Source organism: Suncus etruscus, chromosome 18, assembly GCF_024139225.1.
Source record: "Suncus etruscus isolate mSunEtr1 chromosome 18, mSunEtr1.pri.cur, whole genome shotgun sequence".
NCBI classification, from domain to species: domain Eukaryota; kingdom Metazoa; phylum Chordata; class Mammalia; order Eulipotyphla; family Soricidae; genus Suncus; species Suncus etruscus.
The window spans coordinates 38,294,127-38,416,336 of NC_064865.1; the positions used below are offsets into that span (position 1 = coordinate 38,294,127).

The 122,210-nt window shown below is 46.6% G+C and overlaps 2 protein-coding genes across 2 annotated transcripts in view; both read right to left on the bottom strand.

The window, feature by feature from the left end:
* SMIM29 (small integral membrane protein 29) overlaps positions 1 to 523 on the bottom strand; it is a 1,603-nt gene extending 1,080 nt beyond the window's left edge. Inside the window, exon 1 of the mRNA XM_049765298.1 lies at positions 458 to 523. The gene's annotated coding sequence lies outside the window, so the exon portion shown is untranslated. The remainder of the gene's footprint in view (positions 1 to 457) is intronic.
* Positions 524 to 13,266: 12,743 nt separating this feature from the next.
* Positions 13,267 to 115,664, bottom strand: NUDT3 (nudix hydrolase 3). Its single transcript, XM_049765290.1, has 5 exons — positions 115,559 to 115,664; positions 52,858 to 52,968; positions 23,545 to 23,589; positions 20,945 to 21,029; positions 13,267 to 14,998 (listed from the first exon to the last, which is right to left on the bottom strand). Exons 1-5 carry the CDS (start codon positions 115,655 to 115,657, stop codon positions 14,820 to 14,822), a joined length of 519 nt encoding a protein of 172 aa, XP_049621247.1. The 5' UTR covers positions 115,658 to 115,664; the 3' UTR covers positions 13,267 to 14,819.
* Positions 115,665 to 122,210: the final 6,546 nt, after the last annotated feature.

The following is a 122,210-nucleotide window of genomic DNA, read 5'->3' on the forward strand; positions in this document are numbered from 1 at the left end:
ATAGTAGATGAAACTGTTAGGTAACGCTGCGGGGCCTTTTGGCTGTTGTCAGGAGCATCCTTAGAAGCGCCCCAAATCTGTACTGGATGCCAGGCTTTGGGTCTTGGGGTCTTGTTAAGATGAGGCCTACCTGCCACCATGGGCAGGGTGCGCCCAGGATCTGGGGATGAATGATGTCACCTCCGTCGGGGTGCCCACATGGGGTTCCCCTCTCCTGGCCAGGGCCAGAGGTCAGCACCCCAACAAACAAACCAAGGAAGCTGCATGCACAAGTCTCAGGGGTCCCCAAGCCCTGCACCAGGGGGGTCAGCTCTGCACCCCTGGTTGTGCTGGGGGCTTGCTAGGTTGGACCACCCATTCTGGGGTCCACAGAGGCGAGGGGGACATGCTGAGACAGGCCGGGTGTCGTGGGGGGAAGCCCCCGGGGTGCAACCCTTGCAGCCTGGCCGTGCCTTACCTCCCGCCGCTGCCGGCCGCACAGCAACGACCAGGCTTGGCCTGGTCCCGCGCCCCGGAAGCGCGGTCTGCGCATGATCAAAGAATCCGGGAGTGGGCGTGGTCTCGGCGCCGGCGCAGCCAATGGCAGGGGGCGGGAGAATTCGGGAGCGGCCAATCACGAGGCCGAGGCGGCAAGTAGGCGGGGCGACGGCCGGCAAGGAGCGGGCTGCAGAGACCTCCTGTCGCCGCCAGGGGGAAGCCGAGAGTCGCGCCGCCGCGTGGGGGAAGGCGAGCGCGCGCTTTCCCGGCGTTCCTCGCGGCCCCAGCATGGCCCCTGACCCTCATCTCTCTGCTCCCCGGGTTCGGGTCCTGGGCCGGAGAGGCGTCTGTCTTCTTTACTGTGGAGGCCTCTTAGCGTTAGGCCAGGCTACTGGGCCAACTTCTTTTGTGAGCAGGGCCCTGACTTGGGTCCACAATGCCCCGTTTAAGTGTTTTCCAAGCAACCCAAGGAAGGCTGCACTGCAGGAGGCCCGGCCTTCCCTGGGACTTTGGACCCACCCGGGGCCTAATTCCTGCACCCCGCACCCTACCCATGATTGCAAGTTCTGAGAAAGCCCCACCAGGGGAGGAGTAGGCAAGACATGGAGAGGCCAAAGAGATAGTCTAGTGGGCAGGGCGCTGGCCTTGCAGGTGTTTCAGACACCGACATCCCTAAAAAATAGGGCCCCTAGAAACCCACCACGAGGAAGAGTAAAAGGATTAAGGAGAAAGGCCCGTCCCAAGTGCCACCCCCACACACGTCTGATGCCAGCAGGAGACCGTCCTGCTGGCATCTGCCAGGTGGTCCAGGTTATCCCAACACCTCCAGCCAGACCAGCGCCTCAGTGTGGAGCCTCCTCGCAATGAGTCCCAGGGAGAATAACCAGGAGGGGCTCCTGGCTTCCTGAGCACCGTTTGAGAGGTCACCCCTTGCAATAAAATAAAATAATAGACTGGCAACGAACCAGGCAGAGAGCTTGCTCTGAATGGATTTTCCATAAGAACCTCGCCCTGCTCTTGGAGGCACAGACAGGAGGGGAGATTTCTCCTGGGCACAGGTCACATGCTAAGTGGACATAATTAAATTCACACACTTCGGAAGTCTGAATGAGCTGGGTCTTTTCAAGAGTGAGTGAGTGAGAGAGAGAGAGAGAGAGAGAGAGAGAGAGAGAGAGAGAGAGAGAGAGAGAGAGGGAGGGAGGGAGGGAGGGAGGGAGGGAGGGAGAGAGGGAGGGAGGGAGGGAGGGAGAGAGAGAGAGAGAGAGAGAGAGAGAGAGAGAGAGAGAGAGAGAGAGAGAGAGAGAGAGAGAGAGAGAGAGAGAGAGAGAGAGAGAGAGTGTTTGTGTTGCTCCTGGCAGGCACGGGGGACCATATGAAGTTGCCGAATCAGTCCTGGAACGGCTGGTTGCCTGCAAGGCAAGCGCCCTACCTCTGTGCTCTCTCTGGCCCCATCAAGATGCTCTTGTTGGTACAGTGAGGCAAAACCCCATTAACATTGGGGGAAACTGCCTGGTCGGACTGACTGAGAACAATTGTTCAACAATTGCCCACTAGCCACATTCCTGAAAGGCTTGAAAATCACGGAGCAACAAGGGATCCTTGATCCTTGATTTTTTGTTTAGTTTTTTTTGAGTCACACCAGAAATCGCTTCTGGCAGGCTCCAGGGATCATATGGAATGCCAGGATTTGAACCATCGTCCTTCTGCATGCAAGGCCTTACCTTCATGCTATCCCTATCTATGTTGGTTTTTTTGTTTGTTTGTTTTTGGGCCACACCCGGTAACGCTCAAGGGTTACTCCTGGCTATGTGCTCAGAAGTTGCTCCTGGCTTGGGGGACCATATGGGACACCGGGGGATCGAACCGCGGTCCGTCCAAGGCTAGCGCAGGCAAGGCAGGCACCTTACCTTTAGCGCCACCGCCCGGCCCTTCTATATTGATTCTTAATGTCCCCAGGAGTAGCACACAACTACCATGGCCCCTGAGACTGAGGATCCTTCAACAATCTCAAAATGCCTCAGGGAAGGCGAGGCCTGAGATACTCCCAGACACCCATCAGTGTCAGAGGCTGGATCTCAAGATTTTCCCTTCCCTTCTGTCTGAGCTGGAGCCAGGCCCACACACTCCTAACTTTTCTTAGTTTTCGTGGGGTGCTCCCCCATCAGCCGTGCTCTGGGACCATGTGCCTGGGAGTGAGCCTGGCTTCTGTCTGCTCACCCTCTCCCTTACGCCCCAGCTTGTCCTCCAGCACCCTCACCAGTGGGGTGGGGTCCCCAGGATCTGCATGCCAGGGTAGCTATGGAAGTCCAGCCTGGTCCAGCACCGCAGATCGGTGCAGGGGCCACAGAGAAGTCGACTCCCCGCGGATGATGTGCATCTCACCCCGTGTTCCTCCCTTCTGCCTTTTTTTTTTAGACCAAGCCCCTTTTATTAACCTTCAAAATAGCTAATATTGGCAAATGTTCTAACTTAATATTTAAAAATGTTTTTTAAATTAAATAACTTTTATTTTGACCAAAGTCGATTACAAATCTTTCACAGTAATTTTTTTTTGGTACATAGTGACATTGAATCAGGGGCATTCCCACCATCAGTGTTGTCCTCTTTCCACCCACCCCTGTTCCCAGCATGCATCCCATACCCCCCCCTTTACCCCCGGGCTGCTAGTATAAGTGGTCCCCTTTGTGTCTAGCTTGTTGTAGATTAGATTTCGATTCTGTTATTGGTGGCTTTGGTTTTTAAGTATGATCATTTTTATTCCTATCTTTCTGAGACCTGCAGCAAAGTCAGGCCAGCTTCCTTCTGGATGTAAGATTGAGGGTAGGGTGGGAGAGGCAGGAATTGGGGTCTTTTTTTTTAGTGATGCTCAAGGGTTACTCCTGGTCTTGTGCTCAGAAATCGCTCCTGGCTCAGAGGACCATATGGGAAGTGGGGATCGAACCCAAGTCCATCCTGGATCAGCTGCGTGCAAGGCAAAAGCCCTACTGCTGTACTATCGCCCCAGCCCCAGGAATTGGGGTCCCTCAGTTTACTTCCTTTTCTCTGCAGACCTAGTAGGCGTGGAGCTGAGGAAAGTGTGTCCTGACTGGCATAGGATTCTCCATCCTTTACCCTGCAAAAAGCCCTTCTGGGTCAGGGCAGGTGGCACTGTTACCCCTGGCACACTCCGGAGTGTCCACTGGCTTCCACCAACCCACACTTCCCACTCACCTGGATCAAAGAGAGACAGGAGGGTGCTGCAAACTCAGCATTCTGTGTGGTCCCCTGAGCACTTCCAGAAGTGATTCCTGAGTGCAGAGCCAAGAGCAAGCCCAGAACACTGTTAGATGTGGCCCCAAACAAAACAAAAAGTAAAAAAGGAGGAGCCAGAGATTGCATGGAGGTAAGGCATTTGCCTTGCATGCAGAATATTGGTGGTTTGAATCCCGGCATCCCATATGGTCCCCTGAGTCTACCAGGAGCGATTTCTGAGCACAGAGCCAGGAGTAACCCCTGAGCGCTGCCAAGTGTGCCAAAAACAAAAACAAAAACAAAAAAAAAGGAAAAAAGGAGAGATCCTTCCGAGGTGTCTCCCCTGAGACCCCATCTAATGGAGAAAGACTTGGAGACAACCCCAAAGGCTGATAGCGCATACCACAGGACAGCTGTGCTCTGCGTGGCACATCTGACCACTATGGATGGTCCTATGAGGCCAGAGAAAGGAAGGCAAGAAATTAGTGAGGAAGGACCTGAGTTATATAGCACAGTGGGGAGGCCAGGTTCAGTGCAAAGTAGCCCTGCCAGGGGAATGTGATACCCCATGGCTGTCAGAACCCAACCCGGGGGAGGGGGCTGCTCCCCAGCTCAGGGCCAGCTCTTGGAAATGAGGTTTCCATCCCCATCAATTCCCCCTTCCCTCGGCAGTCTCTTACATCCTCTCACACCCAGCCTCCTGGCAGAAGTGGCCTCTCGGCCCTCTTTCGGTGGGGAACGGACACACCACACCAGGTGCTCAGAGGGTTCCTCCTGCTCAGTGCTCCGGGGACCTGGTGGTGCTGAGGACTGAAGCCGGGGTCTCCCATAGGCAAAGCAGCTTGGTGCTTCCTCCGTCAGTTTCTGGCCAAAGTTCATGTCTGGCCTCCCTGATTTCTCAGCTCAGCACAGCTCCAACACAGTATCAGACATCCCCCCATTTCATGTGTACAAACCAATCGGGGCACAGAGGCCCCGTCCTCACTTAGTTAACACAATAATCCTGCAAAGCAGGCTTTGCCTCTGCGACTGGAGGCCATGGGAGGTCGCCTGTCCCGACCAGTTGGTCAGCTGAGTTGAGACCTGCCCTGGTTGGATTCCTGGCATCTCTCCCTCTGCTGAGCCTCTGACCTCCCCCCATCACTTCCCAGTCATCCTCCAGCATTTGTCCCCTCTCCCCCTTACCTCCTCCCTGAGCTGCCACCACCTCTCTCCTTCCTCATGCCACCCGTCACCCGAGCAGGTGTCTTTTTGAGGACTGAGTGCCTTGAGTTTAGCACATTGCTGGCAATTCAGAAAAACACGAATCGTTGGTTGTGGCCGCAGAGGCTGAGATGGTCGCTGGCTGTGTCACTAGACCAAGGAGATAATATGCTGGTCACAGCCCTGATTGCGGTGAACAGGACAGCAGCCAAGGCCATATTTTTCTCTTCACACCTGGCGGTGCTCAGGGGTTACTTCTGGCTCTGACCTCAGAAAATCATTCTTGGTGGGCTTGGGGCCCATACAGGGTGGGAGGGATTGCACCCAGATTGGCCGTGTGCAAGCCACTGTAGCTGCTGTGCTATAGCTCCAGCCCCAGGGAATAGGTTTTATTCCCAGGCTTTTCTGGGCATAACTCTCAGCTCAGAGAGGAGGAGATGCCAACCTGCAAGCTGAGAGTTCTGGGTCACTTGCTGGGACCTGTCACCAGAATGACAAAAGGCACCAGGGGCTGCCCATGGGCCCTTCTCATCAACCACACTCCAACACACTCCAACCTGGGGCCTCTGCAACTCTCTCCTCTTGGGTCACAAATGCTACAGGCTAGTGGAGATTGGGCTGCAGTGACTACCCCCATGTGACTCCCTGCTTTCAGGGTGTATAGTCAAGGGCCAGAGGGAGAGTAGGGCATTTGCTTTCCGTGCTGTCTCAACGGGGTTTCGATCCCAGGCTTTCCATGTGGTCTCCCCCAGCACTGCCAGGAGTGATCCCTGAGTGCAGAGCCAGCAGTAAGCCCTGAGCATGGCTGGGTGTGGCCCCCACAACCAAACAAGTAGATGCAAAAAGCAGAAAGCCATCCTTAGAGACGCTATGACCCCCAATAGAACCCAGGTGCCTCTTGGAGTTTCCTCAACTGTAGGTCTTGCAGCAATGAATGTGGCCCTTTGACAGGGTAGCGGCGGTCAGCATGGAGTACAAAGGAGGCCCACAGGAGCGGGGTCTTAGGGGGGCTTCCTGGCCAGCTGGCGGGGATGACGCGGACTCCTGTTCAGCTCCTCTCCTCGTGCCTAGGAACTGGGCAATGTGATTGCCGAGAACCAGCTCGCTGACGTTCATGGTCATGTGAAAGATCACGGCTGCCTCTCAGCTGGGGTCACGTGGGGCTCATGCCGGTGCTGACCTTCCCGATACAGTGACCACATCAGGTTTCAGGGCTGACTCGGCCGCTGCCGATGGGACCAGAGTTGCCGGCCAGCACCTGTGTATGTGGCTGGACAGATTTTTGTTGTTTTTCTTTTGGGGTCATACTCAGTGGAGCTCATGGGTCACTCCTGGAGGTGCTCAGGTTACCCTATGACTAACTGAACTGGGTCCTTCTACATGCACTGCAAACACCTTAACCTCTGCACTATTCCTCTGGGCCTTGGCTGGCTTTTATGCTGACCTAGCCCCATTCTGTTTTCCTTCTCATTATAAAATACTCTTTACTCATCTGTAGGCGTCTCCCATCACACCACGTCTTCTGCCTCTGCCTGGCCCAACCTCTGTGCCCACGCCCCCATGGTCTCCTCCCTGGACCCAAGGGGCTTCTGAGCAAAGCAGCAGTGGCAGTGGCAGAGGGAAATATTCCACAGGGATGTCTCAGGCCCCAGCAGAGGAAGTGACAAGAGAAACTGAACCAAGAACGCCAAAGACAAGCTCTGGGATGGACACCAGACACAGGGCAGGGATGTGTGTGAAATACTGTTTTTTATTGGTTGGCACAAGATTACAACCTACAGTTCCAATGCCCTTCCCTCACGCACAACTCAAAAGGAAGGAGAGTGAGTAACACACAGAGAAGGACAGCATACTCACAGGTTAAAGCGTTTGCTTTTTACAAAAAGAAGTGGGAGACGGGTGGTGAGGGGATCTTAGGGGAAACCGAGGCTCTATCTAGACTACAGGGAAGGGGCTGCCTCTCTTCTGCGACTGGCACCGCACGGTGCTTCAGAGAAGAGGATGGTAGCACAGACTGGGTTAGAAAGGGGAAAGTGGGAGGGACGGCTCCGTGCAACCTGCCTCAAACCCCTGCCCTGGCTGGATCCAGCTCCCTTGGCTGCTCAGAACCCCACACACCCCTGCCACGCTGTAGAGGGAGCCAGGAACACTCTCTGTGAGCAGGGAGCCTCAGCTCTCTCCTGCCTTCTTGGCACCATTGCTCCCTCTGCTCCGAGGAGCATTGTGCGGTCTTCCTTTGAAGGCTGCCAAGACCCTGGAAAGGGACCATGGGGGGCAAGTGACCCCGAGGGTGGGGTGGGGTAGGAAAACTAGATTTTCCATGCAATATCAAGCAAGGTGGTTTGAGAAACGGAAGAAAGAGAAAACAAGACCATACACCCATGGGTCCAAGCTCTCAAGTCCTAGACCTAGAACTGTGTGCAGTGGGAGCACAGGTGATCCAACCTCACACCTTACACTTCGAGCCCTGTTCCAGGCCTTGAGGGGCAGACATCATGGCTGAGACCCTCACCCATCCCGACAACCCTTCCCTACCTTTACACACGCCCTGCCCTGTGTTCTCATTTAGCCGAGCTCAGATCTGTCAGTTTCCGAGGTTGGTTAGTCCTTGACCCACTGGTGTTCCACTTTTTACTAAACTGAATGTTTTCTACCACTGCAAAATGCATGGAATTTGCGTGTGCTGGCTCTGTAAAAAGGGCTCACCAAGGATGAAGGAGCTTATTCACAGGAAGGCCAAGGTATCTGTTCTAAATGGATCACTCCTGGTGGTTTGAAGGGGACCATATGGGATGCTGGGGATTGAACCTGGGTTGCAAAGCAACTGCCTTCCCTGTTGTACTGTCACTCCAGCAGTGTCTGCTTTTATTTTTATTTTTTTTATTTTTTTTGGTCACATCCGGCGGTGCTCAAGGGTTATATTCCTGGCTCTGCACTCAGAAATCGCTCCTGACAGGTCGGGGAACTATATGGGATACTGGGGGTCGAACCCAGGTTGGCTGCGTACAAGGCAAACGCCCTATCTGCTGTGCTCACTCCTGTCCTGTGTCTGTTTTTCTGACATCTGTCAGGGACAGAACTAGGCAGAATCCTGAGGGGTGCATCTGTGCCGGTGACTCTGTGCTCTGAGACCTGAAGGCATTACTAGACTTGGCCATTTGAGACTCAGCTAGAGGAAGGACTACAGGGAAGGACCAAGAGGTCTCAGAGAAGCCTTGGGGAAAAGGTCAACCCTACCTTTTAGATATTTTGCCTTAACTGAAGAGGTTCCCTGGAACTCTCTGTTGAATTTGACTGAAGATGATGCAGCTGGTGAACCCTTGTGATGGGAAGTAGTCCATGCAATCCCTCTGCTTTGGTTTTGTTTGTGGGCCAAACAAATCTGGTGATGCTTAAGGGATTAATTAAAATCTGGTGGTGCTTGGGGGACCATATGGGTGCTAGGGATTGAACTGGGGTTGACCATGTGCATTTAAACACCCTACCTGCTATGCTCTCTCTAGCACCAGTCCCTCCGCTTTAAGTGGTCTTGGGGACCCAAGGCTCTGATGCCGCTGGCAGCTGAGGGTGTAGGGGCCTACAGGGAGGAAGCCAGATCAGGTAAATCTTATGCATCTGGAGATCAGCCCCTGCAGCTGACACCCAGTTGATGCCTCTCTGCTCCACAGGGCACACACCTTACTGTGTCCTGGCGAAGGAGATGAGGTCTTGGACAGCAGGCCAGGTGGGCCAGACAGCGTAGTGCTGCTCAAGGCTCCCCCTTCTCTCTACTCCTCAGACCACAGCTCTATGATGATTATAGTAGGTGCCACACTGGTGGTGCTCAGAGCTTGTTTCTGGCTCTGCACTCAGGGGGTCATTTCTGGTGGTGTTCAGTAGGTGCCAAGTGAGCATTTTTGCCCTGCACGATCTCTGTGGCCTAGGCCAGACTTCTTAGGACAGGTCCCTCATCCTCCGTTCCCCCAACCTCACAGCACACAGCATACACACACCTTTGAGAACGAGACCCTGCCTGACAACCCTTTTCTCTCCTCCTAAGTAGTCTAAAATCATCCAAACCATGAAGTCATGATGAAAGGTCTGATGTTTACAGGACTGAACCACATACTGGGTTTCAAGTACGACGCAGCGGACCAATGACGTCTCTAACTATAAAATGTGACTTTTTACCGCCGGCCACTGGGCTCTCACACATCGAGGCCCCAAGCAACACATCTACGTTCATCGATGGGTAGAAAAAGGTAAGGTGAAGAGGTGCTCAAGGCCAAACTGTGGGCGCAAGGCAGACCTTGTTGGGGAGCAGCCCCCTTGGGCTCTGAGCACAGAAAGCAACTCACAGGCGTGAGGAGGGGAAGGTTTTGCCTGAACCTTGTGGCTCTGTTGCCTCCTGGGAACACCGTTCTGTTTCCAGAGAGACACAAGCCTTCAGCTTATCGAGCAGAGTCTGCCCAGGACTCCAAAGCCTCCCTGCTCCCCAGCACTCTAAAGACCCCCAAGACCTAACTCAGATCTGTTCCATGAAGCTCTCTGGGGAGCAGAACCACTTGTTCCCTTTCCTGAGTGTCAAACCAGCCTGTCCGGTCCCTGTCCTCAGTCAGAGGTGAGAGGCTGCCTTCTCACCCTGTGGGGACGAGGGGACAGGATGTGCTCAGAAAGGTGGGTGCCCCTGGGGCAGCCAATGACGGAGGGGTTCCCAGGCCACCTCACTGGCAGGACAATTTCCTGAAGATGTGTCACTTATTGCCAAGCAACGAAAGGGAGGAGCAGTCTAAGGGAGAGCACTGGATTGGGCCTCCTGCTGCCTTTTCTCCACAGGAGATTCCAAAGATGGCATAAGATTTTTTTTTTTTAATCTGAAGGGGACTTTGTTCAGGCCCACTGTGGGGAGTGCTGGGAGGCTGAGCCCACAGAGGCACAGTCGGAGAAGGAAACTTCTCCACAGGAATTCACACTCCCTTCAAAAGGGATGCCGAGAATCAGGGCGCTGGCTTAGCTGAGAGGGAAGCACGGGGGGTCACAGTCATGGTGGGGCGTCCGCTCAAGGACACTGCTGCTGCCATGTTGGCAGCACCATCTGGGGTTGCTGCCTGTCTTGGGGGCCATCAGCTCTGGGAATGTAAACCTAAGGATACACAGGATGATGAATGTGATGAAGGGGTGCTGGAAGCCAGAAGTAACACTGGCATGCTCTCTGCCACCTTGACTGTCAACCATTCTTTTCCAACCCAGGGTCCCTCTGTTCTTGGTGGCACCCCCTCTGAGTGACCCTGAGCTCAATCAAGTGCATCCCATTAGCGCTAGAACCAAAGCTTTAGGGGGGAGCCGCTGGCTTGACTGGAAAAATAGAGATACAAAGTCTGTGTGGACTGCAAACCTCACTCCAAGCAGTAGGCCGGATTGCGATTTGGTTTTTGCACAAGCTATTCAAGGGACTCAGGAGGACACGTATATGGTTTCTAGAGGGGGAAGCATCAGTCTCTTGAAAGTCCTGATTGGGCTTTTCAGGTCCCTGGGAAGAAATGTGGAGAAAATGGGAGCTGCCCCAGTGAAAGGCTGCAGGCACCCCAGTCCAGCACCCCAGAGGAGGCACAAAGGACAGGCTATTTTTCTTAGGGGCATCCCCGGCAGTGGTGCTGGAGATGGGGGGTGGTTATCAAATCCAGAGATGCCCAGGAGTCAGGCCTGAAAAAAAAAAGTATCCTGATTGTGTTTTGAAGCCATGCCTGGTGTTGCTCAAGGCTTACTCCTGGCTGTGCACTCAGGGGTCACTCCTAGAAGGGCTCAGGGGTCTCTGGGTGGCACCTGCCCACTATCTTCTCTCTGGCCCCAGAGATATCTTTCAGCCTGTGCTTCCTCATTTCATTTTACCTAACATTTGCAAAGTTTCACTGCTGAAATCGACACTCAAAATGCCCGAGGAAACAGCACTCTGGGTCTCTCTGGGTCTCTGTGGAAGGCTCAGCCGGGGGAATTTCCACTCCTTTGCCCAGCTGGAGCGGGAAGCCTCCCACAGTGGTGGGCAAAGGCTCCAGAAACACCCTCAGTCCTCTGGACACAGATCTGTGGGGCCCCAGAAATCCCCCAGTAAGAGCTGGAAAATCATTTGTATCCTGGAGTGAACTGGCATGTCCTTTCTCCTCCCCAGTGCTGACTGCAGTGACTGTCCTGGATGTCTCTTTGTTGTATTGAGCTGCAGATGGAACCAGGCTGATGCTAGAATTAGCAATGACAGCTAACTCCCATTTCTCCTGCAGCAAAAATTCATCTCACTTGGGGCTATTTCTTTTCATTCAGAATTAATTTCCCATGAAGACAAGTCTAAAGAACACTTCAGAAATATTAACATCACACAAATGTGGCAATAAAAAAAAATCATAGTGCGATAGTTAAATAAATTCCTGGTGTGAACCAACACAGTAAATATGGTCCCGGCTAAGCTGCTGAAAGAGCAGTTCGGGTGGGTGGGTGGGAGCTGGAGGGGAGCAAGACAAGGCATAACCCCGAGGTCAAGTGCAGGCCTGAGGCAGACAGCAAGGCCAGAGAAGGTCAATAGCTTCTGCCTGGCGGGTCATCAGCCATTGATTAGGAGCAGAAAGCAGGGAGGGATGGAGCAGGGGGATGAGAGTTAGAGACCTCAGACAGGTTGCCCCAAACATCAAAACAGAAAGCTTTTTTTTTTTTTTTTTTTGCTAAGATAAAACCTTGCAACACATTTACAAAACTGCTGTATTCCAGGGGAAGAGGTCAGTGACGCCTTGCACCCTGACTGGCACCCCAGGTCTTCTGTAGCCTTACAGGTCTCACCCCCTCCCATCTCTCCTGAAGGCCTCAGCAGCAAGGCGGCGTGTATGGGTACTGTGGAAAGACCAGGCCCTTCTCTCTCTCTCTCTCTCTCTCTCTCTCTCTCTCTCTCTCTCTCTCTCTCTCTCTCTCTCTCTCTCTCTCTCTCTCTCTCTCTCCTCTCTCTCTCTCTCTCTCCTCTCTCTCTCTCCTCTCTCCTCTCTCTCTCTCTCTCTCTCTCTCTCTCCTCTCTCTCTCTCTCTCCTCCTCCATCACACACACACACACACACACACACACACACACACACACACACACACACACACACACACACACACACACACACACACACACACACCCTTGAACGCATACATCCAAAAGCACAGTAAGGGCTCAACTGGTGTTTCCCGAGTGGGAAATTGCTAACGCTGGAAACAAATCCACACTGACAAACTTCAGCATCTTTGTCTCTACTGAATCGGTGAAATCTGATGCAGATTCGAGTGACAACCGGAATCTAGAACAGACCAATTCACTGTAAGAGACCCCAAGGGTGCCGCTTGAACCCAGGGAGCCGCTTCTGTCAAGCCTGAAAGAGATGCATACAACACTGACATATTTCAGGGGCAAACAGGGCCAAGGAAATATTCCGGAAGAGGGGAGTCAATTCTGTGCTTTTGGGGGTGAGGGGCACGATAAAGGTGACAATGATCATGGACCTAAATCATGTGTCAGAAAGGGACCAAGATCCCACATCAGGAAAGACAGCCACAGTGTTCGTGGTGGCTGGCAGGGCCAGGCGCTGAGCCTTGCTCCTGAGAAGTTCACTGCCACAGAGAACAGCACCAGTCTCAATGATTGTGGGCCTGGACAAAGCCACATTTTGTCTGTCATAAAGCATTAGCACAATCCCTCCAGTTAGCTGCAGAACAGGCTCCATTCATGTCACTGAAAGATATGTCTTGGCATGGGTTCAGTTTCCTGACCCAAAGATCCAAGCACAATCCAAACTGGACTTTGTAGGGTATCAGATTGTTGGGCCGGCCCAGCCAAAGCCTCTTCAGGTCATGAAAAACACACAAGAGCTACTGCTTACCCCACAGTTTTCTTTCTCGGGAGCACACTTTCATCCCTTCTCTTTCAGGTAGAATTTACTTGGGAGAATGTAATTTTTAGTTCCACTTAGCCCTTAGTTGGATTTATTCCTTTTATCTGCAAAGAGCCTGGAATCAGTCTAAGCCAGGCTACAAGCAGCAGTGTGTTTGTTTTACGTAAACTGTGGGTTAGTGAACTGGCCTCAGACTCTAATCACCCGCTCCATCTCCCTCTAGTCACGGGGACTCTTGGCTGGGGGATAAAATCTCTCTCCCAGAGACAGGATGGGAGCCCAGGGAGACTGCCAACGTTGCTTCTGGCCTGTTCCAAGACCAAGAGAGAAAAGAGTGAGGATGCAAACTGACAGTCCATGGCAAACTTCAAAGCTGTCTCCCCGAAGCCACTGAAATGCCGGGCACTGTCCAACAGGCTGACCAGAGAAGGGAGATTTCTTTTTAGAGGGGAGTGAAGAGCAAAACCTTTCCAAAATTTGAGTATTTATTAGAATATTTTAAATAAAGAGAACTACGGTTTTCATTTCACATCTTGGCCACTGAAAGATTGCAACAGGCTCTTTGCTGCCAGCCAGGGACTCCTCAGGGTCTGCCTTCTGGAACAGCCCCCCCTCCACACCATCTGCATGGCACAACTGGCAAATGAAGCCGGCACAAAACATCTATCAAAACCAAGACATTTTTCAGGGAGTCAATGCCTTGGTCTAGTAAAGGATCAGACATTCTCTGAGCCTGCTTTTCGGCAGAAGCTGGACCTTTCCTGGCAGGGCAGGAGACACGCTGAGTATTTCCGAGCATGCTCTGTGGTGCAATTACAAGTGGTTGTAACATTGACAAAGAATCGCAAACACCTGAATTTCCCCCCCATATACTTCTCAGGAACTTAGTACGGGTACCCAGGACCGGATGAGACTGCACAGCTGCCGTCGCCGAGTGCACTTGGGCTTGCCTAAGCCCAGGGAGCATGTCCAGCTGAGCACGGCGTAAGGCTGTATGCAGAAGGGGAGCAGTTGGGGTGGGCGATAAATAGCACTGAGGGAAAAAACTCCCAGACCAACAGGATAGAAACAGCGCCCAATGCTCCAGTTTTTAAAGACAGCAATACCAAGAATCCAGTTCAAATCCCTATTACATCACTTGAGGAATTCAATCTCTATCATTGTTTCTCCGGATCTGGGCTGAGGCCATTAGCTTCTGAGTTGGTAATAAAAAGAAAATAGGTTTCTTCCTGTTTCTTTCTTGGCATGGAAACACAGCTTTGCGAAGAGAAGGCCATGAGTCCTGGGGGCATTATGGAGGGAACTAAAGTCTCCCCCCATCCTAATAACTACAGCCAATGGCTGCAGAAAAGAGAAAGAACAGAAAAATTTGCCTAGCCAAAAAAAAAAAAAAAAGGAAAAGAAAAGAAAAAAGATTATGAGCCAAGCTCTCCATTTAAACAATGCCCCCCTTTAAAAAAAAAACAAAAACCTTAAAAAAATTTTAAATTCCTTGTCTATAAGACATTTATCAACACATTATATGTTAGGTATATAATGTGTAGATAAATGGACACTTCAGAGACAGTCACCAACTGACTGGATATCATAAGATGAATTCTTGAAAGGTTTCTTTCATCTGATCTTGGTGTCTTTTAATAGAAAGAAATAATCAAAATAAAAAAAGAAATGTCTGTCTGGCTAGGCCTGAGATGAGACAAAGAGGAACATTTCAGAATCCAGGGCAGAGGGAAGGCGCCTGGCGCCCCTTTAGAGAAGTGCAGGGGTGTGAAAGGGAGGGAGAGATCATGCAAAAAAGTACTTACAAATTACACACCCACCCCCCCCTCGTAAAAAGAGAAGAAAAAGCCCCATCATTTAACATCAAACATCTACAGTATCAATGAACCCTTTCTCTGCGGCCTGTCATGCCTTATTGAGAGAGGAGGCCGGAAGGGGAGGCGGAAGAGCGAGGGGGAGAGGGAAGGTCTGCACTTCAGTCTAGGTTCCAATTTCCGCTTTCCTTACAGGAAGTCTTCAGTCATCTGATGCCGGACATGGAGCTCTGAGAGGAAACCGAGTATGTGGGGGCCACCACTGGCGTGCCGTTGTTGGCCGAGTAGCCTTGCCTCAACGTTTCAAAGTATGACGCCTGCACTGGTTTGTGGTACTGAAGCACTTTCATGGCATCTTCTATTTTAAACCATTCCCGCTTCCTTCCTGTGGAGGCAGAGAGAAAGCCGTTCAGCATCAGAGGGAAAAGATACACAAGAAAACCAGAAAGCAGTAGTTCAGGAATTTCTCTGGGCAGGTTCTAGGGACCATATGGGATGCTGGAATCTGAACCTGGGTCAGCTGTGTGCAAGGCAAATTACCCTCCCCTCTGCTACTGCTCTGGCTCCGAAGTTCTCAACACTTTTTGTTTGTTTTTGGGCCATAGACGACAGCACTCGGGATTACTCCTGGCTCTGTGCTCAGAAACCATTCTTGGCCGGCTTGGTGAACCATATGAGGTGCTGGAATCAAACCTGGATCCATCCTGGGTCGGCAGCATGCAAGGCAAACGCCCAACCGCTATGCTATCTCTCTGGCCCCAATTTTTATTTAATCTTTATTTTTATTTTATTTTATTTTTTTTGGGTCACACCCGGTGACGCTCAGGGGTTACTCCTGGCTATGCGCTCAGAAGTCGCTCCTGGCTTGGGGGACCATATGGGACGCCGGGGATCGAACCGCGGTCCGTCCTAGGCTAGCGCAGGTAAGGCAGGCACCTTACCTTTAGCGCCACCACCCGGCCTATTTTTATTTTTTATTTGTTTTTGGATCACACCCGATGGTGCTTGGGAGTTACTCCTGGCTTTGTGCTCAAAAATCGCTTCTGGCATGCTCAGGAAACCATATGGGATGCAGGAAATCAAACTTGGGTCTGTCCTGAGTTGGCAGTATACAAGGCAAATGTCCTACTGCTATGCTATATCTCTCTGGCCTCACAGCCCCAATTTTTAAAAGATGTATTACAAATGTTTTTCCTTCCTTCTAAATGAAAATAATAGTTAGCACATTTTCTGTGCCTCAAGTATTATACCAATATCGACTGCTGAGCACTGGTTAAGATACTTGAAAACGCAGGAAGAAGTGTGGAACTTCTTTCAGAGAGAACTAGTGCAAGCAGTGTCCTCCTGCCACACTGGGTCCCTGGGCCTTTCATGATCTGCTTAGTAACATTCAATGCTTAGTCAGTACCTCTAGTTCCTGTAAAAAGCAACACGATTATCACCTTCTAGAACTACCAGGTCAGCTAGCTTGTAATCAGCGTTTTATTAAAAAATATTTTATAAAAGCCTATAAAATAGAAAAATGCCAGTATCTATAAATAAAAAATCAGATAAAAAAGATAAAATATATTTATAGAGTATTTGAATATATTGGTGCTGATATAATAGGACAGCTGGTAGGTATTTCACCTGGCATGTGGCTGACCCAGGTTCAATCTCTGGCATCAGATAGATGGTTCTAAATCCTGCTGAAAATGATCTCTGAGCACAGGGCCAGGAGTAAGCTCTGAGCACTGTATGTGTGACCCTAAAACAAAAAACAGAAAAACCCCCAAAATGTCAAAATATAAGTTTTCTTTGGTTTTGGGTCCCCATGCCCACCCCAGCAGTGCTCAGGGACAGTCCTGGCTCTATGTGCAGGAGTGATCTCTGGTGTACTTAGGGAACCATATGCAGTGTAGGAGATCAAACTAGTTTCAGCCTCATGCAAGGCACATACCAGGGAGAAAACCAGGGTTTTCTAGAAAACTTTTTAGAGGAGCAGGGGGTTTGGGAAAAACCCCAGGGGTACTCAGTTTACTCCTGGCTCTGTACTCAGTGGTCATTCCACGTGGGGTCTCAGGGTATCAGGGATCAACCAAAGGTGACTGTAGGCAAGTCCTTACCCGCTGTACTATCTCTCTAGTCCCTAGAAAACACATATATTATATATACATACAAATGTATTTGTGCATTTATATATTTTGTGTGTGTTTGTTTGAGGGCCACACCCAGTGGTGCTCAGGGATTATTCCTGCCTCTGAGCATAGAAATCACTCCTGCTAGGGGCTGCAGAGATAGTATGGAGGTAGGGTGTTTTTGCCTTTCATGCAGAAGGATGGTGATTTGAATCCCAGCATCCCATAAGGTCCCCAGAGCCTGGGCTTAAAGCCAGGAGTAACCTCTGGGCGCTGCCAGGTGTGACCCAAAATAAAGAAAGAAAAAAAAATTACTCCTGGCTGGGGGGGGGGGGGGCATATGGGACGCTGGGATGGAACCGAGGTCTGTCCTGGGTCAGCTGCATGCAAGGCAAATGCCCTACTGCTGTGCCATCGCTCCGACCCCTCATTTTTATTTTTATTTATTTTTTTGGTTTTTGGGTCACACCCGGCAACGCTCAGGGGTTACTCCTGGCTCTATGCTCAGAAATCAACCCTGGCAGACACGGGGGACCATATGGGATGCTGGGATTCGAACCACTGCCCTTCTGCATGGAAGGCAAACACCTTACTTCCATGCTATCTCTCCGGTCCCTCATTTTATTTTTAATAAATGCATATTTTAGAATCCTTTTTTCCTTTTGGGTTAAAACTGACTGGTGTGGCCCTAAGATCAAAATAAGTAAATAAAATATTTACTGGCTTGGACAGTTTAATTCTAGACCACAAGATGCTGTGGACCATGTGGGTAACACCAGGGCCAGAATCATACTGACAGGGGTGGGTATCACAGGGCCATAACTGGTGAACTTGGGAGGGGCACAGAATGCCAGGAATCAAACAAGAGTGAGTTCCTTAGTCCCTATCACTGTTACTATTTTTTATTGTTTCTTTAAAAAATAAAACTTTATTTATTAATTGGCTGGTTTCTGGGCCACATCCAGCAGAGCTCAGGGGTCCTGCTGGCTCTGCATTCAGAAATCATCTGGCAGGCTGGGGGACCATATGGGATGCAGGGACTCGAAACGGGTCCCTCCCAGGTCGACCACATGCAAGGCAAAATGCCCTATCATCGTGCTATCTTTTTCCATTCCCCTTTATTCGTTTCATTTCTTTTCTTTCTTTCTTTCTTTTTTTTTTGGTGTTTGGGCCACACTCAGTGATGCTCAGGGGTTACTCCTGGCTATGCACTCAGAAATCACTCCTGGCTTGGGGGGACCATATGGGATGCCGGGAATTGAAGCCAGGTTCATCCTGGGTTATTTGTGTGCAAGGCAAACGCCCTACTGCCATGCTAGCGCTCTTGCCCTTTTATTCCATTTCTTCATGTTCAGGGGTCTCAAGCTCAAGCACAATATAGTATGAGAGTAATAAAAATGGGTTAATCTGAGGCATTTGCCTTGCATGCGAAAGGACGGTGGTTCGAACCCTGGCATCCCATATGGTCCCCCGAGCCTGTCAGGAGCGATTTCTGAACGTAGAGCCAGGAGTAACCCCTGAGCGCTGCCGAGTGTGACCCCCCCCCCCAAAATTTCTTTTTGAGGAAGATCTCTAGAACTGAGACTATAAATTAAACATCTGAAGGGCCAGAACAGCAGCACAGCAGATAGGGCGTTTGCCTCGTATCCAGGTTTGATCAGAAGTATCCCATATAGTCCTCTGAGAACAAAACCAAAGAAACGAACATTTGACCAATAAAAGGGCTTGTGATTGGGCCTGGAGAGATAGCACAGCGGTGTTTGCCTTGCAAGCAGCCAATCCAGGACCAAAGGTGGTTGGTTCGAATCCCGGTGTCCCATATGGTCCCCAGTGCCTGCCAGGAGCTATTTCTGAGCAGACAGTAACCCCTGAGCAATGCCAGGTGTGGCCCAAAAACAAAAACAAAAACCAAAAAAAAGGGCTTGTGATTGATATGTCCTGAAAACTGCTTTCTAGAAATTAGTTCTACTAATCCCAGGCCCATGTCCTGAACATTCATTTCTTTATCATTGCCAATTCTTTCTTTATTTGCGGGGGGGGGGGGGGGGGCGGTGTCATAACCAGCAATGCTCAGGGGTTACTCTGGCTCCTGTGCTCAGAAATTGCCCCTGGCAGGCTTGGGGGACCACATGGGATGCGGGGATTCCAACCACCATTCATCCTGGGTTGGCTGTGTGCAAGGCAAATGCCCTACCGCTGTGCTATCTCTCAGGCCTGCCAATTCTTTATTTTGTTGTTGTTGTTGGCTCTGGGGACCATATGAGATGCTGGGGATTGAACCGGGGGTCAGCCAAATGCAATACAAATACCCCACTGCTGTGCCCCAGCACTTCTTTGTGTTTGTTTTTGGGCCACACCCAGTGATGTTTAGAGGTTACTTCTGGATCTGCACACAGAAATCACTCCTGGTGGTGCTTGAGGGACAGTGTGGATGTGAGGATCTGCGATATGCAGGGCAAACGCCCTACCCTCTGAACTATCTCTCTGGCTTTTTGGTCTAGAGATTTCTTAAGTACTTTAAATAGCTTTCTAACATTCCATAAGATAAGCGTACCTTAAATCACGTAACATTCACTTAAATGAACTGTGTATTTAAGATCCAGTTTCTCATTTGAGAGAAAAAGCTCATTTGCCTGTTCCTCATACTTCAGATGACTTCTGTGGGTCAATTCTCAAACATGGGAGTACATAGTGAAAGACCTGTCTGGTCAGTAACTGAGCACATCAGTTCCTAGAATACTGATGGGGGTGGTGTAACTTCCACTGGACAGAGTGCTCTGAAGATAGGACCACACTGTACTTACCTGTCTCCATTCAGGCCCCAACACTGTTGCCAATGAGTCTATTTTTACTGATGATTATTAGCATTATATTTCATTATAAGGAACCACCACAGTCCTGTTCCGATTGGCTATCCCCAGCCAGCAGAGGGGCTGGCATTGTGGTGGTCCTTGATCAGTCTCTACCAAGAGGAACCTAATTGTCTTTTTTTTTTTTTTTTTGGTTTTTGGGCCACACCCGGCGGTGCTCAGGGGTTACTCCTGGCTGTCTGCTCAGAAATAGCTCCTGGCAGGCACGGGGGACCATATGGGACACCAGGATTCGAACCAACCACCTTTGGTCCTGGATCGGCTGCTTGCAAGGCAAACGCCACTGTGCTATCTCTCCGGGCCCGGAACCTAATTGTCTTAAAAATAATATTCCCCTAGTCCCGCCTCTCAAATAAAGGGGGGATAAGGGAGGGTACCAGGACCAAACAGATATATGATCACTATGTAGTAAGCTAGACACAGAGGCGACCACTTACTCTAGCAGCCCGGGGGGTGAGGGTGGGGGAAATGGGATGCAGGATGGGAACAGGGATGGAGGAAGGACAAACTTGGTGATGGTAATTCCCCTGATTCAATGTTAATATTACCTAAAATACTACTGTGAAAGATACGTAAGCCAATATGGCCAAAATAAAAATTATATATAATAAAAATATATTCCTAGGACCAGAGAGAGAGCACAGTCGTAGGGAGTTTGCCTTGCAAGTGGCCAACCCAGGACCGATGGTGGTTCGAATCCCAGCATCCCATATGGTCCCCGGTTCCTGCCAGGAGCAATTTCTGAGCTCAGAACCAGGAGTAATCCCTGAGCGCCGCCAGCTATGACCCAAAAAAACAAACAAACAAACAAACACATATTCCTGGGCTGGAGAGATAGCACAGTGGGTAGGACATTTGCCTTGCATGCAGACGACCTGGGCTGGATCCGAGTTTGATCCCCAGCATTCCATATGGTCCCCTGAACCGTCAGGAGCAATTTCTGAGTGCAGAGCCAGGAGTAACCCCTGAACACTGCAGGGTTTGGCTCCAAAACAAAACAAAACTTCCTAACTATTTTCTTTGGTGGTGGTGGGGATGCTACATCCAGTGGTGCTCAGGGGCTACTCAGGCATAGTGCTAGCTGTGGAGGGTGAAGGGTTATATCCAGCGGTGCTCAGGGGCTGCCCCTCTGGGTCGTGGGGGATGTATGTAGTTCTGTGGATCTAACCCAGGGTTCCCACATGCCAGGCATGTGCTCCGTAACAAAAGAGAAAGCTGTCTCCCTATCTGTCACCCTGTTACTTAGTCTCTGTCAGGTTCTTTCTGGTTCCGGGTCAGGATGTGTGCAGTGAGCATGCCATGGGGCTGGCTGGGGCTCTCTAAGGCTACTTGCAGAGGACTTACCAATGTTGACGGAGTCTTCCCAGTCTTCTAGCACTTCTGTGACAATGAGCACATAGACATATGTCCGGTGCTTTCTCTCCTGGTTCTGGAAGGCAGAGAGAGAACAGGAAATTTTCCCTTAGAGAGCAAGACTTAAATAAATCATACTTTTACAGACATCTCAAGAGGGCTGAGACATAAGGATTCACTTTATTTTGCTTCTACTCATTCCACCGTCACAGTCAGTTTATTCGAACAGGCCACACTTGAACTTAAGGATAGACTCCTAGGCTAGGCTTCTGGATCCAAGTGTTCCACTATTTTCTGTTTTGTTTTGGTTTTGTTTTGTTTTTGGGTCACACTTGGCGGTGCTCAGGGTTACTCCTGGCTCTGCACTCAGAAATCACTTCTGGCAGGCTCGGGAGACCATATGGGATGCTGGAATTGAACACGCGTTGGATGCATGCAAGGCAAACATTTGCCCTGTCCTTTGTGCTATGTCTCTAGCCCCTGCATACTCTTCTTTTTTTTTTTTTTTTTTGTTCTTGGTTTTGGGCCACACCCAGTGGTGCTCAGAAATTGCTAATGGCGGGTCCGGCGTGTGGTGCTAGAGGTAAGGTGTCTGTCTTGCCAGTGCTAGCCTAGGGCGGACCTCGGCTCGATCCCCCGGCGTCCCATATGGTCCCCCAAGCCAGGAGCGACTTCTGAGCGCATAGCCAGGAGTAACCCGAGCGTCACCGGGTGTGGCCCAAACCCCCCCCCCCAAAAAAAAAAAAAAAAGAAAAAAAGAAACAAAAGAAACTGCTAATGGCAGGGTTGGGAGACCACATTGGATGCCAGAGACTGAACCCAAGTCTGTCCCTGGTCGGCCGCATACAAGGCAAATGCCCTACCGCTGTTAACTCTCTCCGGCCCCATGCATACTTTTCTTTATACACTTTCTGTTCTTCTGCAACGCAAACTATGACAAATATTTTTAGTTTTTTTGGTGATGCTCAGGGTTACTCCTGGCAGGCTTGGGGTGGGGGCCATATGCCTGTGATAGAAGCTGGGTTGGCTACGTGCAAAGCAAACATCACTCTGGGCCCCCACTATTTTTTTATTTTTCCTTCCCCAAAGTATCATTCTCTGCTAGTTTTGCCTTTTTTTTTTGGAAACAAAGATGCTTCTAATACTTTAATTTGTTTTGGGGTCAACACATAGCAGTGCTCAGGGCTTACTCCTGGTGGTGCTCAGAGACTATATGGGTTGCTGAGGATTCAACCCAGGTTGGCTGCAAGCAAACCAAATGCCTTTGCCTGTTGTATCTCACCAATGTATGTTAAAACCCATACTCCCTGGAAATGGGCATTAGGGAGGTGACTAGTTTCTAGGGTCAGACCTCATGCACAGCATTAGTGGCTGTATAACAGAGACCCCAAGAGAGCCTTGACTTTCCCACGCTGGGGAATAGAGAGAAACTGCTGAGACTCACAGACACACACCTGCCTTCATCTTGCCCAGCTTTCAGAAGAACTGTGAGAAATCTATCTCTACTGCCTCAAAGTCACCCCATCATTGCACCCTTAATGTATGAAGACAAGCAGATGTGTAGCTTTAAAAAATATTTTCAGGGCAGAGAGAACTCAGCAGGTAGGGCATTTGCCTTGCGCGCGTCCTACCTGGGTTCAACTCCCAGCATCCCAAATGGACCCCTGAGCACCACTGGGTGTGGCCCAAAAAACCTAAAAAACAAATAAACTGACTTATTTTGGGCCACATAAGAGGTGCATGGAGACAACCTCAGTGCCCAGTGGACTATGTGATGCTGGAGATAGAACCTGACCTCCTTTTAAGTCACTTCTACAGCCCTATATGGTTGTAGGTTGTTTTCTTTCATTTTTGTTCTTAGGCCATACTTGTCAGTGTTTAGGTATTACTCCTGATGATGATAGCACCATATGTGGTTCCAGGAGTTAGCTGCATGGAAAACAAGAATCTAAACCCCTGTACTATCTCCCTGTATGCTTTTATTTATTGATTGTTTTCTTTTTTTGGGGGGGGGGGCACACCCATTTGATGCTCAGGGGTTACTCCTGGCTAAGCGTTCAGAAATTGCCCCTGGCTTGGGGGGACAATATGGGACGCCAGGGGATTGAACCGAGGTCCTTCCTTGGCTAGCGCTTGCAAGGCAGACACCTTACCTCTAATGCTACCTCACCAGCCCCTTACTGGTTGTTTACTTTGTTTTTTGGGTCACACCTGGCGATGCTCAGAGGTTATTCCTGGCTCTGCACTCAGGAATTGCCCCTGGCAGGTTTGAGGGACCACATGGGATGCCAGAATTTGAACCACCGTCTGTTCTGGGTTGATGCATGCAAAACATACGCTCTACCACTGTGCTATCTCTCTGGTCCCTTTTATTTATTATTTTTGGCTATACCTGGCAGTGAATGTTCAGGGGTTACTTCCGGCTCTGCACTCAGAAATCACTCCTGGCAGTGCTCAGGGCACCATATGGAATGCTGGGGATCAAACCCAGTTGGTTGCGTTCAAGGCAAGCACCCTACACACTGTACTAACTCACTAGTATGTGGTTTTTATGATACCAATCCTGCAGCAAAGATTTTCAACAAACTTACCTCAAAAATTCCAACTAATCTTCCCAATGTCCCCTTTACTCCAGCCTGCAAAGTGAAAAAGAAATATTTAAGACGTTGAGAACTGTAAAGTTGGTCTCATTCTGAGTTGTTTCTGAGTGTTGTGAAACAGAAATAAAATTCAAGAGGACAGGGCCAGAATCCTGTGTGCAACACAGAGCAGAGCAATCTCTGAGAGGGACGGCCTCTGCCATCCTCCAGTCTCCACACACAAAGTTGCCCAATTGACTAAGATCATCAGGAACATGAACTCAAGCCAAAAAATTCACACAAGAAACCCTAAGTGGCCATTTTGAGGGAATACAGTGTAGATGCCCGAGGCCTAGTGATAATAGCCCGAGAGTAGAATGTGACTTATTTCTTGGTTGTCTATACTGCAAACCCAGCCCAGAACAGGACACAGAACATCCTGCCAATGAGGTACATTGTAATACATGCATAGCATCCTATGGAAGAGACCAGAGTGGGGGTGGGGGAACAGAAGGATGGACATTAGCATTTGGGGGCAAGGCCTTCTGACCATCTACTCTGTCTCCCCTCAGCCCTCTGTTTTGTTTTGTTTTTTGCCACGTTGGGAGGCACTCGTGGGTTCCTCCTGGCTCCATGCTCAGACAGGCTCAGGGACCATATGGGATGTTGGGATTAGAACTAACGTCCGCCCAGGATCGGCTGCTTGCAAGGCAAATGCCCTACCGCTGCTATATTTCTCTGGCTCCAATTCTTGGTCTTTTTGGGCCACACCTAATGATGCTCAGGGGTTACTCCTGGCTAGTTGCTCAGAAATCACTCCTGGCTTGGGGGACCATATGGGATACCGGGGTATCAAACTGCAATCCGTTCTAGATTAGCATGTGCAAGGCAAACACCCTACTGCTTGGCCGCTCAGCATCATTTTATTTTTTTAATTTTTTAATTTTTTGGTTTTTGGGCCACACCTGGCGGTGCTCAGAGATTACTCCTGGCTATCTGCTCAGAAATAGCTCCTGGTTGGGGCCGGTGAGGTGGCGCTAGAGGTAAGGTGTCTGCCTTGCAAGCACTAGCCAAGGAAGGACCGCGGTTCAATCCCCCGGCGTCCCATATGGTCTCCCCAAGCCAGGGGTGATTTCTGAGCGCTTAGCCAGGAGTAACCCCTGAGCATCAAATGGATGTGCCCCCCCCCAAAAAAAAACCCCAAAAAACAAAACAAAAAAATAAAGAAATAGCTCCTGGCAGGCACGGGGGACCATATGGGACACCGGGATTCGAACCAATGATCTTGGGTACTGGATCTGCTGCTTGCAAGGCAAACACTGCTGTGCTATCTCTTTGGCCCTCTGCGTCATTTTTAAACCCATCTTTCATGGGGCCGGAGAGATAGCATGGAGGTAAGGCACTTGCCTTTCTTTCTTTCTTTTTTTTGTTTTTTTTTTTTTTTTTTTTGGGGCCACACCTGGTGACGCTCAGGGGTTACTCCTGGCTATGCGCTCAGAAGTTGCTCCTGGCTTGGGGACTATATGGGACGCTGAAACCGCAGTCCGTCCAAGGCTAGAGCAGGCAAGGCAGGCACCTTACCTCTAGCGCCACCGCCTGGGCCCTGGTGTTTGCCTTTCATGCAGAAGGTTGATGGTTCAAATCCCGGCATCCCATATGGTCCCCTGTACCTGCCAGGGGTGATTTCTGAGCATAGAGCCGGGAGTAACCCCTGAGCGCTGCCGGGTGTGACCCAAAAAACCAAAAAAAAAAAAAAAGAGAGAGAGAGAGAGAGAGGAAAGAAAAAAAATCACAAAAACAATAAAACTAAAATAAATTTTTTGACCTCTGAAGCACTGCTAAGGGGGGGCTCAGAGCCCCACGTGAGGGCTGAGGTTTAGTTCTACTCAGGCCTCTGGTATTGGCCACACCCATGGTGCTCGGGGCTTCCAGAGCTGCATGTGGTGATGCTCAGGGAAGAAAAAGCTGGTCTGTTGCACGCAAGGCCCACACGGATAGGCCCTGACCCCCAAATCAAAATAGTACAATTTATTTATTGGTTTTGGGCCACACATGACAGTGCTTAGAGCTTTCTCTGGCTCTGTGTTCAGGGATCACTCCTGCTAGTCTCAGGGGACCATATGGGGATGCCAATGAACCTGGGTTGGTGCCATGCAAGGTTAGCGTCTTACCCTCTATACTATGTCTCTGGCCCCAACACACTTATGATTTATTTTTGGCTGTGTTTTGGGGGTATACCAGGTGGTGCTCAGGGATCATTCCTGCAGACTCAGGAGGACCATATGGAGTGCAGGGGAATGTAACTGGGTTGACTGTGTGCAAGGCAGGTGCCTTACCCACTGTACCATCATCACTCTGGTTCCCCCAACCAACACAGTATGATTTTTGAAAAGTTGGAAGGAAACCCCTTCACAATGCTGAGAGGACTACTCTGAGCTCTGTGCTCACTCCCTGTGAGCCTTGGGGGGCATCATATGATACTGAGAACTGAGCTAGTGCCTACTACATGGGCTCAACCTGATGAGCAAGATCTTTGGCCCTAAAGCGTAAGTATGATGCCAGTAATTAAATGCAGGTCTCCTGTGTATAATGTTCCTCCTCTTCCTCATCAATTATTTTGGGTTGGAGCCACACCTGGTGGCAGCATACAGGCATTACTATTGGCTCTGCTCTCAGAAATCACACCTAGCAGCCTTGGAGGACCATATGGGATTCCAAGGATCGAACTCGTGTCAGCTGCAGGCAAATGCCCTACCTGGGGTGCTAGCACTCCAGCTCCTATTATTACTATTTTTTGTGAAACTAAAGTTATGTTTATCTGTTTATTGGCGGGGGCTATAGCTGGCTGTGCTCAGGGCTCATTTCTGGTTCTGTGCTCAGGAATCACTCCTGGTGGCTGAGGGACCCATACAAGATATTAAGGATAGAACCCAGTCAGCTGAGTGTAAGGCTCTACACTCCATACTACTGTTCCAGGCACTAAAACAGGTTGTTTTTTTTTAAAGCCAGTCAAATTGAGCAGTGGGGGGGGTTATATACCAACTTTTGTGATACTAATGTTAATAAACCACTGCCATCGGAGGTCTTTTTTTTTTTTTTGGTTTTTGGGTCTCACCCGGCAGTGCTCAGGGGTTACTCCTGGCTCCACGCTCAGAAGTCGCTCCTGGCAAGCATGGGGGACCATATGGGACGCCGGGATTCGAACCGATGACCTTCTGCATGAGAGGCAAACGCCTTACCTCCATGCTATCTCTCCGGCCCCCCCCCTTTTTTTTTTTAAGGGGTTTTGGGCCAAACCAGCAGTGCTCAGGGATTATTGGCTATGCGCTCAGAAATCACTCCTGGAGGCTTGGAGAGCTATATGGGATGGCAGGGATCAAACCCGGGTCTGTCCCGGGTCAGCTGTGTGCAAGGCAAACACTCTGCTGTTGTGCTATCACTCCCATCCCCTAAAATACTTTTTTTTTTTCTTTTTGGTTTTTGGGCCACACCCGGCAGTGCTCAGGGGTTACTCCTGGCTGTCTGCTCAGAAATAGCTCCTGGCAGGCACGGGGGACCATATGGGACACCGGGATTCGAACCAACCACCTTTGGTCCTGGATAGGCTGCTTGCAAGGCAAACGCCGCTGTGCTATCTCTCCGGGCCCCCCTAAAATACTTTTATTGAAAGAAAATTCACTTAGAAAGATGTGACAGGAGAAAGAGAAGAAAACATGTTCCACTGAGAACACGGATTTCTGGGGCCAGAGTGATAGCACAGAGGCAGGACGTTGCCATGCAAGCAGCCGATCCAGGACAGATGGTGGTTCGAATCCCGGCATCCCATATGGTTCTCTGTGCCTGCCAGGGGCGATTTCTGAGTAAAGAGCCGGGAATGACCCAAAAACAAAAAACAAAACAAAGCAAAAAGGGTTTTTCCAGAGTGGAAAAAAGCCAAAACGTGCAACTAGTCACATCCTTGGCTTAATTAGCAGTGCCTGGACTGCTACCTGAGGGACAGTGCCTGGACTGCTACCTGAGGGACAGGCGATATCACATTCAGGCTTCCTATACACAAAACATGTAGTTTAGGACTATGATGTCTTCCTTTTAGCACTGTGCCTGACAATGAGATGCTCATGGATCACTCCTGGTGGTGCTGGGGAACGTAAAGTATCTTTGTTTGTTTTATTTTGGGGTCACACCCAGCAGCGCTCAGGGGTTACTCCTGGGTCTGCACTCAGAAATCGCTCCGGGCAGGCTCAAGGGAACATATGGGATGCCGGGAATCGAGCCAGGGTCTGTCCTGTGTTGGGTGTGCAAGGCAAATGTGCTACCACTGCGCTATAGCTCCAGCCTCTAGAATGCCATTAACTGAACATAGGTCAGCAGTGTGAAAAGTACGTGCCCTACCCACCACATGAGCTAGCAATCCGAGGGAGAGGAAGAGAGAGGGAGAAAGAGCAAGAGAAAAGAGAGTAAGAGAGAATCATTTTGTTTGTTTGTGGGCCACACCTGTGGTGCTCAGAGGTGCTCTGAGCTCAGAAATCACTCCTGTCGGTTCTTGGGGATAGGATACCAGGAAGCGAATCCAGCTTGGCTATGTGTAAGACAGCCCTACCTGCTGTACCTAGCTCAGGTGCCATGATCTTTTTTTTTTTTTTTTTTTTTAATGTTTGGGCCACATCTGGCAGGCTCGGGGCATCATATGAAATCCTGGGGATGAGGGGCCGGAAAGGTGGCGCTAGAGGTTAAGGTCTGCCTTGCAAACGCTAGCGTAGGACGGACTGCGGTTCGATCCCCCGGCGTCCCCCCAAGTCAGGAGCAACTTCTGAGCACATAGCCAGGAATAACCCCTGAGTGTCAAACGGGTGTGGCCCAAAAACCAAAAAAAAAAAAAAAAAAAATTCCTGGGGATGGAACCTATCTTGGCCTCGTGCATGGCAAATGGCCTATCCACTGTGCAATTGCTCTGGCCCCAACAATGAATCAGTTTTTAACATGGGAACTAGCAGCTTTCTTAGGAGGAGGCTCCTCTTTTTTCTTTCTTTTTTTCTTTTTGTTTTTTTGGGCCACACCCATTTGATGCTCAGGGGTTACTCCAGGCTAAGCGCTCAGAAATTCTAGTGCTTGCAAGGCAGACACCTTACCTCTAGCGCCACCTCACCGGCCCGGGCCCGAGGCTCCTCTTTGATAAGAAAGGGGACTTCAATTGCTCAGTCATAGTGGTGATACTGAGCAAGATTCCAGAGTTCAAGGTCCTCCTTGTAACCATTTTCCTTTTCTACAATCTTTCCCAGTCCAGAGTCCAGCTCTCATTTCCGGGCTCTGAGATGCTGCCACAAGCAGGAAGAGAGTAGTTATTTTTATCACTCACATGGTTCTCGTGCTATGGAGGTAGGTGACAGGGGTCACATCTGACAGATACTTGGCTCAGGCATTTGGGGCTAAGATTGGATTCCCTTAGTCAGGGCGTAGTAACGGATATAGTTTTTTCAGAATCATAAAAAAGCAGTGAGAGTTTCATTTGGGGTTGTCTGGGATAGGGCCACAGCCTGTGGTGCTCAGTGCTTACTCTGGCTCTGTGTTTAGGGGTCACTCCTGGAAGGTGCTCGGGCCCATACATGGTCAGCCATGTGACAGAAAAGTGCCGTTGACTCTACAGGCTCTCTCTTCTCTTTTCTATTTTGTCTGTTATTTTGGTTGCTATTCCAGTTTGTTTTCTTTCTTTTTTTTTGGTTTTTGGGTCACACCCGGCGGCGCTCAGGGGTTACTCCTGGCTGTGTACTCAGAAATAGCTCCTGGCAGGCACGGGGTACCATGTGGGACACCGGGATTCGAACTAACCACCTTTGGTCCTGGATCGGCTGCTTGCAAGACAAACACCGCTGTGCTATCTCTCCGGGCCCCAGTTTGTTTTCTTTCACCCTCGGAGTCACATCAGAAATGCTCGGGGGCTACATCTAGGTGTAAGTGCTCAGGAGTGATCATTAGTAATGCTAGGGGGGATGAGATCCAGAGACAGAATTAGTGTTGGCTGCACGCAAGCCAAGTGCCCTAACCCATATACCATCTCTTCTGCTCCTCCAATGCCAGATATTACAATACAAGGTCTTAGACACGTGCTGTAAGCACTCTAATGACTGACATAATTCTCAAATCCTTCCCAGTTTTCTTTTGCTTAGTATTTGCCTGGTATAAGGTTGAATGAGGACAAACAAGTTACATTTCATGCATTTTAACCTAAACTTGACTTTTAACTGAATTAATGGGGTCACTTCAAGATGAGTTACATCCAAAACCTAGATTTACTTGTTACATAGGAGCGTTGTGCCAGGCAGTTTTGTATTTCTCAGCTCGCTGACTGAAGAGAAAGCTTGTCAAATGGCACATGGGTAAAATTAGACCCATCTATGCCCAGTAGTTACTAGATGTTGAAAGATGGTTACTGGATGCTGAAAGGAGTGTAGGTTGGATTTAGTATTTGCTGAAACCACGGTAAATTATATTGGAATCAATGGGCAGTAAGCTGTGGCTATACTTCCTAAATGACTAAGGATTCTTTCCGGGAATGTGGAACTGGATGGAAAAGAAAACAATTATTTCGGAACAGTCATGTGGGATCAATCATTTAGCAGAAGGTGACTGGCTCCGATCCCAGTAACTCAGTCTCTAGTTAGCGTTCCAACACAACTAGCTCAAATACAATACCATAGTCTCTAACATGACAAATCCTTATCTCTATCCTAAATTAACTGAATTAACTGTAGAGCAATCAGCATTCAAGTAGGTGTGATAATGTAGTCAGATAAAACTGAGTGATTCGATTTTTTCCCCCAATTTAAAAATAAAATTAAAGGGTTAAAAGACAATTTAGGAATAGCGGGCTGGTTAGGATGTGTGAGTATATGAATTTGATCTGCACCACAAACACATACAGTTGATATTAACCAAGAAGAGCTAAGTGGCTAAAATCCCTGCTTTGCTAGTCCGAAGTCCACAGATTCCAGTACTGACCACATGTGACAAAGTTCTAACGTAGCAAGTGCTATCTAACTCTGCAGCCAGGTGTCTGAGCATTGCAACCAAGTAGGTATGCAACCCCTCCTAACTGCAACTACAGCAACAGTGAGGAATGAAGTGGAAAGGCTAATTTAAAAAAATAAAAAGAAAAAAGAGTAGCATAGTATAGAGTCTTGGGGCTGTGGAGAGAGCACAAAGGGCTGGAATGCATGGCCTTGTATGTGCTGGGACTGAGTTCAATCCCTGAATCCACATGCATAACTCCATTCCCGGCCCTCAGCACTGCATTTGACTTATTTATTTTTGTTTTTTTGTGCTACACCCAGCAGCACTCAGGAATTATTCATGACAGGGCTAAAGGGACCATATGTGATGCCAGGGATTAAACTTGGGTTGGCCACATGCAAGGAAAGCTATATTGTGGCTCCAGCTTCAAGAATGGTTTTTTGTTTGTTTGTTTTTTGGGTTATACATGGCAGCGCTCAGGGGTTACTCTTGGCTCAACGCTCAGAAATCACTCCTGGCAGGCTCCGGGGACCATATGGGATGTCGGGATTCAATCACAGTTCTTCATGCAAGGCAAACGCACAACTTCCATGCTAACTCTCCGGCCCCCAAGAGTGGTTCATTTTTATTTGCTTGTTTTTTTTGGGTCACACCTAGGGCTCAGGGCTCATTTCTGGGTCTGCACTCAGGGATTACTCCTGACAGGGGCCATATGGGGTACCACAAATTGAACACAGGGCAGTTGCAAGGCAAACACCTTACCTGCAGCATCAAGAATAGTTTACTTGAAAAAGATATTAGTGTTACATAAAACATATTACAGATGACTGCATTTACAACAATGGGAGTTATCTACAATTATCTTGATGTTGGAAACTTATCTATTGAAAGCAAAATACTTTAGTAGATTAGATGACTAGTTAGATAATAAAATATTTCTAGAACTACTTTAGAGTCAAAAGAACAGGGAAAATTTTAAAAGTAAACACAACTAAGGGGGCGGGGGAAGGGAGAAAGAAAAGTAAATCATAACTAAAAAATGTGGCAGAGACTGACTAGGCACAATATTGTCTCTTCTTCCTGAAATTTTATTAAAATAGAATTAAAGAATCAAAGAGAAAGGGGCTACTAGGATATAATAAAGAAAAAACATTAGGGGCTGAAGTAATAATAAGACTCTTTCCTTGCATCCCCAGAATCCTATATGGTCCTGAGCTCTGCCAGGAGTGATTCCTGAGTGCACAGCCAGGATGAACCCCTGAGCATTGCTGGTTGTGTCCCAAGTACCTCCCCCAACCTCCCCAGAATATGCCAAGTAACGAATGAGGGTGAAAGATAAAAACTCTTCTGCTTTTGTTCTGGAAGCCAGCCCAGAGTCTGAAAGGGACCCAAGATAGGCTATGAGAGGACAAAATGTAGAAGAAAACTATGAAGGAAAAAACTCTTAGCATATTAATAATTTCTTCAACTTGACAAAGAATCTCTTCCCCACAAACACTACAACTATTTTTCATACTTGTCTTTTTAGTTTTCGGCTCCACCTGGAGGTGCTCAGGGTTTACTCTTGGACTTAAAGACACTTGAATCCGGGTCTGCTGCATGCAAGCATGCAAGGCATTTGCCCTCCCTGCTGTACTATCTCTGGTCCAACTGTCATCACACTTACAGATGTCCTCTCACCACCCTGATAAAGTAGTGTAGAATCTAGGAGTGTGTGTGTGTGGGTGGTGGTGGTGGTGGTGGTGGTGGTGGCTAGGTACAATGAAATTCTTTCACTGTAGTGGAATATTTGAAAATTTATAGAGAAATGTTAGAAAATATTTTGACTTTAAATTCTTTTTCAAGAAAAAAGACATTTTAGAGTCTATAAGTAAGATATTCCTCCTTCCTATTTCAATCTTTCTGAGATTTCACAAACTATGCTAAAGAAGACTGAAAAAGAAATGGTGGTGGCATTTTTTTTTCCCAATGATGTGGAGCACTAAAAAATGAAGTCTAAAAAAAAAAGGAAAAAAAGAAAGAAAAGTCAATACAAAAGAAATAACTTAAGTTTCTTTCCTAACTACAGTCACAGTAACATCAGACGCTCACTGCCCTCATGAGCACCTTCCTTGTGAGGATAAGAAGGTGTGGAAAGGGAGAGGTGCCAGACCCAGGCCTGCCCTCTGCTATGTGTGCCATGAAACGTCAACTCCTCTTTTCTACTAAAGACAAAACACAGCACTGTTTTGTTTTCTTTGGGGGGTGGGACTTGAATTTTCTGGGGGAGGGTTGATTTTTGGGCCACACTCGGTGATGCTCAGGGGTTACTCCTGGCTATGCGCTCAGAAATCATTCTTGGCTTGGGGGACCATCTGGGATGCCGGGGATTGAACCCAGGTCCATCCTGGGTCAGCCGCAATCCCCTACCACTGCGCTATCACTCCGGCCCCTAACACTGGGATTTTAACTGAAGTTAACTATGAATTAGGCATTGTCATACCTTCTCTGTTCTCAACAACCACCACAAAACCAATATGCAATACCAAGCAGTTAGGCAGAGGCACCAGGACTTGAAGGTTGGTGTCTGTTAGTAAAGCCACCTTCCCTGCAAATGTCTCAATGTCCTCCGTGTCTCTACTATGCAGAGAATAAATCTGGGTATTCTCCAAATACATGGTGGTTCTTTGGGGGATGGATGGAAAGGGCCATAGCCGGGGGTTACTCCTGGCTCTGTGCTTAGAAATCATTCTGGACAGGCTCAGGGGACCATATGGGATGGAACTCAGGTCCATCCTGGTCAGTTGCATGCAAGGCAAATACCCTACTGCTGTGCTATATCTCTCCAGCTCCACATAAATGCAATCTTATTTATTATTATTTGGGGGGGGGTTTGGAAGGATCACCCAAAAGGTGCTCAGGTGTTACCCCTGGCTTGCACTCAGGGATAATTTTTTTTTTTTTTGGTTTTTGGGCCACACCCGGTGACGCTCAGGGGTTACTCCTGGCTATGCGCTCAGAAGTCGCTCCTGGCTTGGGGGACCATATGGGACGCCAGGGGATCGAACTGAGGTCCGTCCTAGGTTAGCGCAGGCAAGGCAGGCACCTTACCTCCAGCGCCACCGCCCGGCCCCAGGGATAATTTTTTATGTTGTTATTGAGTCACACCTGGCAGCGCTCAGGGGTTACTTCTGACTCTATGCTCAGAAATCGCTCCTGGCAGGCTTGGGGGACATTTTGGGATGCTGGATTCTAACCGCTGTTTGGCTGCATGCAAGGCAAATGCCCTACCGCTGTGCTATCTCTCCAGCCCCAGGGATCATTTTTGAAGTGTCATGGATGGTATGTGGGGTGGCCGTGTGCAGGACAAATGCCCTACCTGCTGTACTACTACTACTCTAGCTCCAGCAATAAGTACCTTGTTTGTGTGTGGGGATAAAATCCAGGTCTCACATATATGAACCATGTACTATGCATCACTGAGATATATACTTGACCTATTTCTTTATAAATAGGTATTCAAGGGCTGGAGAGATAGCACAGCGGCGTTTGCCTTGCAAGCAGCCGACCCAGAACCCAAGGTGGTTGGTTCGAATCCTGGTGTCCCATATGGTCCCCCGTGCCTGCCAGGAGCTATTTCTGAGCAGATAGCCAGGAGTAACCCCTGAGCACTGCCGGGTGTGGCCCAAAAACCAAAACCAAAACCAAACCAAACCAAACAAAAAATAAATAGGTATTCAAGAGAAAAAATAATAAATGAAGCCTAAATGATGTAGAGGTATAGTTCTCCTAGGTCCTAAGTAGAGATTTTTTTTGCTTTTGTTTGTTTTTTGGGTCACACCTGGCATTGCTCAGGGGTTACTCCTGACTCTAAGTTCAGAAATCGCTCCTGGCAGGCATGGGGGAACAGATGGGATGCCGGGATTCGAACCACCGTCCTTCTGCATGCAAGGCAAACACTTTACCTCCATACTATCTCTCTGGCTCCTAAGTAGAGATTTAAACCAGATAACCACTTGGTATTTGAGACAGTATAAAAATTAACACATTTAATTTCATAATCCCAGTACAAAATATAAGCACAGAAGAGTATCTCAATGGTGATTCATGCAGTTTTGCATCCAGAACCTTATGGTCACCAAGTCATAAATAAACTGATAATTTTTTTCCTTTTAGCTCTCATGAATTTACCAGTCAAATCATATCCTGGAGTGGCCAGAGAGATAGCAGCGTGGGTATGGTACATGCCTTGTACATGGTCAACCCAGGTTTGACCCCCAGAATCCATATGGTCTCCTGCACCTGCCTCCTTAGCACAAAGCCAAGAGTAACCCTTGAGCACTCTGGGTTGTAACTGTTCCAAAACCCCAAACAAAACCAAAAAATGAATTGACAAACAAGATATCCTGGAGAAGCACTGGCTGAAAGTGATATTCATCCTTTCTTAACTGCCTCCTGCTTCATTCTAAGTATTCACTTCAAAAGCAAGCCACTTCACAGAGCTTTCAAGGTCTACTCTCAAAGCCTAAACCAAAATAAATCAAAAAAAGAAAAAGTCAGGGCCGGAGAGATGCCATGGAGGTAAGGTGTTTGCCTTGCATGCAGAAGGACAGTGGTTTGAATCCCGGCATCCCATGTGGTCCCCCGAGCCTGCTAGGAGCGAATTCTGAGTACAGAGCCAGGAGTAACCCCTGAGTGCTGTTGAGTGACCCAAAACCCCCAAAAAAATTTCTGAGCGTAGTGCCAGGAATAACCCCTGAGTGCTACTGGGTGTGACCCCAAAACAAGAAAAAAAAAAGAGAAAGGAAGGAAGGAAGGAAGGGAGGGAGGGAGGGAGGGAGGGAGGAAGAAAAGAGAGAAAGGAAGGGAGGAAGGGTCTATTTTATTAATCAACAATTAAATGCAAATAATGTAGTATCCTATTTCTAACATGTTAGCTAAAATTAAAAGAATTGTTGATAAGAAAGTTTGCTTTAAGAGCATTAAAAATGGGCCCGGAGAGATAGCACAGCGGTGTTTGCCTTGCAAGCAGCCGATCCAGAACCAAAGGTGGTTGGTTCGAATCCCGGTGTCCCATATGGTCCCCCGTGCCTGCCAGGAGCTGTTTCTGAGCAGACAGCCAGGAGTAGCCCCTGAGCAACGCCGGGTGTGGCCCAAAACCAAAAAAAAAAAAAAAAAAAAAGAGCATTAAAAATGTCTGAACTATGGGCTAGAGTGATAGCACTCTGGGTAGGATGCTTGCCTTGCATGTAGCTGAACCAGGTTCAATGCCTGGCAGAAATTTCCTCAAAGAAGAAATACAAATGGCCAAAGGCACATGAAAAAATACTCCACACATCACTAATTATCAGGGAGATGCAAATCAAAACAACTATGAGGTACCATCTCACGTCACAGAGATTGGCGCACATCACAAAGAATGAGAACAAGCAGTGTTAGCGGGGATTTGGAGAGAAAGTAACTCTCATTCACTGCTGGTGGGAATGCCGTCTAGTCCAGCCTTTTGGAAAACAATATAGATATTCCTCAAAAAACTGGAAATTGGGCCAGAGATATAGCATAGTGGTAGGCTGTTTGCTTGAGATGTAACTAATTCGAATGGTGGTTCGAAACCCAGCATCCCATACGGTCCCCTGAGCCTGCCAGGGGAAATTTCCAAGTGCAGAGCAAGAAGTAACCCCAAAGTGATTTGGGGTGTGACCCAAAAACCAAAACAAAAAACCCTGGAAATTGAGCTCCCATATGATCCAGCAATAACACTTCTAGGGATATACCCTCGAAACACAAAAACAAAAAACAAAAATGCCCTCTGCATGCCTATGTTAATTTAAGCGCTATTTACAATAGTCAAAATCTGGAAACAACCCAGATGCCCGACAACAGTTGAATGGCTAAAGAAACTGTGGTACATATACACAATGGAATACTATGCAGCTGTCAGGAAAAAAATGAAGTCATGAAATTTTCCTATACACGGATGGACATGGAAACTATTATGCTGAATGAAAGAAAAAAGTCAGAGGGAGAAAGATAGATATAGAATAGTCTCACTCATTTGTGGGATTTAAGAAAAATAAAAGACTTTATTGTAATAACACCAAGAGACATAGAGATGAGGACTGGAAGGATAGGCCCACAATATGAAACTTACTACAAAGAGTGTTGAGCACAGTTAGAGAAATAACTACATTAACAACTATCCTGACAATGGTAGTGAGAGAAATAGAATACCTGTCTCCAAGATAGGCGGGGAGTGGGAGAGGAGAGAGATAGAGGGTATTAGTGGCGAGAAGGTTGTACTGGTGAAGGGGTATACTTTTTATGATTGAAACTCAACTACAAACATGTTTGTAATCATGGTGCTTAAATAAAGATATTATTAAAAAATATGTAAAAATGAGCAGAAAAGACAGGCTGTATCATAGCTGGAAGCTAGTGCAAGGCCTTTTAAATCAGAGGACAGAATGAATCTTACAAATCACTGGCAGAGGCCCTCAAGCAAATCCATTCTGAATCTCCTATTTCTGGCAGCAGAGAACTTAGAAAGCCCTTTCCTCTCAGTTCCAGCTCAGGGATAAAAGGAACTCTTGGCTTGGACACAGCCTCCAGTGCTGTGATAATCCCTGAGCTCAGCTTGTGCTCCTTCTCACGTGGCCTGGAGTGTAATTCAAGCTGGGCCCCAGACCCAGAGGCCTCTTTTCCCCCTCAGAGGAGGGCACCTCTCGGCTCCAGAGCTGTGAGAACATGGTAAATGGCAAGCCCTGGGTTGCTCACATGATTCTTGCCTTTCATTTTTTTTTTGGCTTGTCTGTTTGGGGTCACACATTATTGTGTGCTCAGGACTGATTCCTGGCTCTGCTCTCAGGAATCACTCCTGGTGGGGCTCAGGGGACAATACATGGTATAGGGGACTGAACCTAGGTCTGTGGTTGTTTAAGTGCTTTCCCTGCTGTACTACCTACTATCTCTCCAGCCCGATTGGTGTTTTAATCCATACACACTTGTGCTATTTTAACATTTTAAGAAGGTTTCAAGTTGCCTACATGGAGAGATCAAAGTTGTTTCCAAGCTTCTGACTTGTATTTTTTGGTGTGCAGGGGGTTCTATCTAGTGATGCTTAAGAGAACACATGGTGCTGAGTATCAAGCCCGGGGCTTACACAAACAAACCATAAACTGCAGTCTTTTAATAAATATCCCCAGGGGTCAGAGAGATAGCATGGAAGTAAGGTGTTTGCCTTGCATACAGAAGGTGGGTGGTTTGAATCCTGGCGTCCCATATAGTTCCCTGAGCCTGCCAGGAGAGATTTCTGAGCACAGTGCCAGGAGTAACCCGAGTAATGCCGGGTGTGACCCAAAAACCAAAAAAAGAAAAAGAAAAAAAAAAAGAAATGTCCCCAGCCCTCAAGCATTTTGAGAAACATCAGTGGAAGAGCTGGACTTCCAGTGTTGTACTTAACATATTGATATATTGATATGACTATACATGTTATATACCACATTTATTTCAAGTTTTGCTATTAAAATTAATTTTTATTATTAAGCATGTATCTGTGGATGTAACTTCTAGATTTTAATTGTAACTTTTGGAGGAAGGTTTGGGCCACACCCAGCAGTGCTCAGGAGTTACTATTACTGGCTGTGTGCTCAGAAATCGCTCCTGGCAGGCTCAGGGGACCGTAAGGGATGCCGGGGATTGAACCTGGATCCATCCCGGGTTTGTGTGCAAAGTAAACACCTATTACTCTGGCACTTAAATGTAACATTTCTGGGGGTGGGACTAGTGTTTGTGCTGCAGTCTGCAGTATTTACATGTGATCCCTGGCAGTGCTTATGGGACCAAATATGCTGGGCATCGTACCAGGTTACAGCAGCCATGCTGCAAAGCTTTACCTCCAAAGTCTTGGGTTTTTATTTTTATTTAATTTTGTTTTTGCGGTCACATCTGACGGTGCTCAGTGGTTGCTCCTGGCTCGGCACTCAGAAATCACTCCCAGCTGCACTCGGGATCAGGGGCTCAAACCCAGTTTGGCCACATGAGAGACAAAAGTTTAAACCACTGTACTATCACTTTGGCCCCAGTTTTAGATTATTATAAAACTGTGGTTTACTAAGTTGCTCATAATACAATCATTTTAGGCATTAAATGTTCAAACACCAATCCCACCACTGGTGTGACCTTCCTTTCACCAGTGTCCCCAGTTTCCCACCTACCACCCCAGCCCAACAATTTGCAGCTACACATTTACTTCAGATTGTGTTACAACACAAAGGAAAATAGGATGATCAAAACTTAGATTGATATGGGTCGTTTCATAATAATCATTGCATCTCTCAATGGTGTAATGAAAGTCATTATCTAAGAATAAAGATTCACTGGGCTGTAGTTGGTGTTAGTTGAGCCTCTTGGTTACCTTTTAGAGTCACTGAGCCTGCTGGTCTTTTATGCAACATTCCCATCAGATTTGCTGTGATCCTACTGGTCTGACATAACTATAACATTTTGTGGCCACATGGTCCAGGATTATAGATATGGAACAAATTCGGTGGCTTGGCAGTTTGATAAAGTTAAACTGTCAGAGGATGTTGAGTTTGGCTGTGGGCTGCTGTGCCTTCATAAAGAAAGGGAATCTGCCCATCTTCATTTGAAAAGGCCCCAAGTTTTCAGCCCAGACCTAACTACCTGGGGCGAGTCGGTGGTCATCATTTTCTTTTGGAACTTGGTGGAGGGGCAAGGCCATTTATTTTGGTGGTAAGATGGCCCCAGTTTCCAACATTTAAAATGTTCTTTTGGGGAAGGTAATTTGGGGGAGAAGTAGGGGAAACACTGAGACAATGGTGAAGGAGGTGGTGCTGGAACGTTGCATGCAAGAAATCCTATTATTAGCAGTACCTAAAATAATCATGGTATCTAAAATAATGTTAAAAAAGAAGTTTTTGAGTCAGATTAATGGCTCAATGGGCTGGAGAGAGAGCATGTTTTACATGTGGGAGATCAGGGTTCAATACCCTGTATAGTATAAGTATCATTGGGAGCAACCCCAAACACAGAATTGGATATAACCCCTAAAAGTTGCTGACTAACAGAAAGGGGGAACAAAATCCCAACAACTACAAAACTAAAGCATCTTGTGGCACGGTCTTGTTAGACACAGTTCTGAGAAACCTTAAGAAGACTTCTGACGACTGATACACATATGAGAGAGCAGAGAACTGGGGTTAAGAAGAAACAGAGTTTACAGAGCTAGAGAGTGAGCTCAAAGGGTCGGGCATGTGCTTTGCATGCAGGAAGCATTGCTGGAAGTCACTGCTGACCACAAATCTGGGAACAGACCCTAAGCTCTGTTGAGAGTGGCCCTAGCCCAAAACCAACCAACTGAAACAAAACACAACTCAGAAACAAGAGTTAAAGAAAAACTGGGGTGGGGGGGTGGGGAGAGAGAAACTGGGGAGGACCCTCTTTCAGTGGTGCTGGGGATCATTTCCTGAGCATGTGCTCAGGTGTTTTTCGTTCTGTTTTGCAGTGCAGGATCTCATATAGGACAGGCAAGTCTATACAGCTGAGCAACATTGCTGGCCCTGCTCCAGCCCTGAAAAGCCAGATCCTGGCCTCCAAAGATAGAGACTTTCAAAAAAGTCCATGACATTTTCCATGTTTCTTATCTGAAAATAAGGAGATTAAAAAACAGTTACAATAGGGTCCCGGAGAGACAGCACAGCGGAGTTTGCCTTGCAAGCAGCCGATCCAGGACCTAAGGTGGTTGGTTCGAATCCCGATGTCCCATATGGTCCCCCGTGCCTGCCAGGAGCTATTTCTGAGCAGACAGCCAGGAGTAACCCCCGAGCACCGCCAGGTGTGGCCCAAAAACCAAAAAGAAAACAAAACAAAAACGGTTACAATAAAATCTTAACAGACTGAGAAAAAAATTAGAGCAGAAGTAATTATAAAGCAGCTCTGAATTGGAGGCAACCATAATGCCTAAAGTTATATTAAGGCATCTACAGGTTCAGAAACTTTCTAAATGAAGATGGAGTAAGATAAACTAGATTTTATCTAAGATGAAAACCTTGGGCTGGAGAGATAGGGCGTTTGCCTTGTAAGCAGCTGACCCAGAACCTAAGGTGGTGGTTCTTTTTTTTTTTTTTTTTTGGTTTTTCGGGCCACACCCGTTTGATGCTCAGGGGTTATTCCTGGCTAAGCGCTCAGAAATTGCCCCTGGGTTGTGGGGACCATATGGGATGCCGGGGAATCGAACCGTGGTCCTTTCCTTGGCTAGCGCTCGCCTCTAGCGCCACCTCGCACCTCGCCGGCCCCAAGGTGGTGGTTCTAATCCTGGCATCCCATATGGTCCCCCGGGCCTGCAAGGAGTGATTTCTGAGTGTAAAGCCAGAAGTAACCCCAGATCGCTGTCGAGTGTGACCCAAAAACCAAACCAAACCAAACAAACAAAAAAGACTAAAACCTTGAGAGCTAGAGAGATAATAGAGCAGTTAGGGTACTTGCCTCGCACATAGTGGATCCGAGTTCTATCTCTGGTGTTCCAGAGGGTCCCCTTAACCTGCCAGGAGTGATGACTGAGCACTGTCAGATGTGGCCCAATACCCACCCCCCAGAAAAGGCTAAAACTACGAAGGCGTGCAGGAAGGTATAGGGAAGTTTAAGGAGAGAAGCTAAACATCAGGAAATGTACAAGATGCTGAGCACATACATGAATGGAAAAGAAACAGGCAGTAAAAGCCCAAGGAGAGGCAGAAAAGTGCAATATCAGAACAGATGCAGATCAAGGGGTTGGCAGACAGCTCAAAGGGCAGACCATACGCCAAGCATGTGCATGGCCAAAAGTTCCATCCTGGCCCAGTCCCCACTGTAGTCTGCTACCCAACCATGCTGTAACTGCTGAGATGAGGCATGGACTTGATAAAATAACAAATAAAATTTAGATAAAGAAACAACTGGGGCCAAAGCTTGCTTGCATTGCAGGCGGCCCATCTGGGTTCGATCCTTGGTGTCCCGTATAGTCCCCAACCACCTCCAGGAGCGATTCTTGAGTGCAGCGCCAGAAGTGACTTGAGTATTGCTAGGTGTAGCCCAAAACCCAAAATTAGTTAATCACTCCCCACCCAAATGGAAAGCAAGCTTATTGGCAGTGGTTAAGAATCACTTCTGGGGGCTGGAGAGAGCACAGCAGCGTTTGCCTTGTGAGCAGCCGACCCAGGACACAAGGTGGTTGGTTCAAATCCCGGTGTCCTGCATGGTCCCCAGCTCCACCCCCCCCCATTGCCTGCCAGGAGCTATTTCTGAGCAGATAACCAGGAGTGACCCCTGAGCACCGCCTGGTGTGGCCCAAAAACCAAAAAAAAAAATTACTCCTGACGAGGCTCAGGGAACCACATACAGTGCCAGGCATTGATCACAGGTCTGTTGTATGCAACAAGCATATTTTTTAGGGGCTGGAGCGGTGGTGCAGCGGTAGGGCGTTTGCCTTGCATGTGCCTGACCTAAGACAGACAACAGTTCAATTCCCTGGCATCCCATATGGTCCCCCAAGCCAGGAGGAATTTTTGAACGCATAGCCAAGAGTAACCCCTGAGCGTCATCAGGTGTGGCCCAAAAACCGGAGGGGAGGGGGAGGCATATTTTTCAAAAACTTATTTTTTGGTTCTTGGGCCACAATGGAATGTGTTCAGGTCTTACTCCTGGTAAGATGATATGAAATTCTGGGAATTGAGCACAGGCCAGCAGCATACAAGGCAAGTGTCCTACCTGCTCACTCTCTCTCTGGTCCCCTTCTTATCTTTTTTTTTTTTTTGGTTTTTGGGCCACACCCGGCGGTGCTCAGGGATTACTCCTGACCCTGCTCATAAATCACTCCTGGTAGGCATGGGGGGGGTCATATGGGATACCGGGATTCGAACCACTGTTGGTGCTGGGTCGGCCACTTGTAAGGCAAATGCCCTACCACTATGTTATCTCACCAGCCCCGGTCCCCTTCTTTTTCTTTTCTTTTCTCTTCTTTTCTTTTCTTCTCTCTCTCTCGGTTCCCTTCTTTTTCTCTCTCCTCTCCCCTCTCCCCCTACCTCTCTCCCCCCCCCCCCCATGGGACTCTATGGGATGTCAGAGATTGAACCAGGATGGTCACATGCAAAGCAAATGCCCTACCTGCTCTACTATCTTTCCAGCTCCTCCAGTCCTTTTCTTTTTCTTTTAAAACCTAAAAACAATGAAGGAAAAAAAAAAAAAAGAAAAAGAAGAAAAAAAAAAAAAAAGGAAAACAAAACAAAAAAAAAAACTAAAAACAAGGAAGTCAGAGAGATAGCATGGAGGTAGGGTGTTTTGTCTTACATGCAGAAAGACCGTGGTTCGAATCCCAGCATCCCATATGGTGCCCTGAGCCTGCCAGGAGCGATCTCTGAGCATAGAGCCAAGAGCCAGGAGTAACCCCTGAGCGACGGCCTGTGTGATCCAACAACAACAACAACAATAACACCAAAACAATAAAAACCAAAAAAAAAAAAAAAAAAAAAAAGACCTAAAAAAACAAAACTCAACAAACCAAAAATCCATGTCCAAGTTCACTGGCTACATAATAATACAGTCTAATTTACGGTGGCTCAGTGGATATGACACTTGCCCAGATGTGAGCCAGTCGCTAAAAGAGAATATTTATTATTTGGTCACCATCGTAATCGTCATCACTGTTATTTTTCCCCCTAAAGGAGAAGGCGTATGCATCTCTTTGCCATCCTCAAAGATTATTCAATTGCAGGTATGAACATAATCACCCCCTGCATTTCTGATCTTCTTGTATTTTTATAATAACTCTCTAGGCTGAGGTGACAAAGGTGAGCAGAAATGGAAATACGGAGATGAACAGAGGACCAAATCATTTTAAATCTAGCTTCTCTCTTTTTTGTCTCTGCCAGCCAACAGTTTTACCTTTCCCATTGATTTAACGAGAAAAGAATGACTTGAAAGACACACTTTAAAAAAAAAGTGCTTTTCCTTTTCATTACCGTGGCTGGTTCACAGACGCCTCTGCTGCCCTGGCCTAGAGATGAACCATAACCAAGACTGAGAGAGCCTGCTGGGGAGGAGGGGAGAGTCTTCCTTCCTGTAATCCTTTGAGGGGTCCCTAGCAGAAGGTCCTGACTTTATGCGACTGGAAAATGAAGATCGGTTTCCAAAAGGAATGCTTTACTCTTTAAACACAACTGTCAATGTTCCAAGTGCTCTGGAATTTATCTACGTCTGAAATTCAGCCAATTTTTTTTTCCAGTTTCAGGGTCACATCCAATAGTGTTCAGGGGCTATTCCTGGCTCTGTGTTCGGAAGTAACCCCTAAAGGGTGCTGTAGGACCCTTATATGTGGTGCCAGGAATTCAAATAGGTTTGGAAAAATGAGACGTAAGTAACCAACTTCCTGTATGATCTTTCTGGCCCTATGTTGAATTTTATTTTTATTTTATTTTCTGGGAACACTCAGTGATGCACAGAGATTGCTCCTGGCTCTGTGCTCAGGAATCACTCCTGGCAGGGCTCAGGGTTTATCTAGGGTACTGGAAATCAAATTTTCGTCAGGTAGTTGTGTGTGCAAGGCAAGTGTCCTACCCACTCCAGCCCCTGTGCTGAGAATTTTACAAGATGAAGAAAGCTTCAGAACAGGCTGAGTAAGTAAAGCCTAGGCCTGACAATGCCATGACCAACTACTACTCTTAGGAGCTGGAAAGAGAGTACTTGCCTTGCACGTGGCTGACCTGGTTTGATTCCTGGAACCCCATATGATGCTTGTGAGCCCTGCCAGGAGTGAGCTTGAGCCTCTTCAGTTATGGCCCCCAAACAAACAAAAACCTCACTTTAGATTTAAAACAAAAACAAAGCCCCCATCTTATTCATTTTATGTAGAACATTTTCAAATTTTATTGCTCTCATTTAAAAATGTATTGCCTTTAATAAAATGTAACACAATCTAAATGTTATTGCTTTTATCCTATTTTTATTTATTTGCTTTTGGGCCACACTTGGCTGTGCTCCAGGCTTAATCCTGATGGGGTGGGCTGCATATACGGCAAGTGTTCTGCCCCCTGGTAATCTCTCTCTGATCCGTAGAACATTTTTCCAGTAGTAAATATAGCTCAATAGAGAAACTAAAAAAATCCACGGGTTAACCTAATAATAATCACTGTGAAGACCTTCATGGAGACAGACAGTTGTCCGTGTTCCAGCACCAACAGAACGGCAGGACGAGTGTGGGTGCTGAAGCCAGACAAGCCAGTCCCAATCTAACCATGAGCTCTGAGCACACTGAGCTGGGTACAATCTGGGCATAATTTGTTGGAACAAAACATCTAACCAGATTGAAGCTCAGCTTGTTCTCACCTGTGAAATGTGGTAACTTCAGTTCCTATCTCAGGATCTGAGGAGGATTAAGTGTGGCAACACAGATAGAATGCTTAGTTTGACAGGGAGTTAATGTACACCCAGGAGTGTCCCTATTTCTACTCTGAGACACACTTTCCCCTCCCCCCAAATGGCTTCATATTATGGTCCATACTATTTTAGAACCTTCAGAGTGTTGTTGCAAACAAGTTCCTGTATTAGCAAATACCTTCAAGCTATGGATACATAGATTCCCCAGTACAGCTACAGGTGGTAGTTCAGCAGAGGTTGCCATTCTTTTAGCACATGGCGTCACTACTGTGAGCACAGATGGAGGAACATGAAATCAGCAAATGATGCAGAGAAAGGCAAGCATCTTCCCAACTGCCAGGGGCTGACGATGTGCTCTGGCAGTTCTGCAGCAAGGGTGGAACTAAGCAAAGCCATGCAGGTCCTCCCCACTTTTCTGGGAAGGCTAAATGTGAGTGTGAGTAGGCAGAATCAACAGATAAATAATCCATGAGGAGGAAGAACACAAAACAAAAAGTGGCGAGGAGAAGCCAGGAGTCTGGGAAAAGATGAGAAGAAAAAGCTCTTCTGGGCTGGGGCATTAGCAGAGCGGGTAAGGTGTTTGCCCTGCTATGAGGCTGATCCAGATTCAATCCTTGGCACCCCATATGGTTCCCTGAGCATCACCAGAAATGGTTGATTCTTGAGTGCAAAATCAGGAGTACAATCCTGAACACTGCTGAGTGTGGCCCCAAAACCAAAAAGAAAAAAAAAGCAATAATAATATATTAAGTTTATAAATAAAAGATTTGAATACCTTCAATTTTACTAGCCTACATGTTATTTAAAAACCCTTTTAAGGGACTATGAAGAGGATTGGGATAATTCCATGGTAGAGGCCTGCCTTACAAGTCTGAAACTAAATTCAATCCATGGCACCACCCCACATACAAAATGGGATTTCCAGAACCATCATAAAATGTGCAACCTCCAGCACACTGCAACCAGGATCTGCGCAACTTCTGGTCATTGCAACAACAAAAAGGGAAGAGAGATTAAAAAAAAAAAAAAAAACCATGAGTATAAAAATCTATGCTTAGAAAAAGAGCAATAGGGGCCGGAGAGAGAGCATGGAGGTAGAGCATTTGCCTTGCATGCAGAAGGACAGTGGTTCGAATCCCAGCATCCCATATGGTCCTCCGAGCCTGCCAGGAGCGATTTCTGAGCCTACAGCCAGGAGTAACCTCTGAGCACTGCCGTGTGTGACCCAAAAACCAATTAAAAAAATAAAAAAAAAAAAAGAGCAATAGATGTGAAAATTAAGTTTTAGAGTGTATATTTTTAAAAGTTGTAGCATTTGGGGCCGGGCGGTGGCGCTGGAGGTAAGGTGCCTGCCTTGCCTGCGCTAGCCTAGGATGGACGGCGGTTCGATCCCCCCCCCCCTCCCCGGCGTCCCATATGGTCCCCCAAGAAGCCAGGAGCAACTTCTGAGCGCATAGCCAGGAGTAATCCCTGAGTGTCACAGGGTGTGGCCCAAAAACCAAAACCAAAACAAAAACAAAAAAAAGTTGTAGCATTTTAATTTTGGCCTTATTGAGTCTTTCAGTAAATCTCTATTCACTCTTGGTGGGGAGGCACAAGCCACAACTACATTTGGCAGTTGTGTACAAAGGTGGCCATTCCCAGCAGCCATGGGGGACCCTGAGGTACTGGGGAGTGAATTCAGGCATGCACCCTAGCTCTTTGAGCTATCATCCCCTGACCCCCAACATTTCTCCATCCTTATGCCACAAGCACTTTAGTCCAACCTCTCCCTTTACCTGCAGAAAGGATAGTATGTCACCTCCAGCAAACAGATGGCTAGGCAGGTGCTCTGTATCCTTTCCTGCTCCTTCATTGCACTCCTCTCATCTATTTTTGTTTGTTTGTTTGTTTTGATTTTTGAGTCACACCTGGCGGCACTCAGGAGTTGCTCCTGGTAGGCTCGGGGGATCATATGGGATGCTGGGATTTGAACCCAGGTCTGTTTTGTGTTGGCTGTGTTCAAGGCAAACACCTTACCGCTATGCTATCGCTCTGGACCCTCTCTCATCTAGTTTTACCTTAGCAGCGATTATATAAACCAGGGACGATTCTATCACAATCTGCCAAAATAACAACTATCAACTTTTCTAGAGACCAAAATTGAATTCAAAATGCTCTACAGGGGCTGGAGAGATAGCATAGCGGTGGGGCATTTGCCTTACACGTGGCAGACCCAGGACGGACTTGGGTTCAATTCCAGGCATCACATATGGTCCCCCGAGCCAGGAGTGATTTCTGAGAGCATAGCCAGGAGTAACCCCTGAGCGTCACTGGGTGTGGCCCAAAAATAAAACAAACAAACAAACAAAATGCTCTACAATGGTAGACTAGGAAGATTCCAGCCCAACCCCTCAACTAAAGCAAGCAGCAAGGCTTCACACAAAATTCTGAACTTCTATTCTAGAATCACACCTCTGTTTCTGCTCTCCCCACAACCTGTCTGAATCCATGAACTACTATGGCAACTCTGTGGAACACCATTTTGTCTTGGTTACCTTAGAACCGATACTGGCCAACTGGATTAAAATTAGAACTATGTGATTTAGGCCCACCAATTGGTCCTAGCATACTGATTGGACAGTCAAACCTTTGTGATTCTCGATAAAGAACCAGACAAAGATAATAGAAAACATATATTGGTTTCTGCTCTGGGCTGCTGCACTAGAGCTCCTGAAACCCTTCTAATTCCCATAAGATAATGAGGATCATCTTTGGCTATAGAATTTGGTCTTTTCTGCTTATGTGTTTTTGGCCCATACCTGGAACTGCTTAGTCTTACTCCTGGCTCTGCACTCAGAGATGACTTTTGGCTATACTCGGGGGACAATATGGGATGCTGGGGATTGAACCAGGTTCAGTCGCGTGAAAGGCAAATGCCTTACCCTCAATACTATCACTCTGGTCCTCAATTTAGTCTTTGATGTAGTTTCCGATGTTCTTGCAATTTCCTGTGACAGGACTATGTTCTTCTACTAGGGAAGATCTTAGTGGTTTCCTGATGGCATCAGAATGAGGAAAGGTGGAGCCACAGAGATGCTTCAACAGATTGACTGTACATGTTCTGCATTTGGGAATCCTAATCCACTTCATTCCATGGTCCCTGGACTACAGAACCAAGAGTAGCCCCCAGGACCATCGGATGTGGTCCAAACCCCTTCAATTAAAATAAAACAAGGGCCAGAGAGATAGAATGGAGGTAAGGTGTTTGCCTTGCACTCAGAAGGATAGTAGTTCGAATCCTGGCATCCCATAAGTCCCGTGAGCCTGCCAGGAGCGATTTCTGAGCCTAGAGCCAGGAGTAACCCCTGAGCGCTGCCAGGTGTAACACAAAACCCCCCCCCCCCCCCAAAAAAAAAAACATAACAAGGGGCCGGAGAGATAGCATGGAGGTAATGCCTTTGTCTTGCATGCACAAGGACGGTGGTTAGAATCCCGGCATCCCATATGGTCCCCTGAGCCTGTCAGGAGCGATTTCTGAGCGTAGAGCAGGAATAACCCCCCAAATCCTCCCCCACCCAAAAAAAGAATGGTTATTGGTTAATAGAAAGAAGAATCCATAATAAGGAGTATAGAATTTCAGCCTTATCCTGGGAAGGGATGAATAGAGGCTAATGACCGTCATTAATTTGTGATCAACCTCAAAGCCCCGTAAAAATCCCATCAGCACAGGGTTTATAGAGTTCCCGGCAAACATACCCATTCTGGGAGGGTGATGGCACACTTCGACTCCACAGGAACGCTCCTGCAGTTGGGGCCTTCCCAGAAATTCACTGTCTTCATCTAGCTGTAATCTCAATTCTTTTTCGTTTTTTTTTTTTTTTTTTTTTTTGGTTTTTGGGTCACACCCGGCAGCGCTCAGGGGTTACTCCTGGTTCCACTCAGAAATTGCTCATGGCAGGCTCGGGGACCATATGGGACGCCGGGATTCAAACCACCGACCTTCTGCATGTGAGGCAAACGCCTTACCTCCATGCTATCTCTCCGGCCTCTCGTATCTTTTTTTTTTTAAATAAACTAGCAAACACAATTGGTTCTATGAGTTCCCTGAGCTTCTCTAGCACATCAAACCCTAGCTAATGCATTTTTGGGATCTCCCATCTAATGGATTGATCAGAGCTGAAGTGATGGTTCAGTGGGTAAGGCACTTGCCTTGCACAGAGAAGAATTAGGTTCAATCCTCAGCATCCCATCAGGTCCTCTGAGCCCACCAAGAGTGACTCTAAGTGCACAGCCAGGAATCTTGAGCACGGTCAGGTGAGATCTAACAACCCCGCCTTGTCCAAACAAACAAAACCCAAATAAAGTATTGGTCAGAACACAAGAGAGAACTAGGCTTACAACTGGAGTCTAGGGGCTGGAGCAATGGCGCGTGCTTTGCACGTGCTAATCTAGGATGGACCACGGTTCAATTCCCTGGCATCCCATAGGACAATGGGTAGAATGCTTGCCTGGCACAGGGCTGGCATGGTTTGAACCCTGGCATTCCATATATGGTCCCTATACCAGCCAAGAGTAAGACCTAGGCATTGCTGAGTATAATCCAAAACAAACAAACCAACAAATGAAAACAAGCAACAGCAACAGGGGGAAAAAAAGCTACTGGGTGTGGCCAAAAAGAACACAAAAACAAAAACATTTAAATTGGTGCTGGAGAGTACAATGGATAGGGCACTTGCCCACTTGCCGTGCATGCAGCTGAACCAGGTTTGATCCCTGGCATTCTGTAGGGTCCTAAGCACTATCAGTTGTGATTCCTGAGCACAGATCCAGAGTAAACCCTGGGCACTGTCCAAAAAAAACCAAAAACAAACAACAACAACAAAACCAGAACAAGAACAAGCAGTAGCAACAAACATTTCCTTGTAGGACAGACTGAGCATGGGGGTGGGGGGGACACAAAAACCATCCTTCACACTGGGTGTCTAGAAGTATCAGAGAAAACAAACAGTAGGAAGGAAGGACTAGATTTTACACAGAAAGGAAAATACTTAGTCATTCTTCCCATGGACCCTTAGGCCTAGGAAGACCAAGTATAGCGTCTGTCCCTCAGTGGCCTGCACTTCATGCACACCTCATTATCCTGGCTCAGTAAGAAAGTGGATCAATTTTACAACAGTAACAATGCCTACTGGGCTGCAGAGATAGTTCAAAGGACTTAACTGCATGTTTGGCATGCTGAGGGCTGAGTTCAGTCCCCAACACTGAATGGTCAACAACAGACAGGATCCCCAAGCACTGAGACAGAAGCAGCCGCACCCCACACTCGGCACTGCAGGCCCCAAACCAAACAAGGGGTGAAAAAAAAGGGGTCATTCACTCCTCTGTCAATAATGACCACTCTGTCCTCCCATAATCTGCATTTGGAACATTTCTGCAGGACTTTTGCTATTTATCCATTGCTCTATCAGAGGACTATATTAATTTCTGTGCACCTTCTTGAATGCTGGGCACGAGAAGGGAGAATTTACAATAAGAAACAAGGGGCTGGAACAATAGTACAATAGGTAGGGCACTTGCCAAGCATTTGCTGACCCAGATTTGATCCTCACTACCTCATATGGCCCCTGGAGCATCCCCAGGAGTGATCCCTAAATGCAGAGGAAGCCTGAGTAAACCCTGAGTACCACCAGTTGTGACAACCACCCTCAAAAAATGTAATTTTTCCCTCTAAAAGAAGAATTAAAACAGGTGTGTTCCCAAACAAACAACAAACAAAAAAGAAAACAATCTTTGTCTTATAATCTCACACCTAGCAGACAGATAATGAAATTTTTTTTGGCCACACCCAGCATGCTCAGGGGTTACTCCTGGCTATCTTCTCAGAAATAGCTCCTGGCAGGCACGGGGGACTATATGGGACACTGGGATTCGAACCAACCACCTTAGGTCCTGGATCGGCTGCTTGCAAGGCAAACGCCGCTGTGCTATCTCTCCGGCCCGACAGATAATGAAATTTAAGTCTTGTAGGCACTCACAGCTAGAAAATTAATCCTTAAGAATTTCAGGGGTGGAGCCAGAGAGATAGCATGGAGGTAGGGCATTTGCCTTTCATGCAGAAGGACAGTGGTTCGAATCCAGGCATCCTGTATGATTCCCTGTGCCTGTCAGGGGCGATTTCTGAGCCTAGAGCCAGGAATAACCACTAAGCACTGCTGGGTGTGACCCCCCCCCCCAAAAAAAAAAGAATTTCAGGGGTAATGCAGGGAAGGGAAGATTAGCCTAAAATATCTTTAGCAAGAACTCAAAAGAAATAGTTTGGGGCCCGGAGAGATAGCACAGTGGTGTTTGCCTTGCAAGCAGCCGATCCAGGACCTAAGGTGGTTGGTTTGAATCCCGGTGTCCCATATAGTTCCCCCGTGCCTGCCAGGAACTATTTCTGATCAGACAGCCAGGAGTAACTCCTGAGCACTGCCAGGTGTGGCCCAAATACCAAAAAACAAAAAAAGAAAAAATAGTTTGGATCTCTCCTAAATGTTATTTTTATGTTCCAGGAATCAGTCATTTTGTTAAGTTTTTTTGGCTATACCCAGCAGTGCTCAAGGGCTTGGGGGGGACCATGTAGTGATGGTGACTGAACCTTGTTTTCCAGTAGATAAAGCAAATACTCTTGTTCCATTAACTTACCTTCCCAACACACTACACAGTCTATATATAAGGAGATTGGGGGCTGGAGCGACAGCACATCGGGTAGGACATTTGCCTTGCATAGAGTTGATCTGGGTTTGGTTTAATAATCCCAATGGGGGGGCCGGGCGGTGGCGCTGGAGGTAAGGTGCCTGCCTTACCTGCGCTAGCCTAGGAGACGGACCGCGGTTCGATCCCCCGGCGTCCCATATGGTCCCCCAAGCCAGGAGCAACTTCTGAGCGCATAGCCAGGAGTAACCCCTGAGCGTTACCGGGTGTGGCCCAAAAAACCAAAAAAAAAAAAAAAAAAAATAATAATCCCAATGGTCCCTTGAGTATTGCCAGGAATGACTCCTGAGTGCAGAGCCAGGAGTAAACCCTTCACCGCTGGGTGTGCCCCCCCCCCCAAAAAAAAACCCCAAAACCAAAAACATAACTCTGGGGGTAGCATGGACATAGCATGGAGGTAAGGCGTTTGCTTTGCATGCAGAAGGATGGTGGTTTGAATCCCGGCATCCCATATGGTCCCCCGATCTGCCAGGAGTGATTTCTGAGCGTAGAGCCAGGAGTAACTCCTGAGCACTGGTGGGTCTGACCAACCCCCCCCCCCCAAATAAAACAAAAACATAAGAACCCTGGGAAATTAAACTACTTGTAAATTTTTCTACAGCTCTAAAATATTGCTTTTTTAAACAGGATTATTGCAACCTGAAATAAATGTTTGTCAACTAGATTCCTATTTCTCTCCAGAGGCCTGGGAATCAGTTTTGATTGCTCTAAAGTACTACCTATGTGTGCAAGAATATACCATGAGGGCTGAAGAAATAGTACAAAAGGTACTTGTTTTGCAAGCAGCTGACCTGGGCTTGATCTCCAGCATCTGATATGGTCCTCTAAAGTCTGCTAGGAGTGATTCCTGAGTGAGTAACCAGGAGTAAGTCCTGAACACTGACTACAGCATGTGGTTCAAAAACAAACAAACAAACAACACTTACCCCAGAGTTATGACATCTACATGAGATAATATTCGAATAGAGCATTTTGTCACTAAGGTTACTAAAGAATGTTAGTCCTTTCCCCTGGTTTTAAATGACAGTGTTTCTCATTTTACCAACCAAACAGGAAACTTTGAAGTAAGGGGATGAAGAACCAAGATTCTTGCTTATGGGGCATCTGTTAAGAGATGTGTGTTCATTCAGCAGTGGCCTGCTGCTCTAAAGGCAGGAGCCCTTCTGCAGGTCATACCTCCTCACAGACTTCTCGGACCGCCGCCACACTGGGCTCCTCCTCGGGCTCCATGCCTCCTCCAGGGACGATCCATCGGTCTGGATGTCTGCTACTGCTCACGAGCAGCACCTGAGTCACAGGGGAAGGGATGTGGTTACACGGGCAGTGACAGATTTGCAGAGACATTTTTGTACACATTCAGAATTTAAACACTGGAGCACATATACTCAGGACCTGTCTGCTGTCCATGCCTCTCCAAATCCCTCCAAATCCCCAAGATCACCTTTATTTGTGAGAAGAGCAGACCATGTGCTAGTAAAAGGGGAGGTGTCTGAGCCTTTTCCCCTTCAACTGGAAGCAGGTGTGTGTGTGTGTGTGTGTGTGTGTGTGTGTGTGTGTGTGTGTGTGTGTGTGTGTGTGTGTGTGTGTGTGTGTGTGTGTGTGTGTGTGTGTGCGCGCGCGCGCGCCTGGGGATCAAATTCCAGTAGATTCATACAAGGCAAGCACCCTATTTGTTATCACTTAAGTCCTCTCTCTGGTTTTCTGTCAGTTGAAAAGGTCATCCATCCGACACAAAGACTAGAATTTAAAAAATGTTCTAACACTTTCCTCTTTCCTGGCCATTTCTCAAGCTAACTTGAGGGTCTTACAGGTTTATGTACAATAAATAAATAAATAAATAAATAAATAAATAAATAAATAAATAAATAGAGGACTTATTCTAAACAACAAAAATACAAATAGCATTTCTCCAAAGAGAACAACAAATGGTCCACAAGCACACAAAAATATTCATTATCATCTGTCATCAGCAAAGTGCAAATGAAAACCAAGACGAGCTACCACCTGACACCCTTTAGAATGGCAATAATTTAAAAACAAGTACTGGCAAGGATGGCCGAAAAACTAGAACCTTAATATAATGCCAGCTTGTGAATGTAATTCACAACACTGCAGAAAACAATTTGGCAACTTTTCCAAAAGAGCCAGAGAGGACCCAGAGTGACAGTACTGCTGGCAGGGTACTCCATCTTGCACGCACTGACCCAAGTTTGATCCCTGGCATCCTAGATGATCACCTGTGCATTGCTAGGTGTGGTCCCCAGGACAGAGTAGGAATAAGTCCTGAACACCACTGGGTGTGGCACAAAAAACAAAGACAACAACAACGAAGAGCCAAAGAGAGTGTACAAAAGCTAAGGTACTTGCTTGAATCCCAGCATTGCAATATGGTCCCGAGCACTGCCAGGAGTGATTCTAGAGCCTAGAAGCAAGACTGAACTCTGGGTGTGGCCAAATGTCATCTACCCTCTTCAAATTAAATAGAAAATTAAACAGAGGGGCCAGAGATAACATGGAGGTAAGGCACTTGCCTTGCATGCAGAAGGACAGTGGTTTGAATCCCGGCATCCCATATGGTCCCCTGAACGATCCTGCCAGGGGAGCGATTTCTGAGCATAAAGCCAAAAGTAACCCCTGAGCACTGCTGGCTATGACCCAAAAATATAAACAAACAAACAAACAAACAGAAAATTACCGTAGGCCAGAGAGATAGCACAGCGGTAAGGTATTTGCCTTGCACGTGGCCAACACAGGATGAACCCCAGTTCAAATACCAGCAATACCGAGAATACTAGGAGCGATTTCTGAGTGCAAAGCCAAGAGTAACCCCTGAGCACCACCGGGTGTGACCCCAAAACCAAACCAAACAAACAAAAAGAGAAAATTATCATAGAAGCTAGCAATTCTCCCAGATGTGTACTCCAAACACAGCTTTCCTAACACATACAGAAGTATGCAGCAATACTATTCACAACAATAAAAAATGTGGAAACCAGCTAGTAGCTAATCAATAGGCGATGAAGGAAATAGGGACGGGGTGGGGGAGCAGACCATGCTTTGGAGACCTCCAGCTAGTTGAGCCTCTCTTCCTTTCTCCCGCCTGGGGGCCAGGTCCTCTGACAGTCTAGAGCACAGTGCAGGTAAGGGGGAAACTCCTGGCATCTAAGGCTAACGTTCTGGGTTATTCTCATTGGGCAAGGGTGCCAGAAAGGGTTGGGATGCATGCTGAGGGCCTGCAGGTGTTTTAGGTACCTCACTCTAGATACCTCAGGGTTTCTCAAGCACAGTGGGGTCTTAGATCTATACTGAGCCACAGGCCCACATAACCAGTCTGAGTACTGCTGGGCGTGGCCTCTGAGCACCACTGGGAAGAAACCTGTCCCATCCCAGAACAATTACTAAACTTGATTCTCTATAGCAATAATCTAGATTATGTGACATCCTAATGAGCAAATTATTTTATTTATTTATTTATTCATTTATTTATTTGCTTTTTGGGCCATATCAGTGCACTCAGAGTTTACTCCTGGCTATGTGCTCAGAAATCGCTCCTGGTCAAGCCCACCCAGGGACTCCCCCCACAAAAGAGAGAGAGAGAGAGAGAGAGAGAGAGAGAGAGAGAGAACGAAAGAAGAAAGGAAGAAAGGAAGGAAGGAAGGAGGGAGGGAGGGAGGGAGGGAGGAAGGAAGGAAGGAGGGAAGGAAGGAAGGAAGGAAGGAAGGAAGGAAGGAAGGGAGGGAGGGAGGGAGGGAGGGAGGGAGGAAGGAAGGAAGGAAGGAAGGAAGGAAGGAAGGAAGGAAGGAAGGAAGGAAGGAAGGAAGGAAGGAAGGAAGGAAGGAAGGAAGGAAGGAAAGAAGAAAGAAAGAAAGAAAGAAAGAAAGAAAGAAAGAAAGAAAGAAAGAAAGAAAGAAAGAAAGAAAGAAAGAAAGAAAGAAAGAAAGAAAGAAAGAAAGAAAGAAAGAAAGAAAGAAAGAAAGAAAAAGAAAGAAAATCGCTCCTGGCTTGGGGGACCATATGGGATGCTGGGAAATTGAACCTCGGTCCATCCTAGGTTAGTGTGTGCAAGGCAAACAGCCTACCGCCTGTGCCACTGCTCCGATATATATATTTTTATTTATTTGTTTCTTTGGGGCTACACCTGGTGATACTCAGGGGTTACTCCTGTCTACGAGCTCAGAAATTGCTCCTGGCTCAGGCGACCATATGGGACACCAGGGATCAAACCCAGGCCCGTCCTGGGTCAGCTGCGTGCAAGGTAAATGCCCTACCACTGTGCTATCACTCTGATCCCAAATCTATTTTAGACACAAAGACTCATTTCCAGAAAGCTGCATTCAATGACACATCTAACATGATCTCATTTCTAACAGTGCATTCACTAAGCCCTACAACACTGCCATCATTGTTAAGAGCTCCCAAGTGGCCCAAGCACCTATACGATCTGCTCTGTGTCATGCAAAATGACTCTACAGACAAGCCTCCTTTAACTGTGACCCTATTTCTTAAACACAATGGCCACATTCTTGGCCGGAGCACTAGTACAAGCAGGTAAGGTGCCTGGTTCGCATGGGGCTGACCCAGGTTGCATCACCAGCATCCTAAATGGTTCACCCAAGCTCCACCTGGAGTGATCCCTGGAGCAAGCAAGGACCATTGGGTGAGGCCCCCAAACAAAAACAAAAACAAAAAAAACCTACTATCCAAATTTTGGGAATTATTATCTGCACTTGTCTATTGTCCACATGAAGAGAAACACTAGGTTTGTTTGTTTGGGGCCATACCCAGTGGTGCTCAGGGGACCAACAGATCCCGGGGCCTCTTCATACAAGACCTTGCTCAGTCTTTTGAGCTCTCTCTAAACCCACAAGTTTAGTTTTACCAAAGAATCTTTTAAAAGCACAGCTGCCACAAGTTCTTGGACAATGACCCTATAAATGCTTACAAGATAAATAAAGTTCAACACGAGGTGAAATAAGTCATTCATAGTGAGGCTTTGCATTACAGTTTTATTTCCTTGGGTGGTTTTTTTTTTTTTTTTTTTGGTTTTTGGGCCACACCCGTTTGATGCTCAGGGGTTACTCCTGGGTATGCGCTCAGAAATCACTCCTGGCTTGGGGGGACCATATGGGATGCCGGGAGGGGGGGGATCGAACCGCAGTCCGTCCTACGTTAGCGCTTGCAAGGCACCTTACCTCTAGTGCCACCTTCCCGGCCCCTATTTCCTTGGGTTTTAAAGTCATTTTAAGACTTAGGTCCCCATCCACCAATATAGGAGGCTCAAAATACTTCTAAGTATTAATAATATCTAACAATAACATCTAATATTTGTAAGTTTTTCTTCTAAAAGGAAAAAGAATGGTAAGTAGTAAATTTACAAAATTTCTTATAAACATCCCTTCAAATGATCTAACTAAGCAGGGCGTTTGTTTGTTTATATATTTATTTATTGGTTTTTGGGTCACACCTGACTGCGCTCAGGGGTTACTTCTGGCTCTGTGCTCAGAAATCGCCCCTGGCAGGCTTGGGGATCATATGGGATGCCGGGACTCGAACCACCATCCGTCTGCATGTAAGGCAAACGTCCTACCTCCATGCTATCTCTCCGGCCCAAAATAATTGTTTTTTTTTTTCTTTTGGAGGTTGTTTTTGTTTTGTTTTGTTTTTGGGTCACACCTGGCAGTACTCAGGGGTTATTCCTGGCTCTATGCTCAGAAATTGCTCCTGGCAGGCTCGGGGGACCATATGGAATGCCGGGATTTGAACCAGCGTCTTTCTGCATGCAAGGCAAATGCCTTACCTCCACGCTAACTCTCCAGCCCACAGGGTGTTTACTTAAAAACATATTTTATTTCTATAAAAGAGGAAATTCCCTGGTCAGAATGAAGGAAAAAACACACTTGCTGTGTGAACAGATACTCAGTGGGGTTTTGAGACAACAAGATCCATTTTGTGGAGGGCGTGGAGTGCTGGGCCATGCCTGGTGATGTTCACGGCTTACTCCTGGCTCTGTGCTCATTGATAACGCCTAGCAGTGATTGGGACATCATGTATCATATCTGTGATGATAGGGATTTAACTGGGGCCAGCAGCATTCATGGCGAGCCTCTAACCCCCTGTACTATCGCTCCACCTACAGCAAAAGCATATTTTAAGAAATAGGGTCAGAACAACAGTACAGCGGTAGGGCATTTACCGTGCATGTGGCTGACCCAGTAGGATCTGGGTTTGATTCCCGGCTTCCCATATGGTCCCCTGAGCCTGCCAGGAGCAATTTCTGAGCGCAGAATCAGGAATAACCTGAGTGCCATTGGGTGTAGCCCCAACCCCTCCCTCCAATACATTATAAAGGTGCTAAAGCGATAGGGCACTTGCCTTGGATGTTGTCAGGCTGGATTCAACCCCCAGCACCCTATATTGTCACCAAAGCCGCCAGGAGTTATTTCTGAGCATAGAGCCAGAAGTAAGCCAAGTACTATGAGGTGTGGCCCAAAATAAAACAAAACAAAAAACATAAAAAGGCAGACACACATTATTATTATTATTATTATTATTATTACTATTTCCAGTTTTTGGACACACCCAGTGACGCTCAGGGATTACTCCTGGCTATGTGCTCAGAAATAGCTCCTGACGGGGCTGGAGAGATAGCTCGGCGGCGTTTGCCTTGCAAGCAGCCGATCCAGGACCATATGGTCCCCCGTGCCTGCCAGGAGCTATTTCTGAGCAGACAGCCAGGAGTAACCCCTGAGCACCGCTGGGTGTGGCCCAAAAACAAACAAACAAACAAAAAAAGAAATTACCCTGGGGCTGGAGAGATAGCACAGTGGTAGGGCATTTGCCTTGCACATAGCTGACCCAGGACGGTGGTGGTTCAACCAGGCGTCCCATATGGTCCCTGGTGTGTACCAGGAGTGATTTCTGAGCACAGAGCCAAGAGTAACACCTGAGCACTGCCACTGGGTGTGACCCAAAAAGAAAAAAAAAAGGAAAAGAAAAGAACAGCAATGAAAAGGAAAGGAAAGGAAAGGAAAGGAAAGGAAAGGAAAGGAAAGGAAAGGAAAGGAAAGGAAAGGAAAGGAAAGGAAAGGAAAGGAAAGGAAAGGAAAGGAAAGGAAAGGAAAGGAAAGGAAAGGAAAGGAAAGGAAAGGAAAGGAAAGGAAAGGAAAGGAAAGGAAAGGAAAGGAAAGGAAAGGAAAGGAAAGGAAAGGAAAGGAAAGGAAAGGAAAGGAAAGGAAAGGAAAGGAAAGGAAAGAAAAGAAAAGAAAAGAAATGAAATTATTCCTGGCAGGCTCAGAGGACCATATGGGATACTGGGGATATGAGGCAAACGCCCTATTGCTATTGCTTGGCCCCAACAGAAATCATTCTTAAGTATAATTTATAGGGGCCAGTGCCCTAGTATGACAAGTAGGGCTTTTTTGCCTTGCCCTCCACAAACAAACACAAGTAAATTTCTAAATGAAAGTATGGGGCCGGAGAGATAGCATGGAGGTAAAGCATTTGCCTTGCATGCAGAAGGATGGCGGTTTGAATCCCAGCATCCCATATGGTCCCCTGAGCCTGTCAGGAGCAATTTCTAAGCATAAAGTCAGGAGTAGCCCTGGAGCGCTGCCGAGTGTGACCCAAAAACAAAATGAAAGTATACTGCTTTATCATTCCAATTAATGTCCCAGTGATAAGATAACCACACATAGAACTTCATACTACCTGGTATTCAGACCCATTTGTTTTTTTGATTTGGACCACACCTGGCAATGCTCAGGGTCTACTCCTGGCTCTGTGCTCAGAGATTAATCCTGGGGGCTTGAGGTACTGTACAAGATGCCAGGGATCGAGCCTGGGTTGGCCATATGCAAGGCAAGCACCTTACCAATTATACTATCTCTCCAGCTCTATGCAATGTTTTCTCTTCATTTTGGAAATGTCTATTCAGAAATAGACATGCGTATATAAATTTACAATACGTATTTGTAAACATGCAAACTAGAAATATAATAATTATTACTGATTCTTACTATGAATTTCGATTAATGTTCACATTTGTTTAAAAAGGGGCCAGAACAACAATACAGCGGGTAGAATAGCTGACCTAAGTTTGACGGCCAGCACTCCATATGGTGCCCCGGAGCACAGAGCCAGGAGTAAGCCCTGAGCACCACTGGGTGTATCCCCAACCCCCCCCCCCAAAATAAAACTACTACATTTATTCCAGAACTATTGTCTAGTCTTTATTGACTTCAGAAAGAAAAAGAAGCAGCAAAGTCTGTCTATCTGTCTGTCTGTTTCTCCTCTTTTCTCTCTCCATATTTGAAAGGCTGAAATAAATCAAAAATATTTTTTGGTGACATGTGAATTTAAATGCATTCAAATTTAAGGATCTATAAAATTTACTGAAATAGACATGCTCACTTTTTATCTACAGTCTGCGGTTGCTGCCAAGAGACAAACGCAAAATGGAATAGTCGTGATGGTCTTCATGTGCTCCACACAGCCCAGAAAAGTTACTACTGAGCCCTTCACTGAGGAAAATTCGCCAACTCTTAATCTACTAAAGGCTGGAGCAGGAAAGAACATGCTGATAAGGATGACGGTGGAGGAAAGAGGAGTCTGAACGTGAGCCAGAATGCTTTTGAAGTGGGAGACATCTAAGCAGGGCCTAGCAGAGGAATTTATGAAGCCCAGAAAGGAGGAGAAATGTTCCAGAAAAGGGACTTAGCAACGGCAAAGGCACAAATGCAGGAAACTAAGTCGTATCCTGGGGGTAATGCTGAGAAATTCATTCATGGAGGGTCACGTGTGTGATAAGACAGTTTTCCCTTTTTTTTTTTTTTTTGGTTTTTGGGTCACACCTGGTAGCGCTCAGGGGTTACTCCTGGCTCTACATTCAGAAATCGCTCCTGGCAGGCTTAGGAGACAATATAGGATGCCGGAATTCGAACCACCGTCCTTCTGCATGCAAGGCAAACGCTTTACCTCCATGCCATCACCTGCCTCCATGCTATCTCTCCGGCCTGTAAGACTGTTTTCACTAGAACTTAGTTAGAAGATGTGAAGGAAAAGAAAGGAAGAGATACATGTTTAAGAGAGAACAAAGGCTTCTCCAGAGTAGAAATAAGCATGCAAAAGAGACAAGCAAGATACATGTTCGAGGCAGAACATTGGCTTGAAGAGCATGTCCTACTTTGTCTGATAAGACATAGTGTGGGACGGGGAAGAAGGCGACAGAGGAGAAAGAGAAATCAGACTGGAGGGGCCAGCGAGGTGACGCTAGAGGTAAGGTGTCTGCCTTGCAAGCGCTAGCCAAGGAAAGATCGTGATCGAGGTTCAATCCCCCGGCGTCCCATATGGTCCCCCCAAGCCAGGGGCGATTTCTGAGCACTTAGCCAGGAGTAACCCCTGAGCATCAAACGGGTGTGGCCTGAAAAAAAACAAAAAATAAATAAATAAGAGAGAGAGAGAAATCAGACTGGAACTAAGAGAAGCTATATAAGCAGCCAAACAAACCAGGACCTGTGGGAGCCAATCTCTGGTTTCTGAAGAGGAAATGCTCTTCCCGTTTCACGTTCAGAAGCATGAACCTGCAGATGGAATCAAGAGTGAGCTGGAGATAGGACGGTGAAAGCTCAGCTAGAAAGGAAATGATAATCAGTGCTGCTGAAGATGGAAAGTAGAAAGTGGAATGAGATTCTATTTTGGATCCAAAGCCAAGCAGGAAAGTCGGTATCATGAACGGTTGTAGATTATCTAGCTTCTGACAGGGGTGAAGGTGAGGACGAAGCTGAAGACCCACAGAAGTTAAGGTTCCTTTCCTCGGTGTTTCATGTAAATTTCATCTCAATTAGAATGTTTATCTAAATGCACTCACCTAAACATCACAGACAGGCGTCATATAGCAAACATAGTTGGAAGGAGAAGGATGCTTTACTTTAAAATTTGCATCTACACAGCAATTTTGATGCCCAGCACCCAGGATGGTATCCCAAACCCCCTCCCCAGTGATCCCTGACCACTGCCAGGTATGCCACATTGGGTGTGTCCCCAAAACTAACCAAAAAAAAAAAAAAAAAAAAAAAAAAAAAACAGCAAAAACTTTCATACAACTTGAGTAATTTAGAACCAATATTTTAAGAAAAATGCTGAGGAACTGGAACAATAGCACAGTGGGTAGGGAGCTTGCCTTGCATGTGGCCCGTCTAGGACATCAGTCAGGTATCCCATATGGTCCCCTGAGCTTGCCAGGAGCAATTTCTTTTTTTTGTTGTTGTTTTATTTTTTGGGCCACACCCGTTTGATGCTCAGGGGTTATTCCTGGCTAAGTGCTCAGAAATTGCCCCTGGCTTGGGGGGACCATATGGGACGCTGGGGGATTGAACCGCGGTCCTTCCTTGGCTAGCGCTTGCAAGGCAGACAGACACCTTACCTCTAGCGCCACCTCACCGGCTCCGCCAGGAACAATTTCTAAGTGCAGAGCCAGAAGTACCCCGAGTACCGCCAGGTGTGGCCCAATGCCCTCCCCACCCACCCCCCAAAAAAAGGAAGAAAAGAAAAATGTTGAGGGGCCAAAACAAGAGCATAGTGGATAGTGTGCTGGCCTTGCATGTGACTGAATCAGGTACCCATAGCATTTCTTCTTCAGAAACCAGAGGTACTATCTCTCTGGCCCCAGGAGGTTTAGACATTTAACTGTGGAGCTAAATTGGTTTTAGTGGTCACTGCGGATCATAACAATATACATTTGTCTGATTTATTTATCTAGGTTTTTGAGCCACACCTGGCAGTGCTCAGAGGTTATTCCTGGCTCTATACTCAAAAATCACTCCTGGCAGGCTCAGGGAACCATATGGGATGCCAGGGATGGAACATGGGTGCAAGGCGTGCAAGGCAAGCACCCTACCACTGTGCTATTGCTCTAGCCCCCAACAATATACATTGGTCATAAAACAGGGATCACACTTGGCATGTGGGTGATGCTAGGAATCGATCTCTACCACTGGGCTATGTCTGAGTCTTCAGGGCCTCACCTTGTAATGCTCAAAGGACAACATGGTGCCAAGGATCTAAACAGGCAAGGAGGATGCCTCAAGTCTTATCTCTCTGGCTCCAGTCACTGTTTGTTTCTGGGCCACATCTGGCTGTGTTCAGGGTGTGCTGGATCTACACTCAGGTATTACTCCTGGTGGTGATTTGAAACTGGTTTCAAGAGTTGTTACCTGATCTGCCAGGTACAGAATTGACTATCAGTCTTTCTAGTCAATGGTTTGATCTGTTAACCTCTCTACTTAATGCTTGTGGGGCCTCACATGGCCTCCCTTCCCTAGCACTGGTGGGCCCCCATGTTGTGGGGATCAACAAGAAAAATAGAAAACTACTAGTTTAAGCCAAAGACATAGCAACGGGGGGGGGGGGGGGGGGCAGAGGGTTGAAGGGGGAGTGAGGAGTGTTAAAAAGTGACAATATTTGGGCACAAGAGAGGTAGCACAGTGGGTAAGGCATTGTCTTCCACACAGTCAACTTGGATTCATATGCATCCCATATGGTTCCCCCGAACACCACCAGGAGTAACTCCTGAGTGTAGAGCCAGGAGTAAACTCTGAATAGTTGAGTGTGGTCCAAAAGTAACCCCTGATCATCACCACCACAGAATGTGACCCAAAAACTAAAAAATTTTTGAAAAAGAAAGGGGGGGGAGGGAGGGGAAAGAAAGAAAAGGAAAGGAAGAAAAAGATAGAAGAAAAATGAGAAAGAATGGAAGGAAGGAAGGAAGGAAGGAAGGAAGGAAGGAAGGAAGGAAGGAAGGAAGGAAGGAAGGAAGGAAGGAAGGAAGGAAGGAAGGAAGGAAGGAAGGGAGGGAGGGAGGGAGGGAGGGAGGGAAAGAGAAAGAAAGAAAGAAAGAAAGAAAGAAAGAAAGAAAGAAAGAAAGAAAGAAAGAAAGAAAGAAAGAAAGAAAGAAAGAAAGAAAGAAAGAAAGAAAGAAAGAAAGAAAGAAAGAAAGAGGAAGGAAGGAAGGAAGGAAGGAAGGAAGGAAGGAAGGAAGGAAGGAAGGAAGGAAGAAAGAAAGAAAGAAAGAAAGAAAGAAAGAAAGAAAGAAAGAAAGAAAGAAAGAAAGAAAGAAAGAAAGAAAGAAAGAAAGAAAGAAAGAAAGAAAGAAAGAAAGAAAGAAAGAAAAGGGGCTGGAACGGTGGCACAAGCAGTAAAGCATTTATTTGCCTTGCATGTTGCTAACCTAGGACAGACCACGGTTAGATCTCCCCCCCACCCCCCGCGTCCCATATGGTCCCCCAAGAAAGGAGCAATTTCTGAGCACATAGCCAGGAGTGTCACAAGGTATGGCTCAAAGACAAAAAAAAAAAAAAAAAGAAAGAAAGAAAAGAAAAGAAAAGAAAAGAAAAGAAAAGGAAAGAAAAGAAAAAAAAAGAAAAGAAAAGAAAAGAAAAGAAAAAAGAAAAGAAAATGCTGTCTCTCTTAGTGCTTTCAAAGAGCCCATAGAATTTCTGATGTGGTTATGGTAAGAAGGAAATTAAACTGATCGGGTTCTTTGACCTGCAAATGGCCAAAATAGAGTCAGTGAAAGTAGCAGGTTCAGAGGACACTGAAAACTTCAGGACTGCAATGCCTCATACACACAATGGAAGTGCTGAGAAGGGTGCGGGAGAGAAAAGTCTGCCGGTCAGCAAAGAGGTCAATATTTGGCAGGACGTACAAGGTGGAGCTGGATGAGATCACTTAGAGCACTCCTGGCCCAAGACTGTTCTTCAAAGTTTTAAAGGATTCAACTGAGGAGTCTCAGAAACAACAAACTACAAGAGATCAAAAAACGGAGGAGCAAAATAGAAGTATCTCAGAGAGAAAAGAACAAGTTAGGTTAAATGCAACCAAAAGGTCAAAATGAGGACAGAGAACTGACCACTGGATTTGGCAACAAAACATGGAAGTCATTCGTGTCATGATAAAGGTGGTTTCTTTATATAACCCTTTCCCCACTTCCTTCCCCTTCACCGGTCCTGCTGCTGTTGTAACAAGGGGGGAAGGGAGAAGTCAGTCACACGCGAGGTTGTGGAACTTGCAGGGGCCTCCAAGACAGCACTGCCAGGTCACATTCTGAGCACTGAGCTACCCAGGCCCCTTCAGACTCAGATAAGAGCTGACCTTTGTCTCAGGACTAGAGTGAGAGGAGAGCGAGTGTCTCGCAAGTGATCAGTCTAGGTTTGATCCCCAGCATCCCATATGTTCCCTGTGCCCACCAGGAATGATTCCTGAGTGCAGAGCCAGAAGTAACCCCTGAACATTGCCATGTGGTCCGATAAGGAAAAGAAAAAGTTTGTCTTACGTATACAACACATTACTGTTAACGTAGTCATGCTGCACTCTAGGTCCCCATCTTGTTTTGTTTTGTTTTTGTTTTTGGGCCACACCCGGCAGTGCTCAGGGGTTACTCCTGGCTGTCTGCTCAGAAATAGCTCCTGGCAGGCACGGGGGACCATAATGGGACACCGGGATTTGAACCAACCACCTTTGGTCCTGGATCGGCTGCTTGCAAGGCAAACACCTCTGTGCTATCTCTCCGGGCCCACATTCATCTTATAACCTAAAGTTGGTGCCTTTAATCTAATACTTCATGGGCATGAGAGATAGTACAGAGGTTAAGGCATTTGCTGTGTGAGAAGACAACCTCAGTTCAAATTCCTGACACTATATTTTGGTTGTTCCTTGAGCACCACTAGGACTGATCCCTGAGCACTGTTGGCTGGGTCTGGCCCAAAGCAGCAAGTCAGACCAAAACAAAAAAACCAAATTACTTCACATTTCCCTACTCCACCTGTCTGATAAATTCCAATCTGTTCTGTTTCTGAGCTGAGCTTTTAGATTCCACATATCATCAACCCCCTAAGAATTATCCTTGCTACAATGGCAATGCTTCCTTCTTTAAAGCTGAATAGTATGTCTGTGTACATGGGCTTTCTTTTCTTTATACATTCACCCACCAATATTCAGCAGCTATATCTGAGTTATTCTGAACAGAACACAATGAACACTGAAAGTGCAGGTAGCTTTTTGAGATACTAATGACACGTCCTTCAATTATACCTAGTAATACTGGGTTATACTACATCTATATATAGCTCAATTTTCTTCTATCTTCTTTTCTTTTTAATTTTTGGGCCACACCTGGCGGTAGTGAGGGGTTACTCTTGGCTCTGTGCTCAGAAATCTCTCATGGCAGGCTCAGGAGTCAATATGGGATAGTTGGCATGGTTGTGTGCAAGGCAAACACCCTACCCATTGTGCTACTGCTCCAGCTCCTATAGATCAATATTTTGAGGACTCTCAATATAGTTCTCACTAGTGGCTACACCAATTTACCTTCCTCTGAGTGTTCAATGATAATCTAAAGTAGTTTTACTTTGTATTTTCTTGATTTAAAGTGAGGCTGAGAACTTTAAAAAATGTTTTCTGGGGGCCGGAGGGATAGCATGGAGGTAGGGCATTTGCCTCACATGCAGAAGGATGGTGGTTTGAATCCCAGCATCCCATATAGTCCCTCGAGCCTGCCAGGAGCGATTTCTGAGTGTAGAGCCAGGAGTAACCCGAGTGCTGCCGGGTGTGACCCCAAAAACAAAACAACAACAAAAACATGTTTTCTGACCCTTTGGGTTTCCTCTTTTATGAAATTCTGATCAATTCCAGAGCCCATTTTCCTACTGTGTTATCTTTTTCTATTTTGCATTTTTCATAAATTTTAGGCTAAATATTGCAAACACTTTCACCTATCCTTAAAAACTTCAATCATTCTTTGGTTTATTTTGATGAACATAACTTTTTTTTGGGGGGGGGCACACCCTGTGACGCTCAGGGGTTACTCTTGACTCTGTGCTCAGAAATCGCTCCTGGCTTGGGAGACCATATGGGACGCCGGAGGATCGAACTGCGGTCTGTCCTAGGTTAGCCGGGTGCAAGGAAAATGGCTTACTGCTGCGCTATCAATCTGGCTCCAATGAACATAATTTATTAAGTTTGATGAAGACAAATCTTTTTCTTTACAGTTAGTGTTGTTTCTTGTGTAAGAAATCTCCTTAACCTCAGGTCATGAAGCTCTTTTGTAGCAGAGGTGGAATAATTTCTTTTCTACAAAAAGCCAAACAATAAAAAATTCTAGCTCTGTGAGCTTTATGCACAGATCTTCAACTCTGTCACTGCACCATAGAAGCAGATATAAGTAGATCTCAGTAAAGAATGAAGGATTAGGGGCTGGCGAGGTGGCGCTAAAGGTATCAACCTTGCAAGCGCTAGCCAAGGAAAGATTGCGACCTCGGTTCGATCCCCCGGCATCCCATATGGCCCCCCCCCAAGCCAGGGGCAATTTCTGAGCGCTTAGCCAGGAGTAACCCCTGAGCATCAAATGGGTGTGGCCCGAAAAACCAAAAAAAAAAAAAAAAAAAAAAGAATGAAGGATTTTGGGTCACACCCGGTGGTGCTCAGGGGTTAATCCTGGCTCTGTGCTCATGGATCATTCCTGGTGATGCTTGGAGAACCACATGTGGTATAGGTATCAAACCTGGGTTATTAGTATACAGAGCAAGTACCCTACGATGTATCATCTCTTTGGCCCAAAGTGGACAACTTATTATGCTGAACTTTCCTAGCTAAAATACAGTGCCAACGCAGCCAACCCAGCACAAATAGCTGTTTGATTCCCGGCATCCCATATGGTACCCCGAGCCTGCCAGGAGTGATTTCTGAGTGTAGAGCCAGGAGTAACCCGAGTGCTGCTGGGCATAACTCCCCTTCCAAACAAACAAACAAAAAATACAGTGCCGGACTGGAGGGCATTTGCCTTGCATGCGGCTGACCCAGGATGGAGCTGGGTTTGATCCCTGGCATGCCATATGGTCCCCTGTGCCTGTTGGTAGCGATTTCTGAGTGCACAGCCAGGAGTAACCCTGAGCGTTGCTGGGTGTGACCCTAAAACAAACACACACACACACACACACACACACACACACACACACACAACCTCCATGTAACTTGCTTGCTTGTCTCTTTTTTTTTTTTTTTTTTTTTTTTGGTTTTTGGGTCACACCTGGCAGTGCTCAGGGCTTACTCCTGGCTGTCTGCTCAGAAATAGCTCCTGGCAGGCACGGGGGACCATATGGGACACTGGGATTCGAACCAACCACCTTTGGTCCTGGATCGGCTGCTTGCAAGGCAAACGCCACTGTGCTATCTCTCCGGGCCCACTTGCTTGTCTCTTAATTGCTTATTTCCACCCTGGAGAAGCCTGTGTTTTTTGAATATGAACTCCCTCTTTTTTCTTCACATGATTCTAAATAAGTTTCAACTAAAAATTACCTTGCGGGGCCGGGCGGTGGCGCTGGAGGTAAGGTGCCTGCCTTGCCTGCGCTAGCCTAGGACGGACCGCGGTTCGATCCCCCGGCGTCCCATATGGTCCCCATATGTTGCCAGGAGCAACTTCTGAGCGCATAGCCAGGAGTAACCCCTGAGCGTCACAGGGTGTGGCCCAAAAACCAAAAAAAAAAAAAAAAATTACCTTGCTTCAAAACATAAGATAAAATAAAAATACAGCATATCTCTTTCCTTTGCTAAGTCACTTAGTAAACATTTCATTTGCACGTATACTGCCCGTTTCTTAAATTTGTACTTTTTTTTTTTTTTTTTTTTTTTTTGGTTTTTGGGTCACACCCGGCAGTGCTCAGGGGTTACTCCTGGCTCCATGCTCAGAAATTGCTCCTGGCAGGCACGGGGGACCATATGGGACGCCGGGATTTGAACCGATGACCTTCTGCATGAAAGGCAAACGCCTTACCTCCATGCTATCTCTCCGGCCCCTAAATTTGTACTTTTTAATTTTTTCCTTGTTTTCTTGTTTTGGTTTCTGGGCCACACAGGCAATGCTCTGGGGGTAATTCCTGGCTCTGCACTCAGGAATCATTCCATTGCTCCAGACCGAACAATGAGTTGTCTTCAAGTGGAGAATTTCCTGCCCAGAATTCACAATTAAATCAATCAATTTATTTTTGGACCACATACAGTGATATTCAGGAAGTACTCTCCTGGCTTTGCACTCAGGGACAACTCCTGGAGGGCTCAGGGGACCATTTAGGATGCAGTAGATCAAACCTGGGTCAGCCACTTACAAGGCAAAAGCCCTACACTGAACTATTGCTCTGGCCTGTTTCATAATTTTTTTTTTTTTTTTTTTTTGGTTTTTGGGCCATACCCAGCAGTGCTCAGGGGTTACTCCTGGCTCTACACTCAGAAATCGCTCCTGGCAGGCTCGGGGGAACCATATAGGATGCCGGGATTTAGACCACCATCCTTCTGCATGCAAGGCAATTCTCCATGCTATCTCTCCGGCCGTTGCTTCATAAATTTTTAATGCAAGTTTTCATTAAAACCTTGCATTTTAAGTTAAAAAATAATAATTACAAATTATTGGCATTACTTTCCTTTAGCAAAAATTCCTTAGTTCTACTCAAGCAGCATACCTGAACAATTTATTTCTCCACATCTTTTTTTTTTTTTTTTGGTTTTTGGGCCACACCCGTTTGACGCTCAGGGGTTACTTCTGGCTATGCGCTCAGAAATTGCCCCTGGCTTGGGGGAACCATATGGGACACCGGGGAATCGAACTGCGGTCCGTCCTAGGCTAGCGCTTGCAAGGCAGACACCTTACCTCTAGCGCCACCTTCCCGGCCCCATTTCTCTACATCTTATGAGGTGCTTGTAAGACTTTACTATCACAATTTGATCCTAAATTTCTCTCTCAATTGTACTTCAAAACGTTCAGAGAATGCAAAACCCTTCTAACACCCACCCAACGAAGCATGCAGAAAACAAAGCCTTTTATCCACAAAATCACAATGAATTATGTTTTCATTTAGTAACAGACCATTCTAAAAAAAAAAAAATACAAAAACATTTCAGGGGTCGAAGAGATTGCATGGAGGTAGGGCATTTGTCTTGCATGCAGAAGGAGGGTGGTTCAAATCCCGGCATCCCATATGGTCCTCCGAGCCTGCCAAGAGCTATTTCTGAGTGTAGAGCCAGGAGTAACCCCTGAACATTGCCAGGTGTGACCCAAAACCAACAAAACAAAATAAAAACATTTCGGGGCCCGGAGAGATAGCACAGTGGTGTTTGCCTTGCAAGCAGCCGATCCAGGACCAAAGGTGGTTGGTTCGAATCCCGGTGTCCCATATGGTCCCCCGTGCCTGCCAGGAGCTATTTCTGAGCAGACAGCCAGGAGTAACCCCTGAGCAACACCGGGTGTGGCCCAAAAACAAAAACAAAAAAAAAAAAACAAAACAAAAAAAAATAAAAACATTTCAGAGAATAATTTTTTAAATTATAATCTTCAAATTGCCTTTTGAAAAAATAATCGAGGGCCCAGAGAGATAGTAGGCATTACATGAGGTCTACCCTGGAATGAGACCAGGGCTCCCTATATAGACCCTGAGCAACGCCAGAAGTGATTTCTGAGCAGAGACAGATGTAAACTGAGTACAGCTAGATGTAAACCCCTCACCCCCATAATAGTCCACAGCCAGCAATGCTCAGGACTTAATCCTGGCTCTGTGGTCAGGGATCAGTTGGCAGGCTGTGGGATGCTGGGGAATGAACTCAGGTCAACCGCATGCAAGGCAAAAACCCTCCCTGCAGTTCTATCGCACGGCCCCCCCTCCGACACATTTTAAAAGATAAAACCGCACACTCATGAACTTCATGCCAATTCCCACACTTCTAGCCTTTGGGTAGCCACCAATCTTCTTTTTTTATCTAGGGATTTACCTACTTTGCATATTTCATATGAGTGGAATCCTACAATCAATATGTGGTTGGGCTTGTTTCATTTAACATGCTTCGGAGGTCCGGCCACATTGTTGTATAGTTTCATTCCTCTTTGTATACATACAACTTACTTAACTGCTTGTCCTCTCTTGGTAGTTTCTACCTTTTGGCTATAGGAACAGCGAGAAGCATTTGTGTACAAATATTTGAGTACTTGTACACAATGTACTTATGTCTCTAATTAGGAGTGGGATTGCCTGGTACATCATATTTCTATTTTTTTTTTCTTTCGGCCCACACCGTTTGATGCTCAGGGGTTACTCCTGGCTAAGCGCTCAGAAATTGCCCCTGGCTTGGGGGAACCATATGGGATGCCGGGGGATCGAACCGCGGTCCTTCCTTGGCTAGCGCTTGCAAGGCAGGCACCTTACCTCTAGCGCCACCTCGCCGGCGCTAAAAATAAAAAATAAAGATATTTCTATCTTTAACTTTCTAAGGAACCATGAAACAGTTTCCACAATAAATGAGCCAGTTTACTTTTTCACTAGCAAATTTCATATCCTTGTTAATAGTTGTCCGTTTCCTTCTTTTCAAATGACCAACTTAGTTGTTGTAAAGTGTTAAAAACAGCTTTTCAAAATGACCTGGGCTGGGGGAGGGGAAAGGAAGGGGACAGAGTGATCTTTGGTTCAATCCCTGCCACCCAATAAGGGGGTGATACCTAAATGGAGGCCTAGAAGTAAATCTCCCAAACCACCTGGGTGTGGTCCAATAACAGCAGCAGCAAATGCTCTGGGCTGGACAGGACTGAAGAGAGAGACAGTACAACAGACAGGGTATCCCATATGGTCCCCTAACCCCCACCAGGAGCAAATCCTGAGCACAGAGCCAGGAGTAAGTCCTGAGCACTGCTGGGTGTGACCCAAATACCAACACCACCAGCACCACTCCCCCTAAAAAAAAAAAAAAAAAAAAAAGAACAAAAACAAAAACAAAAAAACTCCAAGTGTTCTAACTACATTTTTCCTGCAATCACACATTTTATTTATTTATTTTGGTTTTGGGGCCACAGGCGGTGCTCAAAGGTTACTCCTGGCTCTGTGTTCAGAAATCACTCTTAGCAGACTTGGGGACCACATGGGATGCCAGGTATGAAACCAGAGTCCATGTGGGTCAGCCACATGCAAGGCATACACCCTACTGCTGAGCTATCACTCCAGACCCAAATAACCACACATTTCAAACCTTCACATGCCCAGTTCATGTCTTTTGTGATCCCAGAAAATCATTCCTACCCTCAAAGTGACCTCAGTCAGGATCAAAGGCCAAAACTGATTTAGCCCTTTCCTTTAATCTTGTAAATCCATCTGACAATTTTCATCCTCACTGCTCACCTTCTCTCACCTGTCTGTGCTCCAGTCAAACATGTTTGTTTGGTAGGTGGGCATGAAGTCCTGAGACAGCCTAGGGAGAACAGGAAGGAAAGAGAAGACTGCATGCCTATTTCCAAGGTGACTCCTTATCTGGTTGGCGCTCATGGGTTACTCCTGGCTCTGCACTCAGAAGTTGTCCCTGGCAGGCTCTGGGGATCATATGGGATGCCGGTAATCAAACCAGAATCTTACCGCTGTGCTATCACTCCGACCCAGTGTTTGTTATTTGTTATGAGTCTCATCAAACAGAGCTCTTTTTTTTTTTTTTTTTTTTGGTTTTTTGGGCCACACCCGGTGTTGCTCAGGGGTTACTCCTGGCTGTCTGCTCAGAAATAGCTCCTGGCAGGCACAGGGGACCATATGGGACACTGGGATTCGAACCAACCACCTTAGGTCCTGGATCGGCTGCTTGCAAGGCAAACACTGCTGTGCTATCTCTCCGGGACCCAAACAGAACTCTTAAGGAGAACTAAACTAGGCCACACCTTTTCTAGGTCACAAATCTCTTTGCTGGTGTATGTATTGCTGTTAAATTGTTACATTAATGAAGACTTTATGTACCTCTGTTGGACATAATTGAGTTCGAGGAGCATGGGGCTGAGTGACAGCAAAGCAGGCAGAGCACTTTCCCTGTACATGACCAATCTGAGTTCGATACCCAGCAACCCATACTGTCCCCTGAACCAAGCAGGAGTGATCCCTATGAACAGTCATGAGTAAGCAACTGGGTGTGGCTGAAAACCCAAAATAAATAAATAAAAAGTTCAAGAAATAGGAACCAAAATGAAAACACAGCTTGCCTTGCACACAGTCAACCCATGTTTGATCCTGGACATATCATATGTTCTCCCAAACCCCTCCAGAAGTGATCTCTTAACATCTGATCCCTAAGATAGGAGCAAGTCCTGCTGGAAGTGATTAAAATAAAACAAACCAGAAAGATAAAAAGAAAAAATAGTAATTTGAGAAACATATTTTATACAGTAAATAACAGGAAACGGCTTGCAGGGTCAATAATAAAAGAACTTAAGGCATCTTTACAATAATTGCAAATGGGGGCCGGAGAGATAGCATGGAGGTAAGGCGTTTGCCTTTAATGCAGAAGGTCATCGGTTCGAATCTCAGCGTCCCATATGGTCCCCCGAGCCTGCCAGGAGCGATTTCTGAGCATGAAGCCAGGAGTAACCCCTGAGCGCTACCGGGTGTGACCCAAAAACCAAAAACCAAAAAAAAAAAAAAGCAAATGTAACTGTGCTCTGAACCTACCTGACTCTTCACTCATTCCTGGCCATGCTGGGGATAAACCCAGAGAGTGTTAGCCACAGTACTATCACTCCAGTCCTGATAAGTGAGTTTATTTATTTTGGGGGGGGGAGGTTGGTCATACTCGATGGCGCTCAGGTGTTATCCTGATTTCTACACTCAGAAATCACTCCTGGCAGGCACAGAGGACCATATGTGATGCCAGGGATCAAACCCGCATCCATCCTGGGTTACCTGAGAGTAAGGCAAACGCCCTACCACAGTGCTACCACTCCAGACCCTTGATAAGTGAATTTAAATGAATTTACCAAGATTTTGCTCTCACCTAAGAACCAAGCCCCTGTGTTAAGTCTCTAGCATTGTAAAAACTCCTGCATCATCATCTTTTCCTCCCTCCTCCTCTCTGTGGTGATGACAGGGTCACGTGGGTGGCTGGGCAGTAGGACTCCTATAGTCAGTCAACACGCTCCTCCGAGTCGCACATTGGACTACAGTGCTCTCTCGCACACTCCCATTCTTTGGGTTGCACTCTTCGTAGCTGTGTGTGTGTGTGTGTTTGTGGAGAGAGGGAGAGAGAGAGAGAGAGAGAGAGAGACAGACAGACAGACAGACAGACAGACAGACAGACAGAGACACAGAGACAGAGACAAAGACAGAGATTGCCATTGGCTATGGTACTCACACACACGCACATGTACACGCACACTCATCTTCAACATGGACCAAAACTGTCTGCCGTGGGCCCAGAGAGATAGCACAGTGGCGTTTGCCTTGCAAACAGCCGATCCAGGACCAAAGGTGGTTGGTTCAAATCCCGGTGTCCCATATGGTCCCCTGTGCCTGCCAGGAGCTATTTCTGAGCAGACAGCCAGGAGTAACCCCTGAGCACCGCTGGGTGTGGCCCCAAAACCAAAAAAAAAAAAAAAAAAAAAAAAAAACCTGTCTGCCATGCCAGGAGACAGCAGTCTATAGGCCCACACTCAGTGCATGAAGGGCTCGAGGTCTTGTAAGGCAGGTGCTGGCACTGAACTCTCCCTCAGACTCTTTGCATCGTTTTCAGTATTTCTGGAAATTTTTCAATTTGTTTCCAAGCATCACCAACAGCCTTGGTGGGCCCCAGCACCATTGAAGTCAGTTCCCTGCTCCCCTCAAAAAATACTTAAATCTTTACTAATAATACATTCTAAATAAATTTTCTTTTTTTGTTTTTTGATCTATACCTGGTGGCACTCAGGGGTCACTCTTGGCTCTGCATTCAAAAATCAGTCCTGGCAGGCTTGGGGGACCATATGGGATGCTGGGGATCCAAGCTGGATCAGTTCTGGTTTGGCTACGTGCAAGGTAAATGTCCTACTTGCTGACTTATTGCCCTGGTCCCTCAAATAAACTTCTAATACCGGGAAATCAATATATATGTCCTACCTATCCTAGCAGAGACACAACTCTTTACATGTAGTTGCTGACAGCTAAAAATGTGGCTCAGTAGTACTAATTCCCTAACACTACAAAATAAACAGAAGGGGCTAGAGAAATAGTACAGGGCTGAGGCATTTGCTTTGCAAGAGACCAACCTTTGTTCAATCCCTGGCACTACAGATGGTCCCCTAAGCACTGTTGATCCCTGAGCATCATCAGGTATGGTCCCCAAATAACAAACAAGATAAAAATAGTTGTCATGGGCTGGAGCAATAATACAGCTGGTAGGGCCTTTGCCTTACAAGTGGTCAACCTAGGTACAATCCTCAGCATCCTCTTTGGTCCACCAAGCCTGCCAGGAGTAATTTCTGAGCACAGAACTAGGAAACCCCTGACCATCCCTGGATGTAGCCCCAAAATAAAATAAAGTAAAATAAAATAGTCTGCTTCCTTGATTGGTGCTTATTTTCCCTTTTGGAAAGTCTTTCTTTGAGATTATGGAATCCTCAACACTCCTGTGGTGAAAGGATCATGACCAAAAATAACCACACAAATCCACACCCTGGTTGGTTGTTTTAGGCCAGTGGTGGAAAACCTTTTTTTTCAACTGAGCCAAATCTCGCCAAAACCAAGACTGAAATTTATTTTGAGAGACACACATGGCGCGCACTGACAGAGGCTAGGAGCAGAGTCCTTACTCCTGGAGCGGCTGCCTGGCACACAGAAAAGCTGTATTAAAAAAAAAAAAGCATGCAGTGGGACTGGAGAGATAACATGGAGGTAAGGCATTTGCCTTTCATGCAGAAGGTCAGTGGTTCGAATCCCAGCATCCCACATGGTCCCCTGAGCCTCTGCCGGGGGTGATTTCTGAGTGTACAGCCAGGAGTAGCCCCTGAGAGCTGCTGGGTGTGACCCAAAAACGAAAACAAAAAAACAAACAAAAGAGCATGTGATTCATGAGCCTCGGCTTGCCGACCACTGTTTATGGCCATGTCCAATGGTACTCAGGAGCTACTCCAGGATCTGTCCTCAAGGGTTGTTCGAAGTCTTAGGGTGTTCTCCCAACCTCTCGCCCCTCAGCCCTAATTGAATTACATTTTGGAATTACAAGTTCAATGAGACCTCTAATAAATCATGGGCTGCGTCCAAAGGGATAGTACAGAGGGGAGGGCACTTGCCTTGCACATGACCAATCCAGGTTCAATCCCCAGCGTCCCATATGGTCCACAGAGCCTACCAGGAGTGATCCCTGAGTTCAGAGTCAAAAGTAAGCCCTGAGCACTGCCAGGTATGGCCCCCAAACAAAACAAAACTAAATGTCCCTGACATGTCTTCACCAATGAATCAGACATAATTACTCCAAATAAGGAGCCAAGCACAAATTTAACTTTCATTCTATAGCCTGCTGAGTTAGTAAATAAAAAATTAGTAAACACCCTCAAACACTTATTCCTATTTAAAGAATCCCTGTTAACTACAATTTATTCTTGTTAAGTAAGACAAGTGAGAACCTTCATTGGAAAATACTCGAAAGCTCTATTTATATGAATCAGGAAAGCTTCATAATGTGGTTCAGACTATTATTTGCATTTTTACTGGCATATAAGTCTGACTTAGAAGGTTCTAGTTATGGGGCCGGGCGGTGGCACTAAAGGTAAGGTGCCTGCCTTGCCTGCGCTAGCCTTGGACGGACCGCGGTTCGATCCCCCGGTGTCCCATATGGTCCCCCAAGCCAGGAGCAACTTCTGAGCACATAGCCAAGAGTAACCCCTGAGCGTTACCGGGTGTGGCCCAAAAACCAAATAAAAAAAAAATAGTAAGAAGGTTCTAGTTAAAGAATATATCTCAGAGGCTGGCATTCGTGCCTGGGTGTATGAGATCCAGAGTTTAAACCCAGCACCACATGGCTGGGTGTCTGGCAGTCTCCAAGCACTGCTGGGCTTGCACAGTCCTGCACTGCTAGATCCAAGAACCAAAAAACTGTGAGATCTGCCGTCAAGCCAAGCAGACGCCTTGCCGCTTGTACCACCACTCCGGCCCAAGGAGAGTTCTTGAGACTGTTTCATCATTTGGTAATTGTAAAGCCAGGGGCATGTGTAAATCTTTAAAAAAAAAACTTGGCTATTTTTACCTACAAGAAAGGCTACATTTCTTTTTGTTTTGTTTTTGGCAGGACCCACTAGAGGCAGGCAGGCTGGGGCTATTCCAGATCCAACACTGAACACTCTTGGTAATGCCCAGAGGATCATGCAGTGCTGGGGATGGAATCTGGGGCTCCCACGTGCAAACCATGTGCTCCAATCCAGGCAAGGCAGCATTTCAAATTAGGAAGATGGAGCCTATCTGTAAGGAAATACTTGGAGCCAGTGTTATTTCCTGATTGTCACTGAGGTCAGACGTCTGTCCTTGAATTTAGATAACTCCTCCTGTTATCATTAATCCCATGCTGGTATTTATTGGAAGTTTGGCAAGCAGGTTACACATATCAGACAATTTATGAAGTTTTTAATTAATATTTTTCTCCTTAAGAAGTGTAACTCTGGGTCAGAGATGTAGGCACTTGCTTTGCTGCACTGACCCAGTTTGTGCCTCAGTATCCTATAAGGTTTCCCAAGCACTGTCTGGTGTGATGCTAGGTGTGACCCAAAAACAAACAAAAAACCAAAACAATAAAAATCGTAATGGCTGGGGCTGGAAAGGTAGCACAGCGATCCAGTGTTTGCCTTGTACACAGCCGATCCAGGACAGACGGTGGTTCAAATCCCAGATTTCCCATATGGTCCCCAGAGCCTGCCAGGAGTAATTTCTGAGCACAGAGCCTGAAGTAAATTCAAGTGTTGCCAGGTGTGGCCCAAAAACAAAAACAAAAAACTAGGACAGGACTGGAGAGATATAATATAAGGCACTGAATAAACACTTTGATGCAAGAGGCCTACATATGAACTCCAGAACTGCAATGGTCAAATATATGTCATCATGCACCATCCCCAAGAACTGAGCAAGAGTATCTGTCTGCTAAACATTACCAGGTGTGGTCCCACACCAAAATCAGATAAAAACAGGATGGTTTTAGGTGCTAGGTATGTAGCTCTGTGGCAGAGCACTTGCTTAAATGTATGAAGCTCTGGCACTCCCAAAAAGAGGTAAAATATTTGATGATGAAAGATAATCACTGGAGTATATATAAGACATCATACTGTAACCAGTGTTCTTAAAGAATAATCCTTAGGTTTACGGGGCTGGAACGGTGGTGCAAGCAGTAGGCAGGGGTCTCAAATTCGTGGCCCGCAGGCCGTTTGCGGCCCTCCGTACAACATTTTGTGGCCCTGCCCTAGAGGAATCTTTTTTTTGTTTTGTTTTGTTTTAGTTGTTTGGGTCACACCCTCCAATGTTCAAGGCTTGCTACTGACTTTGCACTCAAGGATCACCCTGACTTTGCCTCCTGCGGCCCCCAGGTAAATTGAGTTTGAGACTCCTGAAGTAGGGCATTTGCCTTGCATAAGCTAACCTAGGACGAACTGTGGTTCGATCCTCCGGCATCCCATATGGTCCCCCAAGCCAGGAGCAATTTCTGAATGCATAGCCAGGAGTAACCCCTGAGCACCACCGGGTATAGCCAAAAAAACAAAAAGCAAAAAAAAAAAAAAAAAAATATGTGTGTGTATACATATATTTATATATATATTCCTTAGGTTTCTAAGACATAGTATGGTGTTTAGGGCATTTGCCTTACATACAAGTGACCCAAGGGGCTGGGAAACAGTGATTAGGGTGCACCCTTACTGCCTTAACACTGACCCAGGTTTGAACCTCTGTACTTCTATGGTCCTCAACCATACCAGGTACAGTCCTAGAAGGCCCCAACCCCGGCCAGGCATGACTCCAGGGGACAAGTGTTGCCTGTGCATCGCCAGGACCACAGAGCACAAGGGCTATAACCGTATCCTCAGGTCCCTGCATGGAACCATCAGTCTGGATGGCTGAGCATATCCAGGGGTGCCCCGGCCCTCCTGAGCACCAGTTGGATGCTCTCCACTCTGAGGGCTAGAGAGATAGTACAGGAGTTAAGGTGCTTGCTCTGCACCTGGTGATATGATCCAGGTCCGATCCTGTCACTGCAGATGCATATGCTTTCCTGAGTACTGCCAGGAATCACTCCTGTGCCCGACTCACACACCCCGGTCCAAGAATGTCTCAACAGACAAGTAAGTAAGTGCAGAGTAAAATGTAAGTAAAATGTACACCTCGTTTAGTGATGATCTGGAACCAAAATGCAAGGTCTATCCTGGTCAATTCTAAAATTCACTTGAGATAACCAACACATGAAATGAAAACCCACCAGCAAGTCTGTCTGTCCTGTTGTCACATTACATTGCTCCAAATTGCCCTGCTTTCTTTGCAGCTGTATGTGATGCTGCAGATGACCCTTAAGCTGCCCCACCTTCACTGTCCTGGGTTTTACACGGCTGAAAACATAAAAGTAAAGACATTGCAGCAATTCTCTCCATCTTCTGTATTATAAACTGCAACTTTTCACATCAGATAAGCTAATTTCTCTCTCTCTCTCTCTCTCTCTCTCTCTCTCTCTCTCTCTCTCTCTCTCTCTCCCCTCTCTCCCTCCCTCCTTCCTTCCTTCCTTCCTTTTTTTTGTTTTTTGGGTCACATCTGGCAATGCTCAGGGGTTACTCCTGGCTCAATGCTCAGAAATCGCTCCTGGCAGGCTTGGGGGACCATATGAGATATGCCGGGATTTGAACTGCCGGCCTTCTGCATGCAAGGCAAATGCCTTACCTCCATGCTATCAATCTGGCCCCAAATAAGCTAATGTCTATGATGATAAAACATACTGAATGAGGCTGGAGAGATAGCATGGAGGTAGGGCATTTGCCTTGCACGCAGAAGGGTGCGATTCGAATCCCGGCATCCCATATGGTCCCCCAAGTCTGCCAGGAGTTATTTCTGAGTGTAGCCAGGAGTAACCCCTGAGCACTACCGGTGTGACCCAAAAAACAAACAAACAAAAATATATATGCTGCAATGTAGGATCCAGAGCAACAATAGTAAGGAGGGCAGGGCATGGCTTACCTGGGTTCAATCCCTGAGGCAGAATCAGGTGTAAACCCTGAACACCACCAGATGTGCTCCCCACACATAAAAAAAAAAAAAATTAAAAAAGTCATAACTTCTCCCACAGATATTTTTTTTCCACAGATAGTTTAAGGGCTGAGTATACTTGGCATTTGAGAGGCCACATTACAGCAAAGCCCTCTGAGCACCCCCAGGGCAAAGAATCTGGAGTAGCCCCTAAGCACTGCTAGGTATGGTCCCTGCCCCCCCCCCCCAAAAAAAAAAAAAAACCTGGCTGGAGCAGGAAACTACAGCAGGAAAGGTTCTTGCCTTACATGCTGCCAACCTGGGTTCAATCACTGGTATCCCATATGGTATTCCTGCCAGGAGTGATCCCTGATTGCAATCAAGAGTAAAACTTGAGTACTGCTGGGTGTGGCTCAAAACACAGTTTGAGAAAGAGAAGTTAGCGCCATATGCAATGGTGCTCAGGGGTCATCCTTGGTGGTGAGACAGACTGAACCAGGGATGACTGCATGTAATGCTTCCCCTGTAATCTCTCCAGTTCGAGCAAAACTCTTTTAAAATCATATTCCTCTTCTACTCAAACCCTCCAGCATCTTCCCATTTCACTCCAGATGAAGATGTATATCTTCATAATTGAGGGCCCCAGGCCTTACAAAGACTTTGGTTAGGGCCCGGAGAGATAGCACAGCAGCGTTTGCCTTGCAAGCAGCCGATCCAGGACCAAAGGGGGTTGGTTCGAATCCCGGTGTCCCATATGGTCCCCCGTGCCTGCCAGGAGCTGTTTCTGAGCAGACAGCCAGGAGTAACCCCTGAGCACCGCTGGGTGTGGCCCAAAAACCAAAAACCAAAAACCAAAAAAAAAAAAAAGACTTTGGTTAAATGTGAATACACCTTGCTTCTACCACAACACTTGACTCAAAAAAAAAAAAAAAAAAAAAAAGCCCTTGTCCAGAACTGGAGCAATAGCACAGCAGGTTGGGTGTTAGCTTTGCAAGTGGCTGGCTGATCCAGGTTCAATCCTCAGCATCCCATATGGTCACTCAAACCTACCAGGAATAGACCTCTGAGTGAGAACGGGTATGCCCCAAAAACAAACAAACAAACATAAAAAAACAAAAAGCAAGCACTTGGCCTGATAATCTGCTTCTCCCACCAGTTTCACTGTGAAACATTTAGAGCAGTTAGAATCACTTAGAGCAGCTGTTGTCCAAGACTCTTTTTTTTTTTTTTTTTTTTTTTTTTTTTTTGGTTTTTGGGCCACACCCAGCGGTGCTCAGGGGTTACTCCTGGCTGTCTGCTCAGAAATAGCTCCTGGCAGGCACGGGGGACCATATGGGACACCGGGATTCGAACCAACCACCTTTGGTCCTGGATCGGCTGCTTGCAAGGCAAACGCCGCTGTGCTATCTCTCCGGGCCCTTGTCCAAGACTCTTGAGTGTCAAAATTATTTTCCTATTAATAACTCAGATGTTATCTGCCTTTCCTATTCCCATTCTCTCAATGCGGTTTTCCAAAGATTAAATGACAATGATGTCATACTACTGTATATTTTTGTCCTTCTAGAATTTTCTAATGTAATAGATTAAGGATACAGATATGTTTAGAGTTCAACTCAATTTTTTTTTTTTGATCACACCCAGAGGCACTCAGAGGTTACTCCTGGGTCTGTGCTCAGAAATGGCTCCTGGTATGGGATTCCTGGATTCGAACCACCATCCGTCCTGAAGCAGCTGTGTGCAAGGAAAACGCCCTACTACTGTGCTGTCTCTCCGACCCCTCAACTCAATTTTATCTTGGCTTGTGTCCTTAATAGCTAATCAGTTATCCCTACTATAATTTCTGGATATTGCACAACATATTATTAGTTTCAAATTTTGAATCTTTGCTAAAGCCTACACAGTATGCTTTATGGACTTGTTTTGGAATGACACAGATTATAGGTGTGTGTGTAACTGGGTTGGGGGCTCTCAAGAAACGTTCAGGAAACCTGGGAGCCACTCCTGGCAAGTCAGTGGATGCAGTTCCGCTCAGGAGTCATCAGGGCCATAGTGATGAAAGTGGGAGATAGTGACGTATACAAGGGGTTTCTGTGGTTAACTTGGGGCCCTTCACAAGTAAACATGTTTGAGCTATAACGAGCTATCTCTGCACTCAGGGATCTCACTACATGTGGAGCTTAGGGAACCATATGGGATGACAAGATGTGAAACCAGGTCAGTCGCATGCAGGGCAAGCACCTCATCTTAACTGTAGGGTGCTTCAAGTCTAAGCCTGACAGTGCAGTGTCAGGGATTGAACTCAGGGTCTTGTATATACGCTAGGCCAGTGGTCTACTGCTTAATTACCTTCCTCTCCCTTTTGAGCTTTTTAGACTTCCATCAAATAAAAAATTATATCTAAACTGATTGTTAACATTCTATAATATTTGACTTCAAAGAAAATGTATGGAGGCCAGAGAGATAGCACAGCGGCGTTTGCCTTGCAAACAGCTGACCCAGGACCTAAGGTGGTTGGTTCGAATCCTGGCGTCCCATATGGTCCCCGTGCCTGCCAGGAGCTATTTCTGAGCAGAGAGCCAGGAGTAACCCCTGAGCACCGCCGGGTGTGGCCCAAAACCAAAAAAAAAAAAAAAAAAGAAAAAGAAAAAAAGAAAATGTATGTACAACTGCTTCCTCTCTAAAGGTGAGTCAAAAAGTACTAAAAAAAAAAAAAGGTAAAATGATTGTGCTCGCTTTGGCAGTACATATACTAAAATTGGAACGATACAGAGAAGATTAGCAAAGAAAAAAAAAGTAAAATGATGTAGGGGCTAGAGCAACAGCACAGTGGGTAGGGCATTTGCCTTGCACACTGCCAATCTGATTTGATCCTCCAGCATTCCATATGGTCCCCCAAGCCTGCCAAGAGAAACTTCTGAGTGCAGAGTCAGGAGTAACCTTTGAGTCCCACTGGGTATGACTCAAAACAGAAACTAAAAAAGAATGAAGGACTGACCAATAGAACAGTTTTTGCCTTGTACTCAGCCAACTTGGACTTGATCAGAGCCCTCTATGGTCTCCTGAATCCCACCCAGGAGTGATCCCTAAGTTCAGAGACAGGAATAAGCCCTGAACACTGCTGGGTGTGGGCCCCAAACAAACAAACAAACAAACAAAAAAACTAGATGAAATTGTAAATAAGAAAAAAAAATAGGGGTGGAGGAAGGACAACATTGGTGGTGGGAATGCCCCTGATTCAATGTCGCTATGTACCTAAAATATTACTGTGAAAGATTTGTAATCCACTTTGGCCAAAATAAAAATTAAAAAAAAAAAAAGGAGCCTGGAGATGCTCTCAGAGTTTGAGTCCCAGGATCACAAGCCAAGGGGCTCCTATTCCAACAGCTGCTGGTGATCCCTGGAGCCATAACCAAGTATGACTGACCATCAAAACCATGTGCAAGCACCATAACAAGAAGGTTCACACTCACTAAGTACCACAACAAAGTGTGTGTAGATGCACTATAGCAACAATAGAAAGGGAGGAAAATTAAAAATTACAAAAGAAACAAGATGAAGAACTAGTACAAGGGCTAGGCCCATAAACAAAACCAAAAACACTTAAATTCAGCAGTTACAGAACATAAAATCAATACACAAAAATATTCTACACATTACCTTTTATAAGAAAGAGAAATTAGGGGCCGAAGGGATAGCATGGAGGTAAGGCCTTGTATGCAGAAGGTCGGTGGTTCGAATCCTGGCATCCCATATGGTCCCCTGAGCCTGCCAGGAGTGATTTCTGAGCATAGAGCCAGGAGTAACTCCTGAGTGCCGTCAGGTGTGAGCCCGCCCCCCCCCCCCCAAAAAAAAAAGAAAAAATGAAAGAGAAATTAGATACATTCATTCACAATTGCACCAAAAAGAACAAAATATCTAAAAATAATTTAGTTAAGGACATGAAAGTACACAGGCAAGTACAAGACAGATTAAATAAATTGATGATATGTAAGTGGAACTCTTATATGGATTGGAAAAAAAATCTTTTTTTTTTTTGGTTTTGGGTCACACCCAGCAGTGCTCAGGGGTTATTCCTGGCTCAGAAATTGCTCCTTGCAGGCACAGGGGACCATATGGGACGCCGGGATTCAAACTGATGACCTCCTGCATGAAAGGCAAACGCCTTACCTCCATGCTATCTCTCCGGCCCCAGAACAAATCTTATTAAAATACTCAAATTACCCAGACAATCTACATTGAAATTTTTCCAAGGTATTTTGTTCAAAGAAATCTTAAATTTTTAGGGAACACAAAAGACCTCAAACAGTCAAAGCTAGTTTGAGAATAAAAAAGGTTCTAGATGTACTGATTTCAAACTGTACTACACAGTTATAGCCAAACAGTATGACATGGAATCAAACAGCTTCATAAATCAGACTGCAGTCTAGAATAAACCCATGAATTCATGACCAATTATTTATGATAAAGGAGTCAAAAATATTCAATGGGAGGAAATAATCTCTTTATAAATGTTGCTGGAAAAAATTGAAAACCATATGCAAAAATGGACCCCAACATTACAATATAAAAAAAGCAACTCAAACGAATTAAGGACTGGGATGCAGGTTCCTTGACATAGGTTTCGGCACTGATATTTTGAATTTGACTCCAAAAGCAAAGTTAACAAAAATAAGCAAGTCAAATTTACATCAAATTACGTCAAATTTAAAAGCACGTGGGGCTGGAGAGAAACAACAGAGTACAGTGGGGAGGGTGCTTGCTGACTTAAGTTGAGAGTTCCAGCACTCCATATGGTACATCAGGAGTGATTTTTGAATAATCTCAGGAGTAAGCCCTGAGCACAGCTGGGTGTAACTCCCCTGCCAATTTTAAAATCTTCTGCACAAAGGCCAAAGAGAGGGCACTTAAGGGGGTGAGCACGTTTTGTAACACAGGACATTCATATCTGCTCCCCAGCATGTAATGGTGCCCAAACATTGCCCAGGAAAGATCCAAAAATGCCTGAATAGCAATGAAATCACTACTAAAAAGACAAGCTACCTAATAAAAATGAAAAAGATATTTTTAAGGTATAGTAGCCAAAATATACAAAGATCTTATATAACTTGATAGCAAGAAAACAAAAGTATCCCATTAAAAATGGGTATCTGGATACAGCTGGTAAGGTGTCTGGGCTGACCTGGGTTTAGATTGTGGCACTCTATCTGGTCCCCTGAGCCCTGCCAGGAGTGATCCCTGGGCAGAGTCATGAACAAATTCTGAGCACTGCTGGGCATGACCCAAAAACAAAAAAATGGAGAGTTAAACAAGCTTGTTTTTCAAAGATGCCACACAAACAGCCAACAGGTTCATGAGACGCTCCATGCCATTAATCACTGGGGAGATGAAAACCACAATGATCTATAACCTCACACCTGCCAGAATAGTTGTGATTCAAAAGACAAGAACTAACAAGTGCTGAGCTTGCTCTTCAGGTTCAGATTCTTTTTTTTTTTTTTGGTTTTTGGGCCACACCCAGCAATGCTCAGGGGTTACTCTTGGCTGTCTGCTCAGAAATAGCTCCTGGCAGGCACAGGGGACCATATGGGACACCAGGATTCGAACCAACCACCTTTGGTCCTGGATCGGCTGCTTGCACGGCAAACGCCGCTGTGCTATCTTCCGGGCCCTCAGGTTCATATTCTGCTTTGAACACACATCTCCCTTGCTTGTCTCTTGGTTTGCTCTTTCAAGCTCAAGTTCTCTCTTGAACACTCAAGGAAACTCCCACTTTCACATCTTTCTAAGAATTTTTGTGCAATAAAAACTATCTTCATTTAAAAAGAAAAGGGAGAAGGGGAGGAAGAGGAGGGAGAACAGGAGGGCGTGGGGAGGAGGAAAGAAGAGAGGGAGAAAGAAAGTAGCGAGAAAGAAAGGAAGGAAGGAAGGAAGGAAGGAAGGAAGGAAGGAAGGAAGGAAGGAAGGAAGGAAGGAAGGAAGGAAGGAAGGAAGGAAGGAAGGAAGGAAGGAAGGAAGGAAGGAAGGAAGGAAGGAAGGAAGGAAGGAAGAGGGGACTGGAGAGATAGTATGGGTTTTCATTGCATGCAGAAGGACGGTGGTTCGAATCCCAGCATCCCATATGTCCCCTGAACCTGACAGGAGCAATTTCTGAGCGTAGAGCCAGGAGCAACCCCTGAGTGCTGCTGGGTGTGAACGCCCCCAAAGAAAAGAAAAAGAGGGTCAGAGTGACAGCACAGCAGGTAGGTGGGTAGGAGCACGGTGGGTAGGGTGTTTGTCTTTTATGCACCCCATCCAGGCTTCATTCCTTTCATCCCCTTCCTGGCCACCTGGCACCGCCAGGAATAATTCCTGAGTACAGAACCACCAGGAGTACTTCCTGAGCACTTCCAGGTAGGGCTCAAAAAGGGCAAATAAATAGACAGACAAAATAAAAATTAAGTGTCTTAAAAGGGGCTGGCAAAAATGTACAGCAGATTAAGTGCTTACCTCGAACTATGGCCAACATGGGTTCAATCTGCATGCCCTATATGGTTCCCTGAGTACAGAACCAGGAAGTAGCCCTGACTCCCAAAATTAAACAAACAAAAACATTCTCTCTGGCTTTCAATTTTTGCCCAGAATAAGCGGATACATTCAGCTTCTTCCCACAACACATGTGTGCTGGCTCCAGGATTCGTGATCAATTGTGGCGAGGCAGTGACAAGAGAGTAACAGACTCTGCTGAAGTCAAGAGAGATTCTCGAATTGCTTCTATTTTGTATTATTCTGTTTAGTGTTGGTGCTGGGAGTTAGTTCTAGAAATCTATTTTTACTTCAATTTCTTCCTTTTCATGGAACTCATTTAATGGGTCTCTCAGAAGAATTATATTCTTTCTTCACATTATTATCATTATTTTTTTCAGGATTAGGAGTCACGCCCAGTGGTGCTCAGGAACCATTCCCAGTTTTCTGTTCAGGGTCACTCCTGGCAGGGTTTCAGGGACAGTGCAATGCCACACTGGAACACAGACCTACAAAGCATGTGCTTAGCCTATGGAGTGCCCTTGCTCTTTTGCTCACTCTCTTTCTCCCTCCCCCCTAGCCTATGCCCATTTTTTTTTTATCAAAATCATTACAGTAGGTAGATATGAATACCCTTCAGGTATCAATTCCCTTATCTTTTGTGTGTGTGTGTGTGTGTGTGTGTGTGTGTGTGTGTGTGTGTGTGTGTGTGTCTCACACCGGGCAACGCTCAGGGGTTACTCCTGGCTCTGCTCAGAAATCGCTCCTGGCAGGCTTGGGGGACCATATGGGATGCCGGGATTTAAACCACGGTCCTTCTGCATGCACGGCAAACACATTACCTCCATGCTATTTCTCCAGCCCCTCAATTCCCTTATCTAAGTTAAGCGCCTGAAGGGATCAAAGTGGGATTATTTCCATTTTACAAATTTCAAGACTAGAAACTCACAAAGTTCAACTGACTACATTAACTCCTTTCTTTCAGTTATGCATTTCTTTTTTGTTGGTGTTGTTTCGGTTTTGGGTCACACCCGGTAGCACTCAGGGGTTACTCCTGGCTATGCGCTCAGAAATCACTCCTGACAGGCACGTGGGACCATATGGGATGCCAGTATTTGAACCGATGTCTGTCCTGAATCCGCCACATGCAAGGCAAACACCCTACCGGCTGTGCTATTTCTCCGGCCCCAGAGTTATGGATATCTGTATAACATGCCCTACTGCAATCTAACTTTGTGACATGTGTTAAGTTATGAAAAGAATATGATTCATTCTTTTTTGAAATCACATCCAGTGGTATTTTGAGGGCTATATGGTTGGTGTTGGGAGTATAACAGAAGTCCCTCATGGAAAGTAAGGGCTCCAATCCTTTTGTTGGGGCATATGGAGTGGGAAACAGGCAGTCAATACTCAGGACTTACTCCTGGCTCAGCACTCAGGGATCACTTCTGGAAGGACTTAGGGGACCATATGGGATACTTGGGGGAGGAGAAGGATGGAATCCAGGAGCATCTCCCAAACCCAGGATCTGATTATCCTTAATGCTTGCACAAACAACTGGCAGCAAACTTCTATTTACCCACCAACATCCAAATCTACTCCAGTTCCACAGTTTTCAACCTCCCAACTGAGCAGCAGTCACTCCCTTGCTTTAGTAAACAAGGTTCTTTTACAATATTTTACTCACTGTTATCATTTGTTCATTCCTGTAATTCCTTCTTTTTTTTTTTTTTTTGGATGGGAGGGGCACAACAGGCAGCTCTCAGGGATTATTCCTGGCTCTGCTCAGGAATCACTCCTGACAGGCTCTGGAGACCATATGGAATGCCATGGATCCAACTTGGGACGGCTGCATGCAAGGCACATGCTCTACCCACTGTACCATGGCTCCGATCCTCAGAAAAACTTCTTGAGTTAAATACTATCTATTCCCACTTTACAGATGAAAATTCTGACTCAGCATTCTACTCCTGTTGCCTATATGAAGGCCCCAGCCCAGAAACAATTATAATCTTTCCTTTCCACTCTCCAATTCACATGCAAAAGGAGAAATAATAAAAACATACAAGGGGCTACAGCCATAGTACAGTGCATTTTCCTGACCTAGGTTTGATGTCTCTTACATTTCTGAGCGTAAAGCCAGGAGTAACCCCTGAGCGCTGCCAGGTGTGACCCAAAAAGCAAAAAAGAAAAAAATACAAAACTAGGCCACAAAGAAAGAATATCGAGTAGAGTGCTTGCTTTACATGTGGCTGACCTAGGTTTGGTCTCTGATGCCCCCAGATGATTCCCCAAGACCCACCAGAAATGATTCCTGATTGCAGAGCCAAGAATAACCCCTGAGCACTCAGCTGAACTAAGTTTGATTCCTGGTTCCCAAAGCACCCCAATAATGATCCCTGAGGGCAGAGTTGGGAGTCAACCTTAAGAACCACCAGGTATGGGCCTGGATAGATAGCACAGCGGCGTTTGCCGTGCAAGCAGCCGATCCAGGAACTAAGGTGGTTGGTTCAAATCCACGTGTCCCATATGGTCCCCCGTGCCTGCCAGGAGCTATTTCTGAGCAGACAGCCAGGAGTAACCCCTGAGCACCACCGGTGTGGCCCAAAAACAAAAACACAAATAACAAACAAAAAAAAAAGAACCACCAGGTGTGGCCCTCTGAAAAAGCAAAAGAATGGGCCCATTGGTGGAGAAAGGTTGACACTGGTGGTGGGAAGGGCCCCGACTCATTGTATATCTGAAATTCAACTGTGAAGGACAATTGTTTCAATAAAATAGATTTTTTTAAAAAAGGGGGAAAGGACCAGAGCGATAGCATAGTGGTAGGGCGTTTGCCTTGCACACGACCAACCCCGGACAGACTTTGGTTCAATTCCTGGCATCCCATATGGTCCCCCGACCCTGCCAGAAGTGACTTCTGAGCACAGAGCAAGGAGTAACCCCTAAAGTGCCACCAGGCATGATCCAAAAAACAAATAAAAAAAAAAGAAGAAAAAGAAAAAATATGTTATCCTTCACTAAGATCTGTTTTAATCAACTAAATCCATATTTCTACCATAATATTCTAATAGACTTGTTTACTGAAGTCACTGTTCTAAGTCATTGCTCATTCCTCACTTCATTACATTTAACTAATTTGTTTGTTGTAATTTTTTTTTATTTTGGGGCCACACTTGGTTTGTGCTCAGGATTTACTCCTGGCCATATTCGGGGGACCATTTGGATTGCCAAATACTATAGCCAGGTCAGTCAGGTTCAAGGCAAGTGCCTTACCCGCTGTATTATCATTTGGATCCTTATCTGATTGCTCTAGCACCTACTATCCAGGGGTTGCAATTCTGGGCTGTAACATCCACCATCTTTTTTAGGGTGTTGCCAGGGGACATAGCCCTTTTCAATGTGGTTACACTTCCTGGAACGTGACACAGCGCCAGAAATCACAGATGGCAGAGCCAAAAACAGTGCTCCTGAGTTCCTGGCTAGAAGGTCCTTCTCCCTCAGCAGCATGGGTCTGCCTCCCTTGGTCCTCACCTGGCTTTAAGTCCTCCCATACAGGTGTCAACTCTGCCGTGCTCCCATTTCTCACTTTATCTCTAGTCCCATCTCTGCTCCTGACCCTACCTACCATCCGCTTATTTGAGCGCAAAACTTCAAATTCAGGGCTGCAGTGATAGCACAGCAGTAGGGCATTTGTCTTGCATGCGACCAACCTGGGACAGACCCAGGTTTGATCTCCGATATCCCATATGGTTCCTCAAGCCTGCTAGAAGTGATTTCTGGGCACAGAGCCAGGCGTAACCCCCTGAGCACTGCTAGGTGTAGCCTCCCCACCCAAAAAAAAAAAAAAAAACCCTTCAAATTCAACATAGCAAAAAGGAAGTCCTACCTTCTCTCCAAAACCAAGCTTTTCTTTTTTTTTTTTTGGGGGGGGGTTTTGGGTTTTTGGGCCACACCCGGTAACGCTCAGGGGTTACTCCTGGCTATGTGCTCAGAAGTTGCTCCTGGCTTGGGGGACCATATGGGACACCAGGGGATCGAACCGCGGTCCGTCCAAGGCTAGCGCAGGCAAGGCAGGCACCTTACCTTTAGCACCACCGCCCGGCCCCAAAAACCAAGCTTTTCAATGTCTACTCTTTATCTAACCCAGTGCTTCTCAATTATTTTTTGTCATGCCCCCTTAGGAAGAAGAAAACATTTTTCGCGCCCCTCTTCCCACGCGACTGTAAATAGTATCTTTATTTAAAAAAAACTTTAACTTGCAAAACAAAAACATATAAAATAATTTGAACTGATTTTTTTTTTTTTTTTGGTTTTTGGGCCACACCCTGTGACGCTCAGGGGTTACTCCTGGCTATGCGCTCAGAAGTTGCTCCTGGCTTCTTGGGGGACCATATGGGACGCCGGGGGATCGAACCGCGGTCCATCCTAGGCTAGCGCAGGCAAGGCAGGCACCTTACCTCCAGCGCCACCGCCCGGCCCCCGAGCTGATTTTTTTTTTAACAGGTGATGTCTGGATTAATGGCTACAATGAGCACGGTTTGCAATGCATAGCTTTTCAATGTGGGTTTTGAAGCAGGACACAGCAAATCTCAGCTCGAGAGACATAAACAAGAAGCTTAGCTTGTTATGACAGTGTTGGCCGAAGTCAAACGCGCCACCTCGGGGGCGCACTCCTCTACTTGAGAAGCACTGAACTAACCAAAGATGAAAATGTAAAAGTCATCTTCAACCTACAACCCCCTTCATCTTTCACATGCCATCTGCCACCAAATCTGTCCACTTCTTGCACCGCAACATCTCTTAATCCAGTGCCAGCCCCTGCTGCGTGGCTCAATTCTAGAACAGAGGCAAGTTCCCCAGCCGCTCCCTCTGAAGGTCCACTGAATCCACTGTGCACTGCGCACCCAAGGAAGCCTTTCACAGCGACTCCTGAAGGTCAATAGTGGTTTCTCCCTGTGGATCAAACGCTTCTCTTAAAACCAAGATTCTGTACTTTCCATCCTCACACCTTCATTCCCCTTGGCTCCCATCTCTTTTTCTCCTACCTCAACCCCAACAGAGGTTCACATCTCTTAAGTATCTCTTGCTAACAAGCAGATTCCCACCCTGAGCCAAGCTGGGGGGGGGACGGGGGACGACAGAGGCCTACTTCTCCTAACATACTCTTCCTCTCTAACATTGCTTGAAGCCCAAAATTAACTTCAGAAGTACCATCATATTCAACCTTTATTAGGTTTTCTAATTGCTTCATGATCTTCAAGTACTATTCCTTTAATTTTTTTTTTTTTGGTTGTTCAGGCCACACCCGTTTGATGCTCAGGGGCTACTCCTGGCTAAGCGCTCAGAAATTGCCCCTGGCTTGGGGGGACCATATGGGACGACAGGGAATTGAACCACGGTTGGCTAGCGCTTGCAAGGCAGACACCTTACCTGTAGCGCCAATTATTTTTTCTTTTATCTTTTTTTTTTGGGGGGTCCACACCCAGCACAGCTCAGGGGGGGTAACTCCTGGCTCTACGCTCAGAAATCTCTCTTGGCTGGCTCGGGGGACCATATGGGATGCCGGGATTTGAACCACCATCCTTCTGCATGCAAAGCAAACGCCCTACCTCCATGCTATCTCTTTGGCCCCCTATTTCTTTAATTATTATATCTGGCTCCACTTAAGACACACAATAGGTACCTAAACAACTAAAGTAATGAATAAAAGAAATTTCACTACTCTATCAATTAAGAAAAGCATTCTTCCTGAAGAGAAGTTGACATAACCGGTTTTCAAGTCATCCTTGAGGGGAGGGAGGGAGGGAGAGAGAGAGGGGGTAGGGAGAGAGAGGAGAGGAGAGAGAAGAGAGAGAAGAGAGAGAGAGAGAGGGGGGGGCCGGAGAGATAGGGGCTGGAGAGATAGCAACACAGTGGCATTTGCACGGTGGCATTTGCCTTGCAAGCAGCCGTCCCAGGACCAAAGGTGGTTGGTTCAAATCCCGGCGTCCCATATGGTCCCCCCCCACCCCCGGGCCTGCCAGGCGCTACTCCTGAGCAGATAGCTAGGAGTAACCCCTGAGCATCGCCGGGTGTGGCCCAAAAACCAAAAAAAAAGAGAGAGAGAGAGAGAAAGAGAGAGAGAGAGAGAGAGAGAGAGAGAGAGAGAGAGAGAGCGAGCGAGAGATAGCTCAATAGGCTGACTATGTGCTCTGCATGAGCGAAGTCCAAGTTCACCCTACCACTAGCACACTGTCCCCCCCAAGCACCACAGAACTGCTGGGAGCAACAACCCCTCACGCCCACTCAGCAGGGAGCAGTCCCAGCATAACTAAGTGTGGTCCAAACTCCAACAATAAGCAAATAATACTGATTTTTAAGAAACACCACAATGCCTCTACCAGTGCGCTGTATAAAGTAAGGACTCCATCATTTCCTGTTAGCAACGCAGAACTTGGAGACTTCAAATGTGATCCTTTCCCCTTTCCCTCCCTTTGCTGCACACTTGGCTTTGGAGCACACACACTAGGTTTGTATTTAGCCATGGGTCACAAAATTTGCTGTAGTGCTGGTGCACACTGGCTACAAGGTTCACCATGGGTCACAGTTCTCACAGTTCGTTGTAGAAATAACATGTTTATTTTGGGTTGTTGCTTTTTGTTTGTTTTTAATTAAAAAAAAAGTTAAAGGGGCCCAGAGAGATAGCACAGCGGCGATTGCCTTGCAAGCAGCTGATCAGACCGAAGGTGGTTGGTTCGAATCTCGGTGTCCCATACGGTCCCCCCGTGCCTGCCAGGAGCTATTTCTGAGCAGACAGCCAGGAGTAACCCCTGAGCACTGCCGGGTGTGGCCCAAAAACCAAAAAAAAAAAAAAAAAAAAGTTAAGGGGTCGAAGATATAGTAGAGTGAGTGGGTAAGGCCTTACCTGCAGCCTAGCTTGATCCTCAGCATCCTTTATGGTCCTCTGAGCACTGTCAGGAGTAACTCCTGAGCACAAAGCTAGGATCAACAGATTCTGGAACCCACCCCCCAACAAATCTAGTAAGGGTACCTTCCAGCAGAATGAGGAGCTGGGGGTGGGAACATATGGTACCAGGGATGAAACTCAGGGCTTTGCACAGTAGGCATGCACTACCACCAGAGCTTCCACCCCAGCCGTACACTAACACTCTGGCTGTGGTGGCCACCAGGCTATGCACTGGTCTGCTTTCACTGCTGGGGATCATGAAGCTCACAACCGGGGGGTGGAGGGTCCCCAAAGTTCAGATCCTTCGTGACATCATATGGAGTTGCTGGAGAAGCTGTATGTATATTTTAAGGAACATGCAACAGATTTGACAGTCTTGCTTTTCTGGTTCTTGACAGTGCTTTAATAATATTAAATGTTGGGGCTGGGAAGGTGGTGCTAGAGGTAAGGTGTCTGCCTTGCAAGCGCTTGCGTAGGATGGACTGCGGTTCGATCCCCCGGCGTCCCATATGGTCCCCCCAAGCCAGGGGCCATTTCTGAGCGCTTAGCCAGGAGTAACCCCTGAGCATCAAATGGGTGGGGCCCAAAAACCAATAATAATAATAATAATAATAATAATAATATTAAATATTTAAAATATTTAAAATTCACACATTCTCGAATATTATTGAGGCCACATCTAAAAAAGAAAAAGAGGCTTCTGAATAACAAGAGTGGGAAGGGCATGACAATGCTCTATATTGTACAGTATATTGTGTTTCACAAAAATATCAAGAGTTATGGGGCCAGGGAGATAGCATGGAGGTAGGGAGTTTGCCTTGCATGCAGAAGGACGGTGGTTCGAATTCTGGCATTCCATATGGTTCCCTGAGCCTGCCAGGAGCGATTTCTGAGTGTAGAGTCAGGAGTGACCCCTGAGTGCTGCCGGGTGTGACCAAAAAAAGAAAGAAAAAAAAAAGTTAAAACCTATTTTATTTAAAAAAAGAAAAGGAAAAAAATTTCTTATTCACTTCTCACCTCTCCCCCCCCCTCCAAATTCTGACTCAATGCATATATATATTTTTTTTTCTGATGCACTGGATTACTGAAAGTCTATTTAAAAACTCACAGGGGGTGTACCAGACAGGATTCTAGGGCTTGCTGAAGCAACGGAAGCCAATTTGACCATCTGTACCCAAAAGAACTGGATTGGACAGTAGCAAAGGCTCATAAAAATGGAGTGGCATGGATGAGAGGGCTGGGCTGGAAGATGGAACCAGAAGACCACAGGCACTCCAGGGCCAGGAGCAAAAGCCAGAGCCTAGTCATCACAGAGTTACTGCCTTCTTCTTCCTCCTATCCTTGAGACTCAGACACCAAGCATCCCAGCAACACACTAGTGTTCTCTGAGCCTATATCCATGCATGCACAGTTGAGAGGGAGCTATGAGCCTCTGTGTTTAATAGAGTAGATGGCTGCCCTCCTCTCCCAAGGGTCTTTCTCTATACAAAATATAAATGCTCTAAGGAAGAAGTGGGCCAAGACTCTAGAAATAATACACATCCTTTCCTCAGACAGACCCACTTCCCAATTATTCAGAGTAACTCTAGAATTCACGAAAACACAGAGCAAACATCATCCTCTGCCTCTGCCTTTCAGAAAATCAAATCATCCAATCAATACACTCTAATCCCTGCTGTGAGCCTTGCCAACCCTTCTTCAGAGGCCCCATGTGTATGTACATATCAACTCCTGAACTTTCTGCCCAGGCCGACCTTGGCACACTCCCGTAGGTCCTTCCCAGAAGTCACAATCAAACCCAAGAATTCATGCTTTCCTCATTCGCCCATAGCTCTGTATTTCTAGTTAGAACAAAAGGTATTGTTTAAAAAAGTTGTCTACAGGGCCAGAGCAATAGCACAGCAGTAGGGCATTTGCCTTGCACAAGGCCGACCTGGGACAGACCAGGGTTTAATCCCCAGGGTCCCATATGGTTCCCCCGAGCCTGCCAGGAGTGATTTCTGAGTGGAGAGCCAGGAGTAACCCCTAAGCACTGCTGGGTGTGGCCCCAAAACCAAAAAACATCTACAGGTATAGCTTTGATTTTTCTGCTGTTTCTTTGTGCTGTACCAGAAACAGAACTCTGGGTTTCACAATCACAGGAAATACACATGCTAACACTGAGCCACATCCCTTATTGGTCCCCATGGCAATTATTTAAAATATATAAAATTTAAATGGTTAAATAAAAAGCAGTTTTCATTATGCACTGAAGATAGATTCCTAGACATGCAAAATAGGATTGATATTTATAGCAATCTCATGAAACTAAACCTTAATATTTCATAAATACTTCTGACATCTTTTTGATATCTTCAAGGTACAAAATGGACTGCACTGTCTCTCATTCTTAAGTCCTTGGAGATAAGCAGGGTTTTTATCTGTCTCCCAGACCTTGTTCTGGATTGGTTCCCCTGTATTTCTCAGCACAAACTGGGGGCAGAGGGAGAAGCAGGCAGAGAACAAGACGGAGGGAAGACAGGGACCATTTAGTAGTGTGCTCCTGTAACAAGGCCCACCATGCATATAAGTATGCTCTTTAGACGAATTATCATGAAAGATGAAACCAGAATCAATAAACTACTCAATTTTTTTGTTTTGTTTTTGGGTCACACCCGGCAGTGCTCACTCCTGGCTCTACACTCAGAAATCACTCCTGGCAGGCTCGGGAGATCATATGGGATGATCATATGGGATGCCAGGAATCGAGCCACCGTCCTTCTGCATGCAAGGCAAATGCTTCACCTCCATGCTATCTCTCCGGCCCTAACAAACTATTCAATTTTAAGACCTACTTCAGGAACAGGAAGACAGTATAGTGATTAATGCCTGCCCTGCACACAGCTGACCCTGTTCCAATCCATGGTCCTCCGTGGAGACTCCTTAACATCACTACAGGGACTGAGCAGCACCCTAATCTCAAGCCCAAGACTGATTATTGGCCAGGAGGATCACAGTGTGGGTATCAGGCCACTTGAGCACTGCTGGGGAGCGCCCCCCATTTTTTTTTTTGTTTTTGTTTTTTGGGCCACACACAGTGACACTCAAGGGTTACTCCTGGCTATGTGTTCAGAAATCGCTCCTGGCTTGGGGGCCATATGGGATGCCAAGGATCGAGAACCCAGGTCCATCTCCTAGGTCAGCCACATGCAATGCAAAACGCCTACCGCTGTGCTATCTCTCTGGCCCCTCCTCCAAATTTTTAAATTAAAAAAAAAAAAAAAAGATATAAGGGCCAGAAAAATAGCACAACAATAGGGCATTTGCCTTGCACACAGCCGAACAGACAGATGGTGGTTCGAATCCCGGCATCCCATATAGTCCCCCGCCATGCCTGCCAGGAGCAATTTCTGAGAGCCTCCAGGTGTGACCCAAAAACAAAAACAAAAAAGGATGTATATTAAAAATACCCTCTTTACTTCAGTATCAGGTGTACCGCACAAGTGGAAAGATTTAGTGATCTCCCCTCCTTTCAGCAGTGGAAAATGAGGAGTGGTGTTTGCCTTCTTCATTGGGAAACAGCGCAGTGTGGTTTCGCAGGCACTAGCTAAATTCATCAGCAAGTAAATGCAACTGGGGTTCAGAAAAGATAGCTCAGAGTGTGAGAATGCATAGTGGTCATACACAGAGAACCCACTTCTACCCTCGCACCATGACTTACCCCCCTACAGCAGGACCAAACATCCATTATCACTGGGTGCCTGAGAAACCTCTTGGAAAAATAATAAAAATTCTTGGAAACTTTTGGGGGCCTCCCCGTGATGTTCTGGGGGGCCCAGGGTCCCCTTCCAGAGATTAGCAGCAATTAATGTGATAACTGGAGGACGCAGTCTGGGTCACCTGGGCCACCGTGGCCAGGACCACCTCCTGCAGTGACACCTGGTGATATCTGGAGGTCCCGGAGCTGTATGTGGACTGTGCTCAGGGGACCATGTGGTACTAGGAATAGAACTAGGGTGCTGCTAATGTAAACACTACATCTTAACCCCAATCACCACAACCTCTATAAACTTGTTTTGGGGGAAAAGATTTTTTTTTGTTTGTTTATAGATTGATTTTCTATAAGTCCAAGCTGCCAAGAAGCTAGGAATTGCCTTCTTCTTGCTTTTCTTTTACCGGGAATGACATTGGATTCTATGTGTCAGACACTGAACTACATGTTCTATGTATCCAAGGAAGATTAAGTAAAGTCTTCCAAATAGAAAGATAAAGCTGTTACCTCCATTTCGTGGAAAAAATGGGGTCGAGACAAAGTGCTTACTCAAGAACTCCAGGCTATGCTGAAAGTAGCACTGGGCCTCCCCTACCAGGGTGTCTGACTCTAGGACCCAAAGTCTGAGTCACCAGACAGCTCAAACGCCACAATGAGTCTGGACAGAGGCTTCAACCCCAGGAAGTTCATTAGACTACTCTGACACAGACATGTTTCCAAAGGAAATGAATAGAAGAGTTCCTTTTCCACCAAGAAATACCAGCACTCCCATTTTTCTTGAAACACCTAATCTTTCTCTTCCTTCTTTCTGCGGAGAGAATTGTATAAATATCTGCCTCCCTCAACTGTACCTTAAAAAGGCAACAAAACCTCAGCTACTACAATAAATGTTCAAGACAGCAGGCATGGTGAGGACTATAGCCAACGGCAGAAGGATGGGCGGTTCAGGGCAGCCGCACCCAACCCTGACCACTGCCATCATTTAGGAATGCTGGCCAGTGCCGACAGATCTTCTGTTTTTCAAAAAGAAACCTAAAGACCATACTTCTTATTTGAAAAATTTCACTGTGAAAGGAGAGGAAGGAAAAAGGGAAAGAAAAAAGAAAAAGAAAAATTTCACTGTGAAAAGGACTTTCTGGTGGGATTGATGTTTGAACATTTAATGCCTGAAATTATTGTATTATGAACAATTGGTAAATCAGTTATAATCAAAATAAAATAAAATTACTTCCCAGGGGCCAAAGAGATAGTACAGGGATTAACGTACTCTCTCCACATATGGTCCCCTGAGCACAACTTGGAGTGACTGTTGAACGCAGAGCAAGGTATAAGCTCTGACCATTGCCAGGTGTGGCAACAAAATCAAAAAAAATTTTTTTTAATTTAAAAGAAGGGGTCATGCGGTCAGAGAGGTAGCGCAGAAGTAGGGCGTTTGAATTGCACATGGCCAACCTAGGACAGACCCAGGTTCAATCCCAGCATCCCAAGCCTGCCAGGAGTGATTTCTGAGCACAGAGCCAGGAGTGATCACTGCTGGGTATGGCCCAAAAAAAAAAACAAAAACAAAAAAATAAGGGGTCAGAGAGAGAGTAGTATGTGTTTGCCTTGCACACAACCAGCCCCAATTCAATACCTAACACCACATATCACCGCCAAATACCACCAGGAGTGACCCAAGCAACAAATAAAGAATAAAAATAAGATGAGTTCCCATTGTTTACCTGGCCCAATATTCTTGGCATCTACCCAAGTGCAACCATGACACCCACTTGTAGGCTTACAGACTCCATAAAATGCTCCCGACACTCTGGCTCATCTTCGTAGACTCCTTCAAATTCCTATACACACTTGTCTCCATCTAATTATTGTACACTCCAAAATGCTTCCTGGCAACAAGTAGAGGCTCTTCAGGAGTTCAGATTCTATATTCCACACAAACTCCTCAATGTGAAATACCCCTTACAGATGCCAAATTACTTCCTTAGTAATAATAAAAATAACTTCCTATTTAAAAGATAAATCCCAAGCACGCCACCCACACACATCCCCTTCTTGAGATGTGGACTTTCATGCTGGGCTGTGTCCAGGGGTTCTCTCTGTCTTTGGAGAAGCCCAGGCTTTCTCTTTAGCACCTTACTCATTATTCTTTTTCTTATCCTCTGCCCTTCTTCGGTATCTCTAAATAAAAGCCTGTTTTTCCTTAATAAAAAAAAAAAAGCAAAAGAAAATTTACTACTTGGCAGACAGATGACCCAAGCTAGTTCCGTATCAAGCAGTTGCTAAGACTATGAAAATATATAAAAATATAATTATTGGGGCTGGAGCAATATCACAGAGATAGGGCATTTGCCTTGAATGCAGCCAACCCAGGATGGACCCCAGTTCGATTCCCAGCATCCCATATGGTCCCCTGAGCCTGCCAGGAGCGATTTCTCAGAACAGAGCCAGATGTGACCCTGAGCACCTTCAGATGTGACCCAAAAGCCAAAAAAAAATAAAATAAAATTATTGCACACAGAAATTACCTTTCTATTGTTTTGTTTTGGGTGATATTCAGGGCTCACTCCCACCTCTATATTCAGGGATCACTCCTGGGTTTTTGGGCCCCATCTAACAGTGCTCAGGGCTTACTCCTGTTTGCCTTGCACGTGGCAGACCTGGGACGGACCCGTGTTTGATCCCTGGCACCCCATGTGGTCCGCTGAACCTACCAGGAAGATTTCTGAGCGCAGAATCAGGAGTAACCCCTGAGCACTGCTGGGTGTGAGCCCCCCCAAAAGAAAATCTTGGGAAGAACTCAGCCCTGCAGTGGTCTGAGTAAAAGCCATGGGTCAGGATAACTGACGTAAGTCCAACAAACAAAAAAACTAATAAAAACACTAAATTACTTTTGGTATTCATATTCCAGTCATTCTGGTAACTTTTTTTTCTATTTCATATTGTGCAGGGACATTGTACTGTGATGCTGAATTCTTTTTAAGTGGGGGGGCACACTGTTCTCAGAACTTATTCCTGGTTCTGCACTCAGGGATCACTTCTGGCCAGCTCAGTACACCATTTTGGATGGTTACCTGCCAGGCAAATGCCCCACCCACTGTACTATCACTCTACCCCTATGCTCTTTACATTGAGTTTTCATCACGTCCTGCTGTGCTGATATTCTGGTGGGTGGTAGGAAAAGACAGAAAAGGAATGGTCTGTGTCAGCAAGAAAGGAGCCACAGTTCCACTCTAAATTTTGCCTGCTCCCTTTCCCACAACTGGCTAAACTAAACTGAACTAGATCAACTTGAGATGGGACATACTTTGGGTTTAAAAAAGGGGCCAGAGAGATAGCACAGCAGTAGGGTGTTTGCTTGCATTCAGTCAATCCAGGACGGACGGCGGTTTGAATCCCGGCATCCCATATGGTCTCTGGAGCCTGTCAGGAGCGACTTATGAGCGCAGAGTCAGGAGTAACCCCTGAGCGCTGCCAGGTGTGAGCCCCACCCAAAAAAAAGAAAAGAAAGAAGAAAAAATAATAAAAGAAATACAACATGACAAAAACATGAATTCAGGGGCCGTGCGGTGGCGCTAAAGGTAAGGTGCCTGCCTTGCCTGTGCTAGCCTTGGACGGACCGCGGTTCGATCCCCCGGTGTCCCATATGGTCCCCCAAGCCAGGAGCAACTTCTGAGCACATAGCCAGGAGTAACCCCTGAGCATTACCGGGTGTGGCCCAAAAATCAAAAAAAAAAAAAAAAACATGGATTCAGAGGCCAGAGAGATAGCACAGCGGAAGAGTGTTTGCCCTTGCATGCAGCCGACCCGGGACACACTGGGTTAGATTCTTGGCATTCCATATGGTCCCCTGAGCCTGCCAGGAGCGATATTTGAGCCAGGAATAACCTGAGCAGCCTGCTCAAAGAAATATAGATTCAAGGATCGGAGAGATGAAATGAAGGTAGAACATTTGCCTTGCATGCAGAAGGTCGGTGATTCAAATCCTGGTATCCCATATGGTCCCCTGAGCCTGCCAGAAGCAATTTCTGAGTGTAGAGCCAAGAGTGACCCGAGTGCTGCTGGGTGTGACCCAAAAACCAAATTAAAAAAAAAAAAAAAAAGAAATGGATTCAATATACAATTGATTCTTTATTTTATTTATTTATTTATTTGTTTATTTATTTATTTTTGAGTCACACCCAGCAGCACTCAGGGGTTACTTCTGGCTCTATGCTTAGAAATTGCTCCTGGCAGGCTCTGGAGACCATATGGGATGCTGGGGTTCGAACCACCGTCCTTCTGCATGTAAGGCAAACGCCCTACTTCCATGTTATCTCTCCAGTCCCGCAATTGATTCTTAATTAATTTGGGGCCACTACATGTTCCGAAGCCTTTAACTGTTGCCAATGTTTTCCAAAACCTATATATAGTTACACAAACCAGAGTTTAAGAATCATCTAAGGCTGGGGAAATAGCTCCAAGGACTGAAGCATTCACTTTGCATGCCGGAGGCCGGGTTCAATCCCCAACACAACATGGGCCCTCACTACAGCTCCACACCACAGTAATTTTGTCCATGGCCCCCACACATACACGCAGCAAGCACAGCCAGGTATGGCCCAAAATCCAACCCAAAACTCAAGTACAACTAAGACATGCTTTCTGCCTGCTTAAAGAAGTTAAGATAAGGGCCGGAGCAATAGTCTGGCTGATAAGGCACCCCTATATGGTCCTCTGAACCCACCAGAAAAGATCCCCGAGTGCAGAGTCATGAGTAACACTTGAACACAATGTATGTGGTAAAATAAATAAATAAATAAATAAATGAAGCCATAAACCAAAAAAGTAACTATTGAAAAGTCAAAAGCATTCTAGTGACTTGGGTTTAAATACAATGAAAAAAAAAAAAGGAATGTATTTATTATATTACATATTTTTTGTTTTCTGTTTGGTTTTGGCTCACACCTTGCAATGCATGTCTTAACCCCTATCCTTGTCTCTCACTCTCTTCCCACTCACCCCTAACCCCCTCATGCAAATCCAGACGAGTCCAGAGTGAGAAATAGGGTGGCTAGGAAACATGCAGAAAGGCGACTGACTGCATACCCTCCATACCTTTTTATTCTGTTGTTAAAAAAACGATTTGGGCAGCTTTAACCACACCCACAAGAGCAGGCACCATGTTCGAATTAGGCCAGCTCCACAGACTCATTTATATGTTTAAATGAGTTTACATGTACACTGTGAAAGACTATGGCTACCCAGCCCACTCACCACAAAGTTGGCCATCTCAGGAAAGTGTAGGACAAGCCCTCACTTCGATGAAGCCACGCTTGCTGCCTCTATCACCCAGAATCAGTTTCCCGATGGCCTTGCCTCATCAATGACCCTCTACTATTCCCTGTGAGGGTGCTGACTTGACCACTCTTTAGGTATGCCAGTTGTTGAGCTGATATTTTTTTTTTCGTGTTTTTTTTGGGGGGTCACACGCGGCGGTGCTAAGGGGTTACTCCTGGCTCTATGCTCAGAAATTGCCCCTGGCAGGCTCGGGGAGCCATATGGGATGCCGGTATTCGAATCCCCATCCTTCTGCATGTAAAGCAAACGCTTTATCTCCATGCTATCTCTCCGGCCCCTGTTGGCTGATATTACCAGGACTTTTTGAACCTAGTGTTGTCACTCTTCCCTGTATATTCCTTCTTCTTGGAAAGCCTGGCAGCTTTCACCATGCCCACAAACACAGTCACCATGTTCAAACCAGGCCTTCTTCCAGGATGTCCTGCAGCTGAGTTTTTTGTCTGTTTTGGTTTTTGAGTCACACCTGGCAGCGCTCAGGGGTTACTCCTGACTCTATGCTCAGAAATTGCTCCTGGCAGGCTCTGGGGACCATATGGGATGCCGATATTCGAATCACCGTCCTTCTGCATGCAAAGCCTTACCTCCATGCTATCTCTTCAGCCCCTGCAGCTGAGTTTATGTTCCTAAAATTCATCGTATCGTAAGTTTGAATTTCTGGACAAATGCATTTGTTTTGATGCTGTCTTCCCTAAAGAAACACCCCATTTAACAGACTGGACATATAACAACAAGAGTTTACTAAGCCACCTGTCATTGTATTGATTATTTCATTGGCGATACAATAATTTTCACAAATGAGCTTACTGTTATACTTTCTCTTTTCTTATTTTTTTGTTTTTGGGTTTTGGGTCACACCTAGTAGTGCTCAGGGGTTAGTTACTCCTGGCTCTGCTCCCAGAAATCACTCCTGGCAGGCTCAGGGGACCTAATGGAATGCTGGGGACCGAACCCAGGACAGCTGCATACAAAGGTAAATGACCTACATGCTGTGTTATTGCTCCAGCCCCATCTTTCTTTTTTTCTTTCTTCTTTTCCTTCTCTTGCATTTTATTCTTTTTCTCCCCTCCCTTTTTGTTTTCAATAACTTTGCTTTCACTTATCTGAAAACAAATGTACTACGATCTATTATGTCAAAAAAAAAAAAAAAGATCTACTATGTCGGGGACCAGAGAGATAGCACAGTAGTAGGGCATTTGCCTTAGACGCAGAAGGATGGTGGTTCAAATCCTGGCATTTCATATGGTCCCCCGAGCCTGCCAGGAGCAATTTCTCAGCGTAGAGAAAGAAATAACCCCTGAGCACTGCTGGGTGTGACCCAAAAACCAAAAAAAAAAAAAAAAAGATCTACTATGTCAACTACATGTCATATTTTCTTTAACTAAATTTTTTTAAATAGTCTATCAATTTCATCTTTATAGAAAACACACGGGAAATTTAAAGGAACCATGCTAGGACCAAACAGCCATATGAACATTGAGTGGAATTAAAAAAATGATCCGACGGAGAGAATGTTTTTATTTTATAAGACCATGAATAAAGAATTGTGTTTACTTCATCCTCAAAAAAAATAAAAAAGGAACAATTTAAAAAAATTAAATAAAACACACAAGAGAAACTTAAGAGTTTATGAGTGCTTTCTTTTGTCATGTCTACAATAATTGTATATGATTTTACTGTACTGCTTCAAAAATTTTTTCTAGTATTTTCAGTTTAGGGGCCTAGCCAACATTGCTCAGGTGTTGGCCTGAGCCAGGAGTACCTGGCTCTACACTCAGGGATCACACTTTTGGCAAGCTCAAGGAACCATGTGGGGTGCTGGGGATTGTGCAAGGTAAATATCCTACCTGCTGTACTTTCACCCCAGTCCCTGAACTACTTTTTCAAAATTCCACATCTCCCCATTATTTCTTCTGTTCCAGAAATAGTACATGACGGAGAGGAAGACTTAGCCATATGTCTTCTTTCCAACCAACCAGAGGCTTGAAGACCTGAGGGATCACACCACTATCAGCTACGGTGGTATGGTGGCCTGGAGAGAATCCATGGAGGATAAGCTACCAGTGAGAAGGAGTGATCCGCTGAGATCCCTGGAAGCTCTGCCTGCCAGTTGGCTCAAGGTTCTCCAGATTTGCAGCACTATTCACTTCAGCAGTGGCCCTAGTCCTCACAGGGTTTATGGTGCAACCGTTTTAAGTGTCAGTGGACATGGGCAACAGGAAGCTGTGGCCCAGCTTGGGAGAGAGAGCACTGCTATTAGCCTGTGCTTTCCACTGTCCTCTCTAGCTCTGCCTCCAATCATGGTCTTGACTGCTCCCACTGAGCTGCCTCTGCTGCTAGCTCAGCACCACCCCAGTCTCCAGAGCCTGTACAGTCAGCAGGCCTGCCTTGCCATACATATCTTTAGCATCTTGAACAGTGTTGTATTTGCATAGTGCCCTTACAAAGTAAGTGTTCTTTCTGACTAAAGGAAAGGGGGCCTGAGAGATAGCACAGCTGTAGGGTGTTTGCCTTGCACGCAGCCAACCCAGGACGGACCTGGGTTCAATTCCCAGCACCCCATGTGGTCGCGCCCCCCCCCCCCCCCCCCCCCGCAGCCTGTCAGGAGTGATTTCTGAGCGCAGAGCCAGGAGGAACCCCTGAGCACCGCCGCCGGGTGTGGTCCCAAAACAAAACAAAACAAAACAAAAGAGTATGTAGAAACTTCAGAGGTTTTTCTTTTCAGCCTCCACCTACACCACACTGGCCTGCCTTTAGTTCTTCCTCCCTGCCAAGTTCCTCCCTTCTAGGAGCCTTTAACTGCTCTTCCTCCATCTTGCCATTCAGGAACTACTCGATCAAAATCTGCCAACAAGCCCCTCCACTAGCAATCCCAAAGCACATTCATTCCCTGCCCGGCACCCATTACTGTCTACAATCATCCTTCACCCATATTTCACATTTACTGTCTCCCTGCATTTGTATCAGCCTTCACAAGAATAACAGGGGCCCAGAGTACGCGATAGTACTGCAGGTAGGACTCTTGACTACACACACAGATCCAGTTTAATACCCAGCATTGTTTATGGTCCCCCTCAAGTCCACCAGTAACTCCTGAGTGCAGAGGCAGGAGTAAGACTGAGTGAGGTGTGCCCCGCAAAAGAAACAATAAAAAAATTTAAGTGTCAACACTGTTGTAAACATATCATATAAACAATAATATTTTGCTGAGGAGGTGAGAGAATCTAGAGATATTAGTGGAGGGACACTGTCCCTGGTGGATCCAGAGTTGAAACACTATGCCAAAAAAACTCTCACCAACAACCTTGTAAATCACTGTGACAAAATAATATTTTTTAAAAAAGGACTCTTCTGGGGCCGGAGTGATAGTACAGAGGGTAAGGCATTTGTCTTGCACATGACTGACCCAGGTTCAATTCCCAGCATCCCATACGGTCCCCCTAGTCTGCCAGGAGTGATTTCTGAGCACAGAGCCAGGAGTAACTTGAGTGCTGCTGGGTGTGGCCCCCAAACAAAACAAAAAACCCTATTCTGCCTGGTTCACCTCTGTCTCCAGGTAACTTTCTTCTGGACTGAAAGTCAATACTCAGCAAAAAATTGTGAAGAGGGGCAGTAGCAATAGTACCGAGAATAAGACACTTTTTGTGTACATGGCTGACGTAGGGTCAATCCCTGGCACCCCATATGGTTCCTCAAGCACTTCCAGGAGTGATTCCTGAGTGTAGAGCTGGAAGTAACCCTTAAACATCACAGGGTATAGTCCCCCAATTAAAATACACACACATGGGCCCGCAGAGATAGCACAGTGGAGTTTGCCTTGCAAGCAGCCGATCCAGACCAAAGGTGGTTGGTTCGAGTCCCGGTGTCCCATATGCCCCTCCCCCCCCCCCATGCCTGCCAGGAGCTATTTCTGAGCACACAGCCAGGAGTAACCCCTGAGCACCACCGGGTGTGGCCCCCCCCCCCCAAATACACACACACACAATGCTAAACAAATGAGTGAATGCAAGACTCAGATTATTCCAGAGCCAGGGCCCGGAGAGATAGCACAGCGGTGTTTGCCTTGCAAGCAGCCGATCCAGGACCAAAGGTGGTTGGTTCGAATCCGGGTGTCCCATGTGGTCCCCCGTGCCTGCCAGGAGCTATTTCTGAGCAGACAGCCAGGAGTAACCCCTGAGCACCGCCGGGTGTGGCCAAAAACCAAAAAAAAAAAAAAGAATATTCCAGAGCCAGAACAATAGTGCAGCAGTACTGAGCAACTGAGCACTGTCAGTGAGGTCCCGAAACAAACAAAAAGAATAAGCATATTCTCCATCCAACGAGCAGGTTTCAGGAAGGCTGTGGGGAGATGTGAAATGTGGGTTCTCTGGCCAGCTCCCTCAATACTAAGGGCAGAGATTCCCAATATCCTAACATCCCAAGGGTTTTAGGATTTGATCACAAAGTTTCCTATAACTGTGTATATTTTAGTACTAATTTAAAATCTGAGGACTTTATTTCCAAGTTTGATTGTTTCTTTTATCCACATATCTTTACTTGCCTACGATGGTTCCTTTGTTGTTTTCTATGTTAATCTCCTATATTAAACCAAATGCTTAAAAACTCACTACCCATAAATGCTACATCTTGTTTCTTTCAATTTGACATATAAAGAGAAAATGGATAATCTGATTACCTTTTTATCTTATTTAACGTAAATTACCATTTGATTTGGGGTGGAGGAAATGCCAGAAGGTGCTCAGGAATGACTTTTAGTGGTACTTGGAGAACCCTGTGTCATGCTAGGGAATCAATCGAAGGTCAGCTGCGTGCAAGTGCCTTAACCTCCGTTACACTGTCTCCAGCTCAGAAAAAGTTATCATCATCCCAAGTCATCTCCACTTCCTATGCTAGCTAAATAGGAGCTAACATCTTTTCTAATGCGGTGTTTTACATCCAGATTTACACTTACTGCTATAACGAGATCATGAAGACTTGACTGAAGTGTGTTTGGTATGTTTTGTCTACTTATTTAGTAAAAAGGTTTTAGGCTCTCGGCAAAGGGAACTCCTTTCCCTCAGGACTGCCAGGGCTGGGTATCTGTGCATTCTATTAACTGGCAGGATTCCCTGGATGAGAAGGTCCACAGTCTCAATTTCAATATCTGATCATAGTCCTCAGTGTCCTCTTATGGGACTGGCCAATGAAAATCAGAACATTTTTATGAACTAGTATACATAAACACCTTTGCTCTGCTCCTCAAGATTATCTGGTACAGTGTCACTAGCATTTTTGGATATTTTCAATCCTTCTACCAGACTATAAGAGTCTTTTATTTCTTTTCTTTTCTTTCTTTCTTTTTTTTTATTATTATTTTTTTGATTTTTGGGTCACACCCGGCGTCGCTCAGGGGTTACTCCTGGCTCTGCACTCAGAAATCACTCCTGGCAGGCATGGGCGACCATATGGGACCGCCGGGATCCGAACCGTCTGTCCTGGGTCAGCTGCATGCAAGGCAAATGCCCTACTGCTGTGCTATCTCTCCGGCCTCCAAACCATAAGCTTCTTAAAGGCAAGAATAACGTGTCCATTCAATCATTTGTTTACATGATCAAGTAATATTGCAGGGGGCTGAAAAGAAAGCACAGTGAGAAGGGTACATGCCTTGTATGGTGTCCCAGGTTCAATCCCTGGCTTCTTTTTTTTTTTTGGTTTTTGGGTCACACCCAGTAGTGCTCAGGAGTTATTCCTGGCTCTCCATTCAGAAATTGCCCCTGGAAGGACGGGAGACCATCTGGGTTGCCGGGAACAGAACTGGGTCCCTTCTGGGTCGGCTGCATGCAAGGCAAATGCCCTACTGCTGTGCTATCTCTCTGGCCCCAGATAGTGTTATTTGATAGAGGGGGTTCATGAATCCCTTTTATGATAAGTTGAAAATTAAGCAGACCAAACTGAATGCTGTATGTTATATACACAAACCATAACATAATATAGAGAAAAAATGGTACAGAGGTCAGTGTGATGGAAAAGAAAGATGAGTAAGAAGAATGAGTAGGTCAGAGCCATGGCCAAGGTCTTTACACATCATGGTTATGAATTTCGATCTAGAACAGCGATAAAACTCGAAGGAAAACATATGTCTTGCACGTGTGATGTCCTAGATAGGCTCACACACACACACACACACACACACACACACATATACACACAGAGAGAACAAAATTAGGCTGTTTTTACGAGGGGAGCAGAGGATATCTGACTGGATATCTATGTTAGAGAATCACTCTAGAATCACTGTGGGAAAGAAGACTTCAGTAAGGTAAGAGCAGAAGTAGGGAAATGAATCAAGAAGATAAAGCAAGAAACAAGAGATAGTGCGAGAGAATAAGGTGCTTGCCTTTCATGTAGCTGACCCTGGCTTGATCCCTGGCACCACATATGGTCCACTGAGCACTGCCAGGACTGATCGCTGAGCTCACTGGGTGCGGCCCAAATCCCAGTCTCCACCCCACCCCAAAAAGATAAGACAAAAATTCCAGGGTTGATTTTAGGGGGAAAAATATCAAGGCTGAAGACAGACATCTGAAATTCATCAGTAAAATAAGGTCTCTAAAGAAAAGGCTGAATATGTATGCTTTGCTGGTGAGAGGCCTGGATTTGAGCCTTGATAACACATGATCCCCCACCCCCCAAACACCACCAGGAAAGACCCTGAGTTCTGAGTCAGGAGTACTCCTTGGCACCACCAGATATGGCTCCAAACCAAAAAGAAAGGGCTGGGGAGATAGCTCCAAGGGCTTGAGTACATGCTTCACATGCCCTAGGTTTGCTCCCCAGCACCAGGTGGTAGGTACTCCAGTCACTTCCAGGACTGCCGGGAGCAACCCCTGAGCACCAAAAGCAGGGGAAGTCCAAGAGCACAGCTAAATGTGCCCCCCCAAATATGACAAAAGCCAGAAATATGAGGAGGAATACAATAATTCTAAGATGCAGAATTCAGAGAGGAAGGAGAGAACTAGAAAGCCCTAGAAGGTGAAGCACCTATTTTAAGAAAGGAACATGGTGGGTCAGAGTGATAACTATCACCGTTGGGCACTTGCCTTGCACTCAATGGACCTGGTTTCAATCCCCAGCACCCATATGGTCCCCTGAGCCCTCCAGGAGTAACCACCGGGTGTGCCCCGCCCCCCAGAAGAAGACAGAAACAATCAGACAATATAAGAACTGAGAATTAGGGCCCGGAGAGATAGCACAGCTGCGGCGTTTGCCTTGCAAGCAGCCGATCCAGGACCAAAAGGTGGTCGGTTTGAATCCCGGTGTCCTATATGGTCCCCCGTGCCTGCCAGGAGCTATTTCTGAGCAGACAGCCAGGAGTAACCCCTGAGCACTGCCGGGTGTGACCCAAAAACCAAAAAAAAAAAAAAAAAAAAAAAAAGAACTGAGAATTGGGTCACCATATGTGGTCAATCTGTTCGGTTTGTTTTTAGGGCCACACTCAGCTGTGCTCAGGATCTACCTCTGGTTCTGAACTCAGAGATCACTCCTGGCTGGGTTTGCCGGACCATATGTGGTGCAGGGGATTGAATCCAGTCTAGCTGTGTGCAAGGTCAAGCACATTACCCACAGTACTATCTATCTCTGGCCCTTGTAGTTCATTTGTTGATTATTTTGAGAGCAACTTCAATTGGGATCACAGAAAAGAATATCTGGGGACCCAAGGGAGCAACTCAGTAGCTCAAAAGCTGGTCTTGTTACCAAAAAAAAAAAAAATAGAAAAACAGGTAGTGGGAGAAATGTCTGCCCAGTTGATATTAATTAGGCAGTCACAAGGGAAAATGCTGGGACACACACCCCCTCACTCTCACTCTAACAAATGACCCATCTCACCATGTACCCTTCTTAGGCAATGTAATAGTGACCAATGACAAAGACACGCCACAAAAGACACCCCACCTTCTAGGATCTGGTGGAAGCCCTTCGTCACGGTTAGCATGGCTGGGACTGTCATGGGAGTTTCCTCCCCTCTCCAGCACCTGAGGGAAGGTGTGGTCCGCTGTGACGTCCTTCCCCGGCCCCTCTGGGGGCATTTACACCAACAAACAGGCCACTGAGGACCTCCAATGTCAGTCAGCTCCCAATTCCACCCAGAGGAGCAGTGTACCACTCAACAAAAAAAAAGCTAACACTCCTATAGGACCATTTGTGAAAGCAGGTTTAGCTGCTTGCCTTTTGTATTAGGTTTTGGGGCCACATCTTGGCCAGGCTCTGGGGCTATTCCTGACTCTGTGCCCAGGGGACCATACTCAGTGTTGAAGAGGGAGTAATAACCAGTGGGAAGTGGCCTGCCCTCCTGTACTACCTCTATGACCCTAAAAAGTTTTGAGGACCTTTGTTTTTGCACAAGTAAGGCCAGCGCTGTAGGACAGACCAGGCGTCCCATATGGTCCCCCAAGCCAGAAGCGATGTCGATGTGTGAGCGCATAGCCAGGAGTAACCCCTGAGTGTCGCTGGGTGTGGTCCAAAAACAAAACAAACAAAAAAGTTTTTTGGCCACTCCTGGCAGTACACAGGAATTACTCCTCACTCTAATGCTCAGGGATCACTCCTGACAGTCTCAGGAAACCATATCGGATGCTATGTTCAAGGCAAATGCCCTACTTCTGGCTCCTAAAACGTTTTACTACCCCCATAATGTTTTAATAGTTTCCCTCCCCTTCCTTTTTGTTGCAATGACAAAGGAACATACCCACTTGGTTGTAGAACTGGGGATGCCACCAATAAAGGCAATGGGATTGAACTTGTGACTCAACATCCTCAACTTCTGAACTACTCCCTGACCCCTTCAACTAATTTTAATGTATCATTCCTAGTGTTCCTGACTTCCTGTCATCATACACTCTAAAAAAGGAACGGGGAAAGACTGAACTCGGGCACTGGGAGTAAGAACAAACAAACAAATCAGTCCACAAGCAAATGTTTTTTTTTTTTTGTGGTTTTTGGGTCACACCCGGCAGTGCTCAGGGGTTATTCCTGGCTCCAGGCTCAGAAATTGCTCCTGGCAGGCACGGGAGGACCATATATGGGACGCCGGGATTCGAACCGATGACCTCCTGCATGAGAGGCAAACGCCTTACCTCCATGCTATCTCTCCGGCCCCAAGCAAATGGTTTTTTGATGGACTCTTTTTTTTGGGGGGGAACACACTGGGCAGTGCTCAAGGGGTTACTCATGGCTCAGCACCTCTGCACTCAGGTATCACTCTGGACAAGCTCAGGGAACTTTATGGGATGCTGAAAATCAAACCTAGGTTGGTAGAATCCAAAGAAACTCTACCCACTATTCTATCTCAACCCCTCAGGAACCATATAGTAGAGGGATAAAACCTGGATTGGCTGCATGTATGGCAAGTGCCCTACTCACTGTACTATCACTCTGGCTTCTATCGTCTTTTTGTGACAAAAACCAAGAAGATATGGCAGATTAAAAAAATATAATGTGGTCTTGGGGCAAGAGATAAGACATCTGCTTCGCCCACGCTAACCTAAGGACAGACCGCAGTTCGATCCCCGGGCATCCCATATGGTCCCCCAAGCCAGGAGCGATTTCTGAGCGCATAGCCAGGAGTAGCCCCTGAGCTGACATTGGGTGTGTCCCCCCAAAAAATATAATAATGTGGTCCAAAACCAAAAGCATATATACATAATATAACTTACTTGCTAAGTTTTACTAAGAGAATAAAGATCTTAACAACTTTGAGCCCATTACTGACCTGCAGGGTAATTTTCTGTGATAAACAATAACCATCATGCATGACCTGGGCTTTCCAGATCTAGTTTTTATTAAGAAATACAAAAACTGGGCCCGGAGAGATAGCACAGCGGTGTTTGCCTTGCAGGAGGCCGATCCAGGACCAAAGGTGGTTGGTTCGAATTCCCGTGTCCCATATGGTCCCCCGTGCCTGCCAGGAGCTATTTCTGAGCAGACAGCCAGGAGTAACCCCTGAGCAGTGCCAGGTGTAGCCCAAAACCCCCCCAAAAAAAAGAAAAAAAAGAAATACAAAAACTACATGAGTCAGAGGTACAGTAGTACAAATGTAAAAAAAAAACCTTGAAGACTTAACTACTCATTCCCTCCTCAGTCTTTATCATGTTGCTGGACTTACGTGTGAGTTTTTTTAATTCAATCATTTTAATTTGAAATGCTCACAACAAAATCATTCATTTGCGCTCAAATTTCACTAATTCAGTCTACTTAATTCCACTGCATAATCACAGTACAATGAACATGAACCAATACAGGAATAAGCGGAACTGACTATAAATACACAGTTTGGGGAGAAACTAGGGTGGTCAGTGAATAACAAGCATTCATTCATTAGGCTCAAGTGGTGGAGGAGTAAAAGACAGTACAGCAGGCTCAAGGCACTGTAATGAATATTAAGTTACATCACGCCCCAAAATTAAAAAACTGGAACTTATGAAAATGTCAGCAACAATTAGTAAAGTCCGCAAGGAAGGCATTTTCCAGCTGTTGCTTTCTCTTTACCAAATGAAAAAGCTCCAAATGTTTGGAGAAAAGGAAACTTCACTTCATGATATTGTTTGTTTGTTTATGTTCTGTTTGTTTTTCCATCTCTCCGACTAGAAGCTAAGCTCCTTGGCTGTCTCGTAAAGTACCACAGAACTTGACACTTGGTGAGTGTTCACTGAACTTGCTGAATATGGCCACATACTCTTAACCTGGGTCAGTACTTCAGCTCTTACTGCTGGCATATAAATAAAACTTTCTGGGATTTAAAAAAAAACAGTCTAAGGTTTGATTCATGGCCCTGTAGCTGCTAATACAGTCCATCTCCTTTTCTTTATGTCATATGTAGGTTTTTTCCGACAGGTGATTAAATTTAAAAGTCAGAGCCCTATTTATACTTAATAATGCTAATAATATTCGGAAATCCTAGCTTGGTGAAAGCCATTAGTACACATTTGAAAGTAAAATTGGGTTTCACACCTTAGTGAGCTTGGATTTCGGATTCCCACAATGTGCGGCAGCAAATACTTCCAGTTTCTGCCACTTCTATTGTGAACATAAAAAGTTCTGCTGGAACTCACAAATTACTTCCCTTCCAACACAATTATATAATCTGAAAGTTGAACAGCACCCTTGAGATTATATTGTGGTGTAAAAACCCTTTTCAATTACAAGATCGTATCAAAAATGACTCAACTCTTTGGGGGCAAGAAGGCATGTTTATTTTTAAATTCCGTGTTCCAGAATACTGTACCCACAATAAGATATTAATACACACTTGTTAAATTGCACTGAATGAGACGCAGATGGGCCCATTTCATTAATTTCTAGCTCTCTGCTTTCAGTGGTTACGTCCACTGCATGGGTAATTATACATTAGCATGAATCTTCTGCTCATTAACCAATGTTCAAAAAAGAAATTTAAAAAAGAGGCCGAATACTGCGAATGTGAGAACATTAAAAAGACTTGAACAGAAAACGGAAAATGAGTTTCTTCCTTAGTTTGCTTCTGAGGTAAGCTTTTCCAGTTCATACAAAATACTCCCACGGCCTTCATTTCTAATATGTCTTTAAAAAAAAAAAAACAAAACAGAACAAAATAAAGTCTTGCATCATCCATACAACTAAATGATACCATCCTTCTACTCCTAATCGGGATGCTCCCAGACTTTCAACCGTACTCCAGTAATAAGACATGTTATTATGACAATCAGTTTTTCCCAACAGTTAACAGCTTGCGATCCCATCTGATTTCCCATAATGGGATCCCGGTAATGAAGAGAACAAAGCCTCTACACCAGCTAACTCGACTTCACTGGGATGCAGCATGGATTCCAAACTACCTAGACGGGCGCAGCGGGGCACCAAGGGTACAGTGCAATTGGGGATTCTGATAATAAAGGCGAGGCCACAAAACACACCCCACATTCCCCAATCCCCATTTTTGTCTCGACCAAGGGAGGAGAACAGCGACGAGAATAGGAGAATGTCTCAACAGCACAAAGAACGTCTCACCTTCTTCCAACAAACCTCCAAAAAAGAAAGGTGGGGACCATCCTATTCCAACCTCCCAACGCCCAGGCCCTCCTAAACGAGGCTGGACAGCACCTCCTGGCAGTCTGGGCGGTCTCTTTCATCAGGGCTTCTTTCCAGAACTAACGGCTCTAAGCAAAGTTCCCCCTTTCCTGCCCCGCATTTCAACAGCGGCTGCATATGCCAGCCAGTCGTGGAGGACCCGCAGATTGGATTTCAGGTCCTTGCATTGTTTCCAGTTTAACTGCCATTTTAGCAAGCAAGGCCCCGCCGCAGAGGCGCGTTGGTCCCACAGGCATCTATCTATCTATCCATCTATCTGGGGGTGCAAGATTTCCAAAGCAGCGAGTAATTCTTTGTGGGCTCGCAAGAAAAAATAAATAAATAAAAACCATGCGCCTGCTCGGAATTCCCTTGATCACCCCAGAAACGGCTTGGGGGGGAAGCTGAGTTGCTGGGTTAGTTTTGGTTTTTTTTTTTTGTGTGGGTTTTTTTTTGTAAGCAGCCTATGCAAAAATTAAAAATTTAAAAAGGGCACACACTCACACACACACACACACAACTACAAGAAGCATTTCCATTTTGCTGCAAGGTCGTGGAGAAATGGGTTGGGAATGCAAACTAAAATCAAATAAAATCAATCTAAGTAACGCTTTCGGCCTACCCGATGGCAAGTGCAATTTAAATGGGGGGGGGGGGTCGGGCCACAAAGATCAGCTCACCCCACCCCGCACCCCTAAAAGCCTCATCCTTCCTTTCTTTGCTCCCTCGGGCGACGCGCCCCAAAAAGACGGTGGACATCTGGCTGGGCTTTTTGTGCACGCGATCCAAGCTCGTCCTCCGCGCGACCCCTCCTCTCATGCACGGGGACCCCCCGAATTTTGCCGCCGGGTCCCCCCCAAAGCGAATGAAGAGAAGAAAGCCGTGTGTGTGTGTGTGTGTGTGTGTGTGTGTGTGTGTGTGTGTGTGTGTGTGTGACAAGTGCGGGGGGCCCCGGTCCCCAGTCCCCAGGTCCCGGTCCCCGTGGCCGGCCACGCGCCCCACTGACAGCCAGGGAGCGGCGGCCCAGGGCCCGAAGTTCGCGAGCACCGGGCTGGGACCGGTTCGATCCGGCGGGGACCGGTTCGGTTCGGTTCGGTTCCGCCCGGTTCAGTCCGGTTCGGTTCCGCCCGGTTCGGTTCGGTCCCGCCCGGTTCGGTCCGGTTCGGTTCCGCCCGGTTCGGTTCGGTTCGACCCGGTCCGGTTCGGTTCGGTCCGGTTCGGTTCGGTCCGGCCCGGCCGGCGCCTCACCTCCTCCTCGCTCTCGCTGCGGAAGCACAGGCACGCGGCCCGCTTCTTGTAGCCGTCGCCGTCGTAGGTGCGCGTCTGGTTCGACTTGAGCTTCATCATCGTCCGGCGCGGCGGCGGCGGCGGCGGAGGCGGTGGCGGTGCGGCGAGGGAGCGGGGCGGTGCGGGGCGGTGCGGCGGTGCGGGCGGGCGGGCGGGCGCGGCGGGGAAAGCCCGCTCGGGAGCCGGCCGCGCGCGCGCCTCCGGAGAGCCTGGCCTAGGCGGCCGCCGCTCGCTCGCTCGCTCCCTCCCTCCCTCCCTCCCTCCCTCGCGCTCCGGCTCCTCGCTGGCTCGCTGGCTCGCTCGCTCCTCGGCTCACCCGGCTCGGCCGCTGGCCCGCCGCGGCCGCCTCATGCCCCCCGCCTCGGGCTCCGCGCCGTCGCCGTCGCCGCGGCCGCCGCCCCCTCAGCCGCCGTCGCCGCCGCCCCCTCAGCCCGCGACGGCCGCGTCGCCATCTTGGGCGCGCTACGTCAGCGGCGTAAGGGCCGCGCTACGTCGGCGGCGTAGGGCGCGCGCGGGCCGCCCGGCGGCGCTGCTGCGCTACGTCCGCGGTGGAAGGGTCCGCCTACGTTAACGGCGTAAGGCGAGCGCGTGCCTTCCGGAGGCGCAGCCGCGCTACGTCGGCGGCGTAAAGCCCACGCGTGCCGCCCGGCGGCGCGGCCTTGCGCTCCCGGCGTAGGCAGCGTTCGAGAATCGCGCCCTCCCCCTCTCGCGGCGTAAACGAGCGTCGGCCCTGCGAGGGTCGCGCGGCCGCTACGCCGCGAGCGTAAGGGCGGTGGGAGCCTGCGTGTTTGCAAGGAGAAGAGGGGAAGGTTGCGGGTTCGGGGCCCGCGCGCCCCCCGCAGACCAGCCGGACAGCCGCGCGCTTTCTCTCTCAGTCGCGGTCTCTCATGCCCAAGGTCACGGCGCCCCATCGCGCTGCGCGCCTGGGAAGGTCAAAGCGGGCCCGGCCAAGGTCCATCTATCTTAGTCCTGTCTGGGAAGAAGTGGGGGTGCGGGCGGGTGCCATCGGAGATGCCCGGGGCTAAGCTCCTTGCAGAAGGAGCAAGTCCGATGAGAAAAAGCGTGTTTTGTTCTTGCAACCCATCCTTGGGGGCAAAAGCAATGGCTTCCTCTTAAGGGAAACAGGAGAGAGAGAGAGAAAGCAAGACTGGACTGCCAAAAACGGGGTGCCCGCGCGTGTGCAAAAGAAAGGGAGCAGGGCCTTGCCACATAGGGTCCCCCTGAGCACTGCTGACTGTCGTTTAAAAACTAATAATAAAATAATAATTGTAATGAATTATAAATGATAAGAATAATCATTCTTATAGTGTAACATGATTCTGTCATGATGATAATTTTAATAAATGATAAGGATGGTCATTATAATAACATGATTGTTGTTATCATCATGAGAAGGTCATTGGATAACCATAAGCCTTCCTTGTTAAGGCTTCGTTGTTTCTGGTAACGAGCAAGGTATGTATATATGTCCTGAATCTTCCACAGAGTCTTCACTTACAGGTGCATAGCCAGATGTGCACAACCAAGTGTGAACCTGTGAACGTGCTCAACTCCGTGCAAAATCCTGCGCAGGACTGCCTCCTCTGTGAAGCCTTTATCACCTCTTTTCCATTTGCTTCTCTTGAGCAGTCAGGAAGGTATCCGAACTGGGAGCCAAACAAAGGCAAGATGGCATCTCAGTGACTCTGTCTTTATGCTTGTAAAATAAGGACCGTAAAGCCAACTGGGCCCTGGCAATTCCTAAGCACAGAGCCAGGAATAATTCCAGAGCACAGACCGCGTGTGCCTCGCCCCCATAAAAAGATACGGCGTGTCAGCTAGTTTTGGTCACTCTTAGTCCGCCAAGAATTTCCCAAACTGGGGCCAGAGTGATACCAAAGTGGGGTAGGGCATTTGCCTTGCACGTGGCCGAAGCGGGTTCCATTCCCAGCATCCCATCCATCCACCGAACCTGCCAGGAGTGTTTTCTGAGCGTAGAGCCAGGAGTAACCCTTGAGTGACGCCTGGTGTGGCCCAAAAACAAATAAAATAAAAAACCCCAAACTTGGTCTTTGTGTCTTGTTATCTCTTATGTCTCTCATTTATTTTTAATAATATATTTATTTAAATGCCGTGATTACAAACATGACTCGTTGGGTTTCAGTCACAAAAAGAACACCCCCCTTCAGTGCAACATTCTCACCACCAGTGCCCCCATCTCCCTCATCCCACACCCCTTACGTATCTCTAATTTAAAATAAATGATGGAAAAGCAAAGTTCCGATGGTAGGAATATCAGGCGCATTGTCAAAAATTTGAAAATTCAGGGTGGGAGCAAGAGTACACGACCTTCTGAGCACTGCCAGGAATGAATGAATCCTGAACACAAGCCAGTAGGAAGCCCTGAGCACTGCCAGGTGTGACCAAAACACACATACACAAACCCACAAGAAAATGTTTTTAATTCAAAAGGGTTGGGAAAAAAATACCTTTGAGCACATTCTGCAGAAATTAATATCCTGTTTTATTCCTGCTGCTTCCATGTCATTAAGTATATTGGTTTTTGTTTGGGGGAAGTAAAATAGTTTTATTGAGGAAAGATAGTAAGTCCAAAGAGAATGTGTGACTCTCCAGAGAGAAAAGAAAAAAAGGCTAGAATTCCGGAAAATTCTTGGCACTGAAGCGCACTGGCAGAACCAGGGTGCAGTGCTGTAAAGGCAAGACGGTGCAGCTGGAGTTGGTGTTTGAGTGAGCTCAGAGTGAGGGATTGTTGTTTCTTAGGCACCATTTCTTTTCTTTTCTTTCTTTTTTTTGTTTTTGGTTTTTGGGTCCCACCCGGCAGCGCTCAGGCATTATTCCTAGCTCTATGCTCAGAAATCGCTCCTGGCAGGCTCAGGGGACCATATGGGATGTCTGGATTCGAACCACTGTCCTGCGTCTAAGGCAAATGCCTTACAGCTGTGCTATCTCACTGGCCCCTCAGGCACCATTTCTTTTTTTTTTTTTTAATGCATAATTTTTTTTTATTTAAACACCTTGATTACATACATGATTGTGTTTGGGTTTCAGTCATAAAAGGAACACCACCCATCACCAGTGCAACATTCCCATCACCCAAGTCCCAAATCTCCCTCCTCCCCACCCAACCCCCGCCTGTACCCTAAACAGGCTCTACATTTCCCTCATACATTCTCAATATTAGGACAGTTCAAAATGTAGTTATTTCTCTAACTAAACTCATCACTCTTTGTGGTGAGCTTCCTGAGGTGAGCTGGAACTTCCAGCTCTTTTCTCTTTTGTGTCTGAAAATTATTATTACAAGGGTGTCTTTCATTTTTCTTAAAACCCATAGATGAGTGAGACCATTCTGCGTTTTTCTCTCTCTCTCTGACTTATTTCACTCAGCATAATAGATTCCATGTACATCCATGTATAGGAAAATTTCATGACTTCATCTCTCCTGACAGCTGCATAATATTCCATTGTGTATATGTACCACAGTTTCTTTAGCCATTCGTCTGTTGAAGGGCATCTTGGTTGTTTCCAGAGTCTTGCTATGGTAAATAGAGTTGCAATGAATATAGGTGTAAGGAAGGGGTTTTTGTATTGTATTTTTGTGTTCCTAGGGTATATTCCTAGGAGTGGTATAGCTGGATCGTATGGGAGCTCGATTTCCAGTTTTTGGAGGAATCTCCATATCGCTTTCCATAATCAGGCACCATTTCTAATTTCTACCTATTTACTAGAATCTTTTGTAGAAATGTTCCACCATCATTGCACCATTTACCCATTGTTAAAAACTTAAGTTTTGGGGCTGGAGAGATAGCATGAAGAAGGTCTTGCATGCAGAAGGTCAGTGGTTCGAATCCCAGCATCCCATATGGTTCTCTGAGCCTGCCAGGAGCGATTTCTGAGCATAGAGCCAGGAGTAACTCCTGAGTGCTGCCAGGTGGGACCCAAAAAAACCTTAAGTTTTGTCTTTGTCTCAAAACAGCAACTAGGGGCCAGAGAGATAGCGTGAAGGTAAGGCGTTTGCCTTGCATGCTGAAGGATGGTGGTTCAAATCCCGGCATCCCATATGGTCCCCCAAGCCTGCCAGGAGCGATTTCTTAGCAGAGAGCCAGGAGTAACCCTTGAGAGCTGCCGTGTGTGACCCAAAAGCAAAAAAAAAAAAAAAAAAAAAACCAGCAATCAATAACCTTTACATCAAGGGGCCATTTGCGGCCCTCTGTACAACATTTTGTGGCACTGCCCTAGAGAAATCTTTTTTTGTTTTGTTTTGTTTTAGTTGTTTGGGTCATACCCCCCAATGTTCAAGGCTTACTACTGACTTTACACTCAAGGATCACCCCGACTTTGCCTCCTGCGGCCCCCAGGTAAATTGAGTTTGAGACCCCTGCTTTACATGAATCCATCTCAAATGGCCAACAGAAAAATTTTCAGATCAAGGGGTTGGAGTGTTGGTACAGCTGGTAGGGAGTTTAAGTGCCTTGTACTAGGCCGGCCCAGGGTTCGATGCCTGGCATCCCATATTGTCCCCTGAGCCTGCCAGGGGTAATTTCTGAGCAAAGAGCCAGGAGTAATCCCTGAGCACTGATAGGTATGGGCAAAAAAGAAAACCTATCAAGAAGGTAGGAACATATGTCTCTTGCCTGTTGCCAAAGCAAATAGAATAGATGGATAGAGTTTGTGGTTGGTCTTAAATTCCTTTCTCGGGGCCGGGCGGTGGCGCTAGAGGTAAGGTGCCTGCCTTGCCTGCGTTAGCCTAAGACGGACCGTGGTTCAATCCCCCGGTGTCCCATATGGTCCCCCAAGCCAGGAGCGACCCCTGAGCATCACCGGGTGTGGCCCAAAAACCAAAAAAAAAAAAATTCCTTTCTCAACTTTTTTTGTGGGGGAGGGTTAGCCACACCCAGCAGTGCTCAGAGGACCCTGTGGCGACAGAGATGGAGTTGGCCACATTCAGGGAAACACCTTAACTACTGTGCTACCTCTCTGACCCTCCTTTCCCAACTTTTTTCACACCTATTTGGATCCAAAAGCCCACAGTATTACTCCCATATCTTCCCTTACTTGCACTAATGACTTTCTCTTCCTTTAGGAACATTTACAAGAGATCAGCCCTTTCCTGGAAGACAGTGAATATATACGAACTATGCGGCCAACCTGAGATCAATCACTGCCATCCTACATCATCCAGAGCCCGCCAAATGGGATCTCTGAGCAGAGAGCCAGGAGTGAGCCCTGAGCACAGCCGTGAGTGTGGACCAAAAGCCAAATAAACAAATAAAATTGAGGCCAGAACTTGAGTACAGTGGGCAGGGAATTTGCCTTGCACATAGCTGACCTGGGTTTGATCTCCAGCATCCCATATGGATTCCTAGTTTCCTGAGCATCATCAGGCGTAATCCCTGAGTGCAGAACTCGGACCCCTGAACACCACCAGTTGTAACCCAAAACCAAAAGAATTTTTTTTTTAATTAGGCTGGGAGAGGCTGGAGAGAGCACAGCAGTAGGCATACAGTCAATCCAGGACAGATGGTAGTTTGAATCCTGGCATTCCATATGGTCCCCCAAGCCTACTAGGAGTGATTTCTGATCATAAAGCCATGAGTAACCTCTGAGCGCCGTTGGGTGTGACCCCAAACCCCCCCCCAAAAAAATTAAAAATTAGGCCGGGGCCTGAGATAAAGCACAGCAGTAGGGCGTTTGTCCTGCACACGGCCAACCCAGGACAGACCTGGGCTCAATCCCCAGCATCCCATATGATCCCCTGAGCCTGCCAGAAGCGATTTCTGAGTGTAGAGCCAGGAGTAACCCCTGAACACTGCCAGGTGTTGTCCAGAAACAAAAACAACAACAACAACAACAAAAAACCCAGGTGTGTCATGTGCAAGTAAAGTGCCCTACCCGCTGTGCTATTGCTCCAACCCCATCCTCCATATATTTCAATACTGACTTCCTAGTAGGAATGCACCAAATTAGATGTGAAATTATCATGGAAGTCACCTAAGCTCAACAAACAAAACCAACAACAGAATGATCAACTCGCAGCCGACAGCTTGTAAACCTTCAGACAATGACATAACGACCCCATTGGGAGGTATAACTATTTTCATACATTTTCTTTAGATGAAATTGTTTTTGAATAATTCCATTACCATTCAGCTGTAACAACAATATTAAGTAAATTATTTGTACTTGCCAAGGGACAGACTTGGGGGAGGGTGGAACGTTGGGAACAATGGTGAAGGCAATGTTACACTGGTTGTGGGATTAGTGTTGGAACATTGAATGCCAGAAAAGCTGTATTGTGAATGAGTTTGTAAAGTTTTGCATTAATATAAAGATATTTATTTTAAGAAAATGGTGTGGGGCAGAGCAATATCACAGCGGGTAGGGTGTTTGCCTTGCACGTGGCTGACTGGGTTCAATCCCCGGCATCCCATATGATACCCTGAGCCTGCCAGGAGCAATATCTGAGTACAGAGCCAGGAGTAACCCCTGAGTGTTGCTGGGTGTGACTCAAACCCTCCTCCAAAAATGTTGGGGACAGAGCGATAGCACAGTGGGTAGGGTGTTTGTCTTGTACATGGCTGACCTGGGTTCAATTTCTGGCATCTTATATGGTCCT

Bases quoted from the DNA above. Each gene is read 5' to 3' on its own strand.
- NUDT3 (XM_049765290.1), bottom strand. From the start codon at position 115,657: ATGATGAAGCTCAAGTCGAACCAGACGCGCACCTACGACGGCGACGGC. The intron at 52,969-115,558 runs GTGAGGCGCCGG...CCTGTGACTCAG, and splicing joins GCAGCGAGAGCGAGGAGGAG to GTGCTGCTCGTGAGCAGTAG. The intron at 21,030-23,544 runs GTAAGTTTGTTG...TCTGCCTTCCAG, and splicing joins GATTAGTTGGAATTTTTGAG to AACCAGGAGAGAAAGCACCG.